This window comes from Colossoma macropomum, unplaced genomic scaffold (assembly GCF_904425465.1).
Source record: "Colossoma macropomum unplaced genomic scaffold, Colossoma_macropomum, whole genome shotgun sequence".
Taxonomy (NCBI): Eukaryota; Metazoa; Chordata; class Actinopteri; order Characiformes; family Serrasalmidae; genus Colossoma; species Colossoma macropomum.
The window spans coordinates 29,967,776-30,094,950 of NW_023494793.1; the positions used below are offsets into that span (position 1 = coordinate 29,967,776).

A 127,175-nucleotide genomic window follows, 5' to 3' on the forward strand; every position below is an offset into this window, starting at 1 on the left:
AAGCATTTAAAAATACTTACAAATGTCACAAAGTGCTTCATTTACACATCTATAGAAAAACACACACATAAATACAATGAAAAAACAAGTATAAAATCCAAGTACAAGAATAAAATATTCAAACAGATACAAAATATATCTGACTTTATATAGCTGACTCTATATATCTGACTTGTTCAGTAAACTAACATGGGAACTAAAGAGGATCAGAATTACTGCTGTAATCCAACTGTCTGTGTCTTAACTATTACATCTTTAATGTGTAATACACTTTTCAGCTAGTGTCAAATATGACTGGTACAGGAATAGTAATAGGTTAAACTGATTTTTAATAAAACAAAATATTAAAATACTAATATTTCCCCAGATTTAGTTTTGTTTTAAAGGGCCTATATCCCATATATTTTTTCTGGTATTATATTTCTTTCTCTCAGGGCCACTTAAAATGTTTTTGTGGTTTAATGTACCATGAACATAAGCATTACATTACTCTTTATCTCAAAGTTACACAGGCTGCTTTTGTTACTGTGCTTTTAAGACTGATGAATGTAAATAACCTCTGTTCTGACTGCCTGCTCTGTGTTGCGCCTCATTCAAAAAACTAAACAAATCCATATAACTTCAGGGTGAATGAATGAGGCTCAGCTGCTGTAGGCTGAACAGGCAAATGTGCAACCCCGTTTCCAAAAAAGTTAGAACGTTGTGCAAAATGTAAATAAAAACAGAATGCAATGATGTGGAAATCATTTAAACCCTATATTTAATTGACAATAGTACAAAGACAATGTATCCCTTTTTGAATCTGATGCCAGCAACACGTTTCAACAAAGTTGGGACAGGGGCAACAAAAGAAAGGTACATTTGTATAATAAAAAAAAACCCAGTGGAACATCGCAACTAATTAGGTTCATTGGCAAAAGGTCAGAAACATGACTGGGTATAAAAAGAGCTTCCAAGAGAGGCTGAGTCTTTCAGAAGTAAAGATGGGGAGGTTTCACCACTCTGTGAAGAACTGCGTGGGCAAAAGGTGCAACAATTAAAAAAAATTGAAGAACTTGGATATTTCATCATCCACGGTACATATCATTAAAACATACAATCCGGAGAAATCTCTGTATGCAAGGGAGAAGGCCGAAAGCCAACATTGGATGGTCATGATCTTCAGGTAGCACTGCATTAAAAGCAGACATGATTCGGAAATCACAACAGAGGTTCAGGAACACTTCCAAAAACCATTGTCTGTGAAAAGACTTCATTGCTGCATCTACAAATGCAAGTTACTCTAAAGAAACTAGAAACTCTAAAACCACATAAAAACAGGATCCAGAAATGCTGCCGCCTTCTCTGGGCTCGAGTTCATTTAAAGATTGACGGAGGAGAAGTGGAAAAGTGTCCTGTGGTCCACACACTCACACACATTATCTAAGCTGTTTATTCTCCTGGGTTGCGGGGGGTGCTGCCTATCCCAGTGCTCACTGGGCAGAAGGCAGGAAGAACCCTAGACAGGCTGCCAGTCCATCATGGGGCAGACACACAGACATATACATTCACACCTAGGGGCAATTTAGCTTTTCCAATTTCCAATTCACCTGACTGCATGTCTTTGTGTGGGAAAACCCACGCAGACACAGGAGAACATGCAAACTCCATAAAGAAAGGACCCTGGTTGGATTTCCCAGCCAGGAAACTGAACCCAGGCCCTTCTTGCTGTGAAATACATTGCTACCCACTGAGCCTTGTAATGAGCACACAGTTCAAAAACCAGCATCTGTGATGGTTTGGGGGCACATAAGTGCACATGGCATGGGTGACTTGCACATCTGTGAAGGCACCATTAATGCGATATATACAGGTTCTGGAGCAATATATGCTGCCATCCAGATGACGTCTTTTTCAGGGAAGACCTTGCTTATTTCAGCAAGACAATGCAAAACCACATTCTGCACATATTACAACAGCGTGGCTCTGTAGTAAAAGAGTCCAGGTGCAAAACTGGCCTCTCTGCAGACCTGTCAAAAACCTGAAAATATTTGCTGCATTATGAAGTGAAAAATATGACAGAGAAGGCCCTGAACTGTTGAACAGCTGAAATCCTATATCAGGCAAGAACAGGAAAACATTTCACTTTCCAAACTACAGCAACATAGTGGTAAACATGCCCCTGTTCCAGCTTTTTTGAAACATGTTGCTAGCATCAAATCCAAAATGGGTGCATATTTTTCAAAAAACAATAAAATCTTTATCTTTCAACATTTGAGATGTTGTCTTTGTACTATTTTCAATCAAATACAGATTTTAAATGATTTGCATATCATTGCATTCTGTTTTTATTTACATTTTGCACAGCATCCCAACTTTTTTGGAATCAGGGTTCTATGTTAAAGTATTGGTTTTTTATAACATTGCAAAAACAATGAATTCAAAACAGGCTGTTTTTGCAGCTTAGTTTCCACATATGGATTGTATGGACTGGGGGTTGAACAGTACTGTTAGAAACATTAACAATGTTTACGTACTACATCAAACTCCTATTACAAAAAAGCCAGGAAAACTCAGTTTTTCATGATATGGGCCCAATATTTTTATTTAACACTAATGACAGTAAATCTCTCCCTGTATGACATGCCAGTATCACAAGTGTTAGAGGGCAAAACTCTTCAAAGAATCAGTCTATGAAGGACAATTGCCAATGAGGTTTAGCAGGATAAGTTTCACGGTTGAAGCACTTTAAGGTTACAAGAAAAATGTGTACACTGAAAAAGAAAATAGTGCACTTATAAATTTACCACATTAAATGTGTAATGTATTACATCAGCCCAATAACTGCTTTTCAGTTTATTACTTCTACAGTGTGTTAATGTAATGTATTTTCGTGAAACCAATGAACACATTTGATTCGAATTGATTCAAAGCACAAAGTAAAATTCAAATTCAAAGTGAATTTCAGTGTGCCAGCTTTAGCCCTGTTACTGTACATGACAGTACTGATAATCTGAGCAGATTGAACCTCAGGCTTGTCCTGGTCTGTGGCTCACGGTCTTGCCTGGACTGACGTGACTGGTCCTGCTGGGTCGTGGTGCGGGTGCAGGGATTCGGCCGCTTCCCCTGCTGCCCCCTTTACCTTTAACAACAGACACTGTTGTTCTCTTCGACAAGCCTATGCTGATTGTCTTCCCTGATCAAAGCCAGAGACAGAAGAAGTAAACACTTGTGGGAAACAAGATAAAATGAAAAAAGAGTAAACTAAGCTGCAAAAACTTGAGTCAGTTCCCACTTCATTATTGCTAGGTCTTTTAAAAGTAAAATAAGTACAAATTTCTCATAAACCTTAACATGGTTTTCCAGTTACATTTAAGGACTTGCAAAGCTGCTGTTATGTAAATCAGAAACAACATCACCTGAACACCTCAAAGATCAAACACTGTTAAATCACTTTCCAAATATAGCTACTATACACTATTGGAGATTAAAAGAATTGGAGAACTTGATCTAACTATTTTAAACAAATATGTAGCTAGACTGTAAAAAATGGCTTGTCAGATCAATCTAAAAAATTACTTCATGTGGTAACCTAGTTCAGCTGCTTGTTACCACAAGAATCATATTTTTAGGTTGATCTGACGAGCCATTTTTACAGTGTATGATAAAATTCACCTCAAAGGCAGCTACACCTGCTGTGGTAAAGTGACAAGGAATGCATCTAAGCTGCTATATTTACACTGTAAAAATGGCACGTCAGATCAACTGAAAAAACCTACTTCATGTGGTAACAAGCAATTGAACTAGTTTTATTCAACTGAAAAATTGCACTGATTGAAAGAATTGTTCATTCAAAGTATTTATTCAGGTAGAATAAAAGAACTTAATTTACTTGTTACCACATAAAGTATTTTTTTTTATATGCTGGTCTGACAAGCCATTTTTTTTACAGTGAACCTGTGTACTTTAAAGCAGCATTTTAAAGTTTGGGGATTTAGAGACCCCTCTGGTGGTAATACGTAATTGCAAGCAACTTCTAGAAAAAAACATTTTAACATCCTCCATGTTCAACAAATGACACAATGATAGGTGAATATAAGTCTAGTGCAAGGACTGTCTTTGCTATAGCACTGGAATTACTAGCAAGATGGGGAATCACATCTTTGATTTTTTTTGAGTGAGATGTAAACGTTGATGTCCACTATGCTATAACTATACTGTCATTTATACTAGCAATGCTAGCTATACCTCCAGTACCTGAATATACAGCCCAGTCAGCTGGACCTTCTTTTAAGAGTTATGTCAGTCCACAAAGATGTATGCAAGTACAACATGTTTTAGTGCATTGTTTCTCTGCTGATTACGGCCCTGTTCACTTTTGACATTAACGTGTGTCTTGGGTGGTCCGATCATAAGTGGACAGCGCTTTGAGACGTATTGTGATCTGATCACTCACACCACCTTCGAAGTTGGTCAGGGACGCATATGACCACATACCATTTATAGTGTGAACGCTAAAGTGTCTTGATGCATCTTCGACAGCGGCTAAATTAGCTGTCTCATCACAGCCGAGATGAAAGCCGCTGTGTAGCTTCATTTTTCGTCTCCTCTACCATTTTTGTACAAGTTGCATTAGCAGTTCATGTGCTCTAGACCTTTGTAACAGCTCCTTCATTTACACGACCATGGCCTTGTGGTGCATTTTTGTCTGACTGCTGTGAGAGACTTACATAGTAAATGTGGGTGGTACCTTTGCTCCAGTCACAAAATCCAATCACAGGAAATGCATTTGAGACACACGCAGATGTGAATGCTAATGTGAACAGGGCCTGAGTAATGCTTTTTCTTCAATACAGAAAGGGGAATTACACCACTTTTTTCAAATATCTGTATAATCTGTGAAATGTGAACAAAGTCATTCAGAGTGTTTTGATCATATCTCAGTTTTCTTTACAGTAGTGGCGATAGGAACCAGGGGTTGTGATGTCTACAACTCAAATATATCCATATAATTTACTAATCAAAATGAGCCGTGGACCTAAATCTAAAGAGAAATATGTTTTCTGAGTACTATTTAGCCTTATACCATGAATGTATAATAAAGGGTAAATATATGGATTGAAAATGAAAGATTATTATTAATGGATAAAAAAAAATACATTTTACACAAAATACAAAACAAAAGATTATCTCAAAACTAATGTAAACAATGTCTCAAATGCATCACTCATTGGCTACCTGTTATACCAGCGCTGTACAGATGAATGTAAAAGCTATTTAGCTGTTTTGCAGTGTTAAGTTTTCTCCTGTTGGACCTCCCCCAGGCTGGCTGCTGTTTGGGGGGGTTAGCTGGGTTTGTGTGGGGCATTTATGGGGCTCAGTGGGGACTCTGTGGGGGCCCAGAGAGGGATGAATGGTTCACCTTGTGTGTGCATGTGAGTTCGCTGCAGCGTCACTGTCCTGCGTGTGTTCTGTGTACAGCCTGCACTGCTGTCCATGAGGTGAGACTTCCAGCCCTACACATACACAAAACACAAGCCGCTCACTGTTACCTTACTGCCAGAGGAATGTGTACATGCATCTATGTATGTGTGTTTTATACTCTCACAGAAATACTGAAGCCCTATACACAATTTTGGCCATTAAAAAACACATAAACTTATTAACTTTTTTTTCAGTCTGCTTTTTTTTCAGGCATTTTTCAAGAGTCTTGCTTTTAGTTTTTCAAAGAAATCTGAAAGGGTATTTTTCCATATCTCCAAAGTTCAGTCTTAGAAGTTTCAATGATGTTGAGGTCTGGACTCTGGAGTGGCCATTTTATTGTTCTGAGAACACCGGCAGCATCTTTGTCTCATCTGCTTTTTTGTTCATTTCTTTTTCTCAGTAACAGCTTCTTTAAAGGTACACACCCTTTCAATCTCATGGGGCTGTCTTCTTATAGTGGAAGGATGGACAGAAAGACCTGTGGATTTTTTCAGATCTGAAGAAGTGGAGCTTGATTTGGCCCTTTAATGGTGACAGTTTTAATAAGAGCTGCATTTTCTCTTTAATTTTTTAAACACCTATTTTAGAAACTCCTGTTTTTCACTTAGTTTACTTTGACTTTCACTTTCCTTATTCAAAATGATTACCTTACATCTAATCTCCTCAGAAATCTTTCTTAAAAATAAGCCTCCCTATATTTTGTAAACGCTCTGACTAAAAATACACTTATAGTAGAAGCCAATGGGCAGTTGCAGATTTTTGCTATACAAAACTTTTTTAGAAGTTTTTTTTTTTAGAACACTTTCCTTAATTCCTCAGTCAGACATTGGCAAATTAATTACAAATCTGTGTAATCTGTTCCTCCAGAGATGGGCCTAGTGTTCCAGAAAGTTGGATACAATTGTTGTAAGACATAAGGGACTTTTAGCATTGATGGTTGTAGAGATGGCTACAACGACCTGAAAAAAAAACTAAATGTCATAGCCACGGAAACCACTGAGCAACAACTCTATCATGAGAGTAGAACGAAGGGTTTCACTGTCTTTGCTCACCTGATGACACATATTTGAAATAATGAAACATTCAGTGTCTTCAGGACAGTATTATTATCTAGTGTAAATAAAATTTTAGTGTTAATAAGATTCTAATTCAACACAAAAAAAACGTGAAATTAACTCATGTGAATTTAGAGCTGCAACAACTAATCAAAAAAAAACTGAAAGAGGAAAAATACAGATGACAGGGACTACAGTACAGGGTTACACACAACTTAAAAAAGTAAAAAATTATGGGAACACTTCACTTTAACATCAGACAACTTCCTGTAAATGTGTAAAACTGACCCCACCTTTGATAGCAGCATGACTGTCATAGGCGAGCTTGAGAAGGCACATTTGTGGCAGAATGTCAGATTTTCAGCAAGCTCTTTTTATTTTAGCAAAATAAACACCGTTAGCTGAAGTGATGAGCTGCATTTTACACATTTCTGCATGGCTACATTGCAATTATTTGCTATCAGAGATGTTTGTGCACACAGAGTTGCTCATCCGCACGTACACATACATGCATATTTTTGGTAATGTACTTTTTTCTTCGCTGTTTGGCCTTCCAGCTTCACGAAAATGGCTTCAGTGTAAAAATGTAGTGCGCATCAATCCATACATAAAGTCATAGTTTATGGAAGATGCTCTCCAGAGTGGATATTTTAAAAAGTCCTGTTCATGTGTTTTTCTGTGTGTCAAAGGGTTACTGCTGTTTCACGTGTGGCGAGCATGCTTTAGGACACGGTGTGTCTGATGCAGCAGATGAACAGGCTGCTTCTGCGTGTTCGCTATTATGAGGTTTAATTACATGATGTTACTGACCACACAAACTAATTCATTTATCTTTGCTTAATCATTAGAGAGGAAATAATTTGAGCAGCAATGCTGAGAAGACTTTCTAGTACCAAACTACCTCCACAACAGTACTTAGGCTGCCATGTAAGACTTGTTCATGCATTGGTCTTTTATTATTTCTGCACCTTTTTTAACTGCGTTTATTAGGGCAGTGCAGAAGACCTGTTACTATGCCCTTGAAAAAGTGCCCTTATTTTTGTTACTGTGATTCAGAAGGTAGGGTCCTTGTATTTTTATTTTGTTGAAAGAAACACTGTGTATGACATAAAATATTTTGTTATTATTCTCCTGCTCAGCTGATTAACCAAAGCCATAATGAACTGATTAATGGACTATGGACACTTGTTATTTGCAGCCGTACTTGAATGTTGTTAATGATAAATCTTGCTAATGTTTTAGGAACTATAGAAACTGACATTTCTGCTGTAGCAGAACTGCAGACTATGGCAGCATAGGTGTAGGCATCCCTGCTGTTGTTGCTTAGTCTCTACTCTCTTATGTCTGCCTTACCTTACCTTACCCAATATCTGTATTATAAGAGTCTAACAGCTGTTTTGAATTTATATAGTCACATATTTCAAACTTGTATTCAACTGTATAGGCAACTGCCTATTAGCGTCTATTAGAAATGATGAGTTTATGAGTTTTGACTCAAAAGGCTTTTAGATCTCTTTTTTTAAGCATAGAGGAATGCAATGAAATTACTGTTAGATTTGGAAGATAGAGATTAGATTGAAAAATGCTCGAATATTCCTTTAACAATGAAAGGAGCCCTCATTAAATGTATCAGGTGGTGCTGCTAAGAACTGAAACATATACCTTCAGCCTCTGTGGCCCTCAGTGAACTGAGAAGAAAAGACATGGTGCAAGAACTACCTCAGCTTGTTAAAATACTAAGCAGCGCTGGAGTATTAGAGCCAGGCATGTCAGATAAATGTTAGAAGTAAAACCTGTAGCAGTTTGCAACTTCAGGAGGAGGACTGCTTACCCTTGCTTTAAGGCCTGGCATATAAAATATTTATGGGCTTCTGGGGTTGGAGAATTGCAAAGAAAGAAGCCTGGGGAGTCTTCAGTGTCAGCAGGCAGACGTAAGACATGAAAACATCACACATTTACTGCAACCAAAGCATTTTAGGGCGTTTTTAACGTTACAGCAGTGTAAATCATCAGTAGCTCAGGTACACTGTTTTAAAATGATGACAGACTAAGACAAAAATGTCCACCTGATGTTGAATTTTTTTATGATTTACTCTGTCGGGCAGCATTTTTTCGCTATGACTTTGCAGATTATTGTTGCTCCTGTGTAGAAGCTATGCACACCTGTTGGGTGCCTGGCAGGGACTTTAGCTTGCTGTGTAACCACAGCCTTCTCAGAGACTGTAATTAGAGAGCTCAGATACAATGCTGTAGAGAAAGTGGAACAGACTGGGTGCCAGATGGTAGATGTTTGTTTAAAAGCTACATACAGTGCTGTGTAAAAGTCAGAGACCACCCTTTTATTTAATTTTTAATTTGCAGTTAAGATGGACATTGAGTACACGTTATTCATATTTTAGGATATATTGTGGAGGAGATTTGTTATAAGGGAGGTCAAATTAGAGTCAAATTAAGTTGTAAATATAGAAAATAGCTTTCATCCTTGAAAAAGAGGAGATAGTCAAGCTCCACTCTTGATCTGAAAAAATCCACAAGTGTTTCTGTCCATCCTTCCACTGTGAGAAGACAACTCAACACTATGAGGCCGAAAGTATGTGTGGCTGTTAAGAAGCTCTTACCGAGAAGAAGAAATAGACAAAACAATACTAAATTTGCAAATCAAACAAAGAAGCTACTGATGTTTTTAGAACAAAGCACTGACCATTCTAGAGTTCAGACCTCAACATCATTTAATGTGTTTGGGATTACTTGGGATTGTAAGAAGCAGAAAATGCAACCAACTTCTAAAACTGAACTTTGGAAAATTGATTTCTTTCTCAAGTCTCTTGAAAAGAATGCAGGCTGTAATAAAGGCGAAGGGTGAACAAACTAAATACTGAAAAATATATTAGATTTAGTTGTTGAGGCATCTCTATAACTTTCTGTTAAATATACACTTTTAAAAAGAGGTTTTTCTTTAGTAAAAAGGAATGGTTCTATTAGAACCATGAGTTCATATAGAACCATTTCATGTTTAAGTGGTTCTCTGTATGGTGAAATGGTTCTTCAGATTGATGGAGAAAGTGTAACTTTATTTCCTTTTTCTCAGATAGATGAGAATGTGTTGTATATGGTTCTATATAGAACCTTTTTGAAAAGGGTTCCATATAGCACCAAAAAGTATTGTTACAAGCATTTTATCATGATGCATTCTCCATCAATCTGAAGAACCATCTCAACATGCAAAGAACCATTTAAGCATGGAATGGTTCCATATAGAAGTCACTGCTCTAAATAGAACCATTACCTTTACTATTCCTGATGCTGATTAACTTAGACTTTTTTGACTGGAAAGAGTGAGGGGTGGGGGTCGGGTGGGGAGAGGTTAGAACAGTACACTCCTCCAGCTTTACGCTGGTGTGTGTCTCACCTCTTCTCCTGGAGGGAAAGTTCTCATGACATAAAGGACAGTGATTACAGCTTCCATCAGCAGGAAGGGCTGATCAGAAAAAAAGAAGCAAATAAAATTGTTACTCACCCAAAGTGAAGTAATGCTATTCCCATGTCTTTCCCAAAAACAGCATATATTAAATATTTTCTCTACAACAACAATGCACCACATACATTTATAGGGGTGAATGAGTTTTATCGGAAGTCTTCATCTTCAGAACAAAAACACTGCAGCCATATATATCATGGTATGCATTTAACTGAAAATTAATATCTTTCTGTGGCCAATACTATATAGGTTAGTCGACAACATTGCCTGATATTAATGACCTGTTGTATTATCAGCATCGGCTGATAACATCACCTTTTTTTGGTCGTGCCATAGAGGGATTTGTACTCATGATCTCTTGATAACGGGGCAAAAGCTTAAGGCACTGGGTAGCTCTGAGCACAATCTGAACACAAACTACAATCATGGTATTACAAAATATAAAACATATCCAAACCTCACCTTTAGCATCAGAATAATGTTATTACACAAACAAAAAACTATATGAAGAGAACTAATAAGATACAAATACAATAAATACAATAAGAACAATAAGTAGTGATAAACAGAAATCAAAAGCATAAAGCATTCTAAGCTACAATATATTATTTAAAACTATGTTTCAGTTGTTTATTTGACTTTAAAGAGTGTGATAATTGAAAACCAACAATCATATCAGTCAGAAAGTCACTCTGTTAAAACTACCAGAGTATAGAATTGAAATCTAAAATATAAATATAAAATTATATCAACCAAGATCAAAAGCTGTTGGAATTTTAAGCCTCTTAAAATTGATATTGGTAAAGACTAAAATTTTGCCAGTGTCCACATCCTAGCATGGTTTGGGTGCAGGTCATTAGACTGGAACAATGCCTGTTGCAGTTAAATTGTATTTTGACAGAAGACATTTAGTTAGTCCTCACCCAGACGACTACTGAGGCCTCAGAAACCAGCATTTATGTGAGGCTGCGAAGGATGTGTTTCATATGTGTTTGAGAAACTATGTGTGTGTCTCCTGATGGTGTGAACACTAAGGTGTGACAGCACAGGAACTCACAGTTGCAGGTGGTGCTTTGAGCATGTTCAGTTAGCTGATCTCTGATGATAGCCTCTGAACAGCGAGGACACGGAACAAAATCAGCTCTGTGCTCACATTCTGTGAGAAGGTGCTCGGTCAGGCTGGAAATCTCCACCACCTAAAACATACACAAACATACATGTATGCAAACATACATGAGAAATGATGAGATGTGTGGCAATTTGTACCAGAGATGTGATCAAAATCAATATATAATACACATAAAACATGCTTCTATTTTGCATTCTTTTCCAAATTAATACAAAACATGCTATTACAATTTACATTATCAGCATAACAACTTGAGTGAAAGTAGAATCTTTGAAATATTTACGTGAATTTAATATTTGGTATTTGGTATGCAATGCAACATTAATTAATGAGGTCCATTCTCTCTATCTATGGTTAAAACTGACAGGCGCCAAACTGAGGAGACCCTTGCCAGACTTAAGGAAACATAAGAAAATAATGCATAAAGGTCACAAAAGAGAACTCAGCATTGTGCTGAGAGTGGGGTGAGGAGAGGGAAGTATGTAAGATATCTGAGAAAGGTCAATACAGTTCTTAGAGTGAATGTTCCACTAGGCTGGAATGCTGTTAAAGCAAACACAGTGACAGCTGACCTCTCTAAAGTGAGCTGTCAAAGTGAAAAACCGGGGAAACGTGAGGGCAAGAAACAAAGAGGCACTCCCTCAGTGTCTATAGCCTGAAATCATTATCAATTAAGTTGTCAGCACTGACCAAAGGTTAATGACGTATGAAACAGGTTTAGACCAAAGGCATAATACTCAGTCTCACTCTGCTTTATAGCCTTTGTTCTGCAGTATTATTTTGTTCATATTGTTCTGCTTTGTTAGATTACAGAGAAGCTATCAAACAGTGAACGTGCTTAAAGCAATGATTCAGTCAAATTTATACAATTTTCCCCTTACCCCAAGTGCAGTCAATCACCCAACGTTTGCTTCTTTAGTTTTTTAACTGGAGCTAACAAGAAGGGGTGAACTGTGACTATTAACGCAAGTTATTAACGCCGCTAATGCACCGTCACTGGACAGCTGAACACGCTTGGAGGAGAATACTAAATGCCAATTCTGTTACGTTAGCTAACAGAAGCCTGAGCCGACATGCATCTCACTTTGTGATGGGGGGAGAGATAGGGCCATCCTACCCACTCAAAGAGAGTGAAGCCAATTGTGCTCTTTTTGACTCCCAGGCCATGGATGCTGTAGCATCACCGTGGACCAAACTCGTGATCTCTGACAACAGGGCCAACACTTATTATTCAAAGTCTCTTAACTCTTATTCGCAGTCCGTGATGTATCTAGGATGTCTTAAAGGCCCCAACCATTACGAACTACACTACTTCTTTGAAGGCCTAGAAGACCCGGAGGGTTCCCCACTGCTAACAAGTAATGGAAATGGACAAAAATGGACAACAGTATGGACAAAACCTCAGGCTTCAGGTTGGCTGCTACCGCTGTTTTTATTATTTTTTTAATAACACTATGCCAAACAGCGTTAGAAACTACATAAGCAAATTTATTTGAGATGAATTAACTCAACGTGGTTTGGGGTAAGTGTGTGATAATTTAGCACACAGTTTGCATGATGCAAAACTGGTTTCTATAAGCTTCCATTACTTGTTAGCTACTTTAGCCTTGCAGCTCCAGTGGAAAAGTAAAAAAATCTGAAACCGAACATGTTTTTCTGAAATTGAAAATTGACTATTGGCTGAACCATTGCTTTGAAATGCCATGTGTGATCTGGTGATTTCACCAGCTCCTTTTCAGGAAGAGTGCATTGCAACTGACTGTGATGATCCATGTGACTCCACTAATGCAATTCATCAAACTGGGTCACAAAAACATATCCAGTTTGATATTACAACCTTTCTATTATTACCCTAGTTTGTGTGTGTATGTGTGTGTGTGTGTGCGTAAAGTTTGATATACCTGTCTGCACTGGAGGCAACGGCACAGCATTGGACAGTGTTTCCAGTAGTGCAAGTCCAAGCCCTCCTCCGTAAAAGATTTGTCTTTCTCTCCACAAAATATACACAGACTGCAGTACAAAATGTAATTAGAAGACATACTGGAGCCCAGCATGTTTGCAACAATCACTACAAGTCATATACTATACTATATTTAAACTATACTAAACTATACTAAACTAAACGTAAATAGACAATTGACTAAAATGCAAGGATGTCATGTTGTGGTTGCAGAGCAGCTCCTGCGCTGTACTAACAGTGTAAAAAGACCTTCTGTTTGTGTTGTCAATTTTGAACCCGTTTTAAAAAGGTTTAAATAGGAAACAAAAGAAGAAAAAAGCTGATAATCCTGCCTGGAGCAGTTATGTGACGGAGCAGACATAGTGTGGATTGTATGGATGGTGGTACTCAAATAAGCATCACTATGCTTACATATTTGAGATGATTCATCAATCTTTAACCTCCTTCCATGGTTTATCTGCCTCTCACTGGAAATTTTGCACTGAGCATTTTTGTTATCATCCAATAATTGAAAGTGGTTCTACATATAAGGCATCTTTGCGCTTTGAGGCGAGATGATGTCTGGCATAAATGTATGATCTATTGTAAGCTGATCCAGATATATCTTATTTACAGGGTTGGGATGTAACGGAATACAAGAATTAGGAATACAAATTCAGAATACAGAAATTAATTATCTGTAAGTATCTGCGAAGTTACATTCATAAAGGCAGTATTCAGAATACAGGTACCTTTTACATTTTTAGCAGAATATTTTTAGAATATTTACTTACCAAATATAAAAATGTACACCATCTTAAAAAAACATCAAATGCTTGTTTATTAACTATTTTAAAATCAATGCATGCCGAGTAAAGACGTCCTCTAAAGACATACACAATAATGTCTTCTTTACAAACACTAAAGTTCCTGCTATAACCTAAATAGAGTGATAAATCGATGTGATGATCAGTTATTAATCCTAGTGTTACTGAGCTCTGCAATAACCTGAATAGAGTGATAAATCATTGTGATGATCAGTTATTAATCTAGGTGTTACTGAGCTCTGCTAAAGCCTGAGTAGACTGATAAATCGATGTGATGATCAGTTATTAATCTAGGTGTTACTGAGCTCTGCAATAACCTGAGTAGAGTGATAAATCAATGTGATGATCAGTTATTAATCTAAGTGTTACCACATTCTTTTGATGGAACTTATTTAGGCTATATTTTGATGAAAGCTTACGAATACCAAAAAAGAATCAAATACCAATAATATAAACAAATAGTACTGTAACTATGTGGGCCAGCCCTAATACACAGAAGAGCAAATGGCAGAGGTGAAGCTGTAATCTACACCTGTTAAAAGGTGCACAACAGGTGGATATATAATATGCACAGTGACACACAGCAGTGTATCAGATGCTTACTTGTCTAAGTAGTCTGCTACAGTTGACTGGCTTGCTTTGACTGCATCATCAGAGATGGAATGAGTTCCCTTTTTAACACCTACAAGAACAAAGACATTTTGCTAGTTTAACCTTTTAAACATTTAGGAGAGATTACATGTTTGTATGAACACACAGAACAGAAACACAGACCTGGTTTATCTGGCTTTTCAGGTGATTTGTTTTTTTCCTTCCCCTTCTCCTTCAGAAATAATAAGAGTTTCTGTTATTAACATATTTTATTTGTATGTCAGAATTATGTTAAAAGACATCAAAAACAGCACTGAAGCCCAAACTGTCCATGGAGTCATGATTTCAATCTAGTACAATGATCAAGAATGGGTGTGTTGTTAATGGCTTAGTTAAGCTGTTTTATAAGATCACAATTTCACACAAGAATATTCGCCAAAGAGCCAAATTAATCTGTGTAATATATAGTATATGTGTAAAACTGACTGATTTTAATGCAGAAAATATAAAAAATCAAATCAAATCTTAAACTTAGAATCAAGAATCACATCAAACCTCAAAATATGCGTATTGTCACCTGCATAGTCTCTAATACAAAAGCTTTTTTACACAACTGTTACATAAAGTACATAAATGTGTTTTATTGCTGTCCTCATTTTTTTCATTCTGTGTGAAAATGCGGAAAACATGATGCTGTAATAGCCTCCAGAGGAAGATGACATCATGGTTGGCAGAACCTACACTGATCTCCTTCAGAACAGCCAGCTGCTCTTGCAAACTCCTGATCTCCTCTTTCTCTCTCTCTCCTTCCTTCTGCACTCCTCTTCCTTTTAGCATCTGCGAAAGAGGGAGAGAGATAGAAAAATGAAGAGGGAGAAATAAAGAAAGAAACAGACAGAAGAAAAGAAAAAGAAAGAAAGAAAGAAAGAAAGGAAAACACAGGGATGGAAAAAAGAAATGACAGAGAAAGAAAATATTAAGAGAGAAACAAGAAAAAATGAAGAAAGAAAGAAAAAGATAGAAAGAAGGGAATGACAAAAAAGAGAAACAGTTGAGGAAGAGAGAAAAAAGAAAAGAAAAGAAAGAAAGAAAGAAAGAAAGAAAGAAAGAAAGAACAGGTTGAGGGAAGAGACTTCACATGTTGTGGGTTTCAATAGTCTTTTCATGAACTTCAGGACTTGACAATTGAGGAACTGGGTCTTCACGTTGCAAAAAAAGAAAAAACATGCCATTTTCTGTTACTTGGTTTTGTTATTACACTACTATGATGTCGATTTGAACATGACTACAATTAATGAGGGAGCTCCGAGTTCGGCAAACTCTAGAAGGTGATCCACTCCAGAATTATTACTTAGCAAACTTGTAAAATCTACACAAATTGCAAAATCTTGGATAAAAATCACGGATCTTGTCAGTAACCATAATTCCCCATAAATCTAATCAAGCTCGAATAGGGTTTATGAGAATAACACAGAAGAGCGTTCTGAGTGAAGAGCATAACTGAGTCCGTGTGGAGTTACTGTGAGATACTGATTAACTGTTACTGTAATGGAGGGGTTGGCAGTGATTTGGAGCTGTCACAGCAGAGTGATGGTTACCTGTGTGTCTGGAAGTCTTCCATCTATCTTGGAAAAAGAGTCGAAGAGGTTTTTGTAGAGGACGTTTTTACGCACGCTGGCATCATCGGATGGCAGATAGTGTAGCACCACAGTGCCGTGTTGACGGTACATGGTCTGCACGACTCGTACTGCCAGCTCTCGCACTGATGCAGCACTGTGCTCTAACACACCTGTCAGAAACTAAACACACAAACACATACAGTCCATTCATTTAATACTGTCTGTAGCTAAAGGCATTAAAGTATTTGTTACATGATGCATGGAATTATTCCAGTGCCTTTCACAAATATTGACATCCCTGTTAATCATGAGCAAAATGAGCAGTAAAAAATATTCTTTATTCTTTAATATGCTTTTTTTTAATCTTTCATTTAAAATATTTGCAAAAATATAACTTTATTTAAGGTACAATGATTGAAAAAAAAGATATTTTTCTTAAATCTGTGTGTGTAGTGTGTTTTAAAGTTCACCTGAGCGATTTGAAACAAAGGCCAAATTCTCCATCACTATGAGAAAGACCAGAGAAAACAGTAATGATGTGCGACAAAAGGTTGTTGAGCTGCACAAATGAGGAAATGGCTACAAGAAAATAGCTAAAATTTCCCCGTTTCCAGTACCCAGCTATTTTAAGAAACTTAAAACAACTAGAATCTGCCAGGAAGAAGACAAATGTCTATGCTGACCTCATGCACAGTGAGGAGGATGGTGGACAAACAATATCCAAGAATCACAGATGAGGAATCGCAGACATTAGTTAGGTCTTGGAGTCACAATGTCTTCCAAACTATAATCAAACACCACCTACATAACCATAAGTTATTTGCCAGGGTTGCCAGAAGGAAGTCTCTGCTGTCAAAGACTAACAAAATCAGTGGGACTGTGTTCTATACTGTGTCTCAGATGAGACCAAAATAAAGGTTTCTGGCAACAAACACCAGCGGTGAGTTTGGCGTGGACACAAAGATAGTGGTGGATCTGTGATGTTGTGGGGGTGTTTTTCTTCCAAAGGTCATGGACAATGTATTCGGATACATGATATCACAGGCTCCATTAAGTACCAACAGAAATAAACTCAAAACCTGACTGCCTCAGCCAGGAAGCCTAAACTGGTCCATAGTTTGGATCTTGCAGCAGCACAATGATCTAAAATGGTTCACTGACCACAGAATTAAGGTTTTGCCATGGCCACCTTGTCCTGACCTGACCCTGAACTAAACTCCTAGAAAACCTGTGGGATAAGCTGAAGAGGAGAGTCCACGGTGCAAACCTTACATAAAATAATAATCTGTGGGGATCTAGAGAGGTTCTGTATGGAGGAATGGTCTCAGATAATTTGTCATGTGTTCTCCAGTGTCATTAAGCATTATAGGAGAAGACTCAGAGCTGTTATCTTTGCAAAGGGAGGCTGCACAAAATATTAAATGAAGGAGTGCCAATGATTGAGGTATACATATAGTATACATATAGAAAAATATTTATTTACTCATAAGATTTATTTTTTTTTCAATCATCGTTAATAATCTTTTGTTAATATTTTGAATGAAAAGCCAAAAGGATAAGCAATAAAGAATGTTTATTACAGCCTTTTTTGCTCATATTTACCAGGGATGCCTATATTTGTGGAGGGCACTGTATATGATGTATGAGGTCATAGCAACTTGGATTGTGTTTCTTTAGAAAATGAGTTAACGCATCCTGCATTTTACTATGATTCAATTATTTTGGTACGATTGAGAATTAGTGCTGACGCTACACTAAATATACACATGACTGAAGGAACCACAGTACTATGCACAGAGGCCGCCCTTCATTTATTTCTTTTTTAGTCAAAATTACCATTAAGTACTATTAACTTCTACATATTTGAGGGGATATTTCTGAAGATATTAGATAATTTTAAAGATAATCCACTTGCATAAATTAGGGGACAGGCCAAGGAAAGTGTAAAAATCAAGAGTTTCTAAAACTAGAGTTATTAAAAGATACAGAGGAAATGGGTCTCCTAACAAATATGCAAGGCCTGGTAGACGACCAACACTGTGAACATCAGATAAACAGCACTTAAAGCGTTCATCTTTGACAGAGAGGAGAAAATCAAGTTCCACACTTATTCAGATCTGAAAAAATCCACAGATGTTTCTGTCTATCCTTCCACTGTTAGAAGACAACTCAACGCTTTGGGACTGAAAGGATATGTAGCTGTTAATAAGCTGTTACAGATGTTGCATATCAAACAAAAGATGTTGCTGGTGTTCTCAGAACAATTAACTGCCAGAACTCAGCATCAGTGAATGTGTTCAAGACTACTTAGATTGTGAGAAGCAGAAAAAGCACTTGCATTTTCCACTGTCTGAACTTTGGATGTGTGGAAAAATATCCCTGCAGAGAAGAATGGAAGCTTTAGTAATGGCAAAGGATGTACACATCTTGAGGCTTCTGTGTAATATTTTATTAAAAAAAATTCTGCTTTAAAATGAATAGCTAGGCCATCCTGACTGGAAATTAAATAAACAAAAGGTGGTCTCTGACTTGCACAATACAGTATTTAGACAGTAGTGGAATATAGACAATAAAAACAATACTGAACATGCTGCTTTCTTACAATGGCCAAAAAAATTGCACACACTTTTCTGAATTTAATTTTACAGAAATGATAATTAGGTAACATTTTTAACACAAACTATTCAGATCACTTTGCATCACCTACTGTTTATGGATTGTTTTGTCGTCCAATTTAAAGGCAAAATCAGGTGTTGCATTTTCCTTTAGTACCATTGGCGACACTCTTTTTTAGTCAACCTCACAGTCATACAATATCTGATGTAATCCTCCTTGGCAAGTTTGTTAAAATACTTAAACATTACATAACTAAGTGCATGACATACTTATTATAAGTACTTTTGACCATAATAACGGTTGAACTAAGAGCAATGTGCCTCTATAACATTGATGGGACAATCTTTCCTAGTGTTCTCTTCCCTGTCTCCTCTCTTCCCCTGTCTCTCTCTCTCTCTCTCTCTCTCTCTCTCTTTCTCTCTCTATACACTGATGCTATTCATGAGCTGCATGTCTCTCTTCCCCTCATTTTAATTACAGGAAACCCAATCGCATCTCAGCTCGACCCAACGGCCCATCTCCCAGGAAACCAGCGGCAGGAGGGAGACATTTATCAGCCTGGACCCCTTTGGTAACCCACAGCAACCCCTTCTGTTCAGCATGGTTAGAATAATTAAACACATAATTAATAAATAAATAATCAATATTTAAAGGTGCAGGAACAATGTGACGAGAAATTTGTAGAACAATGTAAATGGAAGGTACGTTCTAGGATAGAATGAGTAAGAACTTTCTAGAAAAGTGTGAATGAGAAAGTACATTCTAGAACAGTATGAAAGAGGAAGAACATTCTAGAAGACGTTCTAAAACAGTATAAATGAGGAAGAACATTATAGAACAGTGTGCATGGAGAATAACATTCATAGAACCATTCTAGAACAGTGTGAATGAGCAAGAACATTGTAGAAAAGTGTGAATGAGAAAGAATGTTCTAGAACAGTATAAATGAGGAAGAACGTTCTAGAACAGTATAAATGAAGAAGAACATTCTAGAAGAGTGTGAATGAGGAAAAATGACCTAGAACAGTGTGAATGAGGAAAAAAGTTTTAGAAGAGTATAAACGAGGAAGAACGTTCCAGAACAGTGTGAATGAGGAAGAACATTCTGTCACACTTTATTTGGATGGTCCCCTATAGATGGATCTACAAATACTTAAATAATTAACAATTTTCCGGTGATACTCAGTTGATTATCAACAACATTGAGGTTAGGGTTAGGTTTAGGAGCAGGTGTAGGTTTTGTCTTGAGGTTAGGGTTAGGTTTAGGTTTAGGGTTAGGAATAGATTTTATAGAACCTTCCACACGCAACCTCAAGTTCAGTTGCATTTAATAGATATTGAGTTGAATGTTAGTTATAGATACACTGAGCATCTACAAAACATCTACAGTGGACCATCCAAATAAAGTGTTACCGAACATTCTAGAACAGTGTGAATGAGGAAGAACATTCTAGAACAGTGTGAATGAGGAAGAACATTCTAGAACAGCATGAATGGAGGACAGAATATTGTAGAACTGTGTGAATGTTGACTAGCAAGCCAGCATCTCCTACTGCAGGCCCTCAGCAAATGCCTCTGTTATGATTTATACTTCAATTTTGTTGCCTTCGTCCCACTGGAGAGAAATTCAAGGTTCGATATTGATAAAAATCATTCGTACTTACTAGTATTTTTTATCATAACAAATAAATATCAAATAAATATTGTGACATATTGTGTATCGTGAACATTTACTGAAGTATTGTGATATTAGGATTTTTACCATGTCACCCAGTGCTACAACATATGAAGGGCACATGTAATACAACCCCTGATTGGATGAAAATGAAGTTGTCAAATCAACATAAAGCATAAAATACAGACACACACGTATCTGTTTCACTACTTTTAGGAGGGTGTAGAGTTAATCATTGTTTTTAGAGGTGAGTATATGCTGTACACAGTGCCCTCCACAAATATTGGCACCTCTGGTAATCATAAGCAAAATGGCTATAAAAAAATCTTTATTGCTCAGTCTTTTGGTTTTTCATTCAAAATACTATGGAAAATGTAACCTTTTTCGAAGCAAAATGATTTGAAGAAAAAAAAACAACTAAATCTTATCAGGAAATAAATATTTTTCTCAAATCTGTGTATGCCACAAGTATTGGCACCCCTTCATTTAATACTTTGCAGAGATAACAGCTCTGAGTCTTCTCTTATAATGCTTAATGAGACTGGAGAACACATGAAAAGGAATCTGAGACCATTTCTCTATACAGAACCTCTCCAGAGCCTTCAGACTCTGAGCTCCATGCTTGTGGACTCTCCTCTTCAGCTTATCCCACAGTGGGATTTAGGTCAGGAGACTGATGACCATGGCAAAAACTTGATTTTGTAGTCAGTGAACCATTTTTGTGTTGATTTTGTGGTGTGCTTTGGATCATTGTCCTGCTGGAAGATCCAACCCAGGCCCAGTTAAGGTTTCCTGGCTGAGGCAGTCAGATGTTGGTTTAATAAAAGTCCATGATATCTTGTATCCAAACATGTTGTCTAGGGCTTTTGGAAGAAAAATAGCCCACAACATCACAGATCCATCACTATAATTCACAGTGGGGTCAGGTACTTCTTGCATGGCTATCTTTGTGTCTGCAACAAACCCACCTCTGGCGTTTGTTGCCAAAAATATCTATTTTGGTCATCTGACCATAGAACACAGTCCCACTGAAAGTTCCAGTAATGTTTGGCAAACTGTAGGCACTTGAGTTTGTTTGTCCTTGACAGCAGAGGTTTCTTCTGCCCACCCCACAAACAGCTAGTGGTTATATAGGTGGCATCTGATTGTAATTTGGGAGACATTCTGACCCTAAGACCTACTTAATGTCTGCAGTTCCCTAGCTGTGGAGAGCCACACTGTGTGTGGGGTCAACATGGACATACAACCTCCTTCTGGCAGATTCTTAAAAGTAATATTTACAACATTTTGAAACATTAATATAGCAGCAAACAGCTATTTTACTATGTAAAGACACAGTTGTGTAATAGCGTCCTAAGCAGAGAATGAAGTCACAAGCTTCTCAGTTTTTTTGTTTTCATAGCCGGTCCGGCCATGCATGCATGTTAGTCTGTGTGTGCATAGTACCCTGTGAAAACGTCGGCCCTCCCGACGTTTTGTTTTGCCCTCCCCAGACAGTGACTGCCCACTCAGCGTACATGCAAAGGGAAAATTCGAACAAGAAGCAGAGGAGCCAGAATGTAGTCTTAACTGCTGCACCTTTTAGGGTGAAACAGGAAAATTCGAACAAGCAAAAAATTTTGCTGTTTCACAGAATCAATAGGTCAGTACTGTTTTGTCCTGTTTGCGAATGTTTGTGATAGCAGCTGGTTAGCTTTACAGCAGAAACTGTAGCGACAGCTTGCTAACCCACATCCTAGCTTTTAGTCAGTTACATTACTTGCTGTGTCCTTGCTCACTCTAATGTTATATCTGGTATTTGTCTGTACAACATTTGCAAAGGGTTTTAAACAAGCGTGTTGGCAATGAGTTCAAATATCAACAATCTTTCTTCAGAATCGTATAGTGCTCCTTTAACATCTCCATTTGCTTTAAACCTTTAATGGGTATTTTCAACTGTTTAGCTATATTCTTGTAGCCATTTCTTGATTAGTGCAGCTCAACAACCTTTTGCCATGCATAAATCCTCTGGTTTTCCTCACAGTGATGGATGACTAAGGAATTTGAGTTGTGTGTCACTTCATATTTACACCCCAGTGAAACAGGAAGTCACTGCTGACCATTTAAGTGTTCTAATCGCTAAGGTGAAATATAAAATATACAATATGAATGGGAATATACAGTAAGATTTCACTGATAAGAATTTCTAGGACTGCCAACAACTGTGGCAAAAATATTTTGGGAAAATCTTTTTTTTCATGATAAGATTTAGGTTTTTTCATTCATTGTACTTCAAATAAAAGTTAGATATTTACTAATATTTTGAATGAAAGATAAAAAAAAGAAGCAATAAAAATGTTTTTACAGCTCGTTTTGATCATGTTTACCAGGGGTACCAATATTTCTGGAGGGCACTGTACTTGCAGATATGCAACACTCAACTACTGGCTGACACATATACAGCACAATTTCCTGTAACAGAAAGCAGTTTCAGACGCATTCTATCACAATACAACATTGTTAAACCTCCAAAAACATCCATTTGTTTCTGAAAGTGTATCTGAAAATGCTGACCAGTGACTCTCCAGCTCTTGAAAATTCACCTTTGGTCTGCTGAACACAATTCTCTCAATTCTCTCAATATTCAGACTGTATTTCTGTGTCAAAAACAATGAGTGTACAAAAGGTATGAAACTCAAATCCTCTACTGCAGTTACACACCAGAGCCTGAGGACCAAGATACCAGCCCTGCACCTAAATACCAGCCACAGCAGAAAAGATTTCAGACCCTGATTACAGATACATGTGAAACTCTGATGGCTATTGTTGCTGCAGACCTAACAGTTTACCCACCAAACATTCTTCAGGCTGCACAGGTGCCCGACAAAAACACACACAAAGAAACCCAAGCAGATATCAACCACTGTTAACAGCCTGCAGAAAGACAGAACTGGGGTAGAGGGAGGAGGGAAAGGCAGAGAGAGAGAAAGGGCTGGGGAGGTGAGAGAGAGAGAAAGAGAAGGAGGAAGTGAGAAAGATAAAGAGACAGAGAGAGTGAGAGAGAGAGAGATGGAGAAGGACAAAAACAGAGATGGAGAGGAGAGAGAGAAAGAAAGAGTGAGGGAGATAAAGACAGAGGAGAGAGAGAGAGAAGGGAAAGATGGCAATGAGAAACAAAAAGAGACAGAGAGGAGAGAGGGAGAGGACAGAAAGAGAATGAAGGAGATGAAGACAAAGGAGGGAGAGAGAGAGAAGGGAGAGAGTGTAAGAAAGGAAAGAAAGAGAGAGAGGGAAAGAGGAGAGAAAGAGAGAGTGGGCAAATAAAGAGAAAGGGGAAAAAACAGAAAGAGAGAGAGGGGAAGAGAGAGAGAGGGAGAGAGAGAGAGAGTTTCTGTCAGCACTTGGATGGTTTACATGCAATCTTTAGAAGCAGAGCTCCTCAATTGAAGCTGCTGAAGGATTGAGTCTAACTGCGTAGAGTCCAGCAGTGACTGCTTTTGTCCAGTTCCTCTCTGTTAAAGAGCCAAACACACAGACGCCACCCGCTCTGACATACAAAAGCTTTTCTGTTTCAGCCTAATACCTCCGCAAAACTATTCTAATGATTGGCATGAAAAAGAAAAACTGGGGGCATTCACAACAAGAAAAGCAACTTTTGTTTGGCGTTTTTTGTCAAAAACATTTTTAGACAGCACACTGTAAATGCAAAAGTTTAAGTTCTAAATACTTTTTTGTGTTTTTTTTCATGGGATTAATTTTTAACAGTGGTATTTATTTGATGCTGCAGTCAAACCTGGTCAGTATCTGAACCTGGATTAACAGAGAAAGCTGTTAACCACTGTTGTACAACATGCCGCATCTGTTTGTCAGGTATTGTGAAGGCAGGGACATGGAAAAGTGTTTTAAGTTGTGGATGCTAAAATTTTAGCAGCATATACATGATGTGACTGATGATGTCATGCAAAACGGTTTGCCTTTTTCATTTTCTTTTTTTCTAATTTACATCAAAGAGAATGTGCCTCATAATGAGGTGAGAGATGACAATATACACACAGAACTGACATATCAGATCACTGGCTCACATCCTCTCTCTGCTCTCTTGTTTTGGATGAACTTCATGCAAATGACCTGAGTGGTGACCAATCAAACTGTTAATATGTGGCGGGGTAGCGGACTGGACCACGCCCACAGTCACACACTGAGATTTAACACTGAAACGGATAAAACGGTTGATAAAAACTTCATTATTAGAACAGATGATTACTTTTAAGTTTAAAAAGCAATATTAGGCTGCTTTGGGACTCAGAACTACCAAAATACAAAACATACCTTTATACCTGATTTTTTTTCTCATCCTCATCTTCTCTTTTTATTTTTCGTTTTTCAGCTCTGGATGTATAGCAGTTGTTTTTTTTCTCCCCATTCGAACATCTTAGAAAACATAATGGTACAGTAGCCCCAGAAGCTCTTGGGGGCATCCTAGTGGACACGTGCCCCTAAGCATCTGCTTATGTTACTTGTAGGGTAAAGCGTGCACTGAACGCAATATACACCCCTTGTTTGATTCACATGACTTTGAATGGAAGCATGTTTCTGTCATGTAGGAGAAAAAAATCTTAAGCCGATCAATCTTAAGCCGATTCGATAACTACTTTGAATTATTCAGTAAGTACTATGAAACTACCGTGTAAGTTAAGTTGTTATGGGAGTGAGGAACATCGCAGGGATTCGATTTTATGATGTCCGGATGATAGAAAAAAAAAATTAACATAACACTATCGTGGTTGGAATAACATACGAAACAAATGAAAAATAAGGAAAGTAAGAAGTAACTGACAGAAGCCAAAACTGAAAAGAATTCTGTGCAGCTTCACCCACACAGTGGTGTAATGTCTAAACTATTTAAGACTGTGAGTTTTTGCTGTTTATTTGAGAAATGTAACAATTGAGAACTAACAGTCACATCAGCCAGTAAAGCACGGTTTAACTAAAACTATTGGGGTATAAAACTAAAATCTGATATAAATATAAAATTATACTGGCTGTTATTGTAGGTTATTGGAACTTTTAGCCTCTTAAAATCGGTATCTGTATTGGCCACAAAATGTTCAGATTAGTCGGGCCCCAAGTTTAATGTGTTCTTCCAAAACAATCCGAAGCACCCAGCAAATGACACTACAGAACGTAAAACTAAAAACCAATATTACTGTGTGACACCAACACTGGAATAGATGATATATTGGCCAGTACTAGGCTCACACACATGCCATTATGGTTTCAGTAGGCTTTTAAAAGCATGTAATCATACAGTTAGTGACAAAACTGTGGAGAGTTGGGAGTGTAAATGTGAATCATTTGGGCCATGAGCTGAGATCACCTCAGTCACAGAGGTACGTAAGGCTTGTTACGGGACATGGGTGCGGATTGTCTGGCTCTGTGGTGCCAATAAATACGGTTCTCTCTACTATGTATTGACTGAAGAGGTCATGCAAGCACAGTTTATCTACATACGTGCTTTTCACACCATTCAGCTGCATACAAACAATGGCTGCCAGGATTTAGAATGTTATAGCGACTGAAGAATGAGAGGAGCAGAGGTGGAGGTCTGCTAGAAAAGGACCGTGGGAGCAGGAAAGGAGGGAGAGTGATTTGGGACGCAGCCTGGGTGAGATGACCTCACTAATGAGCGGAAACGTGAGTGACGTCTATACCCGCATGACGTTTTCGAGGGTAAAGCCGGAATCTTTGGTGCCAAGCTGTTCCAGAAGCTTCTCCAGCAGCTCGATCCTGCTGAGGGCCAGCCGTGCAGGCAGGCTGCTCTTAATGGGCTTCACCAACTCAGTGGGCACCAGCTGTAGAGCACGGACCTCCTTATACACAGCCATTTCCTGCAGAGACAGACACACATGCGTAAAAACAAATATACAAGGACATTTTTGTAATTGTTAGACACAAATATACCCGAGTAGGGGTGTAACGATACAAACATTTCATGATAAAAAATGTACAATATGCTTTTTCTAGCACAATATAGTATTTTCAATATAGAAATATTCCCAGAAGCATTTTTCACAGAACAGTGGAAAATATTCCAATTTATGCCAGTATCAAGCAATACAACACAAGAAGAAATAAACATGATAAAAATGATCAAATCACATTTTCTCACTCCTGAAAGACAGAAAACAAACTTTAAACAAATATATTTTAGTCTTTCGTTACATTCTGCTACACATAATGGTTTGCAAAGCACATACCTGACATTTTAGTCATTAAAGAACATAGAACCTAAAGAACCTAAACAGTGCATAGCATATTTCCAATGTATTTAGCCAAAATAAAGCAAAATCACATCAAATGACTTGTAGTTAAGAGAGTGGTGTCCTTTACACCTACTACAAATCCCAGTTAAAGAAAGCTCCTCTTTTAGTACTGTGATTAAGTTTAGTAAGTGATTTGATGTGAGTTTGCCTTCTTTTAGCTAACTTTGTGTTTTATTCCAGTTTGTTAAGTTGTTCCGACACAGCAGCCAACAGAAAAAACTGATTAGTGGCAACAACACTAGAAACTAACAGTTAGCTGAGAAGCAGTCGTTACTTAGCAACCAGTGCTCAGTGAAACGCTAAGTTGTTGTGGAAAAAAAAACCACTTTAAATTATATTTTATGCTAGAAAATTTTATTATATCACAAATTATAAGACAGTTAGTTCCAAAAGCACAATATGACAAATATCACAAATAACAGCATGGCTAGAACACTTCTCAACCAGTCAGACTGTGCTGTCAGAACTAACTGTATAATATCTGACAGAACACACTTTTCTTGCATAAAATGTAAATGAATTAGATACACAGTGCAAATTCACAACCCCAGTGTTTCCTTCTTTTACTCCTAGTTAGACTCTGGCAGCTGCATTTTGAATCAGCTGAAGCTGTTTGATCGTCTTTTTTGGGAGTCCAGTTAGGAGACTATTACAGTAATCAATCCTGCTAGAAAAACGGTGTGAGCTGAGTTTCTCCAGGTCTGCTTTAGTCAGAAAATCTCTGATCTTGTTGATGTTCTTAAGGTGATAAAATGGTGATTTAGTATCTGCTTTGACATGACCGCTAAAACTGAGGTCAGAGTCCATTAGTACACCAAAGTTACATCCTGGGTCTTTAGATTAAAAAAAAAATAAAGAAAGAGAAAAAGAGCAACAACTGTTCACAACAGTGGTGGCATGAACCAGAGGTACATGCAAGGCAGTGAAACGCAAAACAGCCCCTTACTGGTCATTTTGGATAGTGAATAAAATAGCTATATTTGCCTTATAGACACAGAGACACTTGGCTCTTATTATTAGTGAAAAGAAATCTGCATCTGTGAGTTTCTCTTCAAGGAACAGTTTCTCATCTAAACACTGGTTTAGATTACAGCTCAAAGACTGAATTATGCTGAAAATTTGAAAAATCACTGGAATTCCCTTCTAAGACGTAAAACGTTCCATGCCACATTCCAAACCACATTTTTTGACACAGGCTATGTGCACAGGTTTGACACCCACCCTTTCACATTACTCTGACTTTTTCACTTTTCTGTGGTTACGTGTCAGGTGTCACGTTTTTATGCACAGTCTAATGTGTGTTTTGTAAAGGCTCATAATTGTCAAATCATTTATTGAGCGTCTGCCTGTGTAAAGTGAGGCAATATTAAAGATCATTAGAGGACAGAACATAGTGACAAAAGCTCCATTCATATGTTGGATTTGCTTTGGCTGCTTTAATTAGTGAATTGCTGTGGAGAGCCAGGGAGGCAGTATGATCTAACAGCTGCTCCTACACTGAGACAAGCTCTCAGTCAGCCTACTGACTACTGCCCAACAGAGGGTGAATGCCAAAATCCTCAGAGAGAGAGAGTGGGAGAGAGAGAAATAGAGAGAGAGAGAGAGAGAGAGGGAGAGAGAGAGTGAGGGAGAGAGAGTGAGACAGTCTCTAGAGAGAGTTTTCTCATACACAAGAAAACAGCTTTTGGCAAAGTAACTGGATTAGGTCACAGCTCCGATTACCTCTCTCAATTTCAGACTTCCATCCAGCTGAAAAACCACCTCCATGTAACTAAAGCACACCGATACCGATATTAAAGATTTGGTTTAAAGCGATGTTTTGGATCATTTTAAAACAAGAAAAATGTAAAAAGTACAGTAAAAATTTAAGCTTCAACATGGCAAACTGTTTCTGGGATTACAACAAACTTTTGTCTATTTTTGGAATAACAGTACGTCATAGTGACAAAAGCTACATACGCAAGTGTATTTAAAGAGGAATTTTACTGTTTTTCAAAATTTCTGCATAATTAGTTCATCAAGATATAAAGAAAGGCCCAATTCACCTCTTGCCCCACTTAACCCTTCCATTTTGCACGTTCATGTTTAGGAATAGGGTGTCCCAATTTTTGTTGCGATGGAGGGGGAGGGTGAAGTGTTAGGGCTGTGTGGCCCTCCAAACGGAGGTTTCTCAGAGACACACTCCAAACAGAGTGTTAGAAGATAAAAGAAAAAGCAGCAAGATGGCTGCACAAGCGACCAAAGAAACTCACAAATGTAGGAATTTTCTCTGTTAAAATATTACAATAATCATTGTTTTATCTTAATTTAGTGTTCTTTCAATGTAGTATGGTCCTGTTCTTCATAACAAGCATAAAAAATCGCTAGTATGTCTTGGTAGCTAGCTAAATTTCCCGTTTCACCTTAAATGGTGCAGCAGTTACGTTCTGGCGCCTCAGGCATCAGAACTCCTGGGCCATTTAAGGTAGAACGGGAAAATTCAAATAAGAAGCTGGCGATTAGCTAACTACAACTTCACATCACCGAAGAATTAGGGTGGGCAATAAACAACTGTCAGCTCCTCCTTCTTGGAAGGCCCTAAATTTAATTAAGACCAGCAGCGAGGTTGCTGAACTTTTCCTCTGCTATCACTGCAGACTGGCAGTGCTCCCTACAGAGCACCGCTAGTACCCTGTTAATGAAGTAATGTCCTTTTTTATTTGAGGGTCCCATTTCGTAGGGGAAGATTTCAACCACTATCTCTTGTAACTCAGTTCCAAGGGGCAAGGTGAAGTAAAAGTAAGAAATGGGATTAGGCCAAAGTCATTCAGAATGGTTCGATGAGAAATCTCAGTTTTAGAGAAACTTACTGAGTCAGAATTGTTTGCAGTGTTCATGGGAACCAAATGTTTGAAGAGTTTGTTTCAAAAAAACTGAATAAAAACCCTCACAGAAAGCTTTTACATGGAATAAGTTGCCTGAAACCTACATACATGTTGAAAGGGTACATGCAGTGCGCTGTGCGGCAAATTAGTCCCCAAATAAAACAATGTTTTTCAGATTTATCACTATTTTACCATTATTAATATTATGTATAAAAACTCAGAAGACTTGCGTTATGTCACTGGTAATTTTGGATGGTACATAAAATGTTTATATTTGTGTTGCAAAGATTGTCATCCTTGGCTCCTATTAACACCACTGTAAAGAAATCTGAGTCGGTAAATTTCTCTACAATGAGCCATTTCACATCAAACCACTCTGAATGACACTGACTGCTTACATTATAACCATTGATTCATGCACAAATTTAAAAAGCCATGGAATGAAATTCTGTTTTAAGATTACATAACAGCTTAATATGATTTGGGTAGTATTTGGTGGTGTATAACCATTCATTATGTGTTACATTAGCCTCAAACAATTCATGCCCAAATATTTGTAGACACCTGCTTTTCCAAATCAAGGTATTTATAGCCGGTTTGTCCCCACTTTGCTATATTAGACAGTAGATTTTGAAACACTGCTGTAAGGATTTCATTTGATTCAGCCACAAAAACTTTAGTGGGATTAAATACTGATGTTGGGTAATTAGTTCTGGATTACAAATGCCACTCCAACACGATTTAAAAAAAAATTGGGGACAAATCTTAAAACTGGAAGAAAGAGTAGATGAGAAAATGATATGAATGCAGTAAAGCATTTGTGTTACAATCCAAAATCCATTGCTCACTGATACTGAAGTAGAGAAGTAGGTCAAATCTAACTGTGGAAGAGTTGTATAACTATCCTGAAGGTAAAGTGTATGTTCAAAAAGTAGCCACAGGGGTGAAAACCAGCGACTAAGTAGAATGTTTCCGTAAACCAAATCTATAACTGATCCCTTAATGCCCCGGTGCTAAAATGCGATATGTCAGCACACAGTATGACACAAAAGCGTGAGCATACTGCCTCAGTTCCTGGTTCTAATATTTCAACAGGAGTGCCCTTAGCTAACTGTATCATTGAGTCAGCATATTTGTGTCTCACAAATATAGAATTTCGCTATAGATACCCGAATTTTGAAGAGGGTCTGACAAACTGAGGCACACATACACATCCTGATCCTACAAAAAACTGATACTACGTGATATTTACAATCTAATAACTATGTTCTTTTGTTCCTTATACATGAAATTAACTGAAAACTTATGCTTTGCCTTTGTAGCTTTAGGTAACTAAAACATGCATCAGATTATTATTATTATTTTATTTTTTTTTTTATTTGTTCACTAATCGGTTGATGAGATGTAAACAAAGTCATTCAGAGGAGCTTGACATGAAATGCTCTATTCTACAGACAGTTCACAGGTCACAGTGGTGGTGACAGGAACCAGAAGTTGCAAATATGCCCGTTCTACTTATTTCCCAAATGCACCAGTGAACCTACATGTGTCTCCTGAGTTTTTATGTATTATGTATTGGTGATGATGGTAAAATAATGTTAAATCTTAAAAAATAAGTTTTCCACTAGGTAATATTTTGCCTTGTACTCTCCACACCACAAATATATTTAAAAAAAAAAATGTTTGAGGTTAAAGACGTATCTCAAAACTTTCATGAAACAACGGCCCTTATTCCACAAATCTGTATAAAAAGAGCGCAGATTTGACCGCCTTTAATGATGTACAAACTACCCAGCGTCTGATTCATGAAATTTTCGTACAACAAGAAAACCAGCAGAGAATTGCTAATGATGAATCAGCTTCAGTGAATGCAATACTGACCAAACTTGATAACAGTATTACAAATGGAAAGAATGAAATGTGAAATAAACGAAAATCTTAGTTTTCTTTTTGTAAGACGGTACAATAATTTGATTGTGTAACGTGATTATTTGTCTAAGGAGATGCTTCTGCACATGCTATGTTTTGTATTTTTTTATCTTTTGAGTGATGTCAGTAGCATAAAACAAAAGCAGAGTGTAATATGTCTTTAAAAAGAGAATGGAGTAGTTATAGCATTTGTTTATACTAATGTGCATGTAAATTAAGTACATTCACTTTTGTACTGGGTTGCCATGTGCACAGATTATTAATATTTTCTATTTATATTCTTATTATTGATAGTATAGATCCTTTCAATAATAGTTTTGGTTGGTTAATCACAAATCAAGCATTTTTTTCAGGCTGCTGAACTATAATGCTCAAATTTACACCTGCTTCTACTAGTCATGAGTTTGATCATACAGATACGCTAAAGATGAAACCGATGAATTAGAAAAATGACAGTGAAATTTACATGCACTCATTTTACGATCAGATCTGACCACATACAACTTTTATGAATAAGGGGCAATGTCTCTGGTATGTGTAAAGATACCTGTGCTGAGTGAGTGGCCCAACCTCAGCCAAACAGACCAGACTTCAAGGGGATTTTCACAGATTTTTTAAAATTTCTGCATTCGTTTTTTTAGGGACTATTTTGGCTCACAACACCTTGCATGTACCATTGCTCTCCTCTACTTTAAAAAAAATCACCACCACTGTGAAAATTCTGACTCTGTAGGTTTCTCTACAGCACAAAGCATTTCACATCAAACCACTCTGATAGACTCTGGACATTTTTCCTGTTCTCTTATCAAGGCAGCAATAAACTGATATGTGTATGTTACCTGTATGAAAGTGATGGCAAGTGTCCGGAGCCTCGGTGTGGACTCGCCAGTGCGGGACAGAAGTGCCGGCCAGATCTGCTCCACACAGTAACTGACCTCAGATCTGCTCAGCTGGTGGGAGGACACAAATTCACTCAGAATCATCCTCAGCAGCTTCAGAGAAGCCTGGAACACCTGGACAAGACAATAATCTGCTGTTATACATATACTAAACATAACAGACATCAACATTACAAATGTTAAATCCAACGCAGTATTTTTCTCTTTTCTTAACATGCACACACAGACAGCTGAATGCAAGCACCTGCTTCAGTTTGTCGGAGGACACAATATAAAGAAGTCAGACAACTTCTCAGGTTCTTCTAACCAGCTCACAAGATATTAATAACTGTTTTGGAAATTTTGTCACTTGCAAAAACACATTTATTGCTGAGATTTTAAACATATTTTTATGAAAGCCTACGACTCTACCTAAGCTACACTGCATTATGTTTTACTATAATGTTTTCTGTTTAGATTCTCTGCTGTTAAAGTGACTTATAACCACTATTGTCCAAAAGTCTGGAATCACTTGTCATTAATAATTGTTATTTTATTCAATAAAAACATATATAATGTAAACAGAAATATTATAATCTGAACAGTAGAAGGTATTTCTATTCAGTTTAATTTGTTTTATTGAATATTTCAACTTGGTAACAATAAGTGTTTAAATGATATGTAACATACTATTAAATATTTATATATTTACCTTTATGCTTTTAACAATTTTTTTGAACTCCAGTTTTGGAAACTCCTCAGAAATATCTCCTTCAGCCATTTTAGACACACATGAGAAAAAAATCTGAAGGCCTTCAAGGTGTGTTTGTGTAGCTGCTTGTGTGAGTGTTAGTGTATATAATACATATGAGACACATTATTACATTTTACAATATTATATTACATATATGTTACATATTGTATTATACAGTACAGCATTGTATAGCCCTGTTCATCACTGTGAACATTTAAAATTTCTTAATTTTTTTTACAAATTGGCTGAACCCTATGAAGTCGTAGAACACAATACGTATGTTGTAAACTGACAAGTATTTTAGCATAAAATGTTGACGTTCTGTGACACTTCAATTTGCAAACTAGCCATGATGACTTTGCAAACAGCCCAGGTAGGCTGTCCAAACGGTACCACAGCCAGTACAAACTCCTCTTTCAGTCAGACTTGCTTCTGGCTCTCTGCTTTAGCAGACCTTATGTGCACTGCCAAATTACTGCACAAGCACTCTGTCAAATTATTACATAAGCAGCCTATACGGTAAGTAGTAGTTGCAGTATCTAGAAACAGAAAGTATCTTCATTTTTAAAAGCGGATATAGTAGGGAAGAACGGGGCACAGCCTAACCTCACAGGTTTTTGCTAGATAATTCTAAATGTGCTAAATAAGATTCATTTTTTACACAAGCATTTGTGCATTTACTGTTTATTTACTGAATTTAACAACTAAGCAAATAAATACACATGGAACGTTACAATTTGCAGAAAAAATACCATATTTAAGTTTCCTGTAGAGGATGTGTTAGCTTATTTTCACCTTTGCATTAGACTGTAGATGTGAATTCTGTGACAAGCAGTCAAACAAAATGTATGATGAAGAAAGTTAATCAGTCTTCAGGCATGAATTCTGAGAAATATCTGTCTAATGGCTGTTAAAATTCACAGGAAGAGGTTCTTGTACATTTTGTTTTAACCTGTTTAAAATATCAATGTGTTATTTTTCACCCTGCATTAGATTGTGGCCCACTCTCCTCTATTATCTGTGAAAATTGCTCTATGGTTTATAACAAAAACTTTGCTGAGACAAATTTCCACTACATTAAGTGTCCAGCAATAAGACAAAACAAACAAAGATGGTGGGAGCCAAACTGCCCAAAACAGGGAAAAAATGTAAAGCTCTGAAACAGACATGGATCACTACCTTCCATCACTCATTCTGGCCAACATGACCAGCGAAGGAAATCGTATGACTTGTCAGAACAGAAGGTCTGTGTTCAATATCAGCTCTTGCTCCGAAGGGAAGACTGTGCCAGCGTAGCAGCACTGAGAGACTCTTACTCAAAATGCAAATATAAACACATAAATCAGTTCAGCATACGCGTAATGGCGGGTGCGATGGCAACAGTAAAAAAATTGTACAGTACTTTAACTTTAAATTCCATTTTGGTGATACATAGTTTGTATCACAATATTTAGCTATTATGAACTGGAACGTCACTAAAAAATGGTATGAAAAACCACAAGCACATTGATTCTTTGAAATTAAACATGTACAAAAATAAACTACTTATAAAATAACAGGAGGGAAACCCAACAAGTGAATGATATAATATATGACAGAATGGGAAAACATCCAGTCAGCTACTTGTTACTATGGAGTTTATGCAGTTACTATACAGTGGCTGGTGTTGTTTTCAGTCTCTTTATAATTGTTCTGCCTTTTTTATGATATATGCAGTGTTGTAGAAGCACTGATAAGACCTGTTTATCAAAGCCATCACAAGTTACAAAGTGTTGTAAGTCTTACTGCCTGAATATAAGCTTAAGATACAGTGTCTTAAACTGTTTCACTCTCTCTTTCTCTGTACAACTGAAAATAAATTTCTTAAAAGTTACGCAGAGAATCTGAAACCAATGGAGAATTTTACTGGTTGCCACAGCACAGAGATGCTGTTAACAGCAGCTACAGCTGCTGACTGTTAAAGCCTGTGCTGTGTTTGTTCAACTAAACGACCTTAGGGAGAAAGCTTTGGGAATGTATCCAGCACTGGGCCCGCATTGTTCAGCTTCTCACTGCTGCTGTTTTTAAGAGTTTATGAATGAACCCCTGAAAAGAGCCGGAGATTTAAGGGATCGTATAACAGAATTCTACCATAAGAGATTAACCAGAGACCTGACAGCTATATAAAGACTCCACAAACATGTAAAAAGATAAAATCTGAGAAAAAGTCTTTGGGGTGAACTAGTGTCACATAACATTAATGCTCACTGATAGTCCTTTTCAAATCAATGACAAACTCTTGTTATTGCAGGAAAAAAAACAAAATCCTCTTTCTTTTTTGAAATAAAACGTTTGACATAATAAGTAAACATTGTTCAAGCTTCCTAATGTATTGTTCATTTTCCAGACTGTATAATCCATGTGGAGACTAAGCTGCAAAAACAGTAATGTTTTGTGATGTCATAAAAACCAATGCTTTACATATATCCACCTATCCAAACCTATCCTATGGCTTGTTTAATTCTAAGTAAAAAAGAGAGGTTGTAAAAATGAATAATGACTGTTTTTGGCACATAAAACCACGTAAATGTTATAAGCAGACTGCGCTATAAAAAAAGAATACGGGCCCTTTAAGTACATAAGCACAGTTTCCTTTTCTAAGTGTAACAGCAGAGGTAGTATAGTAGTATAGTCCCAACATACTTACTTGATTTGGAAAGATTTTTATGATCGGAGAAGGGCTGGGTGACTAATCAAACTTAATTTCAATTACAATTTTGGCTTCCAATGATTATGAAAACAAGATAATCAAGATAAAACTGTTATTGTGCCACATTGCATTTCACAATGATGTTCTCATTTTGTCTTGTGTTTTAAATCCAGCGTAACCCTTTCCTTTATTTTTTTTTATTTGTTTTTCAGTCTAATTATATTTAAAGATAAATGACATCCACTGTTAAAAGACATTTTGTAACATGTCAATCAATGCATAATGTTTCCAAAGTCAATGAGTATTCTTGTTAAACAATCATAATCTCAATACTGACCAAAATAATTGTGATTACGATTTTTGCTGTAATTAAGCAGCCCTAACTAGCAAAATGATTCACTACAATAAACTAAAAATCCAACTAATTTTAATATAAGATAAAGGCAACACGAGTAAACACAAAATGCTACTTTTAAATGACTACTCCATTTATTGAAGATAAAGATTTATTCAAAAGGTGTATCACCCATGTGAAAAAGTAACTGCTTCCTTAAACCTCCCCTAAATTCAGGACTTAGCCAATTAAAATCCTCAATTTTCTTTCTTTTGAGCCATACAGAGGTGGACTTGCTTGTGTGCTTTGATTCATTGCCTGGCTGCATAACCCAACTGTGCTTGAGCTTTAGGTCATGAACTAACAGGTGGAGATGGTTCCATCAACTATGACAAGTTATCCAGGTCCTGCAGAAGCAAAGCAGCCCCAGACCACCACTATGTTTGACTGCTGGTATGATGTTCTAATGGTGAAATGCCAGATGTAACGGGACCCATGTCTTCCAAGAAGTTCCACCTTGGACTCATCAGTCCAAAGAATACTGGGGTCATTTATTTAGCTAATTATTTTATACTATGGGTATATAATATATAGACCAACTGACACTGACCCAGTCAGGCCTATCTGTGGAATCTATTAATGAAGGCTTTAGTTCAGTTTACAAGACACGATTAATAGTGAGAACAACCTTGTCTTCAGTTAATGTAAAAACCAACCAAGATGTGTGCACCATGCAACTCTCCCATGGATGCCATTTTTGCCCAATGTCTTTCTTGTTGTGGAATCACATACACTGACCTTCACTGAGGCAAGTGAGGCCTGCAGTTCTTTAGAAGTATGTCTGGGCTCTTTTGTGACCTCATGGATAAGTCGTCGATGTGCTCTTGGTGAAATTTTGGGAAGGTCTGAGAAGGTTCACTCTCCTGAGAAGGATAATGGCTCTTATTGTGGTTCACTGTAGTCCCAGAGCCTTAGCAATGGCTTTGTAAGCCTTTCCAGATTTATACATTTCAATGACTTTGTTTCACATCTGTATTTGAATCTCTTTAGAATATGGCATCATGTGCTGCTTTTTGACACCTTCTAACCAGCTTCCCACTGCCAGATAGGTTCTATGTAAGTGATGTTTAGATTCAACAGATCTGGCAGTAATCATGTCTGGGTGTGACTAGTGAAACTGAACCCAACAGTCAATTGAATTTGGTTAACTGGTTGATTTAGCAGCTCAGGGGGCAATTACTTTTTCACATAGGGCCAGGTAGGGTTGAATAGCATTTATCCTTCAATGAATGAAATCATCATTTAGAAACAGCATTTTGGATTTACTTGGATTATCTTTGTCTAATACTAAAAGGAGTTTGATGATCTGAGACATTAAAGTGTGACAAATATGCATGTTTACATTTCTATGATTATTTAATTCTCTATCTGAAAATTACTGACTTACATAAATATCTGCTTTCTTCATATTCTGCACCATCAGTCTGTGTTCAGCTGAAATAACTGCCTGCATATGGCACCTCAACCAGCAGGATATCTGTGACATCTTGTGACTATCCCCATCTTATGACTTTGGCCAGCGACCTTTTTGCTATCCACTGGAAGGACGTGTTAACATTGCCTTGGATGGTTTCACATTAACTGAAGACAAGGTTGTTCTCACTATTAATCATGTCTTTTGTAAACTGAACTAAAGACTTCATTAACAGATTCCACAGATAAGCCTGACTGGGTCAGTGTCAGTTGGTCTATATATTATATATCTATAATATAAAATAATCAACTAAATATCACACCAATATCTATTCTTTGAATCCTTATTAAAGAGCCCATATCCTATAATTTTGTTATATTTGAGGTCTATTTATGAAAACAGTCATAATTCATTTTCACATGACCATTTTCCAATCTCTCTTTAAAGAACGTTTTTTAATCACTGTGTCTTTAAGATTTAATATGTAAATAATCTCTGCTCTGACTGGCTGCCCTTTATTGTGCCTTTTTCAGAAAGAAGTCTGGGCTGAAACACTACTTATAACTTTAGCTTAAATTGGCAGGGCTAAACTGCTATAGGCTGAATAGGTAGATATATGTAAATGTGTTGGTTTTGCAGCAGTTTCCATAAATGGACTGTATGGACTGGAGAGTAAACAGTCTGTTTCGAAACTGTAATAATGTTTACATGCTACATTAAGCTCTTCTATTTCAACAAAACAAGGGAATCATGGTTTTTCAATATGTGCGTCCTTTAATACACAATAAGGAAGACCATCTTTTCACTTCACTGGGGCATGGGCAGATGCTGTTTAGTAAAAGCCTGGGAACTTTGACAGTGCACAGACTACTATTTTGTCAACTTCACCTTAGAAACTGGACAGGAGGGTATTTCACAAAGCAGGATTTCTCAGTAAGGTGGATCACTTAAGCTCAAAGTGATGATTATCTAATAGTGACTTTGAAGTTCAGGTGATAAAATATTACCTGAATTATTATTCTTATTATTTTAACTTGGAATAATTGAATCATGGCTGTGGAATCAGCCCTGATTACAAAGGAATGTCTGTCATTTTTCTAGCATGCAGGAATTCAAACTCATTTACTAAATAGTTCGGATGAATCCAGCAGACCTCTGAAAATGCTTTAAACACATTCTGTTAATATTCATTCTATATCTGAAAAACTTAGCAAGCTATTAGACAACATGTTTTATCTAAAGCTAAGACTGCTAGCTAGAGGGGCTCATCTGTGGAACGGACCATTTAGACGGCCATAAAGGCGGGATTTTCTATTGATATTTTTCAGAGTGGTATCTAATAGGAAGAGATGGAAGCTAGTGTACCAAATCAGGTCCACTCTCTTCAACTGCAAACTGCAAACTAAATTTCCTGTTACCTTGCGGAAGTCAAGGTGTCCGGTACCAAGACTAGTCCAATAGGAATGCCTCTTAGCTTTACTCTTATGACTTTGAGTTTATCTAATTAATTGAGAAACTCCTGCTTTGTGGATTTTCATCTGCTCTCTACTGTGTGCTGAGTTGTTGGCCCTGCCCCACTGAGGCACTGCTGTCCCTAACCCCTGGGTCATGTCAGTGTCTTAAGGTGGAAACAATGATTGCAGAACACAAAATCAGAAACACACATGTCATGCTGACAAAAATAAAGCTGACAAAAAAAACTAAATAAAAAAAGCACACATGTAAGTTGAGACCGTGAGACAGACATAGCAACTCTTGACTTACTGATGACACTTTATCAGAAAGTGCTTTCTTGCAGAGGAAAACTGCTGCTCTCATCATGTTTCTCAGTTCTGCTTTAGGAGTTCCGGGAGCAACCTCTGTCAGCTTCTTGCACACAGCCAGTAATGCATCTTCCCTATAGGACCATGTCTTTGAGTACGCTCCAGCCACCTGAGAGAAGGAGGGTAAAAGTAGCAAAATATTAAAGTCATGGAAGTCAGAAAATAAAATACAACATCAAAGAGTAATTTCACACTGAATGTGGAATTTGAGTGGGTCTAAGTTAGAGGTGGCGATATGTTGCTGGTATCGGTATTTAGTTACATTACAACAAACATTTCTGAGAATGCATGTTTCATCAAATAAAGAGCATAGTTAGTGCTAACTGGTTTAACTGGATTTAGTTCAGCACAATAAAACTGTAAAACTGAACAAATAATTGTACTCAGTTTTTATGATCTTTTTAAATCTAGTCCTAGATTTAAAAAGTCCAATTGATTCGTCAAAAAATTGAAAAACAAATCAGTGAAAGTTAGTCCAGTTGGTGTTTTCCTATTCCAACTTACAAAATCTTTGCAAAACATAATACTGACATGAAAATGTCAAAGTATTGCAATATTATATTTTTGCCATATCACCCACCCCTAGTCTCAATGCTATTCACATATAGAGAAAACAGTAATAGTAATAGAAGTTCTACTTGTTTGCCCAGGAATTTATAATACACTAGTTGAAAACTCAGACAAAAAGTCTACTCAAAAGACATCTGCGTTTTCCAAAGTACAACAGAACAAAGTCACTCCAAGTGGTCTGAAGTGAAATGTTCTACTGTGAGAAACTTGCTGAGTCAGAATAGTTGACTTTACTGGTGATAGGAACCAGACATCTAAAGAGTTTAATGCCTCTAAAAGCTACATCACATAAAGTTATAACATAAAATGATTAAGAATATGTGGCCTGCAGTTTGAGACACTGTTTTACCATAGTTTTGGCCTATTTTTAAAACACATTCATGGTGGAGATGCACATGTAGGGTGCTGTAAAACAAAACAAATTTTGTCAGATTATCACTATTTTACCATTATCGATGCATATAAAACCGGTAGACACGTATAGGTATCTTGGTCATAAAATAAAACAACTACATTTGCATTGTAGACACTGTGACTCCTGGTTCCTATCACCACCACTGTAAAGAAATCAGAGAGTTTCTCTTTAATGCACCATTTTACATCACTCTGAATGACTTTACTTACACGTCAACAATTGATTTATGCAAAAAAAAAATTAAAGAAATGGAAAAATCTATGACATTTCCAGTTAAGGCAATAAATGAAATGAATAACTGTTATTTTATTATGTAACTGCTTTATAACAGACTCCAAAAGAAGATTCCTAGATCTAGGAATTCCTAGAATTCCTAGATTTAAGATTCCTAGAATTAAATCTTAAAATCTCGCAACTCTGTCTGAATTGTCTATCTCAACATAAAGTCATGTTGTCATATTTCTCGGAAGCACAAACTAACTACGCTAGAATATGCCCGAGGATAATACTTCTCTTTTACATTTCAGTTCAATGACAGATACTTGAAATTAAATGAAACGTCTCGGGATGGATGTAATTCCTTACCAGACTGTCTCCATAGATCTCTATGGGCAGACTGGCCTCTCTCTGAGCTTTCTCAGTGAGAGGCTCTGGTTCTCCAGTGGCTCTAGGACTGCGGGGGCTGCTTGGGTGTTCGTGCTGAGGCTGCTCTCCTGATCTCTTCCTCAAGGCAGGCAGAGGCCTCTCATCATATGAAATGACCTGAGGAAATACATACAAATACATAAAAGGTTACACTGTGATCACCCCTGGCTATTGTCAGTAAAGTGAATTTAACAAGTCAGTCTTATAGTTCACTAATAGGCAATTATATAGTATATTGAAGTGAACCATATTCTGCTATTCTGTCATAAGACTGATTCTTTAACATCACAAAATATTATCATTACAGTTCTGACATTTGACTTCCTGTTGCATATAAACTGTCTGTGAAACAACAATAGCGGCTAGATGACTACCTTTGTTGCAGGGCCATTCCAAAAGGTGGAGGAATTGACAAATCAAGCACACCAGGTACCCTTTACATTGTGTGAACATGTATGACAGGGGTACGCGACTCTGGTCCTAGAGGGCTGATGTCCAGCTAAGTTTGGTGATTTACCTGCTCAAACACACATGAGTCATTTGTTAGTTGCCAGGTTTAGTGGGTGTATTAGAGTAGAGAAACTACCAAACTATGCTGGACACTGGCCCTCCAGGACTGGAGTTGTGCACCCCTGATGTATGACGATGAACAGACCAATAGAAATGGTCCAAAATTACTTACGTTAAGACATACGTTAAAGTTTGAAACACTCCTGTCTTGTCTTATACAGTTACATTTCATGGATTCAAAGTTTTAAATACCCACAATTTACTCTTTATATGTTTACCAACGTTCAATACAGTATAAGAAAAATCTGAAAAATGGACATTAAAAACAGTATATTCAATTTATTAAAACTGTATCACTGATATGCCCCTCTGTCTCTTCCAGGGGTCTCTCAGTTGCTGTCTTTTGTAGAAACCCGGGCAAAGATCAAAACTAGGCATCTTAGTGTTTCCTGTCTATTTCTGTATTGTTTACAGCTCAGTTGCACTGTTAAATGAGATCACTACATGACACATGGTTATATAGTTTTGCAAATGTTTTTTTTTTAGCCAAATCAGTCTATGTAATATATATTTAGAGCTCTGTATAAACAAAACACAGAAAACATTGAAGCTGTAAATACGCATCATTACACCTACTACCAATCCACTATGCATTTTGCAGGCTGGGTCCTTGAAGAGGATATTTTAATGATAATATTTTCATGCAGTTTCTTTTGTCAGCTGCGTGCATCTAAAATTTATACTGTTGCATGTGAAAGTTTGGGTGCCAAATTACACTTTTTTGTTGATTTTCCTGGTGAAAATACACATCCTCTACAGAGAACACACTTCTGCACATTTTCAAGCACAGTTACTGTTTATTTGCTGAATTTAACATTTAAAGAAATAAAATATAAAATGTGGTCTGCGCAAAAGTTATAACCCATTTAATTTTTTTAGGTTTAAATTTTCCCAATATGTTAAATTTAGCAAATAAATAAAAACTAAGCACTAAAACTTCCATATTTAAGTTTGTTCTCTATAGTGGATGTGTTAACTTATTTCCACTTCAACAAAATGTATAATCTGACCAGGGGTGTTCAAACTTTGTCACTGCATCTTTAAAGATTTGGCACCTCTAGAGGTATGTGAGAACATCATTCTGCTGTCCTGCAGAATTTACATCTGCTCCTCATCTAATGTACCCGATCCCTTTAATTAAAGTGTTCAGAAGCATGTAAGCCTAAGATAAAGTGGTGTTAGATTTGGGTTGGTGCTAAATCATACTCTTTCTGCCTCTCTATGATGGAGGGACTCACAAAGAATGACCCGTATGTTCCTCTACATTAACCTACATCAGTGAAAAAAACTACAGTTATTTTAATTAAAGATCTAAATTCGATACTGTCTGAGGTCACATGACTACCAAATCCCAGCAAAGCATCTTAAGCCGAACGGATGTTCCAAGTTGTTCCTCAAGCCAGGAGAGAGTCTTATATTACCCTGCATGAGAAAGTATGTATGTCAGAAAGAGAGGGAGATGTTTTAACTGATTGGGTCTGCAGTGTGCATGTGGAGGAAATTAAAAAAAAAAACCAAAAGGCTATTTCTCTTGAGAATAGGTGAAAAACACCTGGCTATGAGAGCTCAAGGGTAGGAGTTTAATGTCTTATTCAGCAGATAGAATACTGTACTCTTCACACTTCTCAAAAGTGTTAAAAAAAAACTGTTTTCCTGCACATGCTGATTACATGATTACATATTGCATTAGTGGACACTGTAAAAATCTATTTTTTTGATTGGCTATAAACATTTATAAACATATAAACACAAGTACAAGGGTAAGGTAAATTTTTCTCTTCTGAAACACAAATATAAATACTGTTTCACTTATCCTCCATTGTTTCGGTCTTAACGCTGCTTGAGGACAATCCATGAAAACCACAGCTATTAAGATAAAGAGAAAAGCCAGGCATTCTTGGATATTTCCTTAACCTTAACCCTAACCCCAGCTAAAATGAGAGGTAACTATGACTCTGACAAATAAATAGCTGTTTCCCTGCACCTGACTGGATGCATCAGTTATTAATGAAGACAGATCCCCAATGTGAGGCATTTTTTTATACAGACAGGTGATAAATTAAAAGACAAACCTGAACAAATGAATGGAGAAACATAATGAGATGCTTCTAAGGGGCACAAGGGGCCCCTTAATAATAAAAAAATGATGTAAATCATATGCTATGGCCTTTGCAGTCACTAGTTCTCAACTCTGTTTAACACTATGGGAGATTTTGGAGGGACAAGTTTGACAGCACTCTACATAATGAACATCAAAAAGGAATAACTTTTGGTAGAACAGTGTTCCATTCCTTCAGTACAGTTCCAGAGACTTCCAGGGCTACTTTGTAAAACAAGGGTTTAAAGTTAAGGAATGAATAATAGTGCCTTTTGCAGTTAGATGTTGTTAGGAAAATATAAGACTTATAAGACTTATCATTTAACTACATTAAAATGTTAATCTTGGGTATAACAGGAATAAATTCTTAGACTCACGTCAGTCTTTGGGAGGTGAGGAGGCGGGGAGCGGGGTGTTGGATGCGTATGCTCTGGGCTCGTAGGTTTAGGTATAATCTGATCCTCCTTCACCAAAAGCTGCTCTGGTCTCTTCTTCTTTGGTGATTGGGAAAGACTTGAGGTATGTTTAAGAGGCCGGACACGTGGAGAGGGAACACTACAGTCTGACACATCTTCTGCCATTCTCTGGATCTGTAACTAAAAAAGAGACACATTTTTGGAGGCACATTTTTAGAACTCATTTACAAACTAATGAACTCTTTACACAAACTGAGCAGAGAATAAAATACTTAGAAGTCTGAAATGTACCAGGTTGTCATGATGATTGATACATTAGACTACAGAAGTATTGTAAAGCATTTTAGAAATGTTCTTTTTACTATATTATACATAAAATGTACAATTATACATGTGATTTAAATACAATGCTACATCTTTAAAAATAGGTTCTTTAAAGGTTTGTTAGTAAAGACAGTAGTTACATATAGAAATCATGCTACAAAAAAATCTATGTAGTACCAAAAAGAGTTCCACCACTGCATAAATCAAAGTACCATTTTTGGTACTATATAGAGCTGTTTTTTGCTGAGACTCTAAACTCAAAGTCAAAGTGAAACAGAGATCATAACACATTTTTCATGCACATGCACAAAAGGGAACATTCTTCTATAGCAGGAGCTGGCAGTAGTCTACCTGATTCACACAAAGTAAAGAATGTGTTGAATACATGTCTTATCAACTTAAAATGTCCATGTTTAAGCTAAACTTAGAGTGTGAAAGTGAAAGAAAACCAGTTAGCTTGGAACTGGGTGGGTAAAAAACACCACTTAAATGTTGGTGAAAGTTTGTGCATCAAACACACACGTTCATAATGATATGACAAACAGTAAAACTGTTGGTGAAATAAGTGAGTATCTCATGCTTTATGTGTATTATCAGAGCACCCCCCTTTATGTGTCCGTGTTTATTCATAACAATATAAAGTATTTTTGTTGTTTGGAATATGACATTCAAACACTGCTCATATAAAAATTATTTTTTTAAAAACAGCACTTTACATTGTTAAAGATCTGCACTGAGGCTGAAAAGGGCTATTCTCAGGGTGCCCTCCTGAGAATGCCAGTTTCTCGCTTTGTTTTCTTTCGTTCTTCTCCTCGTTCACAGCCTGCTCTCCCGTACAGTGGCGACACCAATTCAACATGCTCAATCGGCCAAAACAGGGCTGACAAACACCGACTAGAGCCAACAGTACGTGTCAGACGACAGACTGCTGGCTTCCTTTGTCAAGGCTCATAGAGGCAGGCCCTCTGACGGAAGACTAAAAGAAATGCTAGGGTATAATGAACTATGCTTAATATGACCAGGCACATGATCCAACACGGTAAAAAAGTTCCATTTTGATTTCAGGTTGACTACAACTTGCATTCAATCACATTCAAGCAATCTGAATGAGTTCTGAATCAGAGCCCTGTGTTTTTTAAATACTGCTGGTATTGGGATGCTCCAGAATATGATTTTGTTCTGTTTGTGGCTTATGGCTTACAGATCTATGTGGACTTTTGTGTAAAGAATGTGGAACGTATAGGGGAGATCAAAACCAGTGCAAAAATGGCAATAAGATATCCATTTTGGGTAAGTGAAAAATATCTAGGCACAGCGAAAGGAGCTGGATATTTACACACCTGTGAATATCGGCTGATCTGACAGATCTGAAGCAGTTACTGCTTAATACATTGAAAAAACTCCATATTTGTTTCTATAAATACATGACCTGTTAATAAATCACTAGTCTATAATTAAGATGCCTTCCAAGCTTAACAAGTTAAGCTTAATAGTTAACAACATATAAGGAACAAGTCTTTCAACAAAGCCAACATACACGTTCCAAGAAAAACTAAAAACATTCAATACATTATCATGAGATCAAAATGACATTAAAAATGTGAGTGTATACAGTTCTAATGAACAAGGTGTGAAGTGAACATACAGCAGAACTCATAGGTGAATTCTAGAGGCAGATTGTTTTTGCAGACCACTAATACTACATGTTTTGCAGTTAAGCAATTCTTGATAGAGCTTTTTTAGACATTTATATTTCTTCACATAACTGTGCTGTTCACACTGGCATTTTCTGACACTTTGATATGACAATATTTTATTGGTATCGGGACACCAATATGCCACAATATGCTTTTCTGAGTATATGGATATCGCTAGTATGTACAGAACACTGAACTGAAAGCTTTATTACAAAGAGAGTATAGTTAGTTCTGTTTAATTGGATTTAGTGCAACACAGAATGTGAAAATAAAAATCACTGTATTCACAGTTTTTGAGAGTATTTTTTTAATGTGACCCTTCGGGTCTGTTGTTTGTCTGCTCTAATTTATCAGACCCCCCCAAAAAAATGAAATATCACAATATTATGCATATTATGTATTGCAAAAATGTCTCTTCGTTTTGTGATATTATATTTTGGCCATATAGTTCACACTTACTTTGACAACAAGCATCTTCCACTCTGATATGAACTGTGAAGTAACAAAGCATTTCTGCAAATCCCATAAACTCACTTTTATTTTGTTTGTTCTAGCATGAATGATTTTCACACTACACAAGCAGTTTCATTGCAAAATTACCATTAACTATTTAAATCAAGGTCGACATCAATCTATGGAAACCAAGATGGAAGCCAAGATGGAAGATTTAAGACAATAAACCAATCTTGAACCGCAGGGTCCCACAAATTAACATCTTTATTTAATTTAAATTGTTAATGGTAATTCTTTAATGAAAATGCGTAGTACAAAAATCCTTCCTATTAGAACAAAAAGACTCACTTAACAAAAAAAAAAACATTTAAATGTTTTACATTCTCACAATGTTTTTACATGTTAGATTTTTTTTACCATCTCTGTTATGAAGGACATCAAAGCCCAGTGTGTAAAAGTTACGTATGAGTAAACAGAGGAAGGTAATATGAAAGAGAAAAGAATGCAGAACACTAATTAGCAAACAGAAGGAGCTTAGTGACAATGGCTCTCGAACAAGCCATAACAAACATAAACCATACATCAATAATGAAGTAAAATCTATTGGACTTAGCTCAGTATTTGTTCAGGCTTTCTCTCTGTGCTAACGTAAAAAACCACATTCTTGGTTTTGAGTCCCTTCAACTAGAGTAATGAAATATAAGAAAGACATATGATGTCAGAAACACCACAGTAATCATATTACTACGGTACTGCTGAGAGACCGAAATATTAGAATACTACTCACACTGTACAGATAAAATCAGGCTATACAAAAGCACATATAGAGCAGACTGAAGTGTGGACAGAGAGAAATGCAGCACAGCAGCATGATGGATAGATGAATGAATGAATGAATGAATGAATGGACATATGAATGATGGAGGGGATTACTGGACAGAGTGATGGATGAATGAATATATGAATAAACTGATTGACTGGATGAATGCATGGTTGAGATGGATGGATAGTATTTTTGATTGGACAGTAGATATAAGTCTTACCTGACCCATGTCCAGCAGGTCATGTAGCTCGAGTTGCTGGTAGACTCTGAGCCTGTATGACTCCATCTGCTCTTTCTTCTGCTTAGCGGTGTCATAATCCTCTCTCTCTATAGCGCTGTGTTTCTCAACATCATACCTGCCCAGACGCTCCCCTACCTACACAGAGAGAGAGAAACAGAGAGAGAGAGAGAGAGAGAGAGAGAGAGAGAGAGAGAGGAGAGAGAGAGAGAGCGGTATAAAGATCCCTGTGTTGAGAGAGTGGCCAAACCTCAGCCAAACAGGCCAGAATCCAAGGGGAATTCCACTGATTTTTCAAAATTTCTGCATTCTACAAATTCTTACAACACCGGGCTTATATATCTCTCCACCATGAATGCACTAAAAAAAAAGTCAAAACTTTGTCAAAACTATTGTAAAACAACGTTTCCGGCATCATGCAGCGTATTTATAAACTTTTCATGTAATAACTTTCTGTGATGTAGCTTTTATAGGCATTAAACACTTCAGCCATCTGCTTCCTATCACCACCGCTGTGAACAATTCTGACTTGGTAAGTGTTACATTAAACCCTAAATGACTTTGGATGCATATTAATTATGCGAACATTTTGAAATGTTAGTGGAATTTCCCTAAATGGCATAGGTGTAATGGAAGTAGTTTAAACCACTTTATTGTAAAAATTAAGTTAAAATAAGTCAACACATCCACATGCCATTTTTCTGCGAATTCTGCGCCATAACTTTTGCACAGGCCACATTATGTTTTTGTTTTAACAATACTGACAATAATGCTACAAAAACGATATGTACTTATTAAAAACATGTAATTGGAGGTGCCCAAATTTTTGCATAAAATCTGTACTTACTGTTGTTAAACAGCACAAACAGCTCTGTACACTTCATATTAATGCACATAACTTCATACATAAAAGGTTTATTTTAAGCCAGCCGTTTTAGGACTATGATGATGTTTTTTTTTTTAATAATATTGGGGAAATTCATAAGTTTTGGTTCAGAGCATAGAAAGGTGAGTATGTGCCTTTTAAATTATGTTTACTGTGGATGTCTATTTTTTCCTAAATAAAGTGCTGCTTATCATCTTTTTAATTTCTAGCGTAATTACCCCAAAACTGTGTAACACACTAGAAGGATAAATGCTAGGCACTCAGTTTTGCCCTATGATTATGGAGACTGCTGGTATGTCATACTGTTCAGTAACTCAGCTGTTTAGCTCACTTCCTCTGCGCTCTTGCCAGGTGTTCTTACAGGGAAGCTTCTGCAAAAAGAGGCCTTAGCTACACTAACACTTCAAGAAGAGTCTTTCATTTACCTTGTCAAGCAACAATCAGAGGAACATTTATATTTGCCATTTGTACATAGTTACTACTTGTAAATAGCAATAAAAGTACACTAGAATATGTCCTTTCATAGGATCTTAACAGACTATAATCAGGGGGTCAGGTCATGTATGTAAGACAAGCATATTTCAGCATTAATTGATGAGCTACTAGTTCAGGCAAAATTCACTTGGTACCTTTTGTAGGTCTGCAATGGCTTGTTTGAGCTTTTTGGCCAGGTCGTATCTCTCTAAGCGGACCGTGTCTTGCTTCTTATCATCCAGTAGGCGAATGATATGGGCAACTTCAGGATCCTGATACATGTCAAACGCCAAATCATCCAGCGGTGAGATAGACTCATACTTAGACCTGCATGAACAGAGAATATCAGGGAGCATTAGGGAAAAGGAGTTTGACAAACACTGTACAAACAAAACTTTAAGAAATCCTCACCCTGCATATGAGCCGTCCAGTGCTGAGCTGTGCTGCGTGCTGCTGAGATATTGCTCAATTAGCCGATCTCTGCTGGGCTGGAGCAAAAAGAGAGGTAAAATACATTCCCACTGTCACACTAATGTAAAACTAAAGGGCCAGTTCTGAAATGTAGTGTGGCAGCTGCCATGGGAAATGCTGCCACTCAAGAGTGTAGAGGTATGCTATGCAAACTGCCATTTGAAGAGGCTCACGAGAAGCGTGCACTCCGTCAGTAAAAAGGGACTGTTGCTGTTGTTCAGTAGTTCAAGATGTGTTTGTGTTTACCCTGTGTTTATGTGCCTGTGGTGGGTTTAGTCTACTGTTGAGTGCAATTTTACGGCTGTGGGTGCCTTTGCTAGCTATTTTGGGTTGTTTTTCTGCTTCGTTTATTTAACATTTTCAAACAGAAATTATGGCTTCCCCCGACTCTTCTTATGGAGCATACATTAAAAATCCGTTTTAATTTTTACTTGTATCTCTATTTTATCTTTGAATAATTTCTGTATTTTAATCACAGCTCATGGTGAATATAAGCTTTTGTCATCCACAGTCACAAAATTCACATTCCCCATTACTTTAACTGAACTGTGCAAACAACTATGGAAAAAAAAATCTATAGGCATTGACTGAAAATAAGGTTTGAAGAAGTTTTGGCAATAACAGAAGTGATGTGACGCTCAGCTAGTTTAGCTGCTGCTGCGAAGGTCGATTCTACTGTTTCTGTGGCAGAGTTAGAGAGATTAACAGAACAAGGAGAGACTGTTAGCCAAAAGACAAAGAGACAAGGTGAAAGAATATAAGAGGAGAGTAAGATAGAAAGAGAAAGAAAGGGGAGAATGAGAGTGAATAAGCCAGTTGAAAACAGAAAAAGAGAGAACAACAGAGACAGAGAGAGAAAGATGGACAAAAAGACAGAGAGAGAGAGAGAGAGAGAGAGAGAGAGAGAGAGAGATCCACGGTTTATCAGTACAGTTTTGAATGAACACACATTACATGATTTTGCAGGTGGTGGCTACTCTTACCACTGGAAGAGTAATGACTAACATGCAAATATAAAACATGTAAGACTGTAAAGACACATGGACAAACCACACATGCACATATATGTACATCCTCAGTCACTTTAATATATAGTTGTATATAATTGTATACATAATGAAAATATAGTTTGGTCACCACTGGTCAAATTGCATGTTTTGTTGATTTTCTAAATGATTTTCAGTGAGAACAAACTTCTGCACATTTTAATGTGCCATTACTGTTCATGTACAAATAAATGTAATAAAATGAGGCCTGTGCAAATATTTCATTTTTATTTCTTTCCCCAATTTGTTCAGCTCAAATAAATAGAAATAGTGCACAAAAAACTTTTAAGTTTCTCTATAGTTGCCCTTATTTTCACTTATAACAATCAACCAAACATGTAATTTGATCAGAGGTGGCCAAACTATTGGACATGACTATTTTCTTTTTACAATGGCAGGACTAAACAAGGTGTTCGAAAATCATCAAATAATGAATTCATCAACTCTCTTGTCTAAGAACCAAGTGTGCTATAAATACATTTATAATACTATATCACTGCTGTCGAAAGAAAACCTTCGAAGAATTTCTGTTTTTGTTGTTTTTCAGTTTTTGATATAATTTGAAATGCCTGTTGTCCTTTACACTGTGTGTAAATTTCATTAAGTATGGACCAAAAGAAACGAATCAAAATATCTTGGAAAAAAAATCTGGTTCCACTTACTTACATTAAAAGTACAGTAGGTTTTTTCCTTCTCCTGTAGAGCTACCATTTTGGAGATACAAGGTTTTTTCGGAACAACAGCAATATGCATATGCACAGTAAAACGTACACTGTATAAAACACACCACGTAAATCTGACATTTGCACTGCATTTTATTTCTTTCAATGGTCTCCTTAAAAACACACATTTTTAGTACTACTCAGTCCTTAAAAGATGAAACTGATTCAGATTTTTGATGCATTTTACTTAATTCTTCCCCAAGGCTTGTGAGCTTCCTCCTCTCAGGCTTCTTATCTGTGCAAATAAATAAACACTTTAATATTTTTTCAATGTTTCTTTCCATAGTTTCACAGCTTCAGAGTGGTGTGACTATCTAACTGCTGATCATCAGGAGACAAAAGATCATGAGTTCAAATCCCGGTGATGTCTCATTACTCCCTGGTCAGAAGCCTGAGAAGTGGAAGCTCCCACCTCCCTAAGCTGGGGGTACAGTGTGAAGGGGGAATCATAGAATCTGGGTGCAAACTGGCAATGACTAAACAGTGGAGAGAAATTGATTAAAATTCCAACAAAAAAGTAAGCAATTTAAACTTATAATTACCATGTTCAACAGTCATCTCAACTGTTGTCAGCATAACTTAGTTAGTTGTAACCAAAAATGTAGTTAGGAGACCTGGTTGAACTAAAATTAGTTGAGAAAAACAACACTATGTAGAAGGTTGACTCAAAATTTCATGTTGGCTTGACTTTTAATGTTTTACAATGTATATCTGGGCCTTTCCCGAAAGCATCTTTACTAGTAGAGAGAGAGTGATCAGAATTATGCTCGCTCTACCATTTACTAATCATTTTTGTTACTTTTGGGAAACCCAGCCCTGATTGTCATAAAGAATTTGCACAGAATTAAACCCTCTTTGAACGCCCATGCATTCCAATCAAAATGCAGATGTCACCATCTGGTGGTAGTGAGGTGCACTGCATAACCAACAACAAACTTCATTTCGTTTCACTTACTGCTGGGCTGATATCGCTGCAATCCACCGAGTCACCTAATATGTTTATAGCCACCAGTGCAACCTGGAATCAAAATACAGGAAAAACAAGGACATGAGACATGAAAAAAAAACAAACTATGGAACAAATAAGCACATATTGTCTGAGCATGCACATCACCTGGTTATAGATGTTGTATTGATTGACATGGTTTCGGTGGAACGTGAGCTTCAGATACGTCCCCACTGCATCTACATGCACTGACTTCAACTCTCGAGCTCTGAAGCCTGTTTTCTCATTATTTGAGAGTGACACATACCTGCAAAGCACAGAGATTCAGAAAGTACATAGTTAGGACGAACTGCTTTACTTTAAACCAGCAAACAGTATTGATGCATTCAGTATCATGAACATTAGGTTATGCAACAATGAGTACACAGTGATTCCAAAAAGTATTTGGACACTTTAACCACTGGTAAACTTGAATGAAGTTAGAAGTTAAACAGTGAAAAAGTCAAAGTCTTTGGGAATCACAACCCCTTTTTACTTGCACAGTCCAATTATGGACTGTACAGAGGCTTTGGGAAGAATTTACTGTCATGTAGGCCTAAACATAATATAAACAGTACATACAAGGTTGCGTCTATAGCTGTCAGGAAGTATGCATGGTAGTTCCTTGAAATTTACTCATCTCTACACTGGCTGTGCCATATGCAGTAGTAGAACAGGGACCAATCACTGACCCAAGTCTACGGAGCTGGTGGGAGTTTCGAGGGGAGGCAGGTTCTGGCAGTCTGTCCCCAGTGTGGAACTCAATCTTGGCAGAAATCAAGTATTGATGAGCCAGCAGCTGCAGCTTCCTGATGCGACATCTCTCCACCATCTGCAGCGTGATCTCTTGTGGGAATGTACAGAACCTGTACATGGTAACAGCAACCCAATATTAGTGTCAAACTGTCAGTAAAATCACTGAATTAACTCTACAGGGATGGTTTTACAAATATGGATGGAGCACAATAAAAGCCCATATCCTACACTTTCTTTAATTTCTTCTCCTCTTGAGTTCTACTTATAACATGTGTGTGATTTTATATACCAAAAACGGTCATTATGAACTTTTACATGACAAAATGAAACTGCTATAGGCTGAATAGCTGGAAATATGTACAAGATGGTCCCCATGACATCAGAGAAAAATATAATTCAAAACAGGCTGCATTTGCAGCTTAGTTTCCATATATGAACTGCATGGACTGGTCAGTGAATGGTATGTTTTGAAACTTTAATAATGTTTATATATTACTTCTTTAGTACTTCTTCTTCTACTCCTTCATTCAAACAAAAGCTTTCATTCAATTCAAACAAGGAAATTTGGCTTTCCATGATATGGGACCTTTTTGTCCAGCTGCAAGACTGGGAAAAACCCATGTCTTGAGATTTCTCAATTTAAATTAAATACAAAGCTCACTTCACACTAATGGCCAGCATGCATGGGTAGCTTTCTCTCTTTTGCCTCAGGCTTTTTAAACATTTTTACATGGATGCGCCCTGGAAATAAAGGCTATTTTAATCTTTAATCATAACATGTTTAAAGTGTCTTGGATGTGAAGTGGTATATCCAACCTTGTTACCAAATAGAACTCTCCATGATACACCTGAAATAAGTCACCTGAGCATGCCAGCAATCTTTCATTGTGCATGAAATTGAATATATTTTGTATCTTTTATATGAGAGTGTGTGAAGAACAAAATAACCTGGTCAAATGCACACACTGCTTGCTATTTGTGTGGTTTAAATCATATACTGTTATATTGACAATGACAAGCTGGTCCACAATATAATTTACCTGGCAGACCTCCAACCACTGACAGTGGGGGCATGAACCATGAGCTCCTTGGCACTATAATTTTCTTCATGGCCAGACCAGCTGACCACGGTGAATCCTATCTTACGTGGCATCCTGCTCCTACGCACTACAAATAGATGATGTGGAACACAGAAATTAAAGTCAGTCCAGCTATGGAGGTAGGAAAGTCTGGGGCACACATGAAAAGCATGAGACAAAAACAATGCATAATCTAATAAAGCCAGGAAAATTAAAAGAGTAACAACTTTTTGTAAAGCAAATTTAATTCAGACGTCTGATTAGCCTCAACCTAGTAGAGACGAATGGCATCTACCAATGTGCAGTGACCTTTCCTCCTCGTTCTCCTTTCGGGAGGAATGTGCTGGCACGAGGCTGAGGTACTAGTCAGTGTTTTTCTTTGCTGGCCAAGTTGTTAAGACGTTGTTGAGTTACTGTTAGCAACAAGCTGAAACCATCTTTTAGCACTTTTGAAACACTGCAGTACCAGGCCAGCGTTTGCTCTACATGTTCATATGTGAGAGAGCTGTTCAAGTTATTTTATGTTGGTGCGGTCAATGTCTCAGGATTACAGGTAAAAAAAGACTGAAGCATCTAAAGCTAACAAAGCTAACCTAAGCATAAATAATATTTAAAAGACAGAAACTTGTGGTTAATTGGGCTACATATCACCTATATTAACACACAGTTATGTAACTGTGGAATTGTAAGCGGTTTTACGTAAGTAGCCGAAGAATAAAAACTATATTTACCCAAATACAAAGACAGCTTGTTGATCCCATCTCATCTCCATAACCACCGTTTGACAACTGCCATCCAATGCGCATGCGCTTTCCTTGTTCCTTCGAAAAGGATTCGGGTACTTGTATTTTTTACGTACATTTCGCAGTGTCGTTTACATTCTCATTTATTTGTATTTTACTGTGGTAAACTGTGGCTTTCCAGCTAATACATATTCTCTGTGCGACGCAAATTTGCACATTGTCGATTCCCCGCATTTATTGAAGTCACTGAAGTTGTGCCGAAGATTATTTGTTCTCTCTGGGCGGACCAGATTGTACAGCCTCTTCCGGATATAGTCACTCACTTCTTCCGGTGTCGTGTTGGGCAGCATGGCGGCGGAAAGCGCTTCACAGACTGTTTGGCAAGAAATAGAAAAGGCAGAAAAAGAAAATAGGCGAGAGTTGGTCCTGCAGGGTGCAGCAGTCGATAAGAAGATAGAGAGCTGCGGCGGTGTCCATTCCAGACTGTACTCTCTGTCTCTCCTCAACTACCTGGAAATCAGTCAGTGTCCGAGCTTACACAGCATCCATCAGGACATCAAGAACCTGGTTCATCTGCAGAGCCTCATTCTTTGTAGGAATAAGATCGCATCAGTGCCCAAAGACATCGGCGAGCTGAAGGCGCTCAAAGTTCTGGACCTGTCGGTCAACGCCCTGCAGGATCTGCCCGAGGAGATCTGTTCTCTGGGTGAGCTGACCACGCTCAACGTTAGCTGTAACAACATCAGGGAGCTGCCGCATGGACTCAGTCAGTGCACGAAGCTTTGCAGCATCAATGTGTCTAAAAACGAGCTGACCCAACTTCCAGAAGATCTCTGCTCTTCCTCCAGCCTGGAGCTGCTCAACACTATCATTGCCTCAGAAAATGCAATAGAGCAGCTGAGCAGTGAAATACACAACCTGCCTGCACTTAAGGTTTGTTGATCATTACTTATTGCATTCGGTTTTTTTGTGAACGATTGTTTTATGTTTTGTTTGACAAAAAGTGACCATCATGAATACAGAATAATTCTCAAAACTACACTCTCCAACATAACCCACCACCCCAGGGGGGAAACCCTGGTAGACTTCTGTGACAGTTAAATAAATCAACAAATTAAAGAGGCTAATAATGCTGGGAAAACAGTTAAGTAAATAGTCAACAATAATACATGTAAATATATAACTGATTAATTCAGTATTATTTGGGTAATTTCACTTTCACAAATGCAGTATTCCCCCTCACTGTCCTAGCCTTGCCCCCATATATACAAGCTGTTGAAAGCTCTATTGAAATATTATCCAATATGGTTAGAGTCCAAACATGCATTCTTAAAATGTTCCTGAAAAAAAAGTAACAGAACACACAAAAATGTCATGTTTTGGCAAGACGAAAATCTCCAAAATGAAACTTCCACTTTTTTTTCCATAATTTTTGGAGCCCATCATTTTTACCACTGTGGAGGCCCTCACTGGCCATTTTAGGAGGGTCATTCCATCAGTGCGGAGGCAAACAGGGTAGAACTGTTGATTATATAGTTCAAGTGCACAACATATTAAATCGAACAACATCAGTGACATTGTAACACAGCTGACCACTGACTCAAATTACTTGAATCTGAGCTTTTCTGGAAAAAACAAAAAGTAAAGTCACTTTCTATGGGAGAAAAAAAACAAATATTGCATTGTCACTTTTTCAATTTTAAAATCATTTATTGCTTCATGAGTAACACTAACCGGCATTTTGCGACACACAAAGCTGTCGGTATTTTAGGCAAATTTATGTAGCAAAGTAAGCAAGCAAAGTTTATTTATATAGCGCTTTTTACAACAGGTGTTGTCACAAAGCAGCTTTACAAGGAAATCAGCATTACAGAAAGAAATCCAGGTCCAAGCCCCCATGAGCAAGCCAGTGGCAACAGTGGCAAGGAAAAACTCCCTAGGGAAACAGGAAGAAACCTTGAGAGGAACCAAGACTCAGAATGGGAACCCATGCTCCTCTGGTCGACATCGGATAGTAAAACATTGTTAGTATAAAGTATTATAGTACAAAAACAGGGAAAACAGGTGGAGGTTTGTGAGGGTGAGGTTTGCACGGCGAGCAGTGGCACCCGATCAAGGCAGAAGAGGCCTATTTACTTAAAATATTTTTAATATATGACGGATTATAATTTTCCATCGTTTTCACTTTATAAACTCCAGCAGCACTGCTCTGTCTACTCCATTATGTATCAGTGCAACACCCGCTAAGTGTCTCCACCACCTAAATAATACCTGCTCAGTGGTGTTATTGTGGAGGTCCTGATCATTGAATAACAAATTATGGAAGAAAGAGATGGACTACAGTCTGTAATTGTAGACCTACAAAGTGCCTATACCTATATAGTAAGTGGACCCGATAAATTGGACATTGAATGTAAATAAAAGGTGAGTGTCTGAAGCGTGAAGTATATGTTTAAGTATAGAGTCAACTTATGTAATGCTGAAATATTTTAGACTACGTTTGTAATGATTTTAGCTTTACAGACTTGAAGTATTCTAACTGCTCTTTAGGTTTTGGACCTGTCCAACAATAAGCTCCAGGAGATTCCATTCGAGCTGGCTGACTGTCCCAAGCTGAAGGAGATCAACTTCAAAGGGAACAAGCTGAAAGACAAGCGGCTGGAGAAGATGGTGAATGGCTGCCAGACTAAGTCTGTGCTCGACTACCTGAGAGTAGGGGGCCGTGGGAAAGGCAAGGGCAAGCAGCCAGACGGGGAGAGCGCTGAGAGGAGTGATAGGAATCGCAATGTCTCCAAGAAGAAGAATGCTCAGAAGCAGAAGAATAAGGAAGAGGAAGTGGATGAGTTGAAGCAGATGGTGGTCAGGATTCTGCATGTGTCTGATGCCCCTGCAGCAGTGACGGTGAAAGTGTCTCCGCAGGTGAAGGACGTCCGGCCATTTATAGTGTGCTGTATCGTTAAGGGCATGAACCTGAAACCAGGAAATGCACTCAAGAGGTTTCTGGTCGCTCAGGTAAGAAAAAATGATGGAAAAGTCCCATCTCATCTACCAAGATATTCTAAAATCTTTAGTGAAAAAGGTTCAAAGTAGCTTAATCTACCAAACAATGACATAGGAACACTGAATTTCATATATATTACTGGTTGCAAACACTGCCCAAAGGATGAACCGATTCTTTTAATTAAGTGCTAAGCTGTACATTAACCGTTCTCCTCTCCAGAAACCCACTGTAAGGTAAAAATGTAAACGGGAATTCCAATGATTTTTCAAAATGTACGCATTCTTAAATCGTTAAGAAGTCAAATCAATCAGAAACGTTTAATGTGAAATGCTCCTTTCTAGAGAAAGTATGCAAGTCAGAATTGTTTACAATAGTGGTGGTAGGAACTAGACGACAAAGCATTTAATAGGAAGTTATTACATGAAATACATTGCTTGAAAAGAGAAAGATTATCTTTTTTTGGCCATTATCATCATTACATATAAAATCTCAAAAGACACCTGTAGGGTCACTGGTCTTTTTGGATAGTAAATAAAATGACAATATTTGCGCTGGACACCACTAGTTCTAATGGCTCCGTCAGCACTTCTTTAAGAACATCCTTAATTAAATCAAGACTATACAAAAAAGTTGTTTTTTGGTGTTTTTTTCAATGTATTCATTACTATTTTTATTGTACTCTTAATTTGTCATCTTTATCAATTCTTCAGACCAAGCTTCACGATGAAATTTGTGCCAAAAGGACGACAGCTACCATCGCCACTCATGACCTGAGCTTACTGAAGGCCCCTCTAGAGTATGATGCCAGACCTCCTGATGTTCTGAGGGTAAGGATGGATCAGTATCACTGCATGTGTGTATGTGAGTATGTGCATACATGTGTCCCATGAAAGAAATCATAATTATGTCATAAAAAAAATCATCCCTCAGTCCTATTTACCTAAATGGAAAAAACAATGAATAAAAAGTTCATATCAAATAAATGTATTATTAAAGCATTAGACTTATTATTATTATTATTATTATTATTTGTAGTAGTGGTAGTATTGGGTTATTATTAGACGATTTTCATTGTCATAGACTAATTACAGTTTGTAGACTGTAGTATATGCCTCAAAATCCAACGTCCGAAATTATTTACTCTATTAATTTTTTCCTTGAACTTTTCACTTGAGATTGTAGTGAGTTTTTGTGTCCTGTAAAAAAGAGGCCACAGGTGGCACCTGCATGCTCACAGGGACTTTTCCCTCTTCTTCTGTTTTGCTGTATTCTGCGTATTTCATGTTTTAGGTGATATGACACTTTGGGAAGTTCTTGTGAAATGTGCTTCTTTTTGACACTTGGCATTAACAGACATCACAAATCACTTTTCTAGTGCTTCTTGTAGAAGCTCTGAAATGCCTCCACATAGCTGATGTTTTAACTGTGGATCCTCTGCTGCTTAAACTGTTTGAACGTGCCCGCTCTGACCAGCACAGAAAAGCGAAAGGAACAGCATGTTTCTCTATTTTTATTACCACTGAACCTATTTTTGAAGTTTTAGATTAGACACCTAATTGTGTGTCTGATTTAATCTTTGTTTTGTTCTTTTTCAGTTGATTGTTGCATTTTTTACAATTTTTTGGTCGAAAAATCAGTTGCTGAAATTTCTGTGCATGCCTTATTGGAATCAGATGATTTTATCTCCTAACATACAATTGGTAATTAGTTGATTCATTTTATTTTGGCTGATTAGCGTTGCAATTTTATAACATAAGTAAGGTGAGCCTGCTAAGTACACATTGTCTGCATTTAAATACGTTGCTAGAACTTGTGCACATCCATGCCTGCTCAACCCATTAGCAACACCACCATGTGTATTTCACATCCGCTTGTTCATTTACCCTGCAAATTTTGAGCTTTGGCTAAAGCACAAATAAACTGAGTTAACAGCAGGTTTTCCATTCAAACGTTTCACAAATTTGAAGCAAAGTGTTTCCGTCACGTACTCTTATGCACAAATCCCCAAAGATAACTTCAGATGCTTGCACCGTACGACACAAAACAAGAGTCAGTAATTTCCCTGTTCCCACACTTTTTATGTGGAGGGATTCGACCCTTTATTAGCGCTTTATAGGGCAGTTTTGACAGCCCTCCGTAAACTATACATGGCTGTCCCTAAGAGTTCAGAGACACTGGGCAGAGCAGGCAGTAGCCCATTTAATGAGGGCTGAAGTTGCTCCCACTTTGCCGTTACCCACCAAACCCCTTCGAACGTCTGTCATCTGCCACTTTGTCTGTCATCATCTGGAGCGGAAACACCGTACTTTCATTTGTCATCACTTATTTGAAAAATCAGTTTCCATCACTGTTTATCATTTATTGTTAAAGCAACGTTTCCACCTTATCCAAGGGGAAAAAACTTTTCTGCCTGTCCCATCCAGGTTTTTATGTGTGTTTTCAAAATACACTTGAAAGAGATGAATAGAAAATCCTCTATTGTCTTTGTTGCCTGTTGCTTGAACAATCAGCTAAATCAGTATTGACCGTTGTCCAGTTTGGCTGTAAATAAATTGGAATTAGCCATAAACATTAATTTATTGCACTGCAGCTAACTACCCTGTTCCTATACTTTGTGTGACATACGAAAAAATTATATTAATTTTAATAAGTGTTATTGAAATGAACACAAATTCCAGTAGTGCTAAAGAAGTAATAGCCATTGAGCTGCAGGTGTTAAATATGTGTAAAATTACTCTTACTCACTAGGCTGCCTAAGGATAATATATAAAGAAATGTAAAAATATATAAGCGAATTTATTTATTTTATTATTATTATTATTATTATTATTATTATGTATTTATTCTATTTATTGTACCTTAATTTGTCTCTTAGAGAAATGTTTAACGGTCTGCATATATATATATATATATATATATATATATATATATATATATATATATATATATATGCACTCACCAAGACAGATTCCTTGTATTTGTAATATACTTGGTGAAATGAAGTGATTCTGATTCTCAATAAGGTGAGGTGTGGATAAAGTTCAGTGCTGGCTGCTGAGAAGTCATGCTGTCTCATGTTAACTACCACTGCATTCTTGCCTGAATTTTAATAGTGTCATTGAGCTGCAGGTGTTAACTGTGTACAAAAAGATCCTTAATCAGTAGGCTGCCCAGTAAGTGATGTTACCCAGTAATGGATTGCATAATCTTCCCACTGCTTACATAACTGCCAGCAGGGGGGGGGGGTATTATGCATATTTCATGACATCTGGTAAGACTGTTTGTTTTTATGAATGGTGTGGAATCTAGTTTCTAATCTGCTGGTTAGATAGTGTCACTGAGAACACACATAACTCCTGGTATTAATAATACATGACCTGTGCTTTTGCTTTTTGTCATGTTTCTTTGTGCAGAACATTCATACAGCACTTGTCTCTGTACATCTAGCAGTGGCAGAGGCTTTGTTGTGTGTGTTTTATTCTTACTAAAGCTGTTATCACAGAACAGTCTCTTAACACTGGTCGGTACAGTATATCATTTGTAATATATAACTTTACCGAATATCATTTGTAATCATTATGAAAGTATTGATATTTCAGTGGGCTGTTATGTGCAGGCGATCCCTTTAACAAACCAGCTTTTTTTCCGATTGTGTGCTGTGAGCAGCCTGACCTCACTTTACATGTTCTGTGCAAGTGTTTAATGAATCGAGGTATTCATGTGAAAATAGTATTGTAATTGTGAAGTACCAACATAATTTTTGTCCATAATGTGTAGCGCTGCTACAGTATATTTTGGTTTCAAACCACAGTTTCATTCTTTATTTTGACTGACATTAGATTGACTGCGTTCAGGCTTCCCAGTTTCCCAAAGCGTGCTAGGCTCAGCTGTATCTCAGTAGTAACGTGTGCTAGAATATGGAAATGACACTGCTGTATTTTTAGTACTGTGAACAGTATGAAATGCATTTTTGTTATAAATTGTGATATTCGTACTAAAGATCATTTTAGCAGTAAGACAGAGGATGTTAAACATGTCTTTATTTGCAGATAGTTCCTCTGGGTCGTAAGGAGATGAAAGCAGGTGACCTGTTGAAGATGCTCCAGCAGGAAGCAGATGAACAGAGGAAGCAGAAGAAACGCCAGAATGTGTCAGGCCTCCACAAGTGAGAAAAATCAAACTCTCAGAACTCCTGTTAACCAGCAGGACAGCTAATGTGTTAATAGGAAGGTCTCTGACACTGAATTGTACAGTTTTTTTATGAAAACAGAGAGAATGTGGACAAAATTCAGGCTTACTACTGTTTTTAACTATGTGATGTACTTTTGTCCATTTTTTTATTGTTAACACTATTAGGGGTGCGAGATGATATTGGAATCACGTCAGTATCTGCTGATATTTGCCTACAAAGATTCTTGCCATAGGACAGATGTTTAGATTGGCTGACATTTCAAATCGATATTTGATGATATGTTTATTGAACTCCAGAAGAGCAGAATATTTATTTACTGCTGGCCTGCTGTGCTCAAATATGCATTTTATTCATGTTAATGCTTTTGCCCTATGTAAAGGTATATACAGATAGATGTAGATCCCGTTTCTATGTTTTACAAATGTTTATGTATCAACATCTTCAGATATATACATAGAAAATATTGAATATTTGCACTGGATCATCATCAGGACATACCTAAACAGTATACGCTGACAAACCATATTAGCCTGTCTTTTTGAGTTCTTAACAACTTGACACAGTTTGAGGCAAATGATGCGCACTGGTAACTATTAACTTCCATTACTTTTTAACCACTTTAGCCATGTAGCTTCAGTGCTACTAAACTAAAGAAGCAAACTTCAGACAACAAACGTGTTGGATGATCCTCTACGTTTGGGCTAAGGGGAATGTAAATTTGACTAAATTTGATTTTTTGACAGATAGCTCTTATTTAGTAGGGTTTTCTGGAAAAAAAAAAAATTAGTCTAACAGGATTTTATCACAGAATATACAGTTGGATGCAAAAAGTTTGAACACCCCTGATTAAATTACACATTTTATTGATTTTCTAAGTAAATGAAATGGAAAATATAAATTCTAAAATGTGCCATGCATTTTGCACAGGCCAAATTTCATGTATTATTTTTTCAATATGTTAAATTCAGGTGCAGAAGTGTGTTTTCTGTAGAGAATATGTTCAATTTTCACTTAGGAAATCAACAAAACGTAATTTTACCAGGGGTGCCCATACTTTTGCATACAACTGTACATTTCCTGAAGCTTTATTTCTGGCTTTGTTTAAAGTGTGGGACCTTTGCATGGCTATAGTAAAGAAACTTTGCTGATAATACAGTGTACTGCAGTGTTTAATAGTCTTTTTTTTTGTCACAGGTATCTTCAGCTGCTGGATGGGAAAGATCATTACCCTTGCCTGGTGGATGCTGATGGTCATGTGATCTCTTTCCCTCCAATCACAAACAGTGAGAGGACAAAGGTAATCTGCTGTAATTTTGTAATTACATGGCATTCCAGAACATTTGAACTCACCGCTGAGGGCAGGTCAGGTGCTGTTTTTACAGCTGCTGATACTCAGAAATTTACTGCTCACTCAGTGGTTATATGCCCATGTAGGCCATGGACATGGTTAAGACTTCCCTAAAAGAGCTTGTAATATTACTTCTGTCTGATTTATTTCCTTCATATACTTCTTTTTTTAAGTGTCAACATCACAGTTCAGTGGTTGTGGTATCAGCTCAGTGCAGCTGCTTCTGGCTTTTGCATGCACAGATGTTCATCATCTGGTGATATGCATAATCAAACTGTTATTTCCAGTTCACTTGAGCTTAAACAGGGCCCCAGAACTAGTATTGCAGTGACCTTACTGTAAACTGTTTACTGTTTACAATGTACTCCGTGTTTAAATAAAGGGTAATTGATTGATTGATACTAATAGACATATATTATGAAGTGTTCCAATAAGTATAGAGTTCCAGTGTTTGAGAGATTGTTCCATTGTTTTTTTTTCTCTCTCTCTCTCTCTCTCTCTCTCTCTCTCTCTCTCTCTGCCTCTCCCTTCTAGATAAAAAAGACAACACGTGAACTGTTCCTCGAGGTGACGAGTTCTACCAATCTGCAGATCTGTAAGGATGTCATGGACACACTGATTATAGTAAGAGTCACACAGATTACATTTTAATTTTTTGTTTTTTAAACATTTTTTCCCACTGTTGCGTTCCCACAAATGCATGTATGTTCTATAGTACAGCTACAGTCATATTTAAAAGTTTTGTTGATTTCTGAAAATAAGTGAACACATTCTCTACAGAGATACATATAACTGTAAGTGTGGGACCCACTTAGGGTACTTGTAGAATATTCGACGCTCATATAAAATTAATAAACTTTTATTTTACCCTGAAAAAAGTGGTCACATCTCTGCATATTTTCATAGCTTTAAGATTAGTCGGATTAGTACTGACATTCAGGTGGAAAGTGTAGGAGGTTAGAGATGGAACAACACCACTTTTTTCCCTGATATTAATACTGAAACCTTCGTCTAGAAATTATCTATTTTTAAATGAAGCACTTCATTAAATTACCATGTAAACTACTCAGACACTACTATTCCACAGGACATACACAGCTAACACCATCACATCACACAGTGTGAGTGGGTGCTATTTCAGAATAGATTTCTTTAGGCATGCGATATGCGTTATGCAAATTGTGGGCGAGTGCAGACATCTGATATTTTTCATGGACTTGTCTAAACATTTATATAATATAGAAACTGAGACTTCATCTAACTGGATTAGCATTAAGGAGAAATATAACATTTCTTTCTGTAGGATTAATAATGCAGTATAATGTATGGGTTGTATGTAGGTGTTTTAGACAGTTTGCCACGTGCTAATTTTCGCTAAGCGTATTCTAGTTTGCTGTCGTGACATCAACCATTGTCATCTGTCATGATATTTACCAGTAATGATACCATGACAGTGTTACATCACTGGCCATAATCTGTCATGACAACGCATAACAGCATATGACATTTGCCTTGACATGTTTATGGCATGGTGATGTCAGTGTAGCAGGGTTCAAGTAAAATGTTCATGTAATTTTTTTTCTTAAGCAACTACCTGCCGATATTTGATTCTGATATCATTTTGCCTCCCTAATATTTGTTACAGGATTGGATCAGATTAATCATTAGACACCGAGATCCAATCCAGCATTTTCTACTGATGTTGAAATTGGTAGTGAGCTGATACAAGAGGAAAATAGTGGATTTAATATCTGAGAAAGAACATAATGAATTTGATTTATGTCTAAGTGAAGTACTTGGTAGTTTTAAAGAAATAAATATCGGATGTGTATCCATATTAGCCAATACTCAGAGTTTCAGTATTGCTATTGGAAAAGATAAAATGGCATCGTGCCATCTAGAGGAAATGCCCTTCAAAGGAAAATGAGTGTTATCAAATGAAAATGGTAAATGCTTGTTAATATAGTAGCAACATGTAAGTGTGTTGGGAGGTTTTCTTTAGTTCCTTGCAGTGAAATCAAGGCCCTTTTACAGTATTAATTGTCAGTGAAGCTGTAGTGTGGAGAGTGAAGGATCTGTTTCTAGGTCTTGTGCTTATTTTATAGCCAAGCCTCAGCCTATTTGAACACCATTGGAAGGAATGAGCTCATCTTTCTGCACCAGCAATACACTCTCTCACACACACACTAAAACAAACACAGAGTGTACTGTGTCACGTAAGCACCACACAATGCAGCTGCAATCGAAACTCTTCAGAAGCATATAGGCACAGAGCATGTTCTCTCAGGTGTGGATTCATCAGACACGCATCAGTGTTTCGCCGATCTGCCTCATCAGTCCTACAGCAGTGTAGTAATTTACTGAAGGCCTTGCGTAAGCACTGGCTGCACTGTTATGTACTGTAGCAGCAGTTGACTGATATGAAAACTTGTGCTGGCCACTTGGGCCACCAAAAAAATTAATCTTATGGCGAAAATTTTGAATTAGTGTCCAGAATTAAAGAAACATGTATTGTATATACACTGATCAGGCATAAGATTATGACCACCTCCTTGCTTCTACGCTCATTGTCCATTTTATCAGCTCCACTTACTATATAGGTGCACTTTGTAGTTCTACAGTTACAGACTGTAGTCCATCTGTTTCTCTGTATACTTTGTTAGCCCCATTTTACCCTGTTCTTCAGTGGTCAGGACCCCCATGGACCCTCACAGAGCAGGTACTATTTGGGTGGTGGATCATTCTCAGCACTGCAGTAACACTGACGTGGTGGTGGTGTGCTAGTGTGTGGCACTGGTCTGAGTGGATCAGACACAGCAGTGCTGCTGGAGTTTTTAAACACTGTGTCCACTCACTGTCCACTCTATTAGACACTCCTACCTCGTCAGTCCACCTTGTAGATGAAAAGTCAGAGATGATAGCTCATCTGCTGCTGCACAGTTTGTGTTTGTCATCCTCTAGTCCTCCATCAGTGGTCACAGGACGCTGTCCACAGGATGCTGTTGGCTGGATATTTTTGGTTGATGGACTATTCTTAGTCCAGCAGTGACACTGAGGTGTTTAAAAACTCCAGCAGCACTGCTGTGTCTGATCCACTCAGACCAGAACAACACACACTAACACACCACCACCACATCAGTGATCCGCCACCCAAATAGTACCTGCTCTGTGAGGGTCCATGGGGGTCCTGATCACTGAAGAACAGGGTAAAAGGGGGCTAACAAAGTATGCAGAGAAACAGATGGACTAACATCTGTAATTGTAGAACTACAAAGTGCACCTATACAGTAAGTGGAGCTGATAAAATGGACAATGTGTGTAGAAACAAGGAGGTGGTCATAATGTTATGCCTGATCGGTTCATTGCATTTACAATGAACAAGCGTGCTTCAGTACCAAAAACCAGTCAGGTGTTGCTTTGAATTAGAAAAATCTTTAAGCAGTTTGAAGTTTCTCCACAAGGGGGAGCAATTATCACACAAGTCACTTTTGTATCATTTAAAGAGAAAAAACAGCCATGAACCCACACCAGCAGGAGTCACAACTTTCAAAACGAGAGGAAAAATAGTTTGTAATCAAAACATGTTGTTACCCATTAATATTATTTAAAATGTGATTTCGTTAAAATTTTTCATTGTCAGTCAATGCTAAGACAAAGTCAGAAACTAGGTCTAAGCTATAGCAAACTGTGTGTGTTTATCAAGAAAATGTTGTGCTAATTATTTTTAGATATAGTTTGGCCTAGTGAAATGTAGTTGTTGTGTAATTAGTGGAGGATATTTGTGAATGTGTGAAAATTAAACTGGTCTGGTGGTTTGTTAAAGAGGAAAAACACAAAAAAAAAATATCCAAGGCAAGTGATCACAGGGACCACAGGCTCTGTACTGTTAGTTGCCAAAATGTGACATTTTGTAGCCAGGGGCACCAGGCAATAGGCAATATTGTCCCATGTACTGTAGCATCTGCAGCTTAAAAACCTTCTTCTTACTGATGCTTTTGGGCTTTGTCATTTTAAAACTATTGCTAAATGAAAAGGTGATGTCGGAAACCGGAGATGGAAGGTAAAACATTATGGTATGTCAAGTGGGCGTGAGATTCCTGCCCTGATAGGAATTGAAACGTCTGTCCTACATTCTTGTCTTTTACGTCAGCTCCAGTTCCTGCTAAATATTTAACCATCTGCAAAACGTGATCTGGACATTCTGAATAATGGACCTTTCAATACTATCATGGGTCATCAAATACCAAACCCAGCTCTTTTTTCAAATGTACATACATTAGGCCCCAAAAAGTATTTGGACACTTCAACCATGTAACCAATGGTAAACTTTAGTGAAGTTCTTTGGGTTTCTTCATAAAATGTTTAAATGATATTTCAGAGAGAAACAATTTTAGCACAGCATCAAACTGATGGTAGCCTGTTAATCTTACTGTGATGTCACTGAGCTTGTATTCATTGATGAATGCAGAAGTGTGCAAAGGCATTGTGTATACAAATCTGCAGAAGTCTGTGAAGAAACCGCTCAAACAATAATGATCTGAAACTCACCTGCTGCCTTTTCGCAATAAGAAACTGTCTTGCAAGTGTCTGTTTAACATAAATGCCACTTTGTTTGATATTGCATTTCATAACACAATGAACTTAATACATTTTTAAGTATGGCATAAATGTCCGAATACTTTTGGGGGGTGAATGTTGGAACAAAACCTTGTTTCCCCAAAATGATAATTTTATGTTGATGCAAGTTAACTGGGAATGGCAGATAAATTTATAAAGCATCCATGAAGCACACAGTTTTGTTCATCTTCGTTTTGACTGATTTAGCACATCCTTTAGGATTTAAAATCATTCAGTGAGCACTGCTTTCTGTCTTAACTGTGCTTTTTGTTTCTCTTTCAGAAAATGGCTGAGCTGAATAAGTTTACCTTTGACCATAAAGAGGAGGCTGGATCAGATGGGGAGATGGACTCAACCTCTGACCCTTTGGTTGACAGCTCAGCCTCACCTGAGTTGAGTGTGGTGCAAGTGAAGGTGTTGGATGCTGAAGGCAATCTGAAGGTTGTGTACCCATCCAAAACTGACCTGACCTCTGACGTTAGCCATCTGACCATCGTCCGGTAACCAAATTCAACAAGAAAACTGCATCAAAATAGCGGATATTTATCCCAACGCCAGTAAATATACTCTGTTTAAACAGCAAGTAAATTTGTCACTTGGCTTTCTTTAACCTTGGTCTGTCCTTCTCTCTGCATCATAATTATGTATTTGCAGCAGTTTCTGCACAGGGTTGATGTACAGGGTTTAACACTGTCATTAAACTATGATTGATTTTTATGAAATAAAAAAAAATTGCTCTTTCACCTTTAGCTAATTTGCAGTTCTAAGTGGTTCATAGCTTGAATGCAGTCATGTTGTTTACAAACAGAATCTTCATAGAGCACAGATGTACATTAATGCATTTTGTCCAGCACTTATTGTCCAAGAAAAATAAATAACTTTAAATACAAATGTTTTATTTCTTTTCCTCTTCACTGTCAGTCTTAATTTTATAAGAATGCATTGAGAAACTTTCCACGTTTCACCAAGGTCAAAATTCTTGTGTCATATACCTAGACTCAAAGATCAAGACAGTCTTGTGTTACAAGTGAACGACTGTAGATACTGGAACTCAAATACATGACATAATCCCTCTTAACGATCACATTTCATAGGTTTCATAAAGCTTTTTAAAGAATTCTAGAGATTCTATCTTTGAATGCAACAATTTTCAAAAAGGAACTGATCAAAAGATCAAAACGTCCCTTTTAAATTGGCCATACTGGCTGAACAATTGAACTTTGTTTTGTCTCCTGGAGGTAGATCACTGACCGGCATGGGTTTGTTTGGGGATCTGTGGGTTGTTGTGAAAGCAGCGGGTTTGGTTACAGATCGGATGACCGGCGGCCTGAGGGAATGTGAAGCCGAGGAGTCTCAGAGACTGAGCCCTACTGTCCCGAGATATAAAAGATGAGCAAAGTCGCTCCAGCCAGCACCTCCCTGAATGCGCTCAGCATGCCACCACACACTTGCATCTCTACAATAATATAAGCCAACTATGAGAACCATTCAGCTGGCCAATCAGAACAAGGAAACTTTAGACAAAAAGACAAGATGTTGGAGTAGACTTGAGGAATATGCGAAAGTCCAGGACGTTCATTCTAAGCAGCTTGACAGCCCAAAGGCTGCTGGCTCCCGTGGGCCCTCAACATCAACTGCGTTGAATGGATCTCATCAACTATTGGGAATACGAACCAATAATCCAGATTTCATCCTCAGACCTCGGCAGGCGGTGTTGCAGACCAGTTCGTTGGATAAAGGTAAAGGAAGCAATGGCAGGACATTGGTCAAGAGCAACTCGCTGCCTCCAATATATGGCTCAAAAGTAACCTCCATTCATGGCGGGAAGACTTGGGTGCCAAGTCGGCTTAGGGAACGCGAGATGCCGCAAATGGGTAAGAAAGCCAATATCTCAACTGTTAGTTTAAGGAGGGACAGAGCATTGATATGGAGACAAAAGGAGGGTGGTCAGTTTGCTAGCACAGTGGGCCTGATCTGTAGCAGCTTGGCTACATTCACTGTGACGGAACACTCTCCGAATCTAGAGCTTGGGCTCGAAATGCTCAGCAGGTCAGCCCTTGACCAGTCTAGTAAGATTTTGGATTTAAAGGAGAATAGCCCAATCACCAAGGACAGTGGAGTCATAACAGAAGGAATTAAAGACTCTGGTAGCGTGCGTGAGCCCAAACAGCATACACAGACACTCTCAGACTCCGCCATCGAGACGGAGACACAGAGCTCGCATAGGAAAAGAGGGATGGGGCAGGAAGGAAGAGTTGGAGTGCTAGATGATCAAGAAGAGGAATATTACACCAATCAAAGGATTATACAGTGGATCATGGGAGTAAATGCAAGTCTCTTCTCAACATCAAAAGATGAGCTGAATACACCACTGCTCAAAGAAGAAGATGTGGACACTATTAAGATTGTTTACGGTCAAGACTGAGGTGTACTTGAATGTTGTTGCAAATAAACCTCTACATGTGCAGTAGTAAAGACAGATTATGCCTATTTACATTATAAAAAACTGTAATGATTTTTGTTTAAAATGTATTATTCTTAATCAGCAATGAGGACTTGAGTTGCACGTTGACCAACTCGCAATTCTGACTCTGCCTAGCCCTTAAATGACTTTAGACTTGGACTTGAGACTTTTGAGTCGTGAAATTTCAGCTTGAGAAAAAAAATGCAAATAAAACTGAGTTTGGACCTCAAATTGGTAAACTGATAAAAACCTTGCTACAGTCAGTGGGCAGCGGTGTCACCTTCAATACATGCAGCTTTGAATAGCAAGTCTTTCTTTATAGAAAAACTTTGTCTGATGGACTGAACTTAGCGCTACATGCAGTAAATGCAGCGTTCAAAAGAAAGAAAAGAGCCCTTGAAACAGTTGGCTAGCAAGTTGTTTGAATTGCAAGTAATGTTCTGTGAGCTAGCGCAATAGCTGTTATAGCTAAAGCTAACAGCTTATTTAACTGAAGTTTTAGTACATTACAGAACACATTCCTTTAAAACTTCAGTTAGATTGTGCTAGCTAGCTAGCATACATGCTATATAAACTACAGACTAACCAACCGTCTCAACTTGTTTTTCCTTTTACTTTAAACACTGCATTTACTGCGGGTGTCTTTTCAGTTCCGTCCTTCAGACTGGAGGTTATTTTATAATGAAAGTCATGTTATTTGAAATAGTGTTGAAACTGACAGGTTTGTAAAAGGGTTTACTTTTGTATTAGCCTGAAGCTAATGTGACTAAACTCGAGACTCGGCTCGGACTCACATTAAACAACTTATGAAGATCTCTGTTCTTCAATTCTGTGTATGGTTCTATGTAAGGCAAATTAAAATAACTCAACATCATGACGTCAAATGGGACTTTTTAAAAGTGCATGTATTTTATAATGGAAGATCATGCAAAATTACATTGTTATACCACATTACTTGAAACTTTTTTCTGCAATAGAATACATTAAGTCCATATACAGAGAAACCAGGTCATAAACCATGTTTACCTTCTGATAATACTATAAATTGTGGAACAAGAGAAATGTGCTTAATTCCAGCTTGAAGATTGGGTGTGTAAATATATAAAAAGCTCACAGTTTATTCAGTCATTCACCATATTGTATGGTGGACGCAGCGATTTAAATGGCCTTTTGGGTGTCAGCATTTGTGGACGTAGTATCCTGTGATGTATCCGACGATGTACATGGCAGCCATTACAGCCAGCGAGCCTGCCACTCTTACAGCAATACCCAGCTGCCCTGTGCACACCTTGTTATAGATCCTGTACCATAAAACAAAACACCATCAGAAACACACGAGATGGGGTCACACCTAGAGTACACTGCAAGAATTCAAATGAGTTTTTTCTGTTTGAGAATGTACAGCTGTACAAATGTCATATGGAAAAAGCATTCATTCAAACTGTTTTTAATTGTAACATTCGGTCACGAAGACAGTCATGTAAAGTAATATACAACAAGCAATCTTGTTTTATATATTTATAGAAAGCCCTTGTTGGTATACAAAAAATGGCAATGTAAGTACTGTAGCCTATGAGTTTTTATTAGCTGTGATGTCACTGATGGTCAACATTGGGCCTATAGTTATGACCAGGCCAATAATGTGACTTGCAGAAATCAAAAAGAAAACCTAACCAAGCAAGAAGGTGAGTGAGGTTTTGGGAGATGAGTTTTCAAATATTCATAAGGTTCAGATATTTTAAATACATAAATGAGGTTAAAAACATCTAGATATCTATATTTAAATTACAGTGAACACCCTGTGACCTCTGGACTTATAAATTTGAGGGAAAGGTTAAAACATAAGTAGAGATGCAACAATGGAAATAGGGATTTTAAAGAAAATTGAATTCTATCAATCAATCAGTGACCCAGCAGTTTTACCTCAGGCAAAATGTGTTTTAGATCCCAGCAGGTTATTACAGTATTATTTGACAAAGAATATGAAAGTGGACATGATATGTGCCCCTGCTGTCACTGCTGAAAATCTCAAAGAATGCAAGATCCCACCTAACAAAATAACATCCTTAGAACATTCTCAGATTGGCTTGTAAGGACGTTATTTTATGGGGTCTTACAGATGATTGCCCAACCTCTTGTCTGGCCAAAGTGTAATATTTGTGGTGGGCTGAGGGCCAAAAGGACAAAACAGTACACGAATAAAGAAGGTACATAAAGTTTACATTTTTTTAAACATTACACAATACTTTGTCACTGAAATACTGAGCTGAATCTTATAAAGTGGTATGCAAAAGTTTAAACACCTTTAATCAAATGACGTTATGTTGATTTGCTGAGTGAAAATGAGTTAACGTCCTCCACAGAGAACAAATTTGAATATGGCATTTTTCTGGAAATTTTATTGTCCAGTTTTTATTTACTAGTATTGAAAAAAAAAATAAACATAAAATTTAATGTGCCATAAGTTTTGCACGGCCACATTTTATGATTTTTTTTTTTTTTTCCCCTCAATAGGTAACGTTCAGCAAATTAACAGTAATTGTGCATTAAAATGTGAAGTGTGTTCTCTGTAGAACAGGGGTGCCCAGTCCTGGTCCTGGAGATCTAACACCCTGGAGAGTTCAGGCCTTCATTACCTGGATCAGATTTCTTGGATTAGGGTTGAAGCTAAACTGTGCAGGGTGGTAGATCTCCAGGACCAGGATTGGGCACCCCTGCTGCAGAGGACGTGTTACCTTATTTTCTCAACAAAACACGCCATTTGACCAGGGGCAGCCAAACCTTTGTATATGACTGTATATAGTATTAAAAATCTGTTTGTTCTCTCATAGGATGAGGGGGTGGGGCTAGGGAAACGTTCTAGGGGCCAATTAAATGTCCTCACAAGCGAACTTTGCCACTCAGGCCACACTTTGGCAGCCCTGTTTTAAACAATGTCATTTCTGACGTCCTCACGGCATTCCAAGGACATTAATGATATGATAGTAAATGTTTACAGAACTTTTTATCCATACCTAGATATTTGGATTTTCCCCCTGAAATCCTACTTTAGGGACTCACTTTAAGATGATTTTAAAGTCACTTTCTGACCAAATAACCACTTTTAGTTGAATGAAAATGAATGGTAATTTGCCTAGTGGTTACTGGGGGAAGTTATATGAAGGATCTTGCAGTGTAGTGCAACAAGAAGAGATGTTAATGAAGGAAGCATTTGGTTGATTCAAAAAGAATGAACCAGACCTAATGAAATGAAGGTTGAAAAGATGTTTCAGTAAAAATCACACTCAATCTTCACTGACTTAAGGAGGAAAGGTGAGGTCAATTAATCATTCATAGATTTTACCTTTTGAAGGGCCTTTTAGAACTTAAGCAAGGCGAATAGCTGCTGGTATTAGTCACCTATTACTAAGAAGTGATTTTAGATTTATGCTGGTTTTAATAGGAGAAAAGCCTGTTGACAAAACCCAAGCTGGGATTTTATCTTTTAACCCTGTAAAGCAGGGGTGTCCAGTCTTATTCGTAGAGAGCCACTGTGACTGCAGGTTTTCATTACAAAGAAGCTGGAGTACACCAGATTCTACTTGTTTAATCAGTTAGTCTCTGTTTTAAACAACTGACAATATTCTCCTGCTTTGCTAGTATGAAAACCTGCGGCCACACCGGTCCTTTGCGGATAAGACTGGACACCCCTGCTGTAAAGTCAGAGGTTCCCAAACTGGTCCTGAGGGCCCCCTGGATATATGAATACATGGATCTTAGAAACTGGGATTAAGGAAAAATATGCACCGTCTGGGAGTTCTCGATGACCATTCTGAGAACCACTGGTCTAAGTTACTCAAAATGTTTTATATTTTGCCATTCATTTGTAGTAGTCACCAATTCATTGATAGCAGTCACTTAATAATTAACCTTATGGTTAACTGAACAATAAGCCTAAGAGTTCATAGGGTTCCCATGACAGGTTTTGTATATCTTCGTTGCCAAAAGATTTAAAAAGGTAGAATACATGAACACTCACCCATTCAGATTAGTCTGAGAAGCAGCTGCACTGACGTTGATGTTTTCATCGTTCCAGCGGTTATATTGTACACTCGCTTCACCGGATTCCATCTCCTACACGCCTTTAGTGTCTATATAGTGACAACTGTGAAGGAAATATGCCAATAATACCTATGCAATGTAGAAACTACAACACTGCATGCTTACATTCATAGACTAGTGTTCACAGCAGCACACTGTGACTGTTGTTTGTTAAGTAGAGCTATTGAGCAAGTCAAGGCAGCTTGTTGGCTGAAGTCCAATTCAGCATGTCAGGTCACGACTTCACACTTTCCTTGACTGTTTCATATACGTTTAGTTTACTTCTTAAGAATTTTTTTCTTTTTACAAGTACTCCAAACATACTAAGACCGATTAACCTCAATGCAATCCTCAACTCTACCAACTTCTGAAAACTCCACAATCATTACTACAATGCACAAAAAAACAATCCTTATTGATTTATTGATTCTATAGTTTGCACAGCCATCTCTTACAAGTTATTCAAATCTTTATCTCAGTCATACTTACATGAATTCCTTTCGCACCGAGTGGAGGATTTACTCCTCTTTCACTCTCTTATTTTATGCCATTGCTTAAGAGCAGCAGGTCTATGAGTTCTCTGAGCTGAACTTTTACTCATTGCCTGTCATAAAGCACCTAATGACCCGGTGATTTCCACTGCTTGCAGATAATCAGGCCAAGATCCATGACTGTGCTAAAACAGAGATATTTAAATAGTGACATTTGGCCCTGCTGCTCATTACTGGTCCTTGAGAATAAGTAGATTCTACTAAGAGATCTTTGTTTAAGCACTTTTATAACCATCTTAGGGATAGAAATAGACAGAATGGCCTAAACCTACTGAACTCAGGTAAAAGTGTAACTTCAGATAAATAAATGTTAAGAAAGGTAGGTCTGAAGTACTCAGTTGCCATAGAACTACAGTGGCACTTCCAGCATCTACAGCACTCTGGAAAAGTCAAAGGCTACCTTTGATTTATTTAATTTTCAGTCAAAATGGCCATTGAGGACAAGTTATTTATTTTGGGTCTGAAAGGATGAGTATCTGTCAAGAAGCCGTTACTGAGAAATTAAAACAGACAAAAAAAGAAGAAAATGTGCAAATCAATCAAAGAAGCTGCTGGTGTTCTCAGAACAATGGACCATCCCAGAGTCCAGACCTCAACATTATAGAATGTGTTAGGGATTACTTGGATTGTGAGAAGCAGAAAATGTAACCAACTTCTAAGACTGAACTTTGGAGGTGTGGAAAAATATCCCTGCAGATTTCTTTGAAAAACTGAGAGCAAGTCTCCTGTAAAGAATGGAAGCTGTAATAAAGGCTCTGTTTAATTTTCTCTTAAATTTGTTTTCTGCTTATTTACCTGATGCTGAAAAATAAATAAGAATAACAGGTAAAGGGCCGTTTTGACTGGAAATTAAATCAGTGAAAAGGTAGGCCTACTGTGCGATCAGAGAAAGGTGGTCTCTTTGCACAGCAGGCCTACTGGATCAGCACAGGAACTGAAGGTTTTTTTTCGGGGTCTGTCCTTCTTTCTTTTGGATACCTTCAGTCTAAAATAAAATGTTAGCAAACAGTCCAGGGGCGTCACCAGAAAAGAATGAAATCAAAAGTAAAAAAAAAAAAGACATTAGGAACTATAAATGTGAGTGACTAAAGCAGAATTCTCAATAATATACTGGAGTTGAAGTAAAATGTATTATCATTACAAGATATTCATACAAAGCACAAATCCATCAAAATCGTAAGTAAGTAAAGGGCCATTCCCGCCTAAAACCATCAATCATGTTTTGTGTTCTCTCAATATAATACACAGCATGCAAATACAACACACAATCACTGGGAATCCACCCACAGTGATAAAGAAATCCTCTAATGTAGAGGCTGATAAATGCAAATCTGATATTTGGCTAGGTTAAATTCTTCTTCCTTCTGCCAGCCAGCCAGCAAGAAAAAACAGCTTGCCTAGCCTTATGTATTAACCCCAAGGCAGTTGTGGTTTTTTCCAAGTTCTTCCCAGATGTAGCACTGGTTACATTTTTCATTTTAGTCAGAGTATCCCTTTAAGTAAATGAACTTTTGCTTAAGGGTAAATGTATCCAACTATCTCTGATAAATACTTCTGTAAACAAGTTAGTAATGCAGAATGTTTCCTTAACTGGTGCTATTTTTAATTTTGCTTTTTCAGAAATATAAAGCAACAACGACGTTGAGAACATGAGCTACTCTCTATAGCGGTCTGTAAGCAGGACAAGTAAGTAGTACATAGTCACAACACAATGTTATTGCTGTTGCTGCTGATTTCCTCCAGTCCTATAGGGGGCAGTGGGGCTGTTGATTTCACTTAGGAAACGAGAAGAAAAGCTTCGCATGTCAACACAGTTGTAAACATTAATTGTCAGTAAACGTTCAGCGCGGTCTCTGTGTGAAATCATCGCTCCGTTCAGATGTTTTCGCTGGATTTTATTGTATTGAATCAAAGCCGACTCCCGTAAAGAGACGGCGTGTTTATTCCTGACTGAGAGGACTGAAGAGCGGGAAACGATAAGCTAAGCTGGTTAGGTTAGCTAGGTTAGCAAATAAGCGGCGTTCCAGTAGCAGCAGCCACATTGTGCATCATCGGCTGATTTATTTAATATATTTCTCTATGAAAAATCCGAACTGAACTGGTGACTCGGCTTTATCTTGTAGTCACAGCTTATAAAAGGGAGTGTAACCATGCATTTTAGCTGACAATCAGTGTCTTACTTAAAAAAAGTTCTAGGCTTTGTATTCCCTATTTTTTGTAATTTAGTGCAACGATGACAACTCTTACAAGACAGGACCTTAATTTTGGTCAAGGTAAAACGTTGATCTGTACATTGTTTGTTCTTAATAATGTTATGAAAAAGATCTATATACTTAAGAATCGGTCACCAGTCTTACCCACAAAGGTCCAATGTGGCTGCAGGTTTTCATTCCAGCCGAGCATGAGGATACCTCCTACGACTAACCACCTGTTTGAAGACTCAGCCCAACTGATTAAATAAGGGGAATCAGCTTTGCTTCTGCTTGGTTTAAGTGAATACTGGCCCTTTGTGAATAAGACTGGTGACCTCTAGACTTACTATATGCTACAAGTTACTGCACAGTTATCATAAATTACTACAATACAATAAGAATAATACATGGATAAGTAAATATTGTAGATTGTAGATAGAAGTACTATAAGGTGTTTTGGAATTCTTATAGTTCTCAAATAGACCTTTTCTGTAAATATATCGTCACGTCGTCTGATATTGTATTGCTTTTTTTTTTTCAGTGGTGGCTGATATTCTCTGTGAGTTTCTGGAAGTAGCCATCCACCTGATCCTCTACGTTAGAGAGGTTTATCCATCTGGGATCTTTCAAAAGAGGAAAAAATACAATGTTCCTGTGCAGGTAAGCGTGACCCCACTGACCCTAATGAGATTTGATTTCCTAGTGAACCCTCTTTAAATGAGGAATATTTATTTGATTTTCAGATGTCATGTCACCCCGAGCTGAACCAGTATATCCAGGACACACTCCAATGTGTTAAACCCCTTATTGAGAAGGTGAGACCTACAGAAAAGACGCAGTGACTGAGAAGGTGTCCATCTCAATCACAGGGCCATCATAAGCTCATCCACATCAGATGAAATAAAGCTTTGTGTATTGTGATATGCTTACCAATGTTGTTTCATGTCGAGGCATCAAATAATGTATGGTATAATACTGATGATAAAGTAGCATTTTATTGGCTTTGAATATTTGAATAGTATTAATGATTTGGGATGCAAGAATCAGAGATCGTTAGAGATTAGAATCAGCAATTTTTTGATCCAAAATCTACAGTTGGCCGATTTATTATTGTTATTTTGGCCAATCTGTGTTGCATTTTTATGATGCAAATAATGTGAGGAAGGCAAGTGCACTTGCACTGTATTTCAATGTTGCCAGTTCACTTGTACCACAGTGTCCTAGCATGACTCAATGAGTGTAGCATGTTTTTTGAATCATGTTACGCAGGTATTTGATTAAAGCCGTTTAAAGATTAAATAATAAATTAAAGATTAAATATGTTATTTATACTGTGCAATTTATACTGTTTTCGTAACAGAAAGTACTGGAAATGTGCTGGTAGGTTTCGTGTGTTCATTTAGCCCACAGCGTGAGCTTCAGGTTAAGAAATCAGCCAAAATATTGCCCATCGGCTGTAAAGACATCACAATCGTCGTTTTAATAAAAAAAAAAACTCTATATATCCCTACACTAGTGATGGGCTGTTTGATATCGAGGCATTAAAGCTCATTTCACTATGGCAAGGCATGCTGTTTCAAAGCAGTGTTGATGCTTGTGTCAAATTACCTTTACCACGTCAATATGACATCCGAAACGTCGGATGTCACTGAAACAGTAGAAGGGCTTTGACAGTTTCAGAAGTTTTGGCACAGTTCCATACATCTCAAGCTTTTAGAGAGGTGTGAATCCACCAATTATGTATTTGATACACATATAACATTTTACTGAAGCACATTTACACCCATCAAACAAAGAAATGAAGAAGTTAAAAAAACATTCATACATATAATATCGTAATTTTATAGCACTTCAATAAGTGAACATGATTATCAGAACAAAATGAACACACACAGTGTTCTAATGCATGTTAGATTGCTTCCTCTGCGGTCTTCAGATTGACTGCTTTCATTTCTGCAAACCACCAACTGTAACTGTACTGCGTTTTCAAAGCTGCAAGGCTTTCTGAATTGTTTTCAATCACAGTTAAGAAGAAACCTCAAGAGCAAGCGCTCTCTTGTTATGCACAGTTCTAAATTTAATTATGCATCTCTGATATTGATTCATTGTCATATTTGTATACTCTAACTAGTTCCTTGATGGTGTGAATTATATGTTGTGATATACAGTTCAGCTTTCTGTTGTGGTGTAATCATGCATAATATTTAACACCTGTGCTTTTTATGCAGAATGAGGCAGAGAAAGTTGTAGTGGTAATCATGGATAAAGAGCATCACCCGGTGGAGAGATTTGTGTTTGAGATCTCGCAGCCTCCTCTCCTTTCAATCAGGTGAACTCAATAAGCAGTTTCTTGTTATCTTACTTAATCAACTTCTTAGGAACTTGCACTTTAATGAAAAAGAACACAAATAACTACCCTACTTCACCACATCCAATAATATTTACCATCTGCACTCACTCAAGGCTAGTCATGTGGTGGTCATAGAACCACCTCTGATGGTGTTTTTTGGTCTGTCTTCAGTGCATGATCTCTTATCTTTATATCCACTCTTGCAGCTCTGAGACTCTGCTTTCTCACGTAGAGCAACTGCTGCGAGCTGTAATCCTGAAGATCAGCGTGTGTGATGCTGTTCTGGATAACAACCCACCAGGTAAGATAGAAGCCTAATAGCCAATAACTAATCTAGCTGAAGCTGTCGACTAATTTAACTGAAGTTTTAGTAAGTTACAGATCACATTCCTTTAAAATTTAGTAAACTTCAGCTGGATTAGCTGTTACACTAATTAGATGGCTAATGACTTATAAACTACAGACAAACCAGCAGTTTCAAGGTGTTTTGCCTCTTTTCTTTAAACATTAGACTGAAGGTTTTTCTATAATGAAAGGCTCTTATTTGAGGCCGTGTCAAACCTGACAGGGTTTTGGGGGTTTTTACCTTTGTACAATGCAGTTAATAATGAGACTAAACTAAAATTCTCTGCTTGAGACTCACACTCCCAAGGACTCGAGACTCAGCTTGGACTCACATGAAGTGACTCATGAATATCTCTACACTATTGATTGGTTGATTGTAACTGTTGGTTTCCTGTCTCTCCTTTACAGGGTGCACGTTTACTGTGTTAGTTTACACCAGAGAATCTGCCACTAGAAACATGGAGAAAGTTCAGGTGATCAAGGTGGGGGCAAATATCCATCTCCCTTATTCTAATTCAGTTATTTCACCTCCTTTATTTTAGCATTGCTCAGTTACAGTAATGATACATTTTGTTTCAGCATTACTTACAGTAATGGCACAACTGTATAACTGTATTCTCTTACATTTTCTGCTATTTAACTCTTGTTAAAACCTTTTAACGTGATGTTTTGATCGTGTTTTATGTCTAATTTACTGCAACATCTACAAGTACACCTGAAATTAGTCACTAATTCCCAAACTGCAGGGACAACCCACACAAACACTGCAATGTTGCGGAGTTTACAGTTGCAGCCATGTGCAAACATTTTACAGAAACAGCCTCCACCTTTCTTGTAATGTGTGTAATTGCTTTAGTACTGAACTGAGTCTTATTCATTCTCATTTTTAATTTGAAATTTGTCATGAGATGTGATATTAAAAAGCGTTGTGTGCAGGACTTTCCCTGGATTGTAGCAGATGAGCAGGAGGTCCTCATGCAAGAGCCCAGACTCATCCCTCTGAAAACAATGACCTCAGACATTGTAAAGGTGACACTGCATTTTCACATTGATGGTGTTTGTGTAGTACAATTTTCTACGTAATGTTAAAGGAAAGGAATAAAACAACCCCTTCATCTTTAGCCACTTATTAAAGTTTTATTAAAGCAGCTATAAACATTCAGACTCTCATAGTCCTTACATCACATGATGCAATGTCCTGCTTTCAACAGATGCAGCTATACGTTGAGGAACGTGCACATAAAGGACCCCAAAACACAGCGTGAAAGGACTGTGCCTGCTGAAAACATATTTAGGCAGATAAGCTTTGTCAATACTTTTTTGGTCATTTATTCTGTAAAAAAGAAATAAATATAATCTTAAGCAAAATACATTTTAGTCATTTTTTTAAAATAAGCAACGGAAGAGCAAAAGGTACATCTGGAGCGTTATTTGTTAGATCATTTTGAAAAAACACTTCCTCTTTGTTGTCACATTTTCCGTTTCCTTCAGAGTAAAGACGTTGTGCGACTGACTACAGGTGTTCATACTTTGGAATTACCACTATGGTGGTAAGTAAATAAAATAAACGTTCTTTTAAGTGAAAGGTTGAGAGCAGACCATCAGTTTGTGCTTTGAGTTGTAAGATAAAATGTACCTGTGCTTCCAACATAAATCTTGTTTCTTTTTTGTTTTGGACCAGCTGGTCTTTAGTGCCAGCGTGGTGTTGCAGGAAGCAAGTTTCTGTGCATTTTTGTCAAAAGAGTATTTTCTGAAAATTGGAGATCATTTCACAGAGCTAATGAAGCACCAAATGCTCATGTTGCTGTGTGCAGAAGAACAAGCTGTTCCACCTCACAGGAAACATTTCACACACCCTGTTCAGTATGTGTTTCTCATGAATGTCTTATAAAAATTAATTTACCTTTTACATGGATGCAACATTTGGATTTTTTTAGACCACCACAGCAGCAACAAGAAGACATTCTGCTTTCTGAATATGATTTGCTTTTAATGCTGCTCATACTTATACTGCCCCATACTCACTGAATGAAATACCCACTAAAATATCTTCTTTACAGTTCTCAAGTGTGTGGGTGTGGGTGTGGGTGTGGGTGTAGGTGTATATGTATGTATACGTATGTGTATATATGTACAACCCTATTTCCAAAAAACGCTGTGCAGAATGTAAATAAATATAGAATACAATGATATGCAAATTATGTAAACCATATTTTTAAAGTACAATACTAAAAAGACAACATATCAAATGTGGAACCTGAAAAATTTTAGTGTTTTTTGAAAAATGTATGCCCATTTTGAATTTGATGCCAACAACACGTTCCAAAAAAGTTGGGACAGGGGCATGTTTACCACTGTGTTTCATCACCTCTTCTTTTAACAACACTCTGTAAGTGTTGGGGAACTGAAGAAACCAACTGCTGTAGTTTTGAAAGTGAAATGGTTTATACATTCTTGTTTGATACAGGATTTCAGCTGCTCAACAATTCGGGGTCTCCTTTGTCATAATGTGCCAAATGTTTTCAGTGGTTGATAGGTCTGGACTGCAGGCAGGCCAGTTGAGCACCCAGACTCTTTCAATATGGAGCCATGCAGTTGTAAAACATGCAGAATGTGATTTGGCATTGTCTTGCTGAAATAAGCAAGGCATTTCCTGAAAAAGACGTCGTCTGGATGGCAGCATATGTTGCCAAAATATGTATATTATTGTTCAGCATTGATGGTGCCTTCATAGATGTGCACTTCACCAATGCCATGTGCACTAATGCACCTCTATACCATCATGAATACTAGTTTTTGAACTGTGCACTGATAACAAGCTGAGTGGTCTTTAGCCCGGAGGACTAAAGACGCTGTGTCCATGATTTCCAAAAAGAAATTCAAATTTTGAGTCGTCGGACCACAGGACACATTTCCACTTTTCCCTCAGTCTATTTTAAATGGGCTCGGGCCCAGAGAAGGTGGCAGTATTTCTGGATCCTGTTTATATATGGTTTCTTCTTTACGTATGAGATTTTATTTTGCATTTGTGGATGCAGCGGCAAACTATTTCTGTGTTTCTGAGCCCATGCAGTGATTTCCTCTACAGAATTATGCCTGTTTTTAATGCAGTGCTGCCTTTTTGATGCATGGCCCAAAGATTACGGCCAGCAAATACTGGTTTTTGGCCTTGCCTCTCGCATACAGAGATTCCTCCAGATTGTCTGAATCTTTTAATGTTATTATGTACCGTAGATGATGAAAAGCTAAAGTTCTTTGCTATTTTATGTTGAGAAACGTTATTCTTGAATTTTGATCGTGCCATCTAATTAGTGTAACAGCTATTTGCCAGTCAACCACCAGGTGTTTTTTTTTTTAAGCATTACACAACTTCACCAGCCTTTTGTTTCCCCCGTCCCAGCTTTTTTGGAACATGTTGTCGGCATCAAATTCAAAATGGGCATATTTTTTCAAAGAACAATAAAATTTCTCAACATCTGATATTTTGTCTTTGTACTATTTTCATTGAAATATAGGGTTTAAATGATTTGTGCATAATTGCATTTTGTTTTTATTTACATTTTGCACAGCGTCCCAACTTTTTTGGAAAAGGGTTTGTATGTGACGTCTTAGGGAACAGCCTTGTTATGTGCCATGTTATGTGCCATGGGAACAAACCCCATGTCATCACTCCACCCCTACCAGTTAACAAAATGATGATTGTACAGATTTGTCTGTGTCCTACTCCTTCCATCAGAAAAAAATCAGAATTCTTCCAGTATCAATACTAATTTTTGGAGGTCCACAGGTCAGAGGCTGTGTTGTTTCGAAGAACTCAGTGACTTGTCAGATTTACTTCTCTTGTATCTGAATACAAGATATGTTGTTGTACGTACCTTCTTTGTGTTGTGTTGTCTTTGCCGTAGCCACCTTCCTTTTTGTATGTGTTCTCGATCCTGCTTTTTTGGTTGTCCTTGTTGGCTGTGAGCAAGTTACAAAGTTCTCTGCTGCTCAGTGTTTCTATGCCAGCTGAGCATGTCTGCAACAACTGTCAACTAAATTATGTCAATGTAACTTAATATAAGTTAAATCTACTTAAAATTTTTTCCTTGCTTAAACAAGACTATACTAAGTTAAATAATTGTAAGCACAGTGCATAAAACAATCAGTACAATTAATTAGCATTTCAGATCACTTTTACACAATTTATTTGAATTCATATTACTGATTCATAATTGAAGACATATGAAGCACGTACCTAAGAGGCTACTTAAGACAGTTGCTCATAACCACTTAACATCTAACATAACAGCTTAAAGTCACATTTAAAGTGTGAGTTTAAAGGAAGTTCAGAATTTAGTAAGAGCGTAAAATGTGTAAGTTGTGACTAGCTTATGTGGATGTTTTTAAGGCTTGTTCAAATAGACAGTTCACAGTTTTTTCAGCATATCTAATTAAAGCGAAAATGATAAAAGCCAAATTTTTATGTTTTAATTCTGATTCCAAACAAGATACTTGGACATGCAAGTTTGACCAGTCAAATCAGATTTAATGTGTTTTTTTGACGTTTTGACATCTCCTGTGGCGGTTCATGATGGCAAGAATAAAAAGCTGATGCTGCACATGAACTTTCTAGCTTAAATATGAAGAGCTGAAGCCTTTAACAGACATTTAGGCAGCATTTTGCAATGAGTATGTTGTAGTTTTATGGTGACTAAAGATTTGAAATTAAACCTGCCTTAATTATTACTGGTACAGCCCAGCTCTTGACCAGGTTATCTTTTCATGTTCTGTTCATGCGATGCTGTTGTGAAATATAGCATGAAAGTTCTGTTAGCTAGCTATAATTGTAATTGTAAAAGTAACGCTACACAATAACATTGAAGCTCATAAACATGACCATCCTTCCCCTCCTTGGTCAGCATACTCCTTGGGCATGTCCCCTAAAAACAAGAGTAAAAAGTTTGTCTCTTATAAGCAAATGTTATTATCCACTTTCCCACTCCTACTCTTCCCCACCTCCCTCTCCCCGAAGCCATGCAGTAACTGTGCTGAGCACAGTTACAGGTTGACTGTGTGGTGTGATGGTTCTAGTAAGCAGCGCAGATGAGGATTTCTTATTACTCAGGACCAACACATTACAGTTATTAGCAGCAGTCCTCATTTTGCTGCACTGAATCACAGATCACTCTTTATGTTGTTCTTGTTAGCTATCTGATATTTTTTTTTTTTTATCTAGCAAGCTAATGTTGCAGGTTGTCAATCAATGACCGTCCACTGTTTGAATGTGAGTAAGAGAAGCTCACTGTTGTGCCATTGGTAGGGCTATGTGTTGATATTAAAGCCAAGGTGCTATTAGTGTCTGTATGTGTGTCAGCTAATTAATGTTGTAGAATGATAGAAGATCTGATGAAAATAAGTGCTCAGCACCCCTAAAGCTCTGATTTTAGAATCACCCCTGGCATACTCACACATGATTTGTTACTACGGGAAAAAATGGAGCTACCCAAGCACACGTCACCACATCCTGACCATACAAATAACATGTTCATTTGTAACTTAAATTCTGAACTCTCACGTGTAAAAATCAGAGTAGGCATGTCACAATTATTACATAAAAGCCTAATCACAATGACTGGAGATGTCTGCAGTCATTTTCCACAGTTGTTAGATTTCACAGTCATATTATGCTGCAACAAACACACTATGAAATTGGGTGTTGGATAGCAAATAATTGTAAATAAAAAGCAGTAAGTGCATTCATTGAGACATTGTAGGACTTATGATGATAAAAAAAGGTTCTAAACTAAGTCTAACTTGGTGCTCTAACATGTTTAGAGGGCAGTGCTGAGTAGTGTCTGTTTATTAGCTGCATAGCCTGGTGTAGTTCTAATGATTTTAGCATGTTTGCTTGCTGGATGTTTTATTTATTTATTTTTTTGTCTTTTTTTATCTCTCAAAAACAAAAGTAAAAGAACTCAACTTGGTGTGTACAGACTATACAGGATGTGATGGAAGCAAGTATAGAGCAAGGTTTAAACCACAAACATATGTGTCCTGTAAAAAGAAAAACATGTGAAAGCAAGTGCTGCAGAGCAGAACTGACATAAATATGCTAGCAAGTACGTGACTGATGTTTAGACATGCCAGTAAACTAGAAACCAACAAAAACCTATTCTTTGATCTTATACCTATGATATACTGAAACCTATACTGTAACCTGAAGGTGCAACATGTGGAGTTCAGTTAGACTGTTTTTGTTCCATTAGATTTCCTTTGATCTTCTTTTGAAGCCTGGCTTTTGATGAAAGTGGAAGCACAATACTCAGGCCACATTTTTAACATTTGCATTTTAGCCATGTCAAACAGATTCAATTAAGTAACATAACAAATTATCCATTAAGATGGCGACTGACATGATGATTTCATCTCAGTTTAATTGCATTTGTCTGGTGAGGCACAGTAGAATTAGTTTTATTTTTGATATTCGTCTTTTCAGTGCTAGTAACTTTTGAATTGACTATACTGGTCGTTATGACCACAGAAAGTGATGCACACCTTGTCTTTTATGGTTTGGGTGACATTTAACATACCCCTCCTTTTAGGTTAATACTGAAAAACTGAGACCACATTCCCAATCAGAATAAAATGCATGCATTTGTAGACCATACCTACATCTGTGCACACATACTTGTTTTCCTCCAAACTGTTCCCTTGAACAGTAGATGTTCATTTTGAATTGGTGCAGCTTGGTGTCAGCAATCATGCACAATTGAGTGTAATATATATATATATATATATACAGCTGCACCAAATCATTGATTTCAATGTTGAATTTAATACGGCCAATAAGGATGATCGGTTATTTAATCCTTGACAACTGGTCTAGAAGTAAGAATCCTTGAGAAGTGACCTATTTGAAGATGGCCCCTAACTTGACTTGCTGAGTGTTTGGTGGATTTTTAACACTTTTGTTGTAATAGAGAAAATTCCACTTAAAATGAATAAAATAAAACTTTCCCTTGTACACTGTTGTGGTTGTTTTTAAGTAAAAGTTCTAGATGTTTAAGCATCTTTTGAACTTCAAAGATTGTGAATGTCTGAGGAATATCGAATGTCCAACATAAGCTAACTTTCTACCAGTATACGGGTAAGATCACTCTTTATAGGTAAGGTACGCTCACTGTTGTTAGAATAAGTATTGGCAAGTATGTCTGTTAGCTACGGGTTGATCAAATGTCCTTATTCAAAATTAAAGTGGTGTGCGATTCTTCCCATAGCTCAAAGTTAACAACACAGCAAATGTGGTCTGTGAGGTATATGTTAAATGTCACCCAAACTGCAGAAAGTGGGTTTCATTCATAATAGAACAAACAAAAAGACAAATATCAAAAATAAAACTAACTTTACGGTGCTGTCCTGCTTCATTTCAGAAGCTGCTTTAGCACACGGCTATGAGGCCAAAGTGTGACAGCCTTTTGCTAAGTTAGCAACAGAAGTGTTGCATGCAGCACTAGGTGTAACCACCATTTTCCATACTGAAACTATGCCAAAGCAAAAATAGTGCTCTACGTACAACTTGAGACAGTTTCATAATAATGCTACTCAGCCTTAGTAAATACAGCACTCATCGAAGTATTCATAAATTAAAGCATTACGAAGCAACTTCACTGTACCAGTGTATATTACTTACCTTTATTATGATTAGTGCCATTAAATTCCAAGTCCTGTTGACCACATTGATCCCGTTCTCCAGAATATCGTCTTCTGACAGAAGTATGATTTGCATGCTGTAAGACAGCAGTATTGTTTTCACTTGTGCAGCTACACTCAGTGAAAGGTTGGCTCCTCATTGAAAGGTATGTTTCATTTTTTGTTAAACTAGATGAATAATAATTTTATAGAAAGTTTTGTCTGTAAATGCCTTCTGTGTTATAGAACATTAGTTACCACCAAACAACCGATATGAAACAAAAACTGTACGGTTCTTATACAGTTAACAAGTGCGTTTCTTACTTGACTTATATATAACTTAATATATAACTCCTTTCTATGTTTTAAATATGTTCATCACAAATCAGCATTCTTTCTTGTATGATTAGGGCCACATTCGTATAAACAAAACACACACCAGGGGAGGTGCTCAAGCTAATTCTATATTTGAATATTTTGAAAGACGTATATTAGCTTTATATCTTAGCAATATGTAATGGCATTAATTTAGTGAGAAATGTATGTTTTTAGAACGATGAAATATGTAGAATTTATCCACAATTTCCATATTATCATTGTATTTATTTACAGTGAATTTTGTATGTTTGTTTGTTCAAGAAACTACTACTTTCCACTTTGTCATGCCTAACAACACCTCTTAATTGTAAAATCACTGTAACTCTATGCATAACTGAATAGATTTCCTAAATTCCACCATCAGCACACCTAATTTAACTCAACACAGATTTGAATGGTCAAACAAAGAATTGGAAGCATACTACGAATCCTGTATCTACAGTGTGTCTGGTGTTTTGGAAGGAGTGGTTCAACTTATTCAGCCACATTCATTCAAATAAATATAGTCAGAATAACTTAGCTGATATAAAAGAGATAAAAAAAGAAAGAATGTAAAACACATTCAATAAAAATATAATGAAATAACTACATGTCTAAAAGATAAGTATAGTAAACAATAGCACTTCAAAATCAATTGTGTCTTCTGTGGACCAATAAAAAAATTGTAGGAGATGCGTCTGTCAGTTTAAGTGTAGCAGTTCACTGTATTCCAATGAAAGAAACAAGGTCAGTCCTCCCTGTTCCAGTGAATATAAAAAAAATAATGTAGGGCCAATCACACCAAAGGACAACAAAACTTAACACTTTTGGTGTCTGAAAAAATTGGGTTCTTCAGCTGAAAGTTGTCCACAGAATTGTCAGATTTAAAATCAGGATATGGGGTCACACTGGAGGAAATGTTTTTACAAAATTCCTAGACTTTTAGAAATATATGGATGAGTATATGACTGCCATTTACTAAAAGAGACACTTGTAAAATTATGCCTGGGATATTTATCAACATTTTTATGCTTCTCTTTTTTATTTATAAAAGTTATAATTTACTGAACCATGCTTGAAACAGTCACACCATAGGACATTTTTTGAGATTTGGCTCAATTTGTTTTTAAATGTTATAAAGCAGTTTTGAGAACAGCAGGTGAATGTGAAACACAAACATGACTAACCATTTACTGCATTATAAATAATGTTTGTACTAATTATTTTCATTTTTATCTTTTGAGACAAAGACAGTAAAAATGCCATGACACATCAACAACCCAGATACATGCCCAAAACTTCTCTCAACCCACTTAAACCACTCCCAAGTCATCATTAAGGTCTCAAACTTGCTGATGGTTCACATTGTGACATTGTGGTATCACAATACAAAATATGACAGTGCATCGTGGAGAATAGGCATTCTATTAATCATGCCATCTAATGAGATTGCATTCCAAAAGTCACCATCAGCCAGCACCAACAAGACACTCCTCCCTCCCAGCTCTAGTCTCTGTAAAAAGCTGTGCAACAACAAGGATGCTTGATTTTTCCTTTTTCTTTATTGAAATATCATAAAAGCATCTGATTATAAGGCCAGTTTTGAGAATCAAATCGTGGGCTGACTGTTAAAATCAGAAAATAAGTTACTGTGATGGATTTGACTTCAGTCTTACTGCATGTTAGCTAGCTAGCTATGATAGACTGCTAGCCTGAGGGAAAATTTAAACATCAATTCACAACAAAAAAAGTTAACTTACCAAACCTCTCAGTGTTTCAGTGTCCTAATGTCAAATTTTCCAAGTTCTGTTGAGGTCAAATTCTCTCTTAATCTTCTTCGTTCACATATTCAGTTCAAACTTTCCCCAAAACGCTTCGGCTGTGAGAGTTCTTTTTTCGGTGAAATGGTGCTTTCCCTGTCCTCACTGCTGATTGGCTGAATCTGAATCTACAGATTTATCATTGAATGAAAAGTTTAGACATGCTTAAAACAAGCAAATATATGTGTTTAAATTAATATTTTAATAACTGTAAATTACTATTTATTATGTTTATGTGTAATTATAACCATATATAAACATTTTTTATGAAAAACACTAAAGCGTACATGGCAAGGGTACTCCAGGACCAGGGCTGGGACCCTGAAAACATCACTTCCTATGATAATAGCTGCAGAAGGTACAAAAAATCTTCACTGCATTTCTGTAGGGAACTCTTTGTACTCCTACTGAAGACGTTTTCTTTTCATTTGTTTTCTTTCAGCTAGGCCAATTTACATTTACATTCATTTACATTTTCACTTCTACTGTAGGCATAAATATTAACATACCAACAAAAATCTGTCATAATCGGTTACCTTAAAGTTCAGCACAATACAAAATGGAACTTAAGGTGTGTGTGTGTGTGATTTCATCTGGAACTGGTATTTGTTTGGTAGGTGTAAATAAGTTGTAGCACATTTTAAGTTTTTCTTTATCTTTTTCAAGGTTACATTATGGTCCAGTGGAGTTGTTTTCCTTTAGAAAGCAGGAGAGCAGAAATGAAGCTTTAATAAGCACCTTCCTACTTTAGAAACAGATACTTTTCGTTGTAGGCAATGCTTTGTCCAGCTGAGCCGACGTTGTCTGATGCACAAACATAAATTATTTCAATGTCTGTGCAAATGATCATGTGCTTACTGTTATTCTGACCTTCTTATGAAGGTTTTATTGTTATTTAATAGAAATGTTATTTGATCTGCACTATGTTCTAAACTTTCAGACCCAAAAATGTTCTCACCATCTAGTGTCTGACTTGATTGATACGTTTTCCTCCCACAGGGTTTCCATCACCTCTTTTTCCTCTTTCCATCTTATACGTCATGAAACTGAAAAAAAAAAACACAAAGTGATAAACAAGTTCTCATAGTCATGAGTCAAAAAAAAAATGCATTAATCTACAAAAAATATACAGGAGAAAGCAAAAAGAGAAGGCTGCAGTTTTATATAATGTTACATATTGACAGTGATGTAAAATCTATATGAATTCTTTCATCTTTTTTTATATTAGGCTATTGAGAACACACACACACACACACACACACACACATTTTCTAAGCCGCTTATCCTTCTGGGTCGCAGGGGGGAGCTGGAGCCTATCCCAGCAGTCATTGGGTGGAAGGCAGGATACACCCTGGACAGGTCACCAGTCAATCGCAGGGCTATTGAGAACACATTTTCAATAAATTTTATTATGTAGTAATAGAGCACATTACAGTACTAAAGTTTTATGAATAAATAAACCGAAAACACAAATAAAATGCAGTTGCTAAATATTTTGCATTCCATTGTTGACCAATCAAATTCTAGGTTAAAGACAACTAAATCAACAGCACGCCATAGAAAGAAAAAAATAAAAACGTCTCGAAGACCATCACAGCCTTATATAAACTGACTTATTATTCAAAGCACTGAAGTAACCAAACCCACTATGTAATATTACATAACTGCATAAATACAGTGACTACAATCAGCGATCCAACTTCATGAATTAATTGATTTTGCTTAATCATGTTACCACTTTCATGCAGTTTTATGTCACTGTTACAGCTTTGAAAATGGCTTCCACCACAACAGCCACCCAACTCTCACACATGCACCTGCACACAACCCACATGTGTGCTATTGAAAAAGCACACACACAACAGAAGACAGCAAAAGTTGAAGGTAGGACTATTTCTTATCATTGTTTTGTGTGTTTCACAATGTTTTGCAATACCAGCTGAAAGAACTGCACACCACAGCTGGTCTAAGTTAGTTTTTGCTGATGCTCTAACTGTGTTAGATTAAGTACGTTACCATAAGTGTAACAGAAACACAGTCTAGTGGTGCCTATGTACTTTCTTTGAACCCAATCTTTAATTTAGTTTTTCTTTTTCTAAGAAGTGGAACTTCAGTTTTGAGACTAAAACATAAAAAACACAGAAATGGAAATACACGTGTAGAAATAGAGATGTTAAATGTGCAAATGTAAGATCATGAGTGTATGTATATCACACATCATATATTTATATAGTATAATTATTACGTATATGATGTAAGATTAACCTTTTCGCACTTATTTTAAAAAGGTATATGCTGTACTACTACTACTACTGCTACTGCTACTACTACTAATAATAATCATAATCATAATCATAATAATAATAATAGCAATATACATTACATTCCACCACTTCACTGTAAATCACAGTGCTGCATTCTTCTCATTCAGGACGTTCAGTCAGGCGGTGACATTTTGAAAAGATTGAGCATGAAAAGTTTGCTGCTGTGATTTTTTTCTGTGCTGATTTGGGCAGGGTAGGAATACATGTAACTGTATACTGTATTCTGTTACAGTTACAGAGGAAAATTACAGTAATCAGATTACAGGTACATAATAAAACAGGGTGATTCAAACCACATACACGAAATTGGCTGTTTAAATGATTAATATCACAGGAGTTGTGTAGATTTTAAGAGTTTTTTTAGTTTGGGGGAAAGAGAGGGGCTCTGCTGCCAGGAGAGATTTCTGAAGTACCTCCCCCTCCCTTCCCCCAATGCTGGCAGCAGTTTGTGGTATTTTATTCAGCCAATATGAAGAATTTCAGCAAGTATTTCATTTTTATTGTCAGAACTGAGATCTGAAAATTCTACAGTTTGATTGCATGTAAACGTTAACCTGCCACATTTTAAAGCTGAAGTGAACTGACATTAACAGTCTGAGAGCGCAGTCTACGAGCTCTGAAGTTGCATGATTTCTTTCTTCAGTAGATCCAATGATAGGCGCAAAATATTAATATGTGTAAATGAACATTATTTGTAAGACAATCAGCTCCCTCATAGTTTTTGTATGAAATTAATGCCTTTTTAAACTCATAGTACACGTTGATTTCTGTCTGTTGAAATGCTGAGAGCTGATTAGGAGCTTCTAAAAATTACGATCAACAGTCTGAGCGCAACGCACCAACATGACAGCTTATGATCCAGTACAGCCTTTTAACATAGAGAACACACATGATGGCCACTTAGAATTTTTAAATATATTTATGACTTCTATTTAAAATCTATTTTAGAACATATATTTATGATTAGTGTTGATGAGGGGTCCAGGGTGTATACTGCCTTCCACCCAATGACTGCTGGGATAGGCTCTAGCTACCGCCACGACCCAGAAGGATAATCGGCTTAGATGATGTGTGTGTGTGTGTGTGTGTGTGTGTGTGTGTGTGTGTTGATGAAGGGTTTTGATCTTTTGACTTTGGTATGCTGAAGACAGATTTTTAACAAATAAGGCAAAATCTGTATTTTTTAAACTATATTGCATTTGCATGTTGAATGAACTGAATCACTGTACAATGATTACTTTTTCCACTGTGGTGAGTCTCAGAGCTTTTAGTCTCACCCATGTTTTCTTGTGTAAATCACTCAGTTCTTTTCCTGGGTAGCTGTGCCATGATTTGTAAACGTATCACCTTTTTCACTGCAGGTATACAGATCTAAACTCAAATTGTACTGTACAAATTTGTTACCTTTATATTCTACATGTTTCCATATATTGCTCCTCTTAGATTTGGCCATTTGCTAAATGTGAGGTCAGTGACCGTTTTTGTGAGGCACAATATTTGTTACCTATACGCTCTCAATTTGCTTTATAAATTAGTCCAGTTTTCTTGTTTGCTTTGTGCTAAGTTAAGGTCTTGTTGAAAAAGCCACGTTGAAATAATTTTTCTCTGTTTTTTGTTTAATAATATGTCTTTAGTTAAGGGTAAGTAATCTATAAGTAAGAGAAAGTAATCAGAATCCATCACTTTAATATAGTAATCATTTGGATTAGGTTACAATTACACTTCCGTAAGCTGTAATGGAATACATTTTTAAGGTAACCTGTCCAACCCTGAGTTTGAGGTGTTCAACGTTTAGAGACCAACCATGTGCAAACATGGAAAATTGTGTTCTTCTTCAATTGATAAAAAATTACGTTATTTCACAGAAGTAGTCCAAAAATCTAAATGTTTCAGTTCAGAGTGTCACACTGTGAACGTCTTAATGAAGTTGACTGCAGCATTTATTGACAGCCTAGAGTAGCTTCCCTAAATTGCCATGTGTTATATCAAGTTTGATTTAGAGTTCTGCTCGGGACAGGTTGACCTGAGGGTCCGGTGTGATCTGCCAAGTAATTCATTCATTCAGAGGCTCTGTGGACAGCTTGGACAGTTATTGGCTGTGGAAGGAGATGAGCAGTGAACAAATAAACTGTTATACCACAGAGAAAAGCACGTTAACTACCACATGCTGCATGCAAGTAATGAAGCTGTATGACATCCACTAAACAACCTGCGTACAAATCTTACTGGGTCATTCTACAGAAACGTCCATTTTTGTGTCCCTAGCATTTACAGATATATTATACTTGAAAAAAAACATTTTAGGGTTACAATTTATTTATATTTTAAAATAAATAAGTTATTTTAACAATTACACCTCCTTGAGCCATCAATTTAGCAGTATTGGTGTTTAAATCAGTTATATAGAATTCCAGGCACCACAGAAGTGCTCGTCCTCACAGCCATGTGTAAAGGGTGAGTGCCATATTTTGAGGTAAAAAAAAACATATTTTACTGCAATTTTAATTGCAATAATCCATACGTGGCTGTGAAATACATGATTTAAATGACATAAAGAAAACAAATGCCAAATAAATATTATAAAATATATAATGAAAGTTGTGGTCCCCAGGAGTTGTGTCACTGATGTTACTGTGATGTTACAAAAATCTCTTATTTTGAAATAAAAATCACACTGATGACATCACTTCCTTTTACCTATTTTCTGAGGATCTATTAAAAAAGCACATGGTAAGTCCACTGTGTCTTTTCAGTTATCAGAAATTTTCTCATTTAGCTCTTGATTTCATACAAAGCATTTAGTTGAAGTCACTGGTGTGACCTAGTTTATTCTTAGGTAATTGTGAAAAAATAGAATACAAACGGATTAAATTACATATTTTAGTGGATACTCCATGATTGACAACATGTGGTTTGATGCTCTGTAGCAGCCGTTTTGTAAAATGCAGTTTGCATTAAAATGTTTATATGTGTAACACCAATAAGGATTGGTAACACCAGTGACTCCTATGGAGAGATAGAGAAGTAGATGTTTCTGTAGAATGACCCAACTACATTTTGCCAAGAAACTTGTTTTGGCCTAACCAATGTCAGAGCATGCCACAGCTATGTATTTTGACTTTAGTTTAATTTTGGCTGACTTATAAATGGTCTCTTAAGTGGACTTCCCAAAAAGACCATTTAACAGCTGCAGCTCATTCAGAATGCTACTGCTAGACTTTTAACCCCGGATTAAGAGAACAGAGCACATTACTCCAGTTCTAAAATCTTTACACTGGCTTCCAGTTAATAACAGAATAGATTTTAAGTGCTGCTGCTAGTCTATAAATCACTGAATGGTTTCGGCCCAGAATACATCTCTGATATGTTTAAACAATATAAACCGAGTAGGTCTCTTAGATCCATGAGGTAAGGTTAGCTAGTAGGGCCCAGAGTCCAGGCTAGACATGGTGAAACAGCATTTAGCTATGCTGCATAGAACTGGAGCAAACTTCCAGAATCTTACATGTGCCCCAAATGTAGCCATTTTTAAATCTAGGTTAAAAGATTTCTCTTTTTCTGTCTTTGATTGAGCTCTAAAACTTGCTCTGTTCGTACTGCACTTTGCCTTTAACAAGCTAATTTTAATAACACTTAAGTTCTCTGTTTAAATTCTACTTTATGTACTTTCTTTTAATTATATGTTTAAAGATTTTTATCTCATTGTTTTTCATTCTTAAGCACTTTGTCTTTATTTTTCCTTTTGATGTTTTGTGCTTTTATGTATGTAAAGCACATTGAATTGCCCTTGTGCATGAAAAGTATTATGTAAATAAACTTATCTTGCCTTTAGATGCTATGTAGCATAAAAATAATAAGGCATAAAAGGTATAAATATTGATACAGATAAAACGTAATGAAGCAACCCAGTGACTTTACTTGACGCTGCCCTCGTGTGGTGCCATGTTGGTTTTCTTGTGGTTTTGTTTAGTCCAAACATGTACAAAATATTTGCTTATATTTTCCAAACATTTATTTTTAGTGCTGGGTGTGGAGGTTTGACGGGTCTGGGGACTATTTTGCTGTGGGTTAGGTGGGCACGCTCTATGCCTAGTAGTTTAGATTAAAAGGCCAAATGGAGGCAGTGTGAATGAGGACCAAAGCACAATGTAGGGGGGTGTGGGTGGGCATGAATTATGCATTTTCCATTTCCACTTCCATTTACAGCATTTAGCAGATGCTTTTACCTAGAGCAACTTTGTTATTTACTTGGTGAATGTATCCTAGACAGTGCAAATAAGTTTGTCCAAACTACACTTGAGCTCAGACACTGCCAGAAATAAAGGCCAGTGTCAATACCTAGAAAGAAAGATACAGAATTAAACACAGCATAAATGCAATACTATGGAAGAGAGAGGCCATGAAGTATGTATATTTTTCTGGACTGTTATCTTGAGATTGCAACTTAGTTGTCTTGTGATCTCAAGGTAACAAAAGCTGTTTTCTTGAGATCACAACTTATTTGTCTTGTGATCTCAAGATAACAAAGTTGTTTTCTCAAGATCGCAACTTATTTGTCGAAGAGAAGTTGTGATCTTGAGAAAACAACTTTGTTATCTTGAGATCACAAGACAAATAAGTCATGATCTCAAGATAACAGTACAGAAAATTACAACTATCTCATGTCCTCTCCAGACTTCCATACAATAGAGTGCATATCAATAATTAGTGCTATCTTAAGTGCTTTACAATGAGATGGGTCTTCAGTTTGTGTTTGAAGACCATGAGGGATTTTCGTTGTTCAGGCAGTCAGTGTTTGTTCTGCCACCTGGATGCCAGGACAGAGACGAGTCTTGATGTTTGTCTTTAATATGTCTTGAAGTATGGTGGGTCAAGCCAAGCTGTACTTAAAGCTTGAAGTGCTTGAGGAATGGATCAAGTTTTGAGCACTGCCATAAGATAGGGAGGGGCTTGTCCATTTTTGGCTTTGTGGTCAAGCTTCAGGGTTTTAAATCTGATGCGGGCAGCTCCACTTATACTGTTTTGTTTTGTGTCTGTGCTGTTATCCGGTGTCGACCAGAGGAGGATGGGTTCCCCTATTTGAGTCTGGTTCCTCTCAAGCTTTTTTCCTCCTGTTGAGGGAGTTTTTCCTTGCCACTGTCGCCAAGTCTTGCTCACTGGGGGCGTGGACCCGGATTCTTTGTAAAGCTGCTTTGTGACAACATCTGTTGTAAAAGGCGCTATATAAATAAATTTGACTTGACTTGACTTGACTACAGGAAGCCAGTGAAGGCAATGCAGCAGTGGATTGACATGAGTGAAATTAAGAAGATTGAAGAGAAGACTTGCTGCTGCATGCTGGATCATGTATGCATGTATAAGAACTGTGCCTAGGCAGTGGGCACTCCCTCAGGTTTCCTCTGAGGACCACAGATTAAAGAGCTGCCTTTGTCAGAGATGATTACACAGGACAAACAAAATAATGTAGTTCTGAATGATCATTTTTAGTAACTTAAAAATAAATAAATAGATTCAGTAAAGAATGTTTCTAAGTTAGGAATTCTAACTTTATTTACATAATATTTGCAAATCATGTACTGTAAAATTAGAGGCTAACTAATAACAATGACTATCACCAAAAAAAAAAGCCTACTTTGTGTATTGCTGGTGATTTGGCGCTAATGATAACCTGTTTGGGGTTCCAATTAATTACAATTTAAATTACACTTGTTCTTTATTGTCTGTTTCTTGTTTTTCACACAAAAAAAACATTTTCCCCCTCAGTCCAGCATCTGAGCAACAACATAATGGAAGAGTTAGAACTTCAAGGCTGTGTGGCCCTAAGCAGGTGCTTATGTCGCTTGTTAGGTAGAGCTGGCACTGGGTATGGGCAAAAACGATGCAAAGTTTTGTGCTCAGGTGCAGGCAGGAATAAGTCAGTGTAACAGTACTCTGATCCAATGATTAATTTCAATTCACTGTACAGAGTTCATGATGCATTTTTCTCATTCTGGCCCCTGCACAGACATTTTGAGAGGCAGGGCTCAAAAAGGAAAAGGTCAACCTGAACATGAATTAAACCTTATTTGCAGCATTTTGAAAACATTTTATCAAGAAAACCAATATTACCATGTTTCAGAGGAAACCAAATGTGGTGTTAAAGGTACCATAGAATGCATTTATTCAGTATTTTGAATTGTTTTCTCATGTCTGCATAGAAGATATGTGACATTTGTGGGGTCAGGAAATGCCCTGATGTATTTTTACACACCCATTTACAACCAACCCTGTGATTTGGCCCTAGAAGGAAATTAGCTGTTTTCCCTTTTTTGGTGGGCTCATGAATAATTTGATGAGCTTTGCTCTGATTTGCAGGTTTACAGCGAGGCCCAGCAATGGCTCACACAGAAGCAACATGTTGAAACAGAAACAGGCAGGAAAATGAAATGAAACTCCATGTAAATAAGCCAGGCATCATGCCATTTAGTCACTCATACTAGCTACTTGCTTTCGACCTTGACAACAACTCAAAGTAAACTCACTATGAAACTTTCAATTTATGATTGAACCAGCTAAAACTGGATAAAATCACACAACATGGCTGCTTTATTAGTGTTGCTCTTGGGGTTGTGATGCTAATAAAGGTAAAAAAGGTAATAAAAGAGCTGCCCCTTCATCTCATCAGTGTAAAATGCTGAGCGAATCCTGCTTGACATTGTCCAAGGTTTGTCAAACTGTCCGGAGTGAAATGTGCAGAGTGAACTAACAACGTTGAATTAAAGTTCTCTGGGATCCTGTTAAAGATGTGAGAGCTGTTCACCAGCTCGATTTGCGTATCTTCCAATTGGAATGTCCATTTAACAAGCAGGTAAATAGGAAGCCTCGTTTAAACTTTAGCCTCGTTTAAAGATGAACACCAGCCATGCCTATTCACAGTTTGGTTCCTTGGGAAGGATATGAAAAGTGCTGACATCCTGTCACAGCCTGTCACACATTTCTGCACATAGTTCACCATTTTCATTGCTGGTGCTCCATTGTCGTTAATGTGGGCTGGTGACTGTAAATTTTGGGGGCATAACTATAAAGACTGTTATATAATAGTTTTTCAGGGGGGATTTCCAGCACTATGGGAAATCATGTAGCCGTGACAGGTTGGAGTTACTGAGACGAGATTTCCACAGGTGGCCAGTACTGCACCAGAGGGGACGTCCAAGAGTAATGATGCTTGTACATTGGCTCTGTCCTCGGAGAGAAGCTGAACCAAGCTTGTCTTTTAAAAAGGCCGTAGAAAACACCATTGTTGCACATGCCGACCACAGCAGTCCTAGGGCAAAGCCCCCTGGGGTCTGTCTCTGCCTCTTCTCACCATACTTTTAACAGAAGTTTGATAAAAAAAAAATCACCACAATATCCATGTTAACCTTGTAAATGAGGCTAGAGCTGGGAGGAGGGAGGAGGGCGGTGTATGGTATGAGTATGCTGGTGTGAGTTGTTGATTAGCGCTGTATGTTAGCAAACTTTGGTGTTCAAACAATGCAGTTATGTGATGCTATAATCCATAGAATAATTCTCTATGAAGCAGAGTCACATTTTTGTATCACTATATCACAATGTCACAATGCATTGTTACACAGCAGTTGAAGATGCATTGCTCCCATTAGACAAGCGCCACAATAAATTATAACAATACAATGTTTAATTAAAACAATAAAGTGTTTTGAAGTCAGGGTGGCATGTGGGTAGCACAGTTGCCTCATAGTAAAAAGGACCTGGGTTCGATTCCCCAGCTGGGCGACTGAGGTTCTTTCTGTGTGGAGTTTGCATGTTCTCCGCATGTGTGCGTGGGTCCCACAGTCCAAAGACATGCAGTCAGGTAAATTGGAGATGCTAAGTGGAACCTAGGTGTGAATGTCTATGTCTGTGTGTCTGCCCAGAGAACTGCCTTCTGCCCAATGCTGCAGCACTCCTGCGACCCAGGAGGATAAGCAGATTACATTGTGTGTGCTGAAGTTCTGTGAATGCAAACAAAACTTTTGTATAATGGGTCATAAAAACAAATTTCCCCTAAGCTTCTGAGAAATCTGTGCATACATGTTTACTGTATATTATACTGTTCTCTTAATGTTTATGGTACATTTTTCATTGTTTTGGGACTTTTCGATTGCTCGGTGTAACAGGGGTAGTATATGATCCGAATCCATGCCTGTGCCTTCCAAATGATCATTTTACACTTAATCAGCATACATTAAAGGGCCCATATCCTACATTTTTCTTGCAATTAATTTTTTTCCCTGAGGTCCACTTATAGTTTGTGTGATTTTATGTACCAAAATAGCCATACATTATTTCTCCTCAACCATTTTCCAGCCTCTTTTTCTCCCCTAAAATTAAACAGGCTGTTTTTTGTAACTGTGCCTTTAAGACTATATATAAATTATGTAAAAGTGTGGGTTTTCCTGACATCATAGAAACAATGAATGCATAACAGGCTGTTTTTGCAGCTTAGTTTCCATACATGAGCTATACTGACTGGAGAGTAAACAGAAATTTTAGCAAGGTTTATATTGTGATCCAACAAAAAAAAAACACAACTTTTTTTTTCTACATCATTTGAGCACAGCAGTGTTCCTAAAACAGGAATATTCAGTTTTCCATGATATGGGACCTTTAATATTTGCTAGTATTACAGCTGCTAAAAAGACAGCCCTACAACTCTGGTAGGCCACACTCCTAATCTCAAATTCTTGCTGGTTTCTGTAAAATAGTGAATAAAGTATGTCTTAAAACAGTACAGACTTGGATGGACATTGTTGCTGTCCTAGATGATTAGTTACTGCTATTATTATTATTATTATTAATAATAATAATAACAATAATAATAATAACTTGATCTCATCCTCTTTTATTGAATAGTTTATCGTCTGTTGGATAACCAGTGTCTTGGCCTGTAATTCTGCTTATTGTTGCATACAAATTGTTTGATCACAAAAGTTAAATAAAGTTGATATAAATTAAATCACAATAAAAAGTGTTAAACTGACCCCGATCAAAGAAAATCAGCCAATAGCAGCAGGTAAGATATGATTCCAAAAGATTTCCAGTTAATCACATGATTTAATGATTAGAGAACAGAAACCAAGAAAAAATGTGACTGAGAGTGAAAGTACATTTACTGTTTAGTTCAGTAGGATAATTCTTAACAACCTATATATTATTTCTACATTTAACAGGAGAAGATTTGATGACTTTCTGGTGATTTCCTGAATGGTTCATGATGATGGACTGGGCAGGTCTTTATGAGTAGATGGTAAGTTGAGTTCTTCATTGTGGCAGATTTAAGGCAGAGTCTGTGACAATAGATGCATTCAAAACTGCTCGAGGACTTTTCTGTTCTTATACTCTGTTGAGAAAACAGAGATAAAAAGGTGTTGCTGCTCTGTGCACTGTTTGTTACAAAGGTCATAAGCCATCTCCTCTACCTTTTACATGGTTTACCTGGATGAAGACTCACAAACATGAGTACTTTGACTGGAACTGGATTATAAGATTCTAAAAACCTGAACTGAGCTTTTTCACCACAAATGGTCTTCATAAAACAACATCCACCACTATACATTATAGTGTGTGATGTCCAAAAAAAATCACAAGGAAGTCAAGTTGTAGGACATACAAATTGTTTGATAAACAAAGAAGACATTATTCAGTTTTTTTGTAACAATGTTACATCCACAGTGGAGCAGTGGGTAGCGCAGTGGGTAGTGCTGTCGCTTCACACCAGAAAGGCCCTGTGTTTAATGATTTATTTGAATTTTCTGTTTTGGTGAATTTAGCAAAATTAATGTCTTTGAAAAAATCTTTAAAAGTAATTGTTAAAATAGTGTCTGATTATGTTCCAGGATCTATGATATCTAAATTAAAACTACTAACACAGTTACACCCAGTTGCTGTAGTGTTGAAAGTGAAATGTTTCCCTATTCTTGCTTGGTATAGGTTTTCAGCTGATCAATGGATTGGGAACTCCTTTGTTGTATTTTTTGTTTGATAATGCAGCAAATGTGTTCAGTGGGTGACAGGTCTGGACTGCAGGCAGGTCATTTTAGCTCCTGGACTCTTTTACTACAGAGACATGCTGTTGTAATACATGTGGAATGTGGTTTTACATTGTCTTGCTGAATAAGGAAGGCCTTCCCTGAAAGAGATGGTTGGCAGCATATGTTGCTCAAAAACCTACATATATCATTCAGCATTAATGGTGCCTTCATAGATGTGCACTAACGCACCCCCATACTATCACAGATGCTGGCTTTTGAACTGTGTGTTGATAACAAGACAGATGGTCCCTCTCCTCTTTATCCTAGAGGATGTGGCACCCATGATTTCCATTAGGAATTTAAAATTTTGATTTGTCAGACCACAGAACACTTTTCCACTTCACCTCAGTTCATCTTAAATGAACTCAGGCACAGAGAAGGTGATGGCGTTTCTGGATCGTGTTTATATATGGTTTCTGCTTTGCATGGAGTTTTAGCTTGCATTTGTGGATGCGGTGATGAACTGTATTCACAGACATTGGTTTTCAGAAGAGTTGCTAAGCCCATGCTGTGATTTCCACTCCAGAATTATGTCTGTTTTTAATGCAGTGCATCCTGAGGGCCCAAAGATCACAGCCAGCAAATATTGGTTTTCAGCTTTGTCTCTTGCATACAGAGATTTCCCCATATTCTCTGAATCTTTTAATGTTATTATGTATCGTAAATGATGAGTTCTTTGCTATTTTATGATGAGAAATGTTATTCCTGAATTGTTGCACTATTTTTCCACACAGTCTTTCACAGAGAGGTGAACCCCTCCCCATCTTTATTTCTAAAAGACTCAGCCTGTCTGACATGCTCTTTTTGTTATCAATCATATTATTGACCTCTTGCCAATTAACCTAATTAGTTCTGAGATGTTTCACTAACTAGGTTTTTCTTTAGCATTGCACAACTTTACCAGTCTTTTGTTGCCCTGTTCCAACTTCTTTGAAATGTGTTGCTGGCATCAAATTCAAAAATGGGCATACATTTTTCAAAAAACAATAAAATGTCTCAGTTTGACCATTTGATATGTTATCTCTGTACCATTTTCAGTTAAATATAATGTTTAAATGATTTGCACATCATTGCATTCTGTATTTATTTTTATTTTGTCCAGCGTCCCTTTTGGAAATGGGGTTGTTAGGGAAAACTCACAAAACATGATGGCTTTTATGAGGGTCACCTTCTGCTTTTACCAAAAAGTGTCCCATTTATGCTTAGTTCATGAAACAAGTTAATGTTCATGACAGTTCTGCTCAGGGGATTGTGGGAGCAGCAGTGAACTGAAGCACGAGATGGGAGCAAAAAAAAAATATGTTGAGAATGTCATTCAAAGGATGAGTGATTTTTTTCATGACACATTTAAACAGTGTGACCTAAACAAAAAGCAACAGTAGAGTTTTTCTCCATCTGCTGAATGTATTCTGAATACGTTACTTTTTATGAGTTGTAAAGGAATATCTTATTGAATACATTTAGGACAGTGTATGCAATATTCCGCCATCACTTTTTCAAAGTATCCTGCCCTGAAAATTTGTTGTTTTCTTGTTTTGTTAAAAATGAATGTCAAATAATTCCTTAAAGCAGTACTATGTAAGATAAAGATATTAAAACTGAAAGAAGTATCATTGCTGAGTCAAGAGAAAATAAAACAAACAAAAACTTGCATAATAATTTAAAAGTCAGAGAGATTTGGTCGGATTTTACAGGAGTACTAATGTCACATGCACAAACTCAAAAAGATGGTTTGGTTTGATGTTCAGGTCTCAAATGCAAAATTATGTTATACTGATAAACATATGATGACAATAGTCGATAATTAACTTTCTTAGAGGACACATCCTTCGCTAAGGAGTTCTCTTTGACTACTCTTGCATTACATTCGCAATCATCATATTCATCCATTTGGGGAAGGGCTCCATAGCACAACACACATTACAGAATGTTCTTCTGCACATGGCATGCAATTCTAACACATTTCCAGTGAGGTCTACAATTCGGCGAGGCCACAAAGCATTACAGAGGGGGCACTAGAGGCATGCAGAACTGTGCTATGTGCCCTGCCTTCCTTCGCCAAAGGGACGTTAAATGTTGATTTTTTTATTTTGTTAATGTTTTTGTTCTTTGGTTAAAGTGTGTGTGTGTATTGCATGTGTATTAATGTGTCGGGATGTGGGTTCAGCTAGTGCGAGGTTGTGTCTTAACCATGGAGGAGATGTGTAAGACTAGTAGTGACCTGCCTTCTATTCCAGTGGCTTTGCCAGTGCCTTTTATGCTGGTTTAAATAAAGTGCACTTCTCGTAACAGAAATCATAGCTTCTCCCATTGTCCTTCTTTGCCACAATGCAACATTATGTTGCTCCTATCAAACAGCCGTAGATTCAAGTACCAGGATAATGTTTTGAAGTTTGCCACCGCCAATAGCAGGGGTGGGCGAGGTTCATTTTACAAATATGTGATATTTACTCTAATACATAGCTGAACTGACATATCAACAAACCTTCTTTTTTTTTTTATCTCTTTCAGTGTCACTTAAGAAGCTGTTCTATTCTATGAGTGGTAACTGCCATGCGATTATATGATCTCATTGCATGGTTAGTATTATTAAAACCCATTGCCCTGATGCTATGCAGAGCATGTCGTACTGCTGAGTATAATGTTAATGGAGAGTGCTGCCCAATGTGTTCTGCAGGTAAGACAGTTCTTAAGAGTTTATTTGATTTCATTTGCAAATAAAAACCTGGATAAAATATCAGCTGTAAATTTCTGTGTGGGGAAATTACAGTGGTTTTGTGAACCATACAAGAATCTGACTGTAATAAATGGTTAATGTAAAGGAACAAAACTTGAGAGTGGACTTCTGTTTTTCAGGGCAACGTGTATATAAACACTGCTTAGGAGATTCCAGCACAACGTGTTTGCCTTGCATACAGTCAACCTACACGGAGGCTCCAAATGGACTGATAAAGTGTCACTCCTGCTCTGTATGTGATGAAGGTAAATACAGGCCAATTTACTGAACTTCTTTATTGTTAGTAATTGGGAACATAATTCAGGATTAATATACACAGAGACAGTGAGTAGACAGTTTAATTCAATTCCAATCCTGTGGTGAAACTTTATTATTTTCCACTCACAAATGTATTTTTCTTTCAACTGTTTCTAGATTAGATAAGCTTTACACAATGTTGGCATCAATCTCATTCAACTATACGACTCAATACTTGGTACACGGTCAGAATCAGCCATCATAAAGTATATTCAAAGAATATTTAACCGTAGTCTCCAACAACTGAGTCTAAATATCCTCTTGCCTAGGAACCACTGTCTTTGGCTGAACAACTGACTCATGCACAGCATGTTGATGAGTGATAATGAGACCGGATTTGCTCCTCACACTCACACTGCAAATCTTCTAGATAAGTAGGTCTACGAATAGATTGTTGAGAATGTCTTACCTAACATATCCGGCTCAAGGGACCATGAAAAATCTTACTCCCTAGTGAGGTGTTCCAGTTAACCAGCACACTATGCTGTTAGGCATGAGAGGATGGATCCAACACAAACATGTTTAATGTGATGATGCTTATTCCTTCCAACCTTCAGTCCAAGCAGAGTGGTTAACTACATGATTACAAAGAAAGTTACAATTACAAACATCCATCCATCCATCCATCCATCATCTAAACCGCTTATCCTTCTGGTTCGCGGTGGGGTGCTGGAGCCTATCCCAGCTGTCATTGGGCGGAAGGCAGGATACACCCTGGACAGGTCGCCAGTCCATCGCAGGGCAGACAGACAGACATACACATTCACACACACACTCACACCTAGGGGCAATTTAGCATGTCCAATTGGCCACAATTACAAACAAATGTATTAAAATATTTAGGAAGAAGTACAGAAATGAAATACACAACTCGGACTAAAACATTCAAAACTTACAGAATCCAAGACACAGCTCAGCTCAGCCACAGCAAAAGCAGATTTACATTATACAGTTTTAGCAGAAGGTAGGGTCTGTGCAACCACCCATGTTTCCCACGAAACAAAGACTGAAGAACAAAGGCAGTGAACTATGAGAAAAGAGAGAGGAATAAACACACAAAAGCTTTTGAAACTATTTGATTAAAACTAGCCACAATAAATCCTCACACTATTTACAAATTTAACAGTAGAAGAACAGAACAAAACAACCACAGAGCAGCAGAGCATGTACAAAAAACCAAGCCACTGTGCTCTGAAGCAATGTCTTGATGCTTGGTTCATTTTCCAAATGCACACATGAGCTGAAGCTTTGTTTGAGACACAGCCATGTTACTGCTTTGGAAACTGATTCAAAAGAAGCTAACTGGTACAGATGTCCATGGTTTAAAGCCAATACCAAACACTTACACCTTTATTTCATAAATAAATAAATAAATAAATAAATAATCACCTTGACTATAAAGAATATGTAAAAGACTGAAGTAATGTTATATGTAAAGAAGGTTATGCATTTGTCAGGATATTTGCCATCAGTACCGGATGTAAACTATCTTGAGCTTCTAAGGTGATGTAATTTTTTATGTAACACACCGGCATCATGTTTATGTTACTAATTACCTTTATTGTTTTAGAAACTAATTGCATGCTTTTAAGTCACTACAAGATAAAGATTTGAACTTTAATCCTAAAACACCCTCCAGGACAGAGGGAATTTACAGCTGCTGTTCATGCTTTTAACCAGCAGGTGTCATTAATGTGCACTGGTTTTCAAAAGCTTTGAATGATGAACCCTTTCCATCCCAGTTTAAAGGAAAGCTTCACTGCTGCAGAAAGCTTCATTTTGCCATCACTAATGGATTTGTTAGGATTTGTCTTATTATTATTATTATTTTTCTCCTGAAAAACGTATTGTGGAAAAAAGACTAAGAAACCTCAAACATGATGGGTAGGTGTAGTTTGTGTGCATCTCGCTAGGCAACAAAAATCACCACAATTGGCCAAAGGGGGGCGCCATAGCTGCATAAAGGCTGCATAAGGGCTTATTGTGCTGCATGCCTAGATTGCTACTTGGGGATAAATTTATTTTTAATTTGGCTGGTCTATGATGCAGCACTGTAAAAAGAAATAATGCATTTAAAAAGTCAGTAACATGCTTAACATAATGTTTTAATAATTGAAATAACAAGTTAACATATCATACAAATCATTCTGTTAACTTAATATTAGAAGTTTAATGAACTTCCCTGGAGTTTTTTCTTAAATTTGTTCTTGAGAAAAGTCCTAAGAAAAAGTCTAAGTCAGATTAAGTGTTCTTAAACTGCAGAATTGTTCCTACCTAAGAACAAATCCCCAATAAGAAAACACTGGTGAATGTGTGAATCTTCGTGAAAACTAGGCCCAATGAATGAGGCCCAATATTATGTTTTATTGTGACTTTGGCTAAGAGAATGTACTGGAAATGTGCTAGTGTGTTTAATATGTTCATTCAGCCACACAGTGTGAGCATCACATTAAAAACAATGATTGACCACTGGTCATTTTGGCTATAAAGAAATCAAAATTGGAACCACCAAAAAATTGTGATCATTGCATCCCTATTAAATACCTTAATTTAAAGTGTGATATTAGCAAATTTCTACATCTTAGAAATGTGTGTGTATTGGAATGAGCATCAGTATCGACATATATGTATGTGAATAGCCCTCATATCAGCGCATGCCTAACAAATATAAAAAAATCTGTCTGCAACACCAGCCTCAGATCATCAGTTCCTATGACTAGAACAACAGAATATTGCATTAAGTACATTAAGAAAGTGTCTAGCCCAGCCCTTCCTGCTCTAACACACCCACTTCAACCCCGTAAGAGGTTGTTCATGAGCTGATGAGTTGGATCAGTTGTGTTGGGAGCAGGGGGCTACCAGGACTGGAGTAGGGAAACACTCATCTTGCCAGTGGAGTAACCCAAATTGGCTTTTTTAATAGTGTGCAACCAGGCGTGACAACCATGTATGTGTATGTGTGTGTGTGTGTGTGTGTGTGTGTGTATGTATGTATGTGTATATATATATATATATATATATATATATATATAATCATTTTTCCTTTCCCAGGTATTGGGTTAAGAATAAAGCAAGAATGTCGTTCAACTGCAGACACAGTGTGTGAGCCTCTGTCAGGATATTATTGTGAAGAAACACACGGCAAGACATGCAGAAAAGCCAGACAGCACTCCACCTGCCTTCCTGGACAATATATCAACCAAACTGGTCAGTACTGTGCAATCCGCTATGATCACAGTGAAGCCACAGAAAATTCTTATCTTTTTGTCTTAACTTAAGATCTGACAGGTGAAGATAAGATTTTTCACAAATTCGTATTACAAAAGCAAATCTTATCTTAATTTAGGAATCTTATCCTACAGCATCTTTTCTTATCTCAAGTTAGGAAATCTTAACCTACTCTATTGAAGTCGACAATCAACTGTCGTGTCTGTTACCTAGCAACCGACCATACGCGCACAGCTGAAACGTAAACACGTAATCAAGCTAGGTAGTCAGACAGCTAACATTAGCTATCGTTACTGATGTAAAAAAGGTCAAATAAACCAAAGCGCGATAACCTGAAAGTTAAGAATATTGTGACAGCGCTTTGTGCTGTTTATCAGAGCCGCTCTCCAGTTTCAGTTTGTTTCCCAAACGCTTTAGCCGAGCGCTAACGTTATTCCTCCTAATAAACAGACACAGTCAGCTCTGTCTCCTCATTATTCACCACCACCACTGTAAAATTTTATCAGACGAGCTTTCATCAACATCAACACACACAGGTAATAAGAGGGGACGGTGGAGATCGTGTCTGCAGCGCCTGGGGCTTTTAAACGCTGTTAGAAAAAAAACTCGCAAGTCAAAGCACCGTTTTCAGTGTAGAGAAACGTCGCTAACGTCATTATGCTACTTACAGTGAACTGTGCTGTCTATCATTGCATAAAACAATAGATCTAGAAAATCTGGGGTTGTCTTAAAGTTAAGAAAATATTTAGGATATTTTGGCAGCATAGGATGTTTCTGTAATACCGTTTTCTTATCTGGTAATAAGATAGAGGCTTCTATTGCTCACACCTTTAACTCTGCATTGTTTTCCATTTAATTACTGAATAATGAACCTGGGGCCGTATTACAGAAAATCCTTAAGTCTGAGATCTGCTTTGTTGTCATGGTAACTTCAGTTAAGACTGAAGTTAGGACAGAAGCCATTACAGAACAACAGTTCTTAAGTCTATAATCTTATTTCCAGATAAGAAAACGGTATTACAGAATCATCCTAAGTTGCCAAAATATCCTAAATATTTTCTTAACTTTAAGACAACCCCAGAGCGTCTTAACTTCTGTTTTAATAGTCTGTAGTCTATCATTTTGTAGTCGGTGCCATGCTCTTATGCCCATATTAGGAACTCCGGGTCTAAGCTCCATTTCTCTATGGGCAGCCTGAGACCCGGAGGTCCTAATACGGACATAAGAACATGGCGCCGACTACAAAATGACGACACGACTACAGTGGTCTATAACATTAGCGCGCTCGGCTAAAGCGTTTGGGAAATGAAACTAAAACTGGAGAGCAGCGACACTCTGATAAACAGCACGAAGCACTGTCACAATATAAAATAACGTTCAGGTTATCGCGCTTTAGTTTATTTGACTTTCTTTACACCAGTAACAGCAGCGCATGTTAGCTGTCTGACTAACTAACTTGATTACGCGTTTACTAGATTCAGTTGTGCATGTATGGTCGGTTGCTAGGTAACAGACACGACAGTTGATTGTCGACTTCAATCGAGTAAGTTAAGTGTTCCTAACTTGAGAAAAGATGCTGTTAGATAAGATGAGATTCTTAAATTAATGTGGCCTTAATCACTGTTGGCAACAGCCCCTATGTGCTAAAGGGCCCCAGCTTCTACCCTGGAACAATACTCTACCGCAGTAAAACCTCAGTCACTTCTCAATAAGGCACACAGAATACGGTATGAGGCTGATACACTGGACAACTTTATTTAACAACTAGCTCAATAAATAAAAAATAGTAGCAAGACTAAATATTCAGTCAAAAGTTAGAAAAAATATACTTTTATATGTAAGACAGTGAACAACTCTTGACTATTGCAGAAAAATAGTTGGTAATATCCCTTAAAAATGCAGCTTAAACTATGGCTTAAAAAAAGAACAGACCTTGGTGCTGTAGGCCCCACAAACATACAATATGCAAAAACAAAACAAAACAAAAAAAAAAACACCAACACACAAATACACTACCAAAAAAGTAATCAAACAAACAACCCAAAAAATACACTCACTCCAAATGGTGACTCACCAACTTAGTGGGATAAGCCAACCTATTTAGACAGGATTCTGTTAATTTAAAACAGCCTTAAGCGCTTAGGTGCATTCTTTCAGGAGCACACCCTTAGTTAAGAAGATGCAACCGGTTGGGGCACCTATAGTCTCACTAATCAGTCTGAAAAACTAAGGAAAAAGCAAACAAGGAGGAAACACTAAAAGGAGACACTAATGAGAAAAAGCTAAGGAGGAAAAAACAGTGACCATCATCACCAGTAGTACTGATCAATCTGTAATACAGATAAACATACAATTAGCTCTTTAACAGTACTGACTGAGCCCAACATTTAAAACTAAATATATTAAATAAGCTTGTGCCTGTTGAATAACAGCACTAGTGGCACTCAGTGCCTGACTTCTCTTTGTCTCACCACACACAAATGCTCTGAATGCTCTGTAAACATGAAGGGAGCATGTATTTCAAGTTTTAACTAGATACTACCCATAAAACAATAGCATACAGCCGCACACCACTTGTTCCTAGATCACCCATGTTCACTCTAAAAACAAAATAAATAAAAACATACTTTAATATTTGAGCTACAATTGGAAAACAACCACTTGCACTACTGCAATGAACTATTGCTACCAATATGCTATTTTCCCATTATGTTACAGAGCATCAACGCTATTAGCCCCCCCCTACTTAAAAAAGTATGAACTTTTCCACTGTAAAAATGAATGTAATTTATCTTTAAAACTCATTCAACACTTAAAAGGCCAGAATTTCATAACTATTTGGATGGCCACAGAGGTCATTTTGACCACTTGAATCTTAAATGCTAAATTATAAAACAACAGAGAATAACTGAATACAACCCAAGTGATATTATTATATACTAAGGCTTTTATTCAGTAACTATATGGATTACAATGCAATACATATTCTTAGGGTATAGAAGTGTGTAGTAAAACTTTAGGCCCGCTGGTGGCAATTTAAGGGGTTAAATAGAGTTTAGATTATTATTAACCACAGTTTTTCTATCTGAAAAGTTGTTACTTGCAAGTTAATTACTTTCACATGTGAACACAAATAACAAGCAACCACCTTTAGCACTATGTGTTACATCTCTCCTTTGTCAATTTGTAGCAGTGTTGCACTGAATCTACTTGCAGTAAACCAAAACTGTACAACATTTTTAGGGTTTTATGCCATAGCCTGTATTGTCTGACCTGCCATGTTTTATTGCTGCTGTTTTTTACTGTTCTGGACTACACTTTGTAAACTGCTTACTAGTTCCTTTCAGTTATTCTGTGAGGTAAATGAGATTGATGGGGCTGCTGAATAGTCACTGCTAAAAATGCTGGGAGAGCAGGAAAAAAGAGCCCATGCAAATGAGACATTGCCATCGTCAAAATGTGCACTTTGTCCTATTGAGGTAGAAATAACCACTGCCAAATAACATCCAACTGGCTAGTTCCTTTTTTTAACTTCACATTGCTATTGGTTTTTAGTTTTTAGTGTTCTTAGTACAACTGTGTGACATTATGTGTCATCTATTTATTACATCCCAGCCAAGTTACTAACTTCTCTATGTGTGTTTGTATCTTTACAGGTACAGCTTTTACAGATACTGTATGTAAAGACTGCTCAGAAGGTTCATATTCAGATGGCTCTTTCACATTCTGCAAACCACATAGAAAGTGAGTGTAATCCTGACTTATTATCTGCATCCAGTGGGATTGTTCTTATAGATCTAAAAGCAATTTATTCTCTTCCTGCTCTTCACAGGTGTGAATCTATGGGGCATATAACAACCACACCGGGAACAAAGTCAGCAGATTCTGAATGTACAGATAAACGTTCTCATTTTCTCTACTTAGTCGCTTCTTTACCTGTGTTGGTAATATTAGGGTTGACGTTATGCATATTGTATTTAAGAAGAAAAAGAAGGATGGAAATTGAAAATTAAGCTCATTCTCTATCAACTCCTGCACAGAATGATGCACGCAGACCATAACATAGTTCTAAATAGAACCATTTCATGCTTAAATACTTAAATTCTACATAGCACCAAAAACGTTCTTCTTTTGATACAAGACCAAGCATACATGCATATATACAACACAATTTCCATTAATCTGAAGAACAATTTAACTATATATGTATATATACAGAACCATGTGTAGAGCTTTAGAAATGGTCAAATTAAAACTGTGTGTATTTTTAATGCTATGTTTTTATTTATTAAAAACTTTATTACTTTAATTTTTTATTATTTTTATTATTTAACTGTTTTACACTATTGTGTCTGTCTCCTTTTATGGTGCAGGAACAGTGCTTTTTTCACTTGAACTCAAAGCTGGAAAGCAAATGAAAAATCTACTAATGTAACAGATAGGGGTGGGAATCTCTAGGCACTTCACGATTCGATTCGATTATGATTCAGAGGACTGCGATGCGATTATAAAACGATTATCGATGCATCTCGATGCATCTTTTTTTTCTATACAGGATTTCTATTTTCTTACTGTCTGAGGACTTGGTAGTTTTAAAGCAAAGTATTTGTAATGATCTATAATGCATTTACGTCCAATATCTTTTATTAATTAAACAAATGGAAGTGATGTGGCGAGTGAACTGGAAGGCTCTCATTCACTGCTCTTGTTTGGAGACACTGCTGCCACTCATCTGTGATAAAATGCGCTGTTACGGTGAAATAAGATAAGTGGTCACGGATGACCATGCAGCACTTTATATAGTCTTTAGTGATTTCATAACTTCGGTTTTGGTTTCGTGATAGAGGTGGGGGGGCGCGAAAGTCTGCAGGTCACCTAGCAACGAGGTTTCGCCGAGCTAGTAGCGAACGAAAAAGAAAAAGAGAAAGACGAACATTTGGAGATGAATGGACTTATTCGCATTCATAAGCAGCGTAGTTGGTTTCCTGGTACGTTAAATCTGCAACGAGAGACTGTCAAACAGTAAAAAGTTGTGAAGATGAAGTCGCTTCTCTTTCTAATTTTCCCGTTCCACCTTAAATGGTGCCGCTTTTACATTCGGCGCCTCAGTCAGAATTTAAGGTGGAACGGGGAAGTTCAGCAAGAAGCTGGCGAATGAGAAGCGACTGCAGCCTCGTAAAACAGCGGAAAGCTGAGAGACATTTTACAAGAAACTATTCAACTTTTGAGGAAAGGTTTTCTGGCGGAGACGGAAGAAAAGCAGCTATAGCTGAAGCTTAAAGCAGAGTAGAGTAAGTCCTCGTTTTCGTTTATGTTTTTTAGCCTAAACTAGCACATTAACACATACTGGACATAGATGTTGCGGCTCCCAAGGTGATTTGATTTATGTTAAAGGACAAAATGTCTCTTCTTATCATTTGTGTTGTGACTCCTGACCTAACCTGGCTTTAATGCAGAGGGAGCCGGTCGGATTTCTCGCTCGTCCAGTTGTGTTTTTGTTATGTGCCGCCACAGACTGTCCGGGCGCTGCACTTGCCCACGTCCAAGTTCCGCCCTTTGCGTTCCGTCAACATTACGTTATAAATTAAATATTTAGAAAATCGATTTTTGACATTTATGAATCGATTCAGAATCGTCCACGTTCGCATCGCGATGCATCTAAGAATCGATTTTTTCCCGCACCCCTAGTAACAGACTTTACAATAGGAACCAGAACATGGTGGAGCTGGAACGATCCATACTACTTGGGTGAGAAAAAAGAATGTTGACTTAGCACTAGAGAGCTGTACATTCAAGCATCCTTCCTTTGACCACTGCTGTTGTGCCCCCATGTCACTGCCATGGGTCAGTTTTAAATGATGAACCTCAGTGGACCTTACTTAAAAAAGGCATTTATCTTCAGGGACACACATTAACCACCTGTATTTTATACAAATAAAATGGCAAAAGAAGTTGATCTAACTTCTATATGTTCAACATACAAATCTAAAGTGAATAAAATAAAGACTATACTACACTGTAAACAAGCATAAGTTGGCAGAGCTTACTGGTACACATATAACTCAGTTGCTTAATACTTACATTATTAAGGAAGGCAACACTTAATAATGTAAGTAGAGGCTGGCCACAACCAATAGTTTATCTTCATATTACAGATACAGGCTAATATATCAATATCATGGTTAAAATAACATGTAAACAAAACATGTAAAATGCGTGTTTTAAATGCATGCAATCATTTAATCATTTAATATGAAGATAATATTTTATGACCCAAACTAAATAAAAATAAGAAAAACAAGAGCTAACTAAGAAAAACCAGGATGCCAGGAAGCTGAAGAGGAAGACTTATCTACTAGATCAAAACTTTACTACATCAAATGTTATCAGTTTCATGAACTTTAAAAGTTAAACTTAATGTGTTTACTTTTGGAGAACTTAGGAGAATTTCAACTTTGAAGATTTACATTGTACCTGGAAATAAATAAATTTGTATTGATATGTTAATTTTAAAAACATCATCACCATACAACAATATGTTAGAGCATTGCAGTATAACTTTCAGTATAACATAATATTTCTTTAAATTGTAACAGCACAATCCTATAGTGAATTACAGTATAGTTGTGACAAATTTTATAATTGAACATTAATTTTGTTCACCTTTGTATCTTTTGATATAGATTCATGATTTAAATTGAAAAATATTTTTAGAGAGACTCAGCAGCACAACATTCTGCATTATAATCAGTCATTCAACCAATAACAGCAGAAAATGTTAAAATTTTATGAAAACCAAATGTCCAGTTTCAAACATTATGTTATATCTTGCATAGAAAATAGCCACCTTAAATGTTCAAACACCAGAGAACCTGTTTAGGTAATTGGTTTCTGCAGTTCTGCTTTATTACTTTCTGCACTTTTCTGTATTCTGTAATACAATAGTACTGTTAAGACTTAAATAATAACATTGGACTGGTGGTTCTTCTGCAGTAGGCGAGATGGAACTGAGAATAAGATCTGAGTCTTTCAGAGAGGAAATGAAGATTTGTTTCTATTGATATTCTGACATTTTAAATAGAGGGGTTTTGTCACTGCTTCATTGCTGAAAAAGCAAAATATAATTTGAGACTCTGTATTTAGTGATTTATCTCTAATGAAAATGTCTATCTTTGCAGAAGACTGTGGTCGTCTTCACTTTGATTAGATAATTAACGTTTATTCAACCTTTTCTTACTCAGTAGCAATTAATAGGATAAACTTAGGAAATGTTATAGACTTCTACTACTAATTTCAGTAATGTAATGACATGCGGTTAAACTGTTTTTTTGACTGCGAAGCACCTCATGGCCCTTGCTCACTCACTCAATCATATATAGCAGGCTGAAAAATCCCCACAAGGGGGTGCAAAATGACACTGTGATTTGCATCAATGCAACTGGGCCTCCTTGTTTTTCAGCTCATCACAAGTTGTCATTGCAGATGTGGTTGACAGCTGTTCTACAAGACAAACACACCTTTAAATGCAGTACTACCATAATTTAAAAAGGCCTAGATTCTACATTTTTCTTGTATTTTATTTTTCCTTTAAGGTCCACTTGTTTATGTACCAAAAACAGTTATAATTAATTTGTGCATCATTTTTACAGTTTTTCACCTGACACAGACTGTTCAGTTACACCAAGTCAAAATAAATAGCTGTTGTTTGGATGTAATCAGCAATGTCATGCCCTTCTTGCACCACTGTACTATTCTGCTACCAGTTAATCGCAATTTACTGATACCTTGGCTGTTTACTTTTATGGTGTGAACAACATATATATATGTTGTTCACACCATAAAAGTCAAACCACAAACTCTGCATAGAGCAAACTTAAATATGGCTGCTGAGTGTAAGCAAAATGCCCTGAGACATTTGAAAAGTCAAACAATGTATTACACTCTGGAATTCTCTACATCTGACTTGTATTAAGGCCTAAAGAGTCAAATAAGCTCTCTGAGACCTTACATAAAAATAACACTGGTGCCTCAACTGAAAGGGATGCCAGACTTTGCACATGTTATTTAATTTATTTATGTATTTTATTTTATTTTTTTAATAGTTTTTCCAATATATTAAATTCAGCAAATGGTACATTATTGAGCTGGGTGCCCAAACTGTTGCATATATGATCTTCATTTAAGTCATAATGGTAGATAAAAAGAACCTAATAAAACAAATAACACAAACAAATTTATAGTTTTTCATTTATTTATTGAAGAAAGTGATCCAACATAATATATTTTGGTTGGCAAAATTATGTGAACCTCAAGAATTAACAGCTTGGTATAGCTGATAATTAGGGTCAGAAATCAACTGGATGACAATCAGATGTTAGTGTGGCTGACCTTACCCTATTTAAAAAAATTCTTCACTATCAAAGTTGGGTCTGTACCATACAGAACTGTTAATGCATGCCATGACTCAATCAAATGAGATTTCCAATGACTTCAAAAAAACATTTTCTAACATTCATTAGGCTAGAAGAGGTTCCAAAATTAGTTCTGATGTACAAATTGTCAACCTTCCCAGCAATGGTCATCCAAAAGAAATGACTCCAACAGTAAGCCGCATAATATCCTGTAACATCAAAAAGACCTCCACCCCCCCAAAAAAGATAACAACCCAAGGTTACATCTAAGGATCCGCTGGCCTCTCTTACAGTGGCTAATATCAGTGCTCAGGTGTCCACCATCAGGCAAGCACTGAACAGGGATAGTATGTATGGAATGACAGCATGGAGAAAGCCACTACTCTCCAAGAGGAAAATTACTGCCTGTTTCAAGTTTTCTAAAGATCTCCAAGATGTGCCAAAAGACTACTAAAACAATTTATTTTGTGGACAGATGTTTGTGGCTTAAATGAGAAATGTTAAGTTTGGCAAAAATCGAACACTGCATTTCAGCATAAGAACCTCATCCCAACTTTGAAATATGGTGGTGGCAGTATCATGGTTTGGCACGGTTTTGCTGCTATTGGACCCAGACAGCAGGGGATCATTTGATAGAGCCATGAATTCTGGATTGTATGAAGAAATTCTACAGTAGAATGTTAGGATATCCATTCACGAGCTGAACCTCAACAGAAGGTGGGTCCTGCAGAAAGACAACAACATCAGTTAAGCAACAAAGAATGACTGAAGCAGAAGAAATGTTACATTTTGGAATGGAGTCAAAGTCCAGACCTTAATCCAATATAAATGTGGAGGCAGAACCTAAAGTCTGCCATTTATGTAAGAAAGCACACCAAAATAGCAAGAGTTGAAGCAGTTCTGTAAGGAGGAACAGGCCAAGATTCATCCAAGTCAATGTGCAGGGCTGATCAACATTTACAGGAACCAACTGGTTGAGGTTTTTACTGCTCAAGAGGGTCACACCAGTTCCTGAAAACAGACATTCACAAACTTTTGCCAACAAAGACAATTAATGTTAGATCACTTTGTTTAATAAATGAATGGAAAACTATCTAAAGTTTTGTGTTATTTATACTGAGTTCTTTTTACCTATTGTTATGAACTAAAGAATTCACAATCTTTCAAGCATATATATATATTAGTGGTGGGGGAAAAATCGATTCTTAGGTGCATCACGATGCGGATGTGGACGATTCTGAATCGATGCACAAATGTGAAAAATCGATTTTCTAAATTTTAATTGATAACTTAATGTTGACGGAACGCAAAAGGCGGAACTTTGCAAAGTGCGGAACTGCAGTGCCCGAACAGTCTGTGGCAGCACACTACATTAAAAGCTAGTGCAGGGGTCGCAACCCAAATGTTAATAAGAGTCATTTTGTCCTTTCAACAAAAATCAAACCACCTTGGGAGCCGCAACATTTTGAGTCCAATTTACTATCTTGGCTGTAAATGTGTCTCAGTCTGTCTATTTTTTTTTGGATGTAAGAAGGAAATGTTGGTTTCTTCTCTGCCATCATAGGTTTGAACATACACAATAATCATTTAATAGTCTGTAGCCATAAGGAAAACAGTAGATGTGGACTATTTAAAATGCATGACCTCCTACTGGAGCTATGAGGAAACAGAAATCAGAAAGTACAGCAGTAGACTGCACTGCTGCTTTATTCAGGTGTGTTTATACTATACAACACATGGACATTTTATTTTCAAATAGGAAACAGGACTTCATTTTGGAGCTTTTGGGAATATCTAACCTAAACTAAACTTTCAGTAGTTTCAGTAGTTCATTCACATTACTGGACTCTTCAGGGAACAGCCTTCCAAAGTAAGAACTCTTTAACATGTGATTAACTAAGTGGGTTTTGGCACACATATAGTTCTAGTTAAATTTCTTGCTTTTACTGTTGTTACAAAAGATTATATAATGAAAAAAGCTTATTTTTAAAAGATCATATTCTCACATTGTAATGTTTTTCTGCTCCATTATAAAAAGGTATTTAAGGCAATTATTATATCTAGCTGTGACAAACCTGAATGTTATAGAAACAAATATTGTTGTGTTTTGTGCATGATTAGCAAAGAACAGCTATAACCTTATACAAGCCCAGAAACAACTGTGTAGCCTTGCCTTTCTACAACACGGCAGCAACACACACAAATACAGTTAGTCAAAACAAGGACACTCTATGATGATGAATGGTCATTAGCAATGGTTAGAAACCCCCTCATTACAAACATTCCAGACTGTTTTAGATTGACGTTACAAAAACATTTGGACTTAGAATTAGGCTCCAGCACCCCACCGTGACCCAGAAGGACAAGCGGTTTAGATGATGGATGGATGGATGTTTTGAAGTCAGGGTGGCATGTGGGTAGCACAGTTGCCTCATAGTAAAAAGGACCTGGGTTCAATTCCCCAGCTGGGCGACTGGGGTTCTTTCTGTGTGGAGTTTGCATGTTCTCCGCATGTGTGCGTGGGTCCCACAGTCCAAAGACATGCAGTCAGGTAAATTGGAGATGCTAAGCGGAACCTAGGTGTGAATGTCTATGTCTGTGTGTCTGCCCAGAGAACTGCCTTCTGCCCAATGCTGCAGCACTCCTGTGACCCAGGAGGATAAGCAGATTACATTGTGTGTGCTGAAGTTCAGTGAATGCAAACAAAACTTTTGTATAATGGGTCATAAAAACAAATTTCCCCTAAGTTTCTGAGAAATCTGTGTTATGCATACATGTTTACTGTATATTATATTGTTCTCTCAATGTTTATGGTACCTTTTTCATTGTTTTGGGACTTTTCAATTGTTCGGTTTAACAGGGGTAGTATATGATCTGAATCCATGCCTGTGCCTTCTAAATGATCATTTTACACTTAATCAGCATACATTAAAGGGCCCATATCCTACATTTTTCTTGCAATTAATTTTTTTCCCTGAGGTCCACTTATAGTTTGTGTGATTTTATGTACCAAAACAGCCATACATTATTTCTCCTCAACCATTTTCCAGCCTCTTTTTCTCCCCTAAAATTAAACAGGCTGTTTTTTGTAACTGTGCCTTTAAGACTATATGTAAATTATGTAAAAGACAGCATAGAAACAATGAATTCATAACAGGCTGTTTTTTGCAGCTTAGTTTCCATACATGAGCTGTACTGACTGGAGAGTAAACAGAAACTTTAGCAAGGTTTATATTGTGATCCAACAAAAAAAACTTTTTTTTTGAGCACAGCAGTGTTCCTAAAACAGGAATATTCAGTTTTCCATGATATGGGACCTTTAATATTTGCTAGTATTACAGCTGCTAAAAAGACAGCCCTACAACTCTGGTAGGCTACACTCCTAATCTCTGCTTACATTCTTGCTGGTTTCTGTAAAATAGTGAATAAAGTATGTCTTAAAACCGTACAGACTTGGATGGACATTGTTGCTGTCCTAGATGATTAGTTACTGCTTTTATTATTATTAGTATTACTATTATAACAACAACAGCAATAATAATAATAATAATAATAACTTGATCTCATCCTCTTTTATTGAATAGTTTATCGTCTGGATTACCAGTGTCTTGGACTGTAATTCTGCTTATTGTTGCATAAAAAATGTTTGATCACAAAAAAATGTATGAAAGGATAAAGTTGATGTAAATTAAATCACAATAAAAAGTGTTATCAGTGAATCAGAGAAAATCAGCCAATAGCAGCAGGTAAGATATGATTCCAAAAGATTTCCAGTTAATCACATGATTTAATGATTAGAGAACAGAAACCAAGAAAAAATGTGACTGAGAGTGAAAGTACATTTACTGTTTATTTCAGTAGGATAATTCTTAACAACCTAAATATTATTTCTACATTTAACAGGAGAAGATTTGATGACTTTCTGGTGATTTCCTGAATGGTTCATGATGATGGACTGGGCAGGACTTTATGGACTATACCTTTTACATGGTTTACCTGGATGAAGACTCACAAACATGAGTACTTTGACTGGAACTGGATTCTAAAGATTTTAAAGACTGAAACTTTTTCACCACAAATGTTCTTCATAAAACAACATGCGCCACTGTTAGAAAAATCAGTATTATATTCTATGCTTATGATTGTGTAGCCATGAATGCACATGTATTAGAGACGTGCTTTCTCCTTCAGCAGCATATTGAGACATGAGGTAATGGTGTCTGTGCAAAGGCAGAAGTTATACCCTGGCTTAGCATGATAAACAGGATATGTGTCAGTTACGAACATAACCAAACTGGGTGAGATGAACATCTCTGAATGTATAAAAGCAGAGCACACCCAAAAGTGCTCTGAGCATTTGCGTCCAGACTTTGTCCTGTATGTAGTTTGCTTCCTTGCTGCGAGAATAGAAACTTCAAAGATAACCAGTGAGCCCAGGCTGATTATTTAAAGAAGCTTTTTCTTACAGCCACTGTGCATTATACTGTGTGAGTTGTAGGACATGCAAATTTTTTAATAAACAAGGAAGACATTATTCAGCTTTTTTTTTTTTTTAAACGATGTTACATCCAGAGTGGCACAGTGGAGCAGTGTTTAGCACAGTGGGTAGCGCTGTCGCTTCACACCAAGAATGGCCTGTTTAATTATTTATTTGAATATTCTATTTTATATTTTAAAGGTAATTATATTATCTTTCAAATATAATTGTTAAAATAGTGTCTGATTATGTTCCAGGATCTATGATATCTAAATTAAAACCTACTAACACAGTTACAACCCCATTTCCAAACAAGTTGGAATGCTGTGCAAAATATAAATCTGAGTGCAATGATTTGCAAATAATTTAAACCCTATATTTACTTGAAAACAGTACAAAATGACATATCAAATGTTGAAACTGAGAAAAATATATGCCCATTTTGAAGACGTTTAAAAAAAAAGTTGGTACAGGGGCATATTTACAACTGTGTTAACAGCACTCTGTAAGTGTTCAGGAACTGAGGAGACCAGTTGCTGTAGTGTTGAAAATGAAATGTTTCCCTATTCTTGCTTGGTATAGGTTTTCAGCTGATCAACAGTTCTGGATGTCCTTTGTCGAATTTTTCATTTGATAATGCAGCAAATGTTTTTGTTCTTTGGTTTAAAGTGTGTGCATTGCATGTGTGTTACTGTATCAGGGTGTGGGTTCAGCTAGTATGAGGTTGTGTCTTAACCATGAAGGGGACATGTATGGCTAGGAGTGCCCTGCCTTCTTTTCCGGCGGCTTTGCAAGTGCCTTTTCTGCTTGTTTAAAGGAAGTTCACTTCTCCAACAGAAATCATAGCTTCTGCTTCACTTAAGAAGCTGTCCTATTCTACGAGTGGTAACTGTCATGTGATTATATGATCTCACCATCACATGGATAGCATTATTAAAACCCAGAGCATGTCGTACTGCTGAGTATAAGGTTAATGTAGAATACTGCTGCAAATAAATAACGGGATAAAATATCATTTTTATGCAATTGTAAATTTCTGTGTGGGGAAATTACAGTGGTTTTGTGACACCATACAAGAGTCTAATGTTCATGTTGGAATGTTTTATGACTGATGAGGCATGGTTCACACTGACTGTAATAAGTGGCTTAATGTAAATGAGACAAATGTAACACTGCTAAATAATCAGCCATAGGAGTTTTGTTCCATTAAATAGTTCATATAATTTGGTTTAATATTGATAAAACACATTATATTCTCTATCTTTATTTCTTTTCCCCTTCTTAATTTGGTTTCAGTTTGTGACCTAAACTCTCTGTCATTGGCCACCACTGCACAGTTCAGGTGTAATATAATTTGAATATATGCACTTTGAGTTTGCCTTAGCTTGAGGATTGTTTTCTACCAACATTCGAGAAGAATATCTCTGTCTTAAAATTGCCTGATTTTCAACCTATACATTTGTGTTTAAATTCTGTTAAGAGCTGGTTTTGTAAATTAGTGAGATGTTACTGAGCCATACAGATTCTGTGTGAATTTACCCTTTCATTCAATGTGAATTTACCCTTTCAGAGTGTTTATTCTTTTTGGGGTGTATTAAATTGAACACCTATATACATTCTACATTTGAGTATTCTAAGTGCTGTATATTTCATCAGAGGTGGGAACTAGCATAATTCCTGTCCACCAAATTAATTGGAGTCACTGCCAACGCATACTTTTTGCAGTCATTAAGCTAGGATCACTCCCTAAATAAGCAGTAAATTAATACAGAGCAACTAAACCACATTAATGGAACCCAGGATGCCCTAATGGGACATTTTGCCAAGTCATATGTTTACCATGACCTTGTGTAGGGGCGCTACACCAGCTTGAAAGTGGACAAGGGCAACAGATATTTGTTTGTCAGCGTGTTTGCCTTGCATGCAGTCAACCTACACCGAGGTTCCAAATGGACAGATAAAGTGCCACTCCTGCTCTGTGTGTGATGAAGGTAAAGATGGGCCAATTCATAACTTCTTTATTACAACCTCATTTCCAAAAAAGTTGGGACACTGTGCAAAATGTAAATAAAAACAAAATTAATTGATGTGCAAATCATTTAAACCCTTCATTTCATTGAAAATAGTACAAAGACAACAAATCAAATGTTGAAACTGAGAAATGTTTTTTGAAAAATATATGCCCATTTTTAATTTGATGCCAACACGTACCAAAAAAGTTGGGACGAGGGCATGGTTACTACTGGGTTTCATCACCTCTTCTTTTAACAACTCTCTGTAAGCGTTTGGGAACTGAGGAGACCGACCGCTGAAGTTTAGAAAGTCAGAAGTTTTCCCATTTTGCTTAACATAGGATTTTAGCTGCTCAACTGTTTGGGTTCTTCTTTGGTGTATTTTTCGTTTTATAATGTGCCAAATGTTATCAGTGTGTGACAGGTCTGGACTGCAGGCAGGTCAGTTTAGCTCCTGGACTCTTTTACTACAGAGACATGCTGTTGTAATACATGCAGAATGTGGTTTGACATTGTCTTGCTGACATAAGCATGGCCTTCCCTGAAAAAGACGTCTGGATGGCCGCATATGTTGCCAAAACATGTATATATCGTTCAGCATTAATGTTGCCTTCACAGATGTGCCAGTCACCCATGCCATGTGCACTAATGTACCCCTCTACCATCATGAACACTGCCCTTTGAACTGTGCACTGATAACAAGCTGAGTGGTCTTTAGCCCGGAGGACAAAGCGTCCATGATTTCCAAAAAGAAATTCAAATGTTAATTTGTTGGACCACAGGACACTTTTCCACTTCCCCTCAGTCCATTTTTCAGCATTTCTAGATCATGTTTATATATGGTTTCTTCTTTGCGTTTAAGAGTTTTAATTAGCATTTGTTGATGCAGCACCAAACTTTGCTTTGTTTTCACAGACAGTGGTTTTCAGAAGCATTTCTGATCCCATGCAATGATTTCCACTACAGAATTATATCTGTTTTTAATGCAGTGTCCTCTGAGGGCCCATAGATCATGGCCAGCAACTACTGGTTTTTGGCCTTGTCCCTGGCTAAAAGATTCTCTGAATCTTTTAATGATATTATGTACGGTACATGATGAAATGCTAAAGTTCTTTGTTATTTTATGTTGAGAAATGTTATTCTTGAATTGTTGCACTATTTGCTTGTGCAGTCTTTCACAGAGTGATGAACTCCTCCTCGTCTTTTCTTCTGAAAGACTCAGCTTCTCTGAGATGCTCATTTTATACCCAATCATGTTACTGACCTGTTGCCAGGTGTTTTTTTAAGCATTACACAACTTTACCAGCCTTTTGTTGCCCCTGTCCCAACTTTTTTGGAACGTATTGCTAACATCAAATTCAAAATGGGCATATATTTTTGATAAAACAATAAAATTTCTCAGTTTAAACATTTGGTATATTGTCTTTGAAGCATTTTCAATGAATTATAGGGTTTAAATGATTTGCACATAATTGCATTATGTTTTTATTTACATTTTTCACAAACTATTTAAAACTAGCCAAAATAAATAAGTGTAATAATGTCAATGTAATTAAACCTTTAACCTCTTAAACTTTATGGAAGGCTTTTACACTGCAGACTTCTATTCCTCACTTCTAAGAGTAACTCAGGCAGTTTGCACTGTTTTCTATGTAATCTCAAGGATTTAATAACTTAGTTCCTAAGTTTCAGATGTTATTAAACTAAAACATGACACACATACTTAACATGTGGCCACTGATTTTTGAAAGAGAAAATGTTGACATGAAATCTTGAACTGCTGGTTTTGTAACATTGTACCACAGCACTGTTGCACTTTTGATCTGCCAGTGTTTTATCAGCGACTAAGAAACCCACAGTGTCCATAAGAACCTCACCATCACTGTGAACACTGTGTTAAAGACTGTCCTTTTTTTTTTTGATGTAAGAAAGAAAAGTTGGTTTCTTCTTTACTGTTGCAGGTTTGAACACATGCAACAATCCTTCAATAGTCTGTCGCTATTAAGAAACAGTATGTTTAGCCTATTTAAAATGGGCTATGAGGAAACAGCAAGTACAGTGGTAGACTGCAATGCCCTACTGCTTTATTCAGGTGTGTTCATACTATACAACAACTAGACATTTTATTTTCAAATCGGAAACAGGACTTCATTTTTGAGCTTTGGGGAAAATCTAAGCTAAACTGAACTGTCTCAGTAGTTCACATTCACATCACTGGATACTTCAGGGGAGAGTCTTTCAAAGTAAGTACTCTTTAACATGTGATTACCTAAGTGGGCTTTGACACATCCTATATATTTCTTGCGTTTATTATTATTAGAAGAGATTACATAATGTAAAAAAAATGCTTATTTTTATAAGATGATTTTCTCAAAATCCAAAACAATGCAAATGGGGGATAAGGAATGGAAGAAGGATCAGGCTGAAATTCTAAGTCCAAAGGTTTTTGTAACTTCAATCTAGAACAGTCTGGAATGTTTGTAATGAGAGGGTTTCTAATTATTGCTAATGACCATTCATCATCATAGAGTGTCCTTATTTTGACTAACTGTATTTGTGTGTGTTGCTGCCGTGTTGTAGAAAGGCAAGGTTACACAGTTGTACTTCATTTCCGGGCTGTATAAGGTTATAGCTGTTCTTTGCTAATCATGTACAAAACACAAGTATATTTGTTTCTATAATATTCAGGTTTGTATAGGTTTGTCACAGATATGTATAATAATTGCCTTAAATACCTTTTTATAAAGAAGTAGAACAGAAAATGCATACTAAGTATGCATTTACACCCTTTCCAGAATCAGATCAGATTTTTCTCTCTGTGTAATGGGATAATATATAATGTAATATGTAACGTTAAAATTAACTCAACACTTAACACTGCTCACTTTACTGTGTATCAGAGTGGCCATCATCACATGATTTCCATAAATGAAGTGTGATTACTGTTCTAAAATGTTTCTGAAATGTGTATGAAAAATGTCATATTACAAACATTCTCCAAATTCCATAGGAATATGTCAAAATGTCCAAAATATTCCATATATTTCCTGAATTAATTATTTAATCATATCCTGTTTGGTAGATTTTGTGCAGTTATTTTGCTGCACGGCATAAGATAAATTACATATTCATCTATTTACCTTGAAATTTGTTTATTTAGGTTTTGTTCATTATGATAAAAATGAGTGATTTATATATTGTAATATAAGTTAATATATTTTAATCCTGCTTTGAAAAAGAAGATTGCTATGAGGTCATCAGAGATGTCTGTGCATGAAATACTGAAGCTCTGACTGTGGTTTTGGCACCAGTGGTTTTTGATATCATTACTTTGCTGCAACACAAATCCCACAAGAACTGAATATATAGAAGTTGATGAACATAGGGTTTTACTTTATTTAAATATTTCAATAATTCAATTCAATATTTAGGTTCAAGATTAGATTGTAATTTCAATAGTTAAATTTTGGAAGAGATACTTAGCAAACTTACTTACTTACTTACTTATTATGTGACTCTACTTTAGTTCTGTACTCAAATAAATTACTTTAATATTTCTTCCACTGGTGGTTTGAACTACTTAATACTGCCTTAAAATGCATCTCTACACTATAAAGAACGCATTCTGAACAGCTGTAGTGGCTTTTAATTTCATACAAAGATTATGCCAGATTGTAATCACTTCCAGGAATTTTATTTATAAAGCTGTATTTGTTATTTATTTTTGACAGAGATTTCAGTCATTCTAACATATGTTCCCTTTCTTCGCAGCTTCTCTTCC

The 127,175-nt window shown here is 37.1% G+C and overlaps 4 protein-coding genes across 8 annotated transcripts; 2 read left to right on the forward strand and 2 right to left on the reverse strand.

Moving 5' to 3' along the window:
- Positions 1–2,338: 2,338 nt before the first annotated feature.
- Positions 2,339–55,041, reverse strand: cep104 (centrosomal protein 104). The gene is given in 23 exon segments (XM_036579133.1): positions 2,339–3,175; positions 5,402–5,495; positions 9,928–9,945; positions 9,947–9,996; positions 11,054–11,192; positions 13,027–13,135; positions 14,495–14,573; positions 14,666–14,714; positions 15,224–15,319; positions 16,081–16,281; positions 26,083–26,259; positions 32,327–32,500; positions 39,381–39,548; positions 41,010–41,186; positions 44,115–44,333; positions 47,671–47,826; positions 49,204–49,375; positions 49,460–49,536; positions 52,243–52,305; positions 52,402–52,540; positions 52,965–53,138; positions 54,069–54,195; positions 54,839–55,041. Coding segments are annotated over 22 exon segments (2,811 nt in total). The 5' UTR covers positions 54,182–54,195; positions 54,839–55,041; the 3' UTR covers positions 2,339–3,008.
- A 120-nt stretch (positions 55,042–55,161) lies between these two features.
- On the forward strand, positions 55,162–68,898 carry lrrc47 (leucine rich repeat containing 47). Its single transcript, XM_036579134.1, has 7 exons — positions 55,162–55,783; positions 57,401–57,862; positions 58,562–58,678; positions 61,901–62,016; positions 63,238–63,340; positions 63,926–64,015; positions 68,291–68,898. Exons 1-7 carry the CDS (start codon positions 55,199–55,201, stop codon positions 68,510–68,512), a joined length of 1,695 nt encoding a protein of 564 aa, XP_036435027.1. The 5' UTR covers positions 55,162–55,198; the 3' UTR covers positions 68,513–68,898.
- Positions 68,899–71,351: 2,453 nt separating this feature from the next.
- Positions 71,352–75,174, reverse strand: smim1 (small integral membrane protein 1). 2 transcript variants are annotated; one of them, XM_036579135.1, is made up of 3 exons: positions 75,042–75,174; positions 74,491–74,616; positions 71,352–71,773 (listed from the first exon to the last, which is right to left on the reverse strand). In XM_036579135.1, exons 2-3 carry the CDS (start codon positions 74,580–74,582, stop codon positions 71,650–71,652), a joined length of 216 nt encoding a protein of 71 aa, XP_036435028.1. In that variant the 5' UTR covers positions 74,583–74,616; positions 75,042–75,174; the 3' UTR covers positions 71,352–71,649. The 2 variants fall into 2 exon arrangements, with proteins under 2 accessions (XP_036435028.1, XP_036435029.1); XM_036579136.1 differs by having other exon boundaries at positions 74,491–74,602; positions 75,042–75,173.
- A 1,685-nt stretch (positions 75,175–76,859) lies between these two features.
- mad2l2 (mitotic arrest deficient 2 like 2) lies at positions 76,860–120,856 on the forward strand. 4 transcript variants are annotated; one of them, XR_005007662.1, is made up of 14 exons: positions 76,860–77,376; positions 77,837–77,955; positions 78,039–78,110; positions 79,524–79,624; positions 79,852–79,946; positions 80,399–80,472; positions 80,927–81,019; positions 81,202–81,540; positions 101,372–101,448; positions 104,744–104,909; positions 105,089–105,214; positions 108,318–108,473; positions 112,151–112,238; positions 112,327–112,754. XR_005007662.1 is itself a non-coding variant. In XM_036579137.1 (8 exons), the coding sequence occupies exons 1-8, from the start codon at positions 77,337–77,339 to the stop codon at positions 81,253–81,255; spliced, it is 648 nt and encodes a 215-aa protein (XP_036435030.1). In that variant the 5' UTR covers positions 76,860–77,336; the 3' UTR covers positions 81,256–81,575. The 4 variants fall into 4 exon arrangements, 1 of the variants encoding a protein (XP_036435030.1); XR_005007663.1 differs by lacking the exons at positions 108,318–108,473; positions 112,151–112,238; positions 112,327–112,754 and adding an exon at positions 105,536–105,643; XR_005007664.1 differs by lacking the exons at positions 101,372–101,448; positions 104,744–104,909; positions 105,089–105,214; ... (1 more) ...; positions 112,151–112,238; positions 112,327–112,754 and adding an exon at positions 120,809–120,856.
- Positions 120,857–127,175: the final 6,319 nt, after the last annotated feature.

Excerpts from the sequence above, each read along its gene's own strand:
- lrrc47 (XM_036579134.1), top strand. The coding sequence starts at position 55,199 with ATGGCGGCGGAAAGCGCTTCACAGACTGTTTGGCAAGAAATAGAAAAG. Across the intron at positions 58,679-61,900 it reads GACCTCCTGATGTTCTGAGG|ATAGTTCCTCTGGGTCGTAA; the intron begins GTAAGGATGGAT and ends CTTTATTTGCAG. Across the intron at positions 63,341-63,925 it reads CAAACAGTGAGAGGACAAAG|ATAAAAAAGACAACACGTGA; the intron begins GTAATCTGCTGT and ends TCTCCCTTCTAG.
- smim1 (XM_036579135.1), bottom strand. The coding sequence starts at position 74,582 with ATGGAATCCGGTGAAGCGAGTGTACAATATAACCGCTGGAACGATGAA. Across the intron at positions 71,774-74,490 it reads TCTCAGACTAATCTGAATGG|GATCTATAACAAGGTGTGCA; the intron begins GTGAGTGTTCAT and ends TTTATGGTACAG.
- mad2l2 (XM_036579137.1), top strand. The coding sequence starts at position 77,337 with ATGACAACTCTTACAAGACAGGACCTTAATTTTGGTCAAG. Across the intron at positions 79,947-80,398 it reads TCTGGATAACAACCCACCAG|GGTGCACGTTTACTGTGTTA; the intron begins GTAAGATAGAAG and ends TCTCCTTTACAG. Across the intron at positions 80,473-80,926 it reads AGAAAGTTCAGGTGATCAAG|GACTTTCCCTGGATTGTAGC; the intron begins GTGGGGGCAAAT and ends CGTTGTGTGCAG.